General features: G+C 45.5%; 5 protein-coding genes across 6 annotated transcripts; 3 read left to right on the top strand and 2 right to left on the bottom strand.

Moving 5' to 3' along the window:
• Nucleotides 1-3,736: 3,736 nt before the first annotated feature.
• On the bottom strand, nt 3,737-10,551 carry LOC129704681 (monoacylglycerol lipase-like). Its single transcript, XM_055647970.1, has 3 exons — nt 10,320-10,551; nt 8,637-8,852; nt 3,737-5,081 (listed from the first exon to the last, which is right to left on the bottom strand). The coding sequence occupies exons 1-3, from the start codon at nt 10,407-10,409 to the stop codon at nt 4,971-4,973; spliced, it is 417 nt and encodes a 138-aa protein (XP_055503945.1). The 5' UTR covers nt 10,410-10,551; the 3' UTR covers nt 3,737-4,970.
• Nucleotides 10,552-10,709: 158 nt separating this feature from the next.
• Nucleotides 10,710-30,331, top strand: LOC129704679 (monoglyceride lipase-like). Its single transcript, XM_055647967.1, has 6 exons — nt 10,710-11,543; nt 16,692-16,828; nt 21,959-22,069; nt 23,617-23,706; nt 25,686-25,901; nt 30,135-30,331. Exons 1-6 carry the CDS (start codon nt 11,303-11,305, stop codon nt 30,258-30,260), a joined length of 921 nt encoding a protein of 306 aa, XP_055503942.1. The 5' UTR covers nt 10,710-11,302; the 3' UTR covers nt 30,261-30,331.
• A 13,162-nt stretch (nt 30,332-43,493) lies between these two features.
• Nucleotides 43,494-59,799, bottom strand: LOC129704680 (monoglyceride lipase-like). The gene is made up of 7 exons (XM_055647969.1): nt 59,471-59,799; nt 56,049-56,155; nt 53,024-53,160; nt 50,373-50,483; nt 47,743-47,832; nt 44,199-44,414; nt 43,494-43,662 (listed from the first exon to the last, which is right to left on the bottom strand). The coding sequence occupies exons 1-7, from the start codon at nt 59,611-59,613 to the stop codon at nt 43,549-43,551; spliced, it is 918 nt and encodes a 305-aa protein (XP_055503944.1). The 5' UTR covers nt 59,614-59,799; the 3' UTR covers nt 43,494-43,548.
• A 154-nt stretch (nt 59,800-59,953) lies between these two features.
• Nucleotides 59,954-80,560, top strand: kbtbd12 (kelch repeat and BTB (POZ) domain containing 12). 2 transcript variants are annotated; one of them, XM_055647966.1, is made up of 6 exons: nt 59,954-62,041; nt 64,485-65,693; nt 66,693-66,963; nt 67,475-67,625; nt 74,728-74,925; nt 76,244-80,560. In XM_055647966.1, exons 2-6 carry the CDS (start codon nt 64,615-64,617, stop codon nt 76,411-76,413), a joined length of 1,869 nt encoding a protein of 622 aa, XP_055503941.1. In that variant the 5' UTR covers nt 59,954-62,041; nt 64,485-64,614; the 3' UTR covers nt 76,414-80,560. The 2 variants fall into 2 exon arrangements, with proteins under 2 accessions (XP_055503941.1, XP_055503940.1); XM_055647965.1 differs by lacking the exon at nt 59,954-62,041 and having other exon boundaries at nt 63,024-65,693.
• Nucleotides 80,561-84,378: 3,818 nt separating this feature from the next.
• LOC129704676 (protein transport protein Sec61 subunit alpha-like 1) lies at nt 84,379-105,910 on the top strand. The gene is made up of 12 exons (XM_055647964.1): nt 84,379-84,544; nt 88,498-88,565; nt 92,699-92,764; nt 93,401-93,479; nt 94,505-94,636; nt 95,767-95,876; nt 96,983-97,136; nt 97,911-98,071; nt 99,192-99,389; nt 100,175-100,366; nt 100,858-100,934; nt 103,681-105,910. Exons 1-12 carry the CDS (start codon nt 84,538-84,540, stop codon nt 103,865-103,867), a joined length of 1,431 nt encoding a protein of 476 aa, XP_055503939.1. The 5' UTR covers nt 84,379-84,537; the 3' UTR covers nt 103,868-105,910.
• Nucleotides 105,911-106,786: the final 876 nt, after the last annotated feature.

Here is a 106,786-nt window from a genome sequence, read left to right as displayed (position 1 = left end):
TGCACTGCATGAGGACACAGTTTTGAGGAACAGCCATCAATATCCCAATCAATCTTTATCAATCAACCAATACATTTCTCAAAAAGGTTACCTGGTAAGCATGTCAATATATAATGTAGACACAAGGAATTGCAGGTGATGGGATCTGCACAAAGTGCTGGAGGAACTCAGCGGTTCAGGCAGCATGTGGAGGGAAGGGACCGGTGAAGTTTTCAGATTGTGGCGCAGCCTCACAGTGCCAGTGACCAGGGTTCGATCCTGACCTCAGGTGCTGTCTGTGTGTGGAGTTTGCTCATTCTCCCTGTGTGGGTTTCCTCCAGGAGCACCCGTTTCCTCACATCCTGAACACGTGCAGGTTTGTAGGTTAATCGGCCCATCTGTAAATTGCCCCTAGTGTGTAGGGGGTGGATGAGAAAGTGGGATAACATAGAATTAGTTCGAATGGGTGATCGATGGTCTGCATGGACTCGGTGGGCCGAAGGGCCTGCTTCCACGCTTTGTCTCCAAACCAAATGAATGTAAAGGGATGTCATATTTGTACAAAAGCAAAGTTTAAAAAAAAGCTGGGTGTTGGATGAGAGATGTTGGGAGAAGTCAAGTGGGTCATACGTGCTGCAAAGGAGTGGTCGTACTAAATGAAGTGTTTCTGTCGACGATAGACACAAAATGCTGGAGTAACTCAGTGGGTCAGGCGGTATCTCTGGATAAAAGGAATAGGTGACGTTTTGGGTCAGAACCCTTCTTCTGATGAAGAGTTCCAACCCGAAACATCACCTATTCCTTTTCTCCAGAGACGCTGCCTGACCCGCTGAGCTACTCCAGCATTTTGTCTATCATCGGTATAAACGAGCATATACAGTTCCTTACTACACATTTGGACTGTTTCTTTGCTAGGTTTTCTGTAAAATCTATACACGTGTGAATATGTTCAATTACCTGCATTAGGCACTCTGGTATTTTGTACGTTGAACCTCTCATTTCCTGAAGAGCAGCTTCTTCCCCACTGCTATCCAACTTTTGATCCCCTTCCCAGAGGTGTAGCCACGTACTCTTGTATGGGGCTGTCCCACTGTACGAGCTAATTCAAGAGCTCTCCCGAGTTTCCCCTGATTCGAACTCGGAGATTTACGGTAAAGCTGCTCGTAGGTAAGCGGGGCTTTCGTGGAATCTTTCAACGTGTTGAAAAATCGACACGAGTTTTCCCGAGCTTACCGCGTTTCCCGAGTACCTGCTGTTAGCGTTATGAGCCACTAAGAGACGTCCCCGAGCTCCGACGTACCCGCTATGTACATTCTACGTGCTTACCACGAGTTTGATTTTTTTTTAAACTCGGGAGAGCTCTTGAATTACCTCGTACAGTGGGACAGGCCCTTTACTCTTAACTTCGTTTAGTTCAGTCCCGGGGTGGGAGATTGCAACCTTCACGTGGTCCACCCTGTTTCAACTAATGCAAACAGCCCGACGTGCACAAATCAAATCGAACGTCGACCTACAGCTTTAGGCTGTGCACGCCATACGCAAAAAGAAGAAGAGGTTCAGTCCCTTTGGCCCATCAAGTCCACACTGACCATTGATTAACTAGTTCTGTTATCCCACTTTCTCATCCACTCCCTACACCCTAGGGGCAATTTTTTTTTGTTGTTAATTAATCTGCAAACCCAAACCTGCAATTTACCTGCAAATCCTCACGTCTTGGGGATGTGTGAGGAAACCAGAGCACCTGTAGGAAACCCACGCGGTCACAGGGAGAACGTGCAAACTCCGCACACGGACAACACCCGAGGTCGGGATCGAACCGGGGTCTCGAGCTACGAGGCAGCAACTCTACCAGGTCCGCCACTGTGTGCCACCTCATTTGGTCGATCTGTCATTGTACTTCAATGGTTTACTGCTCTGCTCTGGATTGACTTACAATCTTGCACATTCTGCTTTTATGATCGTCGCTCCAGTTATTACTGTATTTATCATTACTGTGTGCACACTGTTTATTCTGTGAACTTCATGGGAACAAGGAATTTCATGGCATAGTCACTTGTTTATCATCAAAAATCTATCTTTACATTTTTCACATTTTCTGCCCCCCTTGAACTTTGTCCCAATGAACTCTTTGTACAGAATAAGCCCCATTTGCTGATGCTCCCAACAGCCAATGTCAGATGTAGTAGAATGAATAATGACTGCCACTGAGCCTGATGAATTCAATTTGCCAGAACCTCTAGATATAATTGGAAAGTGTCAGCAGGTAAAATGAACTGAGACTAAAAGCTCCCATCCCATTCTCCGGTGACATTTCACGCTGTCACAGCAGATACGTTGTGTCTTGGAGGAAATTAGTTCTGCTTTTGTACCAGATTGAAAGTTTACGTTTGCAAATATGTCTAATAATGTGGAAACACAAGGAGCTGCAGATGCTGGTATCTTGCATTGTGTAACTCGCCAGGTCAGGCAGCATCTCTGGAGAAGATGGAGAGAAGACGTTTCAGCTCGGGACCTTTCTTTGTACTGATTGTACTCGGGGAGAGAAAAATGGAAAATAGAGGTGGGGCTGGGATAAAACCTGGCAAGTGATAGGTGGATGCAGGTGATGGGGGATTGATTGACAAATGAGTGGACAAAGGCTGGAGATGAAAAGAAGAAAAGGGGGATCCAGCAGGCCTTGGCGGACGGAGGGAGGGCAAGTGCTTAGCAAAATGGTCCCTGAGTCTACGCTTGGTCTTGGCGATGTAGAGGTCACGTCGGGAACACTGGATGCAGAGGGGGTTCTGTCTTATGAATTCAATGTCCATCCCATTTATTTGTAAGCTACCCAGGTGGAATACAAGGTGCTGTTGCTCTGGGTCTAAACTTCCCTTGCTTCTGTGGCACAGAATAACACTAGAGAGACTCCCGTTGCTCCAGTTTCCTCCCACATCCCAAAGACTTGCTGGCCCTCTGTAAATTACCTTTAGTGGGTTGGGAGTGGATGTGAAAGTGGGATAACATAGAACTAACATAAATGTGTGATCCATGGTCAATTGGAATATTTATAAAACCTTTATAGAAACATAGAAAATAGGTGCACGAGTAGGCCATTCGGTCCGTTGAGCCAGCACAGCCATTCAATATGATCATGGCTGATCATCCAAAATCAGTACCCTTATTTCCTGCTTGATGCTATCCCCAACCTCCCTGCTGCTGTTATGAAATTTCAGGATATACTAATCTACTGGACCCGGTGAGGTGAAGGGCTTGTTTCCATGCCGTATCTCTAAACTAAAGGTGGCAGCAATAGAGTTGCAGACTAACAGCACCAGAGACCTGGATTAGTTCCAGACTGTGGGTGCTGTTTGTCCGGAGTTTGCATGTTCTCCTTGTGACTGTGTGGACTTTCCCCGGGTGCTCCGGTTTCCTCCCACATTCGAAAGGCTTACAGGTTTGTGGGTTAATTGGCTTTTGTAAGTTATCCCTAGTGTAAAATAGAATTATTATATGGGTAGACAAAAGTGCTGGAGAAACTCAGCGAGTGAAGCAGCATCTATGGAGCGAAGGAAATAGGCAACGTTTCGAGCCGAAACGTTGCCTATTTCCTTCGCTCCATAGATGCTGCCTCACCCGCTGAGTTTCTCCAGCACTTTTGTCTACCTTCGATTTTCCAGCATCTGCAGTTCCTTCTTTAAACTATTAAATAGTGATTGTGTGTGGGCTGAAGAGCCTGTTTCCATGCTCTATCTCTAAAACTAAAAACTAAACAAATGTAAATATATTTTGTATGGTTGTTTGTTTGTGTGTTTGAGTCTATGTCCCTGTGATGCAGCTGTAAGCAAGAATTTTTCATTGTACTTGTACCTCACCATACTTGAGCATACGGCAACAAACTTTAATTTGAGTGATGACTTGAGGAAAAAAAGCTGAATTTGACGACGGAGATTATATTCCCAGAATAAATCATTTAATATAGAAACTACCTAGCAATTCCAACGAGCAGAGAATTTTTTTAGGAGGAATCAAAAAGAAAAAATAACGTAACTCTTTTAATATTGAAGCCGGCCATGTGCTTTCACGGCAATGTTCTGCACAATGTGCTGCCATTTTATTCACTTTGCATAAATTGAGTACAGAAGAAGATAAGTAATTTCTTATTCAGTTTGTGATTGAGGGAAGATGCAACTTTTGGCCCGGTCTAAGAAGCATCGACCATCCACTTTCAGTTCATCTCATCTAAAGAACGTATGCTTCGGATTACTCAACGCCAGCTAGAAGTTGTAATCTGTGCATGGCTGAGCCTACAATATTGAAAGGCGCTCCACAAACCAGCGCTAAAGTCTTGGTTCAAAGCATCTCAAATAAATCTGATTATTAATCAGTTGTGTCTTGGTGCCATACAATATGCAAAAGCAATATTTGAAAGATGGATATTTTAAGATGGCAGCTCATCATTCCTTGTCTGTCCTCTTATTTAACGCAGTTGAGTTAGTTCTTTTGTCCTCGGGAACGTTTGGTACTAAGGCAACTTGCTTTGAAAGTCTTAAAAGTATGTGCATGCTATCCAAGTCTCAGACGCGGACATGTTAAGATATTAAACTCAACAGTGTGGCAGGCGTGAGTCTTGGAAGTGATGCTGAATTTGGTCTTGAACCCACTTTGTTGCATTACTAACCCATCCTCTGAAAAGTGTAATATGCCATACAACACTGAGAGTTCCTGTGACAGAGCCTCTTAACCAGGGCATGAGGAAAGGTCCTTGATGAACAACTGATAAGCTGGTTTGGAGAAACTCCGAAGATGATAGGAAGAAGTGGGTAAAACGAGAAGGGAAGCACTCAAAGTCTGTTTCCAAAGCTCCAATGAAAGTAGCTAAACAGTTTTTTTTCTTTAAAAAAAAAAATTATTGTGGGGAAAAAAAACTGAGTTGCTTCTGATTTGTGAAGGTTTGAAGTTAGTTTTTTCTCAACTGATTCTACTCCTCTAAAACTTCCCATGTCGCAATCTGCTCAGGTTGCTGCTGGTAACCGATCCTGGAGCCACGTTCTAATCAGTTTCAGCACCTTGCTACGCACAGGGAGAGGTTCGTAATGAAGTTCGTGAGAGGCGTTCACAAAGGTCTGTCGGAAATTGATAAGAGTGAGAGTCAACAATAACGGAATATCAAAAGATTGATAGATGATCCATCATTATGCCTCAAAACAAAATCACAACAATGCTTCGCAAACACAAATGTACTCAGAACATAGAACAAGTACAGCACAGAAACAGGCCCTTCGGCCCATAATGTCTGGCCAAAGATGATGCCAAGACCAACTGTTATCTGCCTGCACATAATCCATATCCCTCTATTTCTTGCATAACCATGTATCCATGTATAACCATGCGCTTATTCAAAAGTCACAAATGCCTCCAGTGTATCTGCCTTGTTCCAGGCATCCACCATCCTCTGGGTGTTAAACAAAATAGTTCTGCACATGTCCTTTAAACTTTTCCCCTCACACCTTAAAGCTATGCCCCTCTGGTACATGATATTTCCACCCTGGGGGCGGGGAAAGGTTCTTACTCTCTACCCTCTCTATCGGGACCAAAGGAAAATAGCTGGAAGAAAGGGGTACGGGGAAGGCATGGGGCAAGAGCTGGCAAGTGATAGGTGGATCCAGAGTGGAGAGAGCAACTGAGGCTGGAGGTGATCAGTGGAGAAGGCAAAAGGGTGCGGATGGTGGAGTCTGATGAGCAAGATGGGGAGTGAAATGTAGAACCAGAGGGAGGGGTGGTTGGGAGGAATAATGGGGAACCAGGAATAGTAAGGTGTGGAGGGGGGGGGGGGGGGATGATGAGAGGGAGGTTCAACCTTCATACCATTAGGTTATAATCTACCCGAGCGGAATATGAGGTGCTGTTCCTCCAGCAGGCCTTGGCGGACTGAGGGCAAGTGCGTAGCGAAATGGTCCCTGAGTTTACGCTTGGTCTTGCTGATGTAAATGAGATCACATCGGGAACACCAGATGCAGAGGATGAGGTTAGAGAAAGTGCACAAGAGGTTCTGTCTCATGAATTCAATGTTCATCCCATTTAATTGTAAGCTACCCAGGTGGAATACAAGGTGTTGTTACTCACGGTCTAAACTTCCCTTGCTTCTGTGGCACAGAATAACACTAGAGAGACTCCCGGTGCTCCAGTTTCCTCCCACATCCCAAAGACATACAGGTTTGTAGGTTGAAGGTAGACAGTGGGACAGGCAGCATCTCTGGAGAGAAGGAATGGGTGATGTTTCAGGTCGAGACCCTTCTTCAGACTTCCCCTGACATCAGCCTGAAGAAGGGTCTCAACCCAAAATGTCACCCATTCCTTCTCTTCAGAGATGCTGCCTGTCCCGCTGAGTTACTCCAGCATTTTGTGTCCACCTTTGATTTAAACCATCACCTGCAGTTCTTTCTTACACAGGTTTGTAGGTTAGTTGGCCCACTGTAAATTACCTTTAGTGTGTTGGGAGTGGATGTGAAAGTGGGATAACGTAGAACTAGCATGATTGTGTGATCCATGGTCAATTGGAATATTTATAAAAACTTTATGAAATTTCAGAACATGCTAATCTACTGGGCCCGGTGAGGTGAAGGGCTTGTTTCCACGATGTATCTCTAAACTAAAGGTGGCAGTGATAGAGTTGCTGCCTAACAGCACCAGGGACCCGGATTAGATCCAGACTGTGGGTGCTGTTTGTACGGAGTTTGCACGTTCTCGCTGTGACTGTGTGGATTTTCTCCGGGTGCTCTGGTTTCCTCCCACATTCCAAAGACATACAGGTTTGTGGGTTAATTGGCTTCTGTAAATTATCCCTAGTGTAAAATAGAACTATTATACGGGTGATTGATGGTCAGTGTGGATTGGGTGGGCTGAAGAGCCTGTTTCCATGCTGTATCTCTAAAATTAAAAACTAAACAAATTTATATATATTTAACCTGTGGCGGTTACGTCATCGCTCAACGGCATGCCGGGCCGTGACGTCATCGCGCAATGCCACGCGCTAGGCGTACGCCGTCAAGACGGTGTGTACGGCGTAGAGACGCTGTGTACGGCCTCTGCGGCTGCGGGCCGGCAGGCCGTTGCCGCGCGGAATTTTTGGACAGTGTCAGTTTTTCGGAGCCCCACGCGATGTCGGGACCAGCCCCGCACAACTCCATACAGCTCCGGCGATCGAAGTGGGACCGGCCCCACGAGGCCGTATAGCTCAAGCGACTACGTTAGGTCGCGCTAGCCGCATGCAGTCGCATGCTGGTGGGACAGGCCCTTTACCGCGTCAGAGACCTGGGTTCGACACTGACCACGGGTGTTTGTACGGAGTTTGTACGTTCTCCCCATGACCTGTGTGGGTTTCCCCCGGGATCACCCACACTCCAAAGACGTACAGGTTTACAGGCTAATTGGCTTGGCACAATTGCAAATTGTCCCTAGTGCGTGTAGGATAGTGTAAGTGTGTGGGGTGATTACAGATTGGTGCAGACACGGTGGGCCAAAGGGCCTGTTTCCGCGCTGTATCTCTATCCTAAACTAAACAGATGCGGCGGAGATGGAGAAACTGGGAGAAAGGAGTGGCGTTGTTGCAAGAGGCAGGGTGGGAGGAGGTGTAGTCAAGGTCGCTGTGGGAGTCGGGTTTGTAGCTGATGTCTACGGATAGTCTGTCTCCTGAGATTCCAGTGAGTGGTTCATTAGTTCTAAATAGCCACTAATTCGATTTTACCAATATTGATTTAAAAGGGAGCATTGGAATAATCAGATAGGATTCAATTCAATCTAAAGACTGCATGTGTAGGAAGGAACGGCAGATGCTGTTTTACACTGAAGATAGACACAAATTGCTGGAGTAACTCGAGCTGCCTGTCTGGATAAACATTCGTCTGAGTCACCTGCTTTTGATATTTCGGGCTGGGGCTGAATAAAAGGTGCTGGAGGAGCTCAATGGGTCTCTTGAACAAAACCAAAAGGTACGGGATAAAGGGTCCTGACCCAAAACATCACCCATCCATGTTCTCCAGAGATGCTGCCTAACCCGCTGTGTTACTCCAGCACTTTGTGTCCATCTTTGTCACAAACCAGCATCTGCAGTTTGTTTCTAGGGTAAGGGGATACCCTTGACAGATATGCGGTATGGTGGCAGAGACCTGGGTTTCATCCTGACTATGGCTGCTGCCTGCACATACAGAGTTTGTACTTTCTCCCAGTGACCGCGTGGGTTTTCCCCAGGGGCTCTGGTTTCCTTCCACACTCCAAAGATGGACATATCTGTAGGTTAATTGGCATCGGTAAAGATTGTAAATTGACCCTAGTGTGTAGGATAGTGCTAGTGTATGAGGTAATCATTGGTTGACGCAGACTCAGTGGGTCGGAGGTCCTATTTCCGCTCTATATCTCTAAGCCAAACTAAACTAAAGATTGTTAGTGTTGAATATCCAAAATAATTGGGCATGGTAACTTTTAAGAGTAATTACCAATTTCAATTTTGTACTCATGTTTTTTTTGCACCGCATCCGCTATGTTCTTGTTTCCAACTTTGAATGCACTTGTAACTGGTATTAGATAAGTTTGTCGTGGGCACACCACACACTTGATTGTCCAACGGATTTCAGAGTTAAAAGAGCTTGTGTTACACCAGATTTAGTGGGAAAATGTGTCACCTTAAATGTTTTGTCCATGCTGCCCAACTTCCCGTACATAATGTAGGATCCCCTGATGTCTGATAGAGTATCCGCATCGCCGTGCATTATTAGTACCGGTGAGGTGATGGTTGGGAACAATTTCTCGATCGTGTTTAGCGCATTCAACACCTCAAAAGCAAATTTCACAGTCACGGGTCCATGGTAGACGAGAGGATCATTTATATAAGTCGACACCTGCAATGATAAAAAGACTGTTCAGCACACTGGGATCACAGTGCTGATCAACAGCTGAGTCAATTATTTGAAGGCAAAACAAGAAGAGGATTGTTTGCAAGTTTTTTTTTAATTGCAAAGTCCAGCCAAAGACCCAAGAATATAAAAATGCTCTCTGTAAAAACCTCCGACTTGCTTAAAATTTGGACAAGACTAGAAATGTAATTTATCTAGGAGATCGGTTATAGGAGACGGGGTGGGTTTGCTGATGGTGAAAAGGACACAAAGTGGTGGAGTAACTCAGCAGGTCAGGCAGCAACTCTGGAGGACATGGATAGGTGACGTTTTAGGACGAGGCCATTCTTCAGACCCGAAACGTCACCTACCCGTGTTCTCCAGAGATGCTGCCTGACCTGTGTCCTTTTGTCCCAGCATCGACAGTTCTTTGTTTCTCCATTTTGATGAGGGTGAGTTGGCCAAACTTAAGCAAAAACAGGCAAACGTTAAAATATTTGGAGAACAAGGGAATTGCAGGTGCTGGTTTACAAAAATAGACACAGTGCTGGAGTAAGTCAGTGGGTCAAGGCAGCAATACAGAAAATGGATAGGTGACATTTTGTGTTGCGACCTTCATGTGTCACTCCAGCACTTTGTGTCTTTTTTCACTTAAAGTGTTTGTCTACTCTACACCTGTTGTAGGTCAACCAAGCCTTAACCTTGGTCAATGACATTGGAGGGTATTAGCTTTATGGAGAGGTTGGACAAACTTGGGTTGTTTTCTCTGGAGCGTCAGAGGCTGAGGGGAGACCCAATAGAAGTATATTCAATTATGAGATGCACAGATAGGGTAAACAGTCGGAAGCTTTTTTTCCCAGGGTGGAAACGTCAAAGTCAAAACGTCAACTTAGATGAGGCATCTTGAGATATTTTAGGTTTATTATTGTCACGTGTACTGATGTAATGTGAAAAGCTTTGCTTTGCATGCTATCCAAACAGAGCAGATATACTGCACTGTACATAAATACAATTAAGTCAAACTTGAGTACAATAGGTAGAGCAAAAGGGGGAGATACAGAGTGCAGAATATAGTTCTCAGCATTGTAGCGCATCAGTTTCACAGACAAATTTAAAAGATACGTAGACAGGTGCAGGGCTAGGAAAGGTTTAGAGGGATACGGGTCAAAAGCGGTTGGGTGGAACTAGCTCAGATGGGGCATTGCAGTTGGCATGAAGGAGATAGGCTAACTGGTCTGAAGAAGGGTCTCGACCCGAAACCTCACCCATTGTTTCTCTCCACAGATGCTGCCACGCCTACTGAGTTACTCCAGTTTTTTGTGTCTATCAGAATGGGCTGAAGTGCATATTTCCAAATGCTTTCTTTTCCTTATCCTTGCTGATACAACATTCTTAAACTCAATCAATCACATAGAACCTATTAAATTCTTTACTTAAATAGCGCAAGAAGAGAGATAAAAACAATGGACACACCTGACGATTGTCTGATGATATTGCTAGTGGATCGATGTATCCCAGGGGTAGCCGTGGTAACATGTGATACAGCAATTTGGCTAATAGCATCTAGAGTGGATAAATCAAAGCAATTTGAGTCAAATCTTTGTCCGTGATGAGCTGCTGAAGTTTTAGTGATACAGCATGGAAACAGGCCCACCGAGGCCATGTTGACCAGCATTCACCCGTATACTAGTTCTATCCTACACGCTAGGGACAATTTACAGAGGCCAATTAAAGACAGCTGGCGTCATATCAGGGTCGCCCAAAGATTTTGAACATTTCAAAATCCAGCAGCGACAAAACAAATGTTGCGACACTTGAAAAAAACACCCGCGCGGTGGTTTCCTCTGGGTGCTCCAGTTTCCTCCCACATTCCAAAGACATGCGGGTTTGTAGGTTAATTGGCTTCTGTAAATTGCCCCTAGAGTGCAGGATAGAACTAGAGTGCAGGATAGAACTAGAGTGCAGGATAGAACTAGCGTACAGGGTGATTGATGGTCGACACAGACCCGGTGGACCAAAGGCCCTGTTTCGCGCTGTAAATCTAACTCTAAACCGAACTAAACTAAAATAAATGAAACTACATTAGGTAGAGCAAAAGGGAGATAGAGCCTGCAGAATATAGTTCTCAGCGTTGTAGTGCATCAGTTCCAGAGACAAAGTCCAATGTCCACAATGGGCTAGAGGTGAATCAGAAAGTACCCTAGCTTATGGAAGGACCGTTCGGAAGCCAGATAACAGAGGGGAAGGAGCTGTTCCTGTGTCTGGTGTTTCATGTTCGAGCTTCTGTACCTTCTGCCGGACGTGAGAGGGGAGAAGAAGTAATAGTGGGACAAGCCTTTGATTTTGTTGACTGCTTTTCCATGGCAGCATGAAGTATAGATGGAGTCAATGGTGGGGAGCGTGGTCTATGTGATGGACTGGGCTACATCTACAACTTTCTGCAATTTCCAGGAGTCATGGACAGAGCTGTTCCCAAACCAAGCTGTGATGCAACCCAACCATGTGCTTTCCTGGTGCATTTGCTCAAGTTTCGAGTGGGCGGGAGGCGCAGCGGTAGATTTGAGCCTTACGGCACCAGAGACCCCGGTTCGATCCTGACACCAGGCATTGTCCGTACAGAGTTTGTACGTTCTCCCTGTGACCGTGTGGGTTTTCTCAGGGTGCTCCGGTTTCCGCCCTCATTCCAAAGATGTACAGGTTTGTAGGTTAAATGACTTCAGTAAAATTGTAAACTTGTCCCTGTTTCTTCAGGGTAACATTTTGTTGCCTGGACTGATGTGATTGGAGAGTAGGATTGGGGTTTGCATACATTTGTCATTTTGGATTATTTCTATTATTCATATCTTTCAATGATTCGATGATTCAATGATTCAATGATAATTTAACTAAAGCAAAATTAGGAACAAAATGTTCAGTTTAGTTTGGAGATATTGCATGAAAATAGACCCTTTGGGTTTCTGGCGCCGTGAGGCAGCAACTCTACCAGCTGTGCCAACTGAGAAGGGTTGGGCGAACATGTAAGGAGTGTCTGGTTAATAGTTCGTTAAACAAACGTAATTTCTTTCTTTAGCGGTGATAAAAATGGTATGTGCCTCTTTCTGACTTTCAAGATGCCAGAAACAGGAATGGGCTCAATGTTTATTTTTAAGGTGTTGGTTGAGAAAGGAATGTTGGCTGAAGTTCCAGGTGAGTGCATCTGGTCTTTTACGAATGGTGCCCAGAAATGTTAAACATGCTTCGACTAAGACAGTGATTGCAGCCTTCAAATGATAGCGGACTGCACTGGAGGCTTTGGAGAGGGTGCAGAAGAGGTTTAACAGAATGCTGGATTCAGAGTTATTAGATAGAGAGGTTGGGCAAGCTTGGAGTGTTTTCTCCAGAGCTTTGGAGATTGAGGGGAGACCAGGTAGAAGTATATATAATTATGAGAGGCATAGATATAGTGGAAGTCAGAACCTTTTTTCCCCAGTGGAAATGTCAAAGCTTTAAGGTGAGAGGAGCAAAGTTTCAAGGAGATGTGCAGAGCAAGTCTTTTTTAACATAAAGGGTGGAGGGTGCCTGGAACGTGCTGCCAGGGTTGGTGGTGGAGGCAGATACGATAGTGGTTACTCCAGCACATTGTGGCCTTTTGCGGGAGAATGGGACGAGCTCAGCTATAAAACCAGGTTGGTTTGGACGAGTTGGGCCGGACGGCCTGATTCCATGTTGCATGGATCCTGGAGGTGAGAATCGGAATGGGGGATATACTTAGAGGGTTGTAAGGCTGGTGAGAACTTCAGAGCAAGTAGAATGATGGGACTATGTAGCACAGTAGAAGGCCCTTTCAATCCAAAGTATCAAGCGGACTCTTTGATAGAACTGTGCAGTAAGGAACAGCAGATGCTGGTTTATAGCGAAAGATACACATTGTGTGCTGGAGTAACTCATTGGGTCAGGCAGCCTCTCTGGAGAAAAATGATAGGTGACGTTTCGGGTCGGGACTCTTCTTCAGACCCATTCCTGTCTCCACAAAATCCATGAGCATTTTTGGGGGAGAAGGTGGGGCTGGGGAAGGCCGGAAGCTGTGGATGGCAGACGGCCAGAAATGATGATCTGAGAGATGATGCTCATCTGTGGGGTCGTGGTCCAGGGATAAGTAAGAGGTGGTGTCTGAGAGCTGGTGCCTGGCCTCAGTGTGGTAGAGGTCAGCGTGCCAGACTTCCACGGCACCTCGCTTGTTGGCGGGGCTGAGGTTAGAGTAGGTAAATGGGAGTAGAAATGTTAAGACAGTTGATATCCCACCATCGGTTATAGATGGAAATATCTAAAGAGGGCAGGCCATGTGGGGGAGTCCAAGAGGAGGGGATGGTGGAGATGGGGAGAAGAGGTTATCATTGGGCGATGCCAACTCCTTCCTCTAGAAATAGTATAATCCCCAGTCTGAAGAAGGGTCCCGACCCTAAACGTTACCCATCCATTTTCTCCAGAGATACTACCTGACCCGCTGAGTTACTCCAGCACTTTGTGTCTATCTTTGACAAAACTACCCAATTTGTTGCAATCCTTCTTATCTCGTGCCACAACCTTGCGTACGCCCGCCCTTAAAAATACATGTCTAATTCCCTGCTTGAAATCCCCTTCGCTCTTCACTGCCCTCCTTGTATTGTTAAGATGCCAACACCCCCCCCAGCTTGTTCGGATTGGGCAACGGATGATCACGTGGTTTGATGAACTGCTGGTCACATTTCTGGTCAAGGACGGATTCTGTAGGAAGTGAAAGGAATCTGTTTCAGGATTAATCCGTCCTTTGGTGCTGACTTCAGGTTTAACAAAGGGATCTCTGCTCCACTTCTAGAGTTTCTACGTTGTATTTTAATCCTCGCTTTGGCATTTCATTATTTGCCAACTCGCACACAAGTTTTATACAGCCTCGTTTTTGCAGAATTATAATGGATCAGAGCACAGGATCTAAACAAAAATGAATCTTTGAAAGCGGAGACTATTTGAAAGGAACCATGGTGGAGATGTTCTTTAATCCAATTTACTGCAACCCTCCCCAGAGGCTCTTAGTATTATGTAGAACACAGAACATAGAACAATACCGCACAGGAACGGGCCCTTCAGCCCACAACGTCAGTGCCGAACATAATGCCAAGTTAAACTAATCTCCTCTGCCTGATAGCACGCAATCTAAAGTGTCACTGTTTGGTGGTACACTGACTAATAAACCAATGGCGATACCCATGTCCCCTAGTTCTTGATTCCCCAACCCTGGGAAAAAGACCATCACAATTGACCCTATCTAGAGATCTACATCTGCGCCCACACACGCATATTTTTGAAGGGTCCAGCAATGATTGAACACAATTGGGATCCTTGGGTTCATGGTGACATAGATCTCATGAGCAAAGATATGTTGCAGATATTGGTGTGGTGGATGGAAATGGCAAAGACTAGAGGGCGTAACTTTAAGGTGAGAGGGCCAACATTTTCAGGAGATGTTTTTTACATAGAAGGTAATGGGTGCCTGGTACGTGCTGCCAGGGGTGGTTGTGGAGGCAGATATGATGGTGGTTCTCAAGAAGCTTTTAGATAGGATATGGATGTGTAGAGAATGGAGGAACGTGGATCACACGCTGGCAGAGAAGATTAGTTTAACTTGGCATCATCTACAGCACACACATAAAGCAGAATGAGGCCATTCAGCCCATCAAGTGTGCTCCACCATTCAAACATTTCTCTCTCTCAACTCCATTCTACTGTTTTCTCCCTTTAACCTTTGACACATTTATTAATTAAGATCCTATCAATCTCTGCTTTAAAAATACCCAAAGACTTGGCCCCAACAGCTGTCTGTGGTTATGTAGAAACAAAGAACTGCAGATGCAGATCCTTTTTAATACACTAACGGACACAAAGCGCTGGAGTAACTCAGCGGGCCAGGCAGCAGCTCTGGAGAACATGGGTAGGTGACATTTCGGGTTGGGATTACTGTCTGAAGGAGGATCCCGATCCAAAACGTCTCCTATCCATGTTCACCAGAGGTGGTTCCTGACCTTGCTGAGTTACTCCAGCACTTTGTATCCATCGATGGAGACTGGGTAGAAGGGTATGCAGACAAATATGTAAAATATGTTAAGGACTTGGAATAATAACTATAAAAGATTTCAACCACTTCCAAACGGGGTTAAAAGTGGCCCAAACAGAGAGAAACAGTAAGCCGTACTTTTTTCTGCAATGTGTGTAAAATTCCCATCTCACTCAGCATGTAGAACATCCAACCATGCAGAGAGCAGCTGGATCAACAAAGGAGAAAGAAACTAATTGACGATTTAACATCTGAAGATTACAATAACAACGTACAAAGGTTTAAGGTGAAAGTTGGGATGAATTCCACACTGTGCTTCATAAACATTTTCCCATCCAATTGTCTACTCCAGTTTAACCTATACTGGTTCAATGGTTGCTTTACACCTGTACTAAGGTACAATGAATTCTATATTTGTATACGGATGAATAAGAGTATGGGAGGACTGTCTGGAGGAGGCCCACGAGAGGAAGATGGCCAAGTATGAAGAGCTGGTCACAGACTGCCGTAAGCAGGGCTGGAAGGCAAGGTGTATGCCCATCGAGGTTGGCTGCAGAGGTTTTGCAGGGTTGGGCAATCGCTCTACAAAGCCTTGAGTGCACTGGGCATCAACAGAGTGGCGAGGAGAAGGGCCATCAAGAACAGCACAGAGGCAGCGGAGAAGGCCTCGAGATGGCTCTGGATCAGGAGAGGAGGTCCATGGGGAGGAGCGAATGCCATCTGAACACAAGTCGTGGTCTGATCAACCACGGCTGGGTCGCCTGGGTGAGGGTGTCTGATGTTGAAAGACCCGAAACACCCAATGACCCCAGGTTACATCACTGATGATGTGTTCAGGAGCATCTATCGATGTATTTGTATCAAATTGCTGTACTGAAGTCCAATAAGTATATAACACATAGAAATAGCCCACTGAGTCCATATACAAGGGTGGCCATGTTTTGGGGCCACTGCACAGTCCCAGCTGCAGCTGGCCACAGCCGTCACCTCCAATCTGGACGTCCCGCGAGCCATCGTCCTACTCCTCGCCCGGCCACCTTCAGCCTTGGTGCCTCCCGCAGCCGACCTTGAAGACACGGTAGGTAAGGCCCCACAGTTCTTCTTACCGGCCCTTTGTCCAGCGTCCGCCACCGTTGCCGTCTCCCTCCACATCTTGTCTATGGCTCCCGGTCTTCGGGGACGGGCAGGGGCCGGGCTCAGCGGCTTCCCTCTCCCGGCTCCGCAGCGGACGAGCCGGGCCTGCCGTCGGGGTATAGCCAAGGATCGCCGAGACCTTCTGGTCTCGATATTGTTTTATTAATGTCGTGTGTGTTGAGATACAGTGAACAACGTTTGTCAAATCATATTCATACGTACCGCATTATAGTGCAAGAATTAAGAGAAGAAGTCCAAAGTCCACAATGAGGATATTGTCTTTTTTTATTTTTATCATCGGAGATACAATGGTGCGACAGGTAGAGCCGCTACTTCACAGTGCCAGAGACCCCGGTTCAATCCTGATCTCAGGTGCTGTCTGTGTGTGTGGAGTTTATACATTCTCCCCGTGATCGCATGGGTTTGCTCCGGGTGCTCCAGTTTCTCCCAACATCCCAAGAAGATGTGCAGATTTGTAGGTTTGTAATCTAAATTGTCCCCTAGTGTGTAGGGAGTGGATGCCAAAGTGGGATAATATAGAACTAGTGTGAACAGGTGATCGATGGTCACCGTGGGCCTATTGGCCTGTTTCCATGCTGTTTCTTTCAATCAATGAAATCGACCTATTTTGTCTCCTTACGCAGTTGGCCACGGGCAGAGTGAAGGGCACCGTCTGAATGTGTCCCACTTCCAAGTATATGTTCGTGACTGCCTGCAACACATTGACATGATGAAGGTTCGTCACCCAGGCCTGAAGATCTTCCTGTTGGCCCATTCCATGGTAATCAGCTGTGGAGTCAAATGGGACAAATCCACCATCATCTTATTCTATCACATGTACAGTATCTGTCGCTAGAAATTGGGTAACTATTCTGCCTCGTTCATCAGTCAGAATAGGGGCAGCACAGTGGCACAGCGGTAGAGTTGCTGCCTTACAGCACCACCAAAGACCCAGGTTCGATCCTGATTATGGGTGCAGTCTGTATGGAGTTTTTATGTTCTCCCTGTGACCGCTTAGGCTTTCTCTGGGTGCTCCGGTTTCCTCCCACACTCCAAAGACGTACAGGTTTGTAGGTTTATTGGCTTTGGTAAAATTGTAAATTGTACCTAGTCTGTATGCTAGTATTGGTGTGCAGGGATCGCTGTTCGCCTTGATTTGGAGGCCCGAATGGCCTGTTGCTATGCTGTATATCTATATCTCTAAAGTAAACCATTTTCCCCAGAGTGAAAATGTCAAATGCTTGAGGGTATAACTTTAAGATAAGAGGGGGAAAGTTTAAAATAGATGTGTAGGGCAAGTTGTACACAGAGGGTGGTCAGTGCCTGGAACGCGCTGCCTGGGGTGGTGATGGAGGAAGATATGATGCTGGTATATGAGAGACTTTTATAAAAAACATAGGAGAATCAAGAACCAGAGGATATAGGTTTAAGGTGGGAGGGTAAACATTTAATAGGAAACTGGGGGGCAATTTTTTCAACTCAGAATGTGGTCGGTATATCGAACAAGCAGCACGTGGTCGAGGCAGATACTATAAAAGGATTTACAAGACACTTGGACAGGTACATAGATAGGAAAGGTTTCGAAGGATAAGGGCCAAATGTGGGCAAATGGGACTGGCTTAGACTTATTAGGATTCTGGAAGCATGATCCATGTTCCCACCTTTACATCATTTTACATCACCCTGCCTATTGCTGGGACATCAATAAACTCGCCCCACCCATCTAATTTATATTTCGCCCCTCTCACCTTAATCCTACACCTACACGTCATTGATATTTCCACCCTGGGAAAACGACCATCCCTATCTATGTCGCTCGTAATTGTGTGTTCCTAATATTCTGCAAAACATTTCCATCGCCCTTTGAATGATGAGGTGAGGGGGGAAAATTTAATAGGAAGCTGAGGGGTAACTTTTTTACACATAGGGTGGTAGGTGTGTGGAATGAGCTGCGAGAGGAGGTAGTTGAGGCAGGGACTATTACAATGTTTGAGAAACATTTAGACAGGTACATGAATAGGGTAGACACAAAGTGCTGGACTAACTCAGTGGGTCAGGCAGCATCTCTGGGGAAAGAGGATAGTTGATGTTTCGGGTCAGAGACTGGAGAAGAGTCCTGACCCGAAATGCCACCTATTCCTTTTCTCCAGAGATGCTGCCTGACCTGCTCAATTACTCCAGCATTTTTTGTCTAACTTTGGTATAAACCAGCATCTGCAGTTCTTTGTTTCTACATGAATAGGATAGGTTTTGAGGGTGTGCGGGCCAAACACAGGGAGGTGGGATTGGTGTAGAAGGGGTTTGTTGGTCAGGTGGGCAAGTTGGATCTCTGTAAAACCACGAGCTTCCGTTCGAAAACATTAATTGTCGTACATTGCGACTAATTAGATATCTGAAGGCAGTTTGTGGCAGTGGCAGTGAAATTATTTGTTGATCCAAGTTCCTGGATCACATGGGTATCTCGGCCAAATGCTAACGTTTGTTTGCCCGATTGAGGATAACTGTACCAGTTCCCTGTCACGGGTTCTGGTGCATTGCAGTGAGGAAATTAACCATGCACACTCAGTTCACAGCCGGCTCCCCCCTGGGAGATGCTGCCTAATGATTAATTTATCCTCTCATTAACCTTTGGGCCGCTCAGAAGCAGTGAGCATCACTCACAGGCCCGAACATGAGGCACAAAAATGTCACCTGTTCCTTTCCTGTTGCCCCCTTCCTCCCTCGGCTAATCGGCCCACTGAAAATTGCCCCTAGCGTGTAACTAGGAAAGTGGGATATCATAGAACTAGTGTGATCGATTGTCAGTGAGCTGAAGGGTCTGTTTCCATGATGTTCGGTCTGAATTAAAACTAAACTAAACTTAACCTGTGCACTAAAGGCTGGAGGATATGTAGTGTAGGATCATAAGACATAGGAGAAGAATGAGGCCATTCGGCCCATCAAGTGTGCTCTTCCATTTGATCATGGCTGATCTGTCTTACCCTCTCAACCCCATTCTCCTGCCTTCTTCACCTTTCAGGCCCTTACTAATCAAGAACCTATCAATCTCCGCTTTAAAAATACATATAAAGAAAGCGGGATAACACAGAACACGTGTGGACGGGGAATCACTGGCCAGCGCAGACTCGGTGGGCCAAAAGGCCTGTTTCCGCCCGCGCAACATCTCTAAACTAAACTAAACCCAATGTCTTGGCCTCCACTGCTGTCTGTGGCAATGATTTCCACAGATTCACTACCCTCTGATGTAGGAAATTCCTCCTCATCTTCACTCTAAAGGTACATCCTTTTATTCTGAGTCTGTGCCCTCTGGTGCTAGGCTCTCCCTTTAGTGGAAGCATCTAGTCTGGTTTGTTTACGTTGAATAGCAGCATTTAGTTGCCAGGGTGGTTAGTGTGCATGATGCTGTTCAGAGACGGGAATTGAAAATCAAGATGAAACTCCACAAAGCAATCGCAACAGGGCTCCTAATTACCAAAGGATGAAGTTGGGTAGACACGCGGGGAGAGAACAAGATCTTTTCGAAGGACTGTTTTTATTCCTAGTTACATCGGTTCATGCTGCTTTTAATTCACACTCAAGTCTGAGTGTTTATTATCTCTTTTTATTTCCCAGCTAATGGTGACTTTACCTTTCAAATCAGTTTTCTGTTGGTCGAGAGGGGAGCTGTTGATTCTGTAAAGTGAAGCAGTTTTCACTTTGAACAGACGCTGGTGGCAATTATTCTCAAGGCAGAGATAGCGGAGGTTAAACACAGTGAAGGTCCCTCTGCGCAATCCAATTAACTGCTCCCAGGTCAGGGACAACACGGGTTACATCCATGAAGTCTCCCTCTGCACCATCCAATTAGATACTCCCAGCGAGGGAACATGGGTTAGATATAGAGAAAACGGTTCCTCTACACCGGCTCATTAAACACTTGGAGGTAAGGGATAATCAGCGTAAGGCTCCCTCTATGCCATCTAATTAAACCCTCCAGGGCCTCTGAGGGGCAATCTTTCTACACATGTAGGTATATGGAACAGGCTGCCAGAGGAGGTAGTTAAATGTTTCGTAAACAACGTTTAAGAAACATTTTGACAGGTACATAGATAAGAAAGGTTAGGAGGGATATGGGCCAAATGCAGGCAGGTGTGACTAGTGAGATGGGGCAAGTTGTTTGGCAAGGGACAAGTTGAGTCAAAGGGCCTATTTCCAGGCTGTATCTCTAAATTTCTAAAGTACTGGCCCCGCCTGAGTTGTGTCGACATGCGGGATCCTGCTGGGAAAAACATGGCTGCCTTGTCCGCCTTTATGCCAACATTGGATTGGATTATATGCACATCTTTCTTTAAATTTGTCCCAAATTCTTCGCTGCACCCCTTCACCCGAGCCACCTTTTCCCTCACGGCATTTACTGCACCGGCCTCCCCATCCCAGTCTAGCGACACGGCACGCAGAAATACTGCATCAATTCCTGGGGGATTAACAGAGTCAGAACATGATTCTATTTTTGGAGCTGAATTGAGAAGCCTGAGGGGCAGTACTAGGCTGTCACATGCTGCTAAATCATTCACTGACATCTCCTGAAATTCTCTCGCAGCAATTTACAATTTAATGATCTGTTCTTTGCCTTAACTGCGATTCCTGTGGAGAATTGTGAGGGGAAGCTGTTCGTTTTGTGTGCGGGGCACAAAGGTTCTTCTGATAAGGCAAATTGCAAGGGATTACTTCCCCTAATGCAGCTTTATTGGATGTGCAGGAAGGAACTGCAGTTGCTGGCTTACACCGGAGATCGACACAAATAGCTGGAGCAACTCAGCGAGTCAGGCAGCTTTTCTGGAGGAAAGCAATAGGAGACGTTTCGAGTCTGAAGAAGGGTCACAAACCGAAATGTTGCCTTTTCCTTTTCTCCAGAGATGTTACCTGACCTGCTGAGTTACTCCAACACTTTGTGTCTATCTTCGGCAGCATTGTTGGACGTTGGTTAGGCCACATTTGGAGAATCGCATGCAATGCTGATCAGGAAAGGTGTGGAGGCTTCGGAGATGGTGCAGAGGAGGTTTACCAGAATGCTGCCTGGATTAGACGGCATTAGCTACAGGGAGAGATGGGGCGAACTTGGATTGTTTTTTCTGTAGTGTTGGAGGCTGAGGGGAGTGCTGATAGATGTTTATAAAATGATGTCACATTCGAGTAGACCGTCGGGACCCATTTCCCAGAGTGGAAGTGTCAAAGGCAAGGAGAGGGCAGAGTTTTAAGGTGAGGGGCAAAGTTTCAAGAAGATATGTGGGGCATATCCTTCTAAATCTTTCCTATCCATGTACCTGTCCAAGTGCCTTTGTTGTTATAGTACCTGCCTCGACTACCTCCTCTGTCAGTCATACCATAGACCGACCACTCTCTGTGTGAAAAAAGTTGTTGCTCAGATTCCTATTAAATCTTTCCCCCCTCACCTTAAACCTCTGCCCTCTGGTTCTTGATTCCTTTACTGTGGGTAATAGACTCTGGATTCCCCTCATAATTTGTACACCTCTATAAGAACAACCCTCATCCTCCTGCTCTCCAAAGAATAAAGTCCTAGCCTGCTCAACCGCTCCCCATAACACAGGCCCTTGGGTCCTGGCAACATCCTGGTAAATCTTCTCCGCACTGTTTCCAGCTTAACAACATCCTTTCTATAAATGGGTGACCAAAACTGAAAACAATACTGTAGCCGTGAACTCCCTCATGTCTTGTACAACTCTGACGTGACCTCCCAACTTCTATACTCGATACTCTGACCGATGAAGGCCAATGTGCCGAAAGCTTTCTTGAACACCCTATCTACCTGTGACGGAACTTTCAAGGAACTGTGTACCCGTGCTCCTAGATCTGTCTGTTCTACAGCACTCTCCAGAGCCCTGCCATTCACAGTGTAGGTCTTGTGTTGCAGGGAGGACTGATTGCAATCTACCTCATGCTCGACAGACCGCAGGATATTGCCGGAACGATTCATATTGCGCCGTTGGTGACGTTGAATCCCGACTCAGCAAAGCCGTGGAAGGTAAACGTTTAACGGACTTGGCCAATCATTCCGAACTCTCGTCGAAATAGTTTAGTTTAGTTTATTATTGTCACTTGTACCGAGGTACAGTGAAAAGCTTTTTGTTGCCTGGTATCAAGTCAGTGAAAAGACTATACGTGATTACAAAGTGGAAAGAGCTTATCTCGTCTCCATTTCACATCCATTCCCACTCCCTCCTCCCTATTGTATCCAAAGTAACATGTATCAGTTTTAGTGTAGTTTAGAGGCACGGTGGTGCAGCTGTAGAGTTGCTGCTTTACAGCGCCGGAGAGCCGGGTTCGATCCTTACTATGGGTGCTGCCTGTACAGAGTTTGTACATTCTCCCCTGGACCGCGTGGGTTTTCCTTGTGCGCTCCTATTTCCTCCCACACTCCAAAGACGTACATGTTTGCAGGGTAATTGGCTTCGGGTAAAAAAAATGTCCCTTGTGTGTAGGATAGTCCTTAAGTAAGGGGATCGCTGGTTGGTGCGGACTCGGTGGGCCGAAGGGCCTGTTTCCACGCTGTATCTCTAAACGTAATAAAACTGGAGACATATCATGGTAACAAACCCTTCCGACCACCGAGTCTTTAGACTTTAGACTTTAGTGATACAGTACGGAAACGTGTTCTTCAGCCCATCGAGTCAGCGTTGGCCAGCAATCCCGCCGTACACTAGCACTACCTTACACACACTAAGGACAAGTTACAATTTTACAGAAGCCTATTAACCTATAAATATGTAAGTATTTGGAGTGTGAGAGGAAACCAGAGCACTAGGAGAAAACCCACGCGGTCCCAGGGAGAACATGCAAACTCCGTACAGACAGCACCCGTAGTCAGGATTGAAACTGGGTCTCTGATGCAGTGAGGCTGCGACTACCATTGCGCCACCTCTGTGCTGAGTCTATGCCAACCAAGTTGGCATTCTGGGCTGGTCCCATTTGCCTGCATTTGGCCCCAATCCCTCCAAACCCTTCCGATCCATATATTTGTCCAAATGTCTTATGAAAGTTGTGATTGTATCCACTTCTATAGCTGCCAAATTCCAGATACCGACTACCTTCAGATTTTCCAACAAAATGGATGGTGCACATGGAGTATTATCCAACTTCAAGTCCCAGTTCTTGATGCCTGGCTTGAACCAGAGATGCCACATTTGTGTGTGCATGACTTAAGTCCCATCTTTGTAGTTGATTGACAAGCCTTGGAACAATGGGCGTACGGTATAACTCACCCAAGATGGCACCCAATCCTGGCGACTCTGTGCGTGCTGGTCCCACGCACGACAATCGCTCCACTCTTTGAAACCTCTACTTCAACGGTAGCATTTGTGACTTTAACGATGTTATCCTTTATTTTTACACTGTGGACGACTTGATTGTGATCACGTAATGTCTTTCCTCTGACTGGATAGCACACAACAGAAAAGCCTTTGACTGTACCTCGGTACACGTGACTATAAACTCAACCCTACTCAACTCAAGTCAACAAAACATACAAGGTCACACACTTTACCTGTACTCCCCATGTTTCCATCTCTGCAGGTATTCTGTACCAAATTATTGTGTCACCTTGCACCAAACATGCCGGTGGGCACCATGGATCCACAATGGATGTCCAGAGATGAAAATGTGGTGAGTTTACAGAAACATCTTTCCCACCCTCCCTATTGAACAGCGGGTTTAACGGGTTCTCTGGTTGGGAGTGAGTGCCAAGCAAACTCATGCTGCAAGAAGCATACCATATATTTAGGGGTTCAAGATGGTGGGTCAACAAGGGGACGGCACGGTGGCACAGCGGTCAAGTTGCTTCTTCAATGCGGCAGAGATACGGGTTCGATCCTGACTACGGGCGCTGTGTGTACGGAGTTTGCATGGTCTCCCTGTGACCGCGAGGGTTTTCTCCGGGTGCTCCGGTTTCCTCCCACACTCCAAAGACATACGGGTTTGTAAGTTTTTAAGGAGGAACTGCAGATGCTGGAAAATCGTAGCTACACAAAAATGCTGGAGAAACTCAGCAGGTGCAGCAGCATCTATGAAGCGAAGGAAATAGGCAACGTTTCGGGCCGAAACCCAAGGGGTTTCGGCCCGAAACATTGCCTATTTCCTTCACTCCATAGATGCTGCTGCACCCGCTGAGTTTCTCCAGCATTTTTGTGTACCTTCGGGTTTGTAAGTTAATTGGTTTCTCTAAAAATTGCAAATTGTCCCTAGTGTGTAGGATAAACTTGTGTACGGGGCGATCACTGGTTGGTGCGGACTTGGTGGGCCGAAGGGCGTGTTTCCGCGCTGTATCTCTAACGTCTAAAGTTTAAACTGACCAAGTCAATACGATATCTTGACTCATGTGCCCAAGGTGTGGAAATTAGGTTTATGAAGGAGTCTCGGGTAGGAATACTTCCAGAAAAAGGAAGATCTGAGAGGCAAGGTGTAGATCTGGAATGAGCTGCCAGTGGAGGTGGAGGAGGTAGATACAATTGCAAGCTTTAAAAGGGGTTTGGACAGGTACTTGGATAGGAAAGGCATAGAGGACTATGGGCTTAATGTGGGCAAATAGGACAATCAGCCACTTGGTCCTTCAAGCTTGCCGCCAGAAATGCTTGCCTTTTCAGGTAGGCAGCACCATCAAGGACCGTGGCCACGCTCTCATTTCACTCCTACCATCGGGAAGAAGGTACAGGGGTCTGAAAACCGTGACCTCCAGGTTTAAGAACAGCTTCTTCTCAGCAACCATCAGGCTCTTGAGCAGTGTGTGCGACACTAACCTCAACTATGAACTTTTATGGTTGACCTGGATTGGTGACATTACAATCAGTCTGAAGAACTGATTTTGATCTTGACACAAAACATCAGCTGCCTGACCCGCACTTGAAAAGCACTTGGTGTGTTTTTATTTTGGACCATTGGGATCACGTCTGGGGCAGGAGTGACCTGAATTGGAGGAGGACCAATATCCTAGCGGGGAGGTTTGGTATTGTTACCTGGGAGGGTTTAAACTAGACGCAGGGGATGGCAACCAGGAGAGAACATAGTTTCTTCCCGGCCATTATCCGGCAACTGAGCCACCCTATCACCAACTAGAGAGCGGTGCTGACCTCCCATCTACCTCATTGGAGACCCTTGGACTGTCTTTAATCGGACTTTATTGATCTTTAATTTACAATAAATGTTATAACCTTTACCCTGTTTCTGTACACTGCGGAGGAAGGAACTGCAGATGTTATTTTACACTGAAGATAGGCACAAAATGCCTGAGTAACTCAGCGGGTCAGGCAGCATCTCTGGAAGAAAGGAATATGTGACGTTTCGGGTCTTACACTGTAGATGGCTAGATTATAATCATGTATGCCTCAGAGGGCGGTGGAGGCAGATTCTCTGGATGCTTTCAAGAGAGAGCTAGAAATAGGGCTCTTATAAAATAGCGGAGTCACGGGATATGGGGAGAAGGCAGGAACGGGGTACTGATTGGGGATGATCAGCCACGATCACATTGAATGGCGGTACTGGCTCGAAGGGCCTACACCTGCACCTATTGTCTACTGTCTATTATCTATAATAATAAACTAATCTGAACTAACTAGACAAACGATGTGATCCACTTTGGACTGTTACAGATTACGAGCTTTAAAGCAGATGCTCTCTCCTACCACGGAGCCATGAAGGTGGGATTCGCTGCTGTGCTGTTAAATGCAATGACGGGCCTGGAGAACCGCCTGCCGACCATCACCACCCCAATGCTGATAATGCACGGAGATGCAGACAAACTGTGCAATGTCAAGGGCTCACAACTCATGTACGAGCTGGCAGCTAGCACAGACAAGACGCTGAAGGTGATTGCCTTTGTACAAGATGCCTCACTAACGTTTGGAGACACAAGAGAGACTGCAGATGCTGGAAACTTGAGCGGAACCCCCCCCCCCCCCCCCCCCCCCCCCCCCACAAAGTGCTGGAGGTTTGGGGCGGCACAGTGGTGCAGTGGTAGAGTTGCTGCCTTACCGAACCAGAGACCCGTGTTCAATCCTGCCTCAACTACCCCTTCTGGCAGCCCATTCCATATACCCGCCACCCTCTGTATGTAAAAGCTGTCCCTAGTGTTTCTATTCAATCTATTTGGGGCGGCACAGTGGCGCAGCACGAGAGTTGCTGCCTAAAGGGCCTGCCCCACGAGCATGCGACTCCATGCGGCAAGCACGACCTAACGTGGTCGCTTGAGCCGTACGGCCTCGCGGAGCCGGTCCCACTTCAATCGCCGGAGCCGTATGGAGTTGTGCGGAGTTGGTCCCAACATCGCGCGGGGCTCCAAAAAATTGACCGTGCTCAAAAATTCTGCGCGGCAACGGCCTGCCGGCCCGCAGCCGCCTCAACGCGGTACGCTCCGCCTCGATGGGCATACGCAGCATCTCAACGCCGTACGCAATGTCTTAACGCAGCGCACGCCCGTCGGACTTTCCTCGATCTTCACCTCACTCACTCGACCTCCGCGTGGCCCCCGCTTCCGGTTTGGTCGCGCTTGCCGCATGCAGGTCACGTGCTCGTGGGACAGGCCCTTTGCAGTTTCTAAGTTAACTGGCTTTGGTAAAAATGGTATATTTTCCCTAGTGTGCAGGATAGTGCTCGTGATTGCTGGTCGGCGCGGACTCAATGGGCGCACTGTATCTCTAAACTAACTAAAGGAGCTCAACGGGTCAGGCAGCATCTGCAAAGCGATATGGACAGATGATGTTTCAAGTCGGAGTTCTTCTTCTGACAGAGTCTAATTTAGTTTAGATTAGTTTCATTTAGTTCAGTTTACTTTAGTTTAATTTATTGTGACATGTACCAAGGTCACCAAGTTAGTAGCGTGCTATCCAGCCAGCGGAGTCTCCTGCGCTGTAAGGCAGCAACTCTACCGCTGCGCTGCTATGCCGCCTCTCAATTATCCATTGTATATCTCACTCTTTCTGAGCTAGTGCGCTCTCTCAGCGCCAGAATTTCTATGTGACTATAAAATGTAGAACAGTTCAGCACAGGAACAGGCCCTTCAGCCCACAATGTCCGTGCTGAACATGATGCCAAGTTAAACTAATCTCCTCTGTTTGAACGTGGATCATAAGACATAGGAGCAGAATTAGGTTATTTGGCCCATCAAGGGGAGCACAGTGGCGGAGTGGTCGAGCTGCTACCTCACAGGGCCAGAGTCTGACCTTGAGTGATGTCTGTGTGCGGTTTCCACGTTTTCCCTGTGACAGCGTGGGTTTCCTTTGGGTGCTCCGGTTTCCTCCCACATCCCAAAGACGTGAGGGTTTGTAGGTTAATTGGCCCTCTGTAAATCCCCCCCAGTGTGTAAGGAGTGGATGTGAAAGTGACATAACATAGAACTAGTGTGAACAGGTGATTGGTAGTTGGCATGGACTTGGCGGGCTTCCTTTCCCAATGCTATTGCACAGTATCCCCCCCCCCCCTCCCCCTCCCCCACATGCCCCATATCTCTCCATTCCTTGCTTATCCTTTTAATATGAAGGGAAATGAGGGATATGGTTCACACAGAGGTCTTGAACACTACAAACATTACTAAAGCTTAGCTGCACTGAGGACTGGGCTTTTTGCAATAATATTGGGGGTTTTAATGTATTGATTAAAAAAAAAATGTTATCTGTGAGAACAGAAAAACTCTTGCAACAACAGGCCATGGGAAGAGAGAGGGGGGGGGGGGGAATGGTGTCCATTATTACAGATTTCCACTATAACCGCCACAGTGGCACAGCGGTCGAGTTGTTGCCTGCCAGTAACCCAGGTTCGATCCTGACTATGGGTGCTGTCTGTACGGAGTTTGTACGTCCTCCTTGTGGCCGTGTGGGCTTCCTCCGGATGCTCCGATTTCTTCCCACAGTCTAAAGAGGTACAGGTTTGTAAGTTAATTGGCTTTGGTAAAGGCTGTGACTAGGAGCCTCGTTATAGAGATCTATAATCTGCAATACAGAGGTCTGTTATTGTGAGGGTTTACTGCACTGTGACACAAAATGCTCGCGTAACTCAACATTTTGGGTCGAGACCCTTCTTCAAACACTTCAAACGCAGGATAATTTCATTCCAAAAAGGAAGAAAGATTCTAAGGGGAGTAGGAGGCAACCGTGGCTGACAAGAGAACTTAGGGATAGAATAAAACTAAAAGAAAAGATGTATAACACAGCAAAGAGTAGCCGGAAGCCAGAGCCGGAAGCCAGAGGATTGGGAAACTTTCATAGGACAACAGAAGGAAACAAAACGGGCAATAGGGCTGAAAAGATGAAGTATGAGGGGAAGCTGGCCAGGAATGTAAAGAAGGACAGTAAAAGCTTCTTTAGATATGTTAAGGGAAAAAGAGTAGCAAAGTCAAATGTGGGTCCCTTGAAGGCAGACACAGGTGAAATTATTATGGGGAACAAGGAAATGGCAGAAGAGTTAAATAGGTAGTTCAGATCTGTCATCACTAAGGAAGACACAAACAATCTCCCAGATGTACGGGAGGACAGAGGATCTAAGGGGGTACAGGAACGGAAATAAATTTTCATTAGGTGAAAAATAGTATTGAGTAGGCTAATGGGACTGAAGGATGATAAATCCCCTGGGCCTGATGGTTTGCATCCCAGGGTCCTCAGGGAGGTGGCTCTAGAAATAGTGGATGCATTGGTGATCATTTTCCAATGTTCAATAGATTCAGGATCAGTTCCTGTGGATTGGAGGATAGCTAATGTTGTCCCACTGTTCAAGAAAGGAGCGAGAGAGAAAACCGGGAATTACAGACCAGTTAGCCTGACTTCGGTGGTGGGAAAGATGCTGGAGTCAATTATTAAAGAGGTAATAATGGGGCATCAGGGTAGCAGTAAAAGGATTAGTCCAAGTCAACATAGATTTATGAAAGGGAAATCATGCTTGACCAATCTTCTGGAATGTTTTGAGGATGTGACAAGTAAAATGGATGAAGGGGTGCCAGTGGATGTAGTGTATCTAGACTTTCAGAAAGCTTTTGATAAGGTCCCGCACGGGAGACTGGTGACTAAAATTAGAGCACATGGTATTGGGGGTAGGGTGTTGACATGGATAAAAAATTGGTTGGCAGACAGGAAGCAAAGAGTAGGAGTGAACGGGTCTTTTTCAGAATGGCAGGCAGTGGCGAGTGGAGTGCCGCAAGGCTCGGTGTTGGGGCCCCAACTACTTATCATATATATTAATGATTTGGAAGAGGGAAATAGGAGCAACACTAGCAAGTTTGTGGATGACACAAAGCTGGGTGGCAGTGTGAACTGTGAAGAGGTTGCAGGGTGACCTGGACAGGTTGAGTGAGTGGGCAGATGCGTGGCAGATGCAGTATACGATAGATAAATGTGAGGTTATCCACTTTGGCGGCAAAAACAAGGGGGCAGATTATTATCTTAATGGGGTTAGGTTAGGTAAGGGGGAGGTGCATTCGAGACCTGGGTGTCCTTGTAGTTCTTATAGACACATATAACATTATAAAAGGACTGGACAAGCTAGATGCAGGAAAATGTTCCCAATGTTGGGCGAGTCCAGAACCGGGGCCACCGTCTTGAAATAAAGGGGAGGCCTTTTAAGACTGAAGTGAGAAAAAACTTTTTCACCCAGAGATTTGTGAATTTGTGGAATCCGCTGCCACAGAGAGCAGTGGAGGTCAAATCACTGGATGGATTTAAGAGAGAGTTAGATAGAGCTCTAGGGGCTAATGGAATCGAGGGATATGGGGAGAAGGCAGGCACAGGTTATTGATTGGGGACGATCAGCCATGATCACAATTTAATTGTTCTGTTTTTGCTACATCTGACAATGAAATACTCTTAGCTCCCTTGTTTTTTGATATCCATGTGCCTATCTAGGAGTCTTTTAATACGGCACTATCGTATCTGCCTACACCACCACCCCCTACAGCGCGTACAAGGCACCCAACTCTGTGTAAAAAATTATGTCCCATACAACGTCTTTACATTTTACCCTTTCACCTTAAAGTTCTTTTCATCCTGGGGGAAAAAAGGTTCTGACTGTCTACCCTATCTATGCCTCTCATAATTTCACTTTTGGTCTCTTCGCAGATCTTCGAGGAATGTTTTCACCAGCTTCATTTGGAGTTACCAGAAGTTGTAAAGGAAGTGTATGAATTAATTCAAAGCTGGCTGAATGAGCGGTTGCCTTCCACTAATGAAACGAGTCAAGATTGAAAATGAGAATATATATGAAGAAATTATTTTAATTTATATTAGGGTTCGATGTTTCTCGAGGGTGGGGGGGGAGGAGGGTGGGGGGGGGGGAGGAGGGGGGGGGGTGGGGGGGGAAAGAAAGGAAAGGAGCAAAACAAATTTCATGTTGCTTCATTAACAAAATAAAAATACTTTTTAAAAGTTGGAGCAATTGTGTCCCTTCTTTGTTCATCAATTTTTTCCTTTTTTCTCTTTTGTTTTGAATTTATTTTATTAGCAATTGTACAAGAATAAAACAATCGACATGACAGTTATACCATGTGTGTACAGCTTCATTTTTAACATTAATACATGAATCAAGAAATAAGAGAAAAAAGGAAAGAATGAAGAAAAATGGAAAAAAAAGAAAAGAAAAGACCCCTAGACTACCAAAGAGGTGCGAGAGGAAAGAAGAGAAATAAGAAAAAAGAAGATGGAAATATGCTCCACTATCTCACCCATCCCTAGCATCGGTTTGAAATTTGTGTTCAACCATTCTGTTGTTGCAGAAATTCAGTGAAAGGAGACCATGTTTTGAAAAATTGATCTGCTTTTTCAGCCAAAACAATGTTTTCTGAATGTAGTGTCTCGGACATGTCAGTAATCCACATAGTGGTAGTGGAATTGCCCCTTGGTTTGGGGGGGGGGGGGGGGGGGAGTGAGGGGGGAGGCAAGAATACATGACCTTATGGGGAAAAAAATGATTTGACAAGAGAGAAAGATCAATGGAGATAGGAAAAAAGTACACCTCCATTCACTGGATCAATGGGTGGGCAAGGAAAGGAATATATTGGTTCAAATGTGCAGAGTTTAATTTGAGTTAGGTGCATGTTCTGATAATGGTAGTCAGTAGTATAAGTATTGAAATGTAGTTTTCTCAATAATAGTTAGTTGATTCTATTTTATCCATCCACACCCCCCAATAAATATATTCAACTCTGTTATGTTTGACTGTTTCCATCAGAATTGGTTTGGTTTTAGGCTTGTGTTTGGGCTTGGCTCATGGTTTGGGCTTGTGCTTGAGTTTGGATTTGGCTTGAGTTTGGGTTCGAGGTTGGGTTTGGGTTTGGCTTTCGGCTTGGATTCGGCTTTGATTTGGGTTTGGGGATCAACAAGCTACGTCCAGCAACAACAGTTGGTATCTCGCTGTTGAGATGATGGAAGGCGTATGGAAAGATCTGGAAGAAAATCAGAAGGTAACTGGGCAGATGAGGAATGCAGCTAACCTAATCAGGGACTAGTCCCACACCAGGTCATTTCCTCGTCCCCTTCTGTCCAGAAGGCATAGAGCATCAGATTCAGGAACAGTTTGTTTAATTTAGTTTTAATATATGGATACGACGCTGAAACAGGCCCTTTGGCCCACCGAGTCCACGCTGACCGGCAACCACCCCGTACACTAGCAGTATCCTGCACAATAGGGACAATGTACAACTTTACCAAGGGCGATTACCCTACAAACGAACGTCTTTAGAGTGTGGGATGAAACCAGAGCACCCGGAGGAAACCCACGCGTTTTTCATTGGATCTCAGTTTTCGTGACAATATTACCTCAATGTTTAGTTTTTCTAATATTTTACATTCTTCATCCTTGTTAAGATGGATGAGAGGGAGACCTCATTCAAACGTATCGAAAAGTGAAAGAGTGGATGGAGTGAATGTGGAGAGGATGTTTACACTAATGGAAGAGTCTAGGACCATAGTCCGCAGCCTTAGAATAAAAGGACGAACCTTAAGGAGGGAGATGAGGAGGGATTTCTTTATGGTGAATCTGTGGAATTCATTGTTACAGAAAGCTGTGGTGGCCGTCAATGGGTATTTCTAAGGCGGAGATTGATAGATTCTTGATTAGTAAGGGTGTCAGGGTTATAGGGAGAAGGCAGCAGAATGGAGTAGAGAGGGAAAGATAGATCAGCCATAATTGAATGGTGGAGTAGACTTGATGGGTAGAATGACCTAATTCTGCTCCGAGATATTATGAACGTGAATCAGTCTAATTTCCTTCCGCCTCGAGGACAGTTCATTTGCAACCCCAGATGTGTTTTCATTCTCTTAACAGGCAGCCAAGTGGTTCTGACAAAGCAACCACCCTTCCCCTTCTCATAACCCCTGCCCTTTGTATAGTTATAAAACATCTTTTTGATGTTTCCTTCCAACATTTCCTCCTGTATTTTGTTCATCAGTACATCCCAACCAAAGTTTTAGATTCTGATGTTATTTTGCTCAGCTTTGGTCACCCTGTGACAGGAAAGATACCATTAAGCTTGAAAGAGTGCAGAGATTTACCAGGATGCTGCCATGATTCGAGGGCCTGAGCTATGAGGAGAGGTTGGGTAGACTAGGACTTTATTCCTTGGAGTGCAGGAAGATGAGGGGTGATATTATAGCGGTTTATAAAACCATGAGGGGAATAGATAGGCTGAATGCACAGTTCTTTTTTCCCCAGGGTAGGGTAATCAAGAACTGGAGGTCGCAGGTTTAAGGTGAGAAGGTAAAGATTTAATAGGAACCTGAGGGGCAACGTTTTCTATATGGTGGCTATATGGAACCTGAAACGTCACCCATTCCTTCTCTCCTGAGATACTGCCTGTCCCGCTGAGTTACTCCAGCTTTTTGTGTCTCTCAAGTTGTAAGTAAGTTCCTTTCTTAACCAGCAACAATAGAAGATGGAGGAAATGGTTCATGCACTAGGAATGCTGTGGTAAATGTTTATATATTAATAGAACTTTAGCCTCTCATACAAACAGAAAAAGACTGTGGTTTTGTACGTGTTTACGTTCTGTGTGGGAGCTTGGAGGGTTCCAAATCCCTGAGTATTTCTTGTATGAGAACAATAACTACACTTGAAACAATGCTACCTTGGCAGTAAAACAACGTTAGGATATCCTGAGTTGGTGAAAGACACCATATGGTTTTATTCTTGTTTAACTTAATGGGACCTGAAATGTCGATCAGACTGAAGTCAGTCTGAAGAAGGGTCCCATCCCAAAACATCATCTGTCCATCATCATCCATCATTCACAAGAAATTTGCAGAGAATTATGGACACAGCCCAGACCATCACACAAACTAACCTCCCTTCCATTGACTCCATTTACACTTCACGTTGCCTCGGCAAGGCCACCAGCATAATCAAGGATGAATTGCACCCTGGCCACTCCCTCTTCGCCCCTCTCCCATCGAGCAAAAGGTACAGAAGTGTGAAAACACACACCTCCAGATTTAGGGACAGTTTCTCCCCAGTTGTTATCAGGCAACTGAACCATCCTACCACAACTAGAGAGCTGTCCTGAACTACTGACAACCAGACCCTCTAACTATCTTTGACTGGACTTTACTGGCTTTATCTTGAACTAAATGTTATTCACGTTATTCTGATCTGATCTGTATTTATGCCTAAAATATTCTGTCGTGCTGCAGCAAGCAAGAATTTCATTGTCCTATCTGGGACACATGACTCTCTTGACTTGACTTTATCATCAGATTAAAAGTGTGCACCACCAGACCCAGGAACAGCTTCTTCCCCTCTGTTATCGGGCTTCTGAACGGTCCCTCCATAAGCCAGGGTACTGTCCGATTCACCTCTACCCCATTGTGCACATTGGACTTTATCTATCGAACTGACACACTACAATGCAGTGAAGTATATTCTGCAATCTTCCCCTTTGCTCTACCTATTGTACTTGAGTTTGACTTGATTGTATTGACATACAGTATTATTTGATCTGATTGGATAGAATACAAAACAAAGCTTTTCACTGTACATCGGTACACGTGACAATAATAAACCTAAATTAAAGGACACAAAGTGCTGGTGTAACTGTAACGTCCAGGTTCAGGAACAGCATCTTCCCTACAGCCATCAGGCTATTAAACACTACAACCTCAAATAAGCTCTGAACTACTATAGACTATTATTATTATTATTATTATTATTATTACACTACTATTGTTTGCTTTTTAAGTATGTGTGTATGTATATGTGTGTGTACTTGTGAATGTGTGTACGGTATATATACACATATATACACTGAACTTTTTTTCTCTCGTTTATCATATTATTTACAGTGTACTATGTTTACATATTCAGTTGTGCTGCAGCAAGTAAGGATTTCATTGCTCCATCTGGGACACATGACAATAAAACACTCTTGACTCTTGACTTTTGACTTAGCAGGTCAGGCAGCATCTCTGGAGAACAAGAATAGATGACATGTTTTTAAGAAGGAACTGCAGATGCTGGAAAATCGAAGGTAGACAAAAATGCTGGTGAAACTCAGCGGGTGCAGCAGCATCTATGGAGCGAAGGAAATAGGCAACTTTTCGGGCCGAAACCCTTCTTCAGACTGATGGAGGGTGGGGTGGGGAGAAGAAAGGAAAAAGGAAGAGGAGGAGCCCAAGGGCTGAGGGAAAGCTGAGAGGGGAGGATTTTGCAGATTTTGTGAACAATTTTATTCAAAATCTGGGGAAATAATTGACCAAATCTAGACAGGAATGGATTTCCGAAATCATAAGTTAAATCCCTACTGAAATCCCTAACAAATCTCCGCGTTTTTGCGTCTGGTTTTTGAGGAAATACGTTTCAAAGGCAAAATCACACACACACACACACACACACACACACACACACACACACACACACACACACGCACGCGCGCACACGCACACGCACGCGCACACACAAAGTTTTAAAAGTATATAGATAACACAGATATATTGTGGAGACACGCCCTTCGGCCCCCCCATGTTTTCACGAACCAGCGTTGACCCCATACACATTCCAAAGACATGCACATTTGTGGGTTAATTGGCTTCTGTAAATTGTCTCTGGTGTGTGGGATAGAACTAGTGTACGGGTGATTGCTGGTCAGCGTGGACTTGGTGGGCTGAAAGTCTAGTCAAGCCTTTTCCTATTAGGGATTGGACCATTTTGTTTCAATGTACTTTCTGTTTGATTAGATTGGAGATATATTCAGCTCCTTTGATGAAAGCATTATACATTACTGATCATCTGTTGATACAGATGGATCACTTGGTTGTTCGGCTGCATGGCGAGGAACGTCTTTCCTGTCCGTAACCTGATAGTGTGTGAATGAATACACAAGCCAGCTGTGAACCATACTCTCCTTGTGCCTGCAGTGAGGAGCCAGGCATGCTTTCTCTACTTTAGTTTAGAGATACAGTTTGGAAGCAGGTCCTTCAGCCCACTGAATCAATGTGAACCAGCGATCACCCCATTCACTAGTTCTGTCCTACACACTAGGACAATTTTACGGAAGCCACCAATTTACCTACAAACCTGCACGTCATTGAAATGTGGAAATAACTGGAGCACCTGTAGAAAACCCACACGGTCACAGGGAGAACGGACAAACTCCACACAAACAGCACCCGCAGTGAGGATCGAACCCGGGTCTCTGGCACTGTAGGGCAGCAACTCTACCACTGCCCCACTGTGCTGCCCTCTAAAAGACACAAAGTGCTGTAGTAACTCAGCAGGTCAGGCAGCATCTCTGGAGAACATGGATAGATGACAAAGCCATCTTCTTCAGACTGATTGTAGATAATATGAATCTTCTCTTCTTATCTCACACTTTTGATATTTTCATTTCTAGCCCTTGTCTAACAATCTGCCCTATCAAAAACCCCACCTCACCTGTATCCACCTATCACTTGCCAGACTTTGCCCACTCCGCCTCTCTTTCAGCTTCCTTCTTCACACCACATCCATCTGAAGAAGGGTCACGACCTGAAACGTCACCTATACCCTATGTTCCCCAGAGATACCGCCTGGCCCGATGAGTTACCCCAGCAATTTGTATCTTTTTTCTGTAAATCAACATCTGTAGTTCCTTGTGTTAACGTTAGTTGATATCAGTGGTGGGTGCCTGGAACATGCTGCCAGGGCTGGTGGTGGAAGCAGATAGAATAGCAATGTTTCAGATGCATTTAGACAGCCATTTACACGAAGAGAAGAAGGGATATGGATAATGTGCAGGTAGATGAGATTGATTTAACTTGGCACCAGGGTCAGCACACACATTGCGAGCCAAAGGGCCTGTTCCTGTGCTGTACAGTTCTCTATTGATCACATCTCATGGCGGAGAAGACAATGTGTGCAAAATTAATTGAGGCGTTGACGTGGGTAGGTAAATATTTGAGATGCGAGTGGGGTGGAGGCACTTGATGTGGTCAGTTACCATGGATACCACTACGCTTGGAGCAGGTTCGATTTGACCCTATGTCACACTGAGTCATGTCTCTTGTTAAAGATGGAGTGTCGTTAATAATCCACTCAACGTTTTGTGAAGGATTTACATGTAATTGGTGTCATGAGAAGAGGCTCTCTGGTCTGTCAGATCTGTGCAAAAAATGCGTCGGTGATCCATCTAATATTTTATGATGATTCAGTTTGGGCAAAAATTAGTTTAGATATGGTGATGGTGAAATGGACTTTAAGGAATACATATGTAAGTGAATGAGGTTAGGCTTTAGAGATACAGCGTGGAAACAGGCTCTTCGGTCCAGCAAGTCCATGCCGACCATCAATCAATCTTTAGACTTTAGATTTTTAGACTTTAGAGAAACAACGCTGAAATATTTCCCTTCAGCCCATCGAGTCTGCGCCAACCAGCGACCTCCCTGTGCACTGGCACTACCCTACACACTAGGGACAATTTATAATTTTTTTACAGGCCATTTAACCTACAAACCTTCACGTCTTTGGGATGTGGGAGAAAACCGGAGCATGCAGAGAAAATCCCGAGGTCAGGATCGAACCCAGGTCTCTGGCGCCTGTAAGGCAGCAACTCTATCGCTGTGCCACCGTGCCATCCTAACGCCATCTGCGGTGGTGTTCCAATATAAACCCTTCCACGACGGTCGGTTGTGTCAGAGGTAAAAGCTGGTACTCACCTGGATCATGAGCAAATACAAAATAGGATTCATTCATAAGCATCGTGGCAAGATTGTCGTAAACGTCACTGTGTTCTCCTGCACCGTGTATGATCATCACCAAAGCCCTGAAATACGAGGCGAGAGAGGAATTGGCCAGTGGAACAACAAGCATCACCTTCACTACAAACCAAAGGGCAGCAAAACGCTTCCATTCCTGAGTCAAGAGTGTTTTATTGTCATGTGAAACCGAAACGAAACAATTAAATTCTTACTTGCTACAGTAGCACAACAGGTTTGGGAACATGGCACACAATGGGTATAATCTATATATTAGATAGATAGTATAGATTAAATGCTATATATGTATGTGTGTGTGTGTGTGTGTGTGTGTGTGTGTGTGTGTGTGTGTGTGTGTGTGTGTGTGTGTGTGTGTGTGTGTGTGTGTGTGTGTGTGTGTGTGTGTGTGTGTGTGTGTGTGTGTGTGTGTGTGCTGTATATATGTCAACATAATTAAGGACCACTCACACCCCAGTCATTCCTTCTTCTCCCCTCACCAAGGAAGGGTTTTATTAATTGAACCAAATAGTTCAATTAATAAAACCCCCCAATATAATACAAAAAAACTAAATAAATCCCGATGTGCATGGTGCAACCCAGGGATAGAGTCAGGCCAGCCCAATTTGCCCACACGACCAACATGCCACATCTACACTAGTCCTACCTGCCGTGCTTGGCTCATAACCCTCTAAACCTATCCCATCCATGTACCTGTCCAAATGTCTTTAGACTTCAGACTGGAGAGATACAGCACGGAAACAGGCCCTTCGGCCCACTGAGTCCATGCTGATAAGCAATCACCCCGTACATCTCTTAAATGTTATGATAGTACCTGCCTCAACCATCTCCTCCGGCAGCTCATTCCACATACCTGCCACTCTTTGAGTAAAAACGTTACCCTTCAGGTTCCTATTAAATCATTCCCCTCTCACCTTAAACCTATGTCCTCTGGTTTTCGATTCCCCACTCTGGGCAAAAGACTGTGCATTTACCCGATCTATTCCCCTCATGGTTTTATACATCTATATACGATCATCCCTCGTCCTCCTGCACTCCAAGGAATCAGGTCCTTGATTATGCTGGTAACCTTGCCGAGTCGGAGTCAATGGAAGGGAGGTTGAGTTGCCTGATGCCCACACATGACAGATGAGGTTAAAACCACTGTGTGTCTCACTCCTGCTTCTTATACGAAGCCCATTTGTGTACTGAGTGCTTTAATGCCCATGATCATTTAATGCACAAGTGAGACGTGAGTCACATAGACTTCACAATGCAGATCCAGCTGCGTATTGCTCGAGATGCGTGCTTGTTTGATTCCAGTCAGATAAACAGGATTTCTCTGTCGTGGATTATTTGTACAAGTGATTAAGAGGATAGATAAACCTTCCACATCCGTGTAAATACTGCACATAAACAAAGTGTTAGTCCAGGAATTTCCTGAATAAATAATAGTCCAGCTCTTCTTTGTCAGTTCTTTGTCATGTGCATTGAGGTACAGTGAAAAGCTTTTTGTTTTGCCCTATCCAGTTAGCAAAAAGAATATACATGATTAAAATCAAGCTGTTCACAGTGCACAGATACAGGATAAAAGGAATAGCATTGTGCAAGACTAGACTAGACTAAGTGGGACCCATTGGGGGAGGGTTGGTCCCCCAAAGCAATATTCCACTTCCACCAATATTCCAATATTCCACCTTCTGGAGCACTAGTATGGATGTTGTGGACTAAAGGGACTGGTTTCCAGAGGGCTGGTGTGGACATTGTGGGCTGAATGGATTCTTGGGCTGGCAGCTCAGTCACTCAAGCCTGTTGTGCTGGCAGCTCACTCACTCACAGCTGGTGGGCTGGCAGTTGACGCAGTTATTCCTTGAAATTCCATTGTGCAAGGCCACCAAATTCAAGTGTAGTTTCTTACCGCATCAAGCAGGGTGCAAGGCTACCAAATTCAAGTGTAGTTTCATACCATTTCAAGCAGCGTGCAAGGCCACTAAAGTCAGCGCCCACACTTCTGGGTTTTATAGTCCCTCCCCTCTCCCACCAGAAGGGGCATGGCCTTCATGGTGTGATTGACAGGAGAGAGAAAATCTCAACATTTTTTAAACATTAATAACTCTTTTATTTTTCATCAACAAGAAAATCCTCGGCACCTGATGAATGGAGGGGGAATCTGAGTAAGATGGCCAAAAGTCACAGCCGTACATGGTAGTGATTTTTCGAAAATCAATATAAAGCGCAAACAGGAAATGGTCAAGATTAGACTTTTAATTATATAGAAGGCAAGGCAACTTTAATTAGGCAAGGCAACTTTAATTAGGCAAGGCAACTTTAATTAGGCACGGCAACTTTAATTAGGCAACAGAGCTTTAGCATTTCCAAACCAAGGGCAACACAGCTTTAGCATTTCCAAACCAAAGGCAACACAGCTTTAGCATTTCCAAACTATATTTTCAAACCACATTAAGGGCACTGACAGGTCAGTAAAACCACGCACAGTTTAGTAGACATGTGTTCAGTGTTATTCACAGCTCAGACTGAGAGACATGACCCTCTCACTCCCCCATCTTGCAGAGACTGACTGAGGCACTCAACACTTCCTAGTTTTATAGTCCCTCCGGAAGGGGCGTGGTCTTCAGAAGAGAGAATCTCAACATTTTTTAAACACTAATAACTATTTTATTTTTCATCGATGGGAAAAATCCTCTTGCCTGCACAGCGGAGGGGGACTCTGAGTAAGATGGCCAAAAATCACAGCCGTAAGTGGCAGCGTTTTTCTAAAATCAATATATAGAACAACAGGAAGTGGTCAAGATCAGACTTTTAATATAGATAAAGTCCAGTAAAGTCCAATTAAAGCTAATTTGAAGTACTCCAATGTGATAGACGGGAGGTCAGGGCCACTCTCTAGTTGGTGAGAGATGGGATGCAAGATGTGCAAATCGTGAAGCCAGAGGAAGGAATATGGGTGGGTGGGGGCGAAGAGGAGGGAAGAGAGGGGAGAAACTGGCAAGTTTTAAACCAGGTGGGGCACAGGGAAAAAAGGGTTTAAAATAAGGGGGACGTCTGTAGGTTAACCTAAAATTGGATAATTCAATGTTCATACTGTTGGGTTGTAAGATACACAAGTGGAATATAAGGCGTGTGTGGCTTCACCCTGACAATGGAGGAGGACCAGGATAGAAAGGTTAGTGTGGGAATGGGAAAGGGAATTAAAATGGTTAGCAACTGGGAGATCCAGCAGACATCATGTGAATCCAGCTATCACTCTCCAGGCGTTGTCCTACCCTTCTTCTCGTCCAGCTTCCACCCTCCACCACCCCAACCCAATCAGTCTGAAGAAAGGTCCCGACCCAAAACGTCACCCATCCACATACTCCAGAGTTGCTGCTTGACCCGCTGAGTTACTCCAGCACTCTGTGTGTTTTTATTTTGGACCATTGGGATCTCTTCTGGGGCAGGAGTGACCTGTGCAAGAGGGACGGGTTGCATCTGAATTGGAGGGGGACCAATATCCTAGCGGGGAGGTTTGCTATTGTTACCTGGGAGGATTTAAATTAGAGGGAGGGGGTGGCAAACAAGAGAGAACATAGTTTCTTCCCAGCTGTTATCAGGCAACTGAACCACCCTATCACCAACCTAAGCTACCATCTACCTCATTAGAGACCCTCAGACTATCTTTATTTTGACTTTACTGGACTTTATCTTGCACTAAGCGTTATTCTCTTTACCTTGTATCTGTATGCCTTGGTCGGCTCCATTGTAATCAGTCAAGTCTTTCCGCACAACAAACAAGCACTGTATCTCGGTACGTGACAATAAACTAAACTAAAGAACAGTACAGCACAGGGATAAGCTCTTTGTTCTCATGCGATGCTGCCTGGCCAACTTTTGTGTCTTCTTTTGTTTCTTGTCTGGTCCAAAAATCTGAATCCTGAAATTTTAATAATGCAACACCTCCACCTCATTTCCCCCCCTCAACTAAACATTGTCCACTCAGCTCTCAGGCAAGACTCACCTGGGGGTATGGCAAGTTCCCAGTACCTGCAGAATATATTCTGGCCATCCAGTTGGATAAAGTGTGGGATGTCATCTTACATCAAGCTGTGGGGACTCACATGGTTTCCCACAGGATGTTCCGCACAACAACAGCAAGAACACCCGTACACACAGCATTAACATCCAGGGAGTTGGATCAGGGGAGGGCAGAGATGGGGAGAGGAGTGGGGGGGGGGGGGGGGGGGGGGGGGACAGAGGGCAGGATAGAGGAGGGCAGGAGAGGGGAGGGAGGTGAGGGGGGGGTGGTTGTTATTGCCCCGGTGGAAAGGACTGAAATCTGCAGCTTTCATTCTGTGTGGTTGTACTCACTGTTGTATCCACACATCCTCAATGCATCCATCCCACACAGGGATGCCATTGACTGGCAGCGGACGCAGCCAATCAGTGCAGCAATGGTGCAGGAAAGGGCGTCGCCGGCCCGACGGTGACTGACAGGAGAGGTGACCAATGCACGGTTTCTAAGAATTTTAAACCATAATACCTTTTAAAATATACCATCGATTGGAACAATACTTGTTGCACTTGCAGCACAGGAGAATGGCGAGTAAGGTGGCGAAAAATCATAGTGCTATTGTGTACCATTTGTGTGCAAATGTGTAGAAAAAAAGCAAACTAGAAGATAACAAAATTAGGTTTAGTTATGTACTAGAGCAGTGGTTCCCAACGTGGGGCGTACGCCCCACAGGGGGGCAATTTGATTTTTAAGGGGGGCAATTGAGCGCGACTGAGGAGGTCTGGGTCCAAATTTTCGATTTTTATTATTTTGGATTTTCCATCAGGTAAACATATGTAGTTTATGTTTCAGATGTTAATTTGAGTAAATAATTTTTTTTGGGTAAAAAAGGTCTTTATTGTGTAGTTATTACATAATCACCGCGCCATCGCTCTTCATGCACGTCGCACGAAGCGCGCGAGGTCATGGGAGAACCTTATTTATTGAATTGGATTTAGAAATGTGATTCAAAGAGCTTTTGCTAAGTTACCCTTATAATATCTATTTCCTCCGTTTTCTCTCAAGGGAAAGCAAGGGGGTTGGGGGGGGCATCAGGATTTTAGAGGTGATTAGGTGGGGCATGGCCAAAAAAAGGTTGGGAACCACTGTACTAGACAATGTGCAGACCCCCCCAACTGCGCAGGCACAGCTCATTTCCCCTCATCTCCCAGCACTCTCTCCCCCTCCTCTTCACCCTCCCTCCTTTCCCATAACTTCAGTCACTCTCTCCCTCCCTCCCTCCTTTACTCTTCTCCCTTTCCTAACCCTCTCCTATCCCTCTATCCCCACCTCCCTCACTCCTCACCTCCCCCACTGCCTTCCTCTCCCTCTATTCTCCACTCCCTACCTCCACCACTCCCCCCTCATCTCCCTCTATTCTCCCCCTTCCCCCACCCTCCCTCCTCACCTCCCCCACTTTCCCCCCTCTCCCTCCCTACCCCTTCCTCCTCCTCCTCAATCCCCCCACACTCCCTCCTCACCTCCCCAGGATCTTTCCCCTCTCCTCCTCCCCTTCCCCCTCCCTCACTACTCCATCCCTCTCCTTTCCCCTACCCTTCCTCCCCCCCTCCATCGCTCCTCTCCCCTCCCTCCCCCCCTCCTATCCCTCTATTCCCCACTGCTCACCTCCCCCTATCCACCCCCACTATCTCTCCTCGCCTCCCCCACTGCCCTCCTCTCCCTCTATTCCCCACTCCCTACCTCCCCCACTCCTCTCCCTCTATTCCCCCTCCTTCCCCACCAGACAGGAAAACAATTTAAAAAAGAGGAAGAGATAGATTTCTCCATGGATTTTGGATTGTGAGGGAATTCCACATTTTAGATGGTGCACGTTGCCATTCGTCATGGGATACACTCTGAACCTGAACCACCTCTTGGCACAAAGTTCATCCATCGAGGTTGTGTCCAGATACTTTCTGGGTCAGCAGGGTCACCTCCTGGACCAAGGACGAGAAGGGTCAACTTTAGACACAAGGTAAGGCACTTGCAGTGAGAAAAGTCAATGCTAAGTATTTCTTCCATCCTGCCAATAGCAGAAAGGTGATGATACGCTCTGTGCCACAAGTTTGAGTTATTTATTTATTTATTTATGCAGATAGTACAGATGAAAACGTTGACATCGTTTTTACTCAGTAAAGTTTCTTCAGCACGTAGAAATTGGTCTTGGTCCCATCCCACCCCACCCCTATCTCCCACCCAAACCCCCTCCCAACAAGATATTTGACGTCAAGACAAATTGGAAGGATGGCTTGAAACGAGTTTCATATTGACTCATTCTAACATCGGTGGCAGTCTTTCTACGAGCCACTTTCTGATCAGCACCTGCAGTTCTCTGGTGATGCTTGGTGCCTCGTTGTGCAGCTGGGCAAAAGCATCCTTGAAGATCTAGCAAAAGAAAGGGCAGTAAATCAACGGTGGCACAGCGGGGATGTGCACTAATCAACCACATCACCTCTCCTCAGACACAATCCCACGTGGTATGAAAGGCAGAGGAAGGCAAACGAGACACAAGAGACTGCAGATGGTGGAACATTGGGCAAAACACCAACTGCTGGAGGAACTGGTTTGAGGGGCACAGTGGTGCACGGGAGAGTTACAGTGCCAGAGACCCAAGTTCAATCCTGACTACAGGTGCTGCCTGTACAGAGTTAGCACATTCCCCCTGTGACCTCTGGGTGTTCCGACTTTCCTCCCACACTCCCAGGTTTGTAGGTTATTGGCTTTGGTAAAATTGTAAATTGTCCGTAGTGTGTAGGATAGTGTGAGTGTGCGGGGGGGGGGGGGGGGGGATAGCTGGCCAGCACCGACTCAGTGGGTTGAAGGGCCTATTTCTGCGCAATATCTCTGAAGACTAAAAGGCCAACCCAACGAATCAGGGTGGTCCCACTTTAAGCTGGAAGCCACGGGAATGAAGCAATTACCTTCATAGTCTTGTCCTTGCTTGACACGGACGTATACAAGAGGATGGAGCCGTTAATGTCGCAGAGTTTGTCAAACTCGCCGTGAGCGATCAGCAAGGGTATTTCGATTAATGGCAGAAACGCTTTAACCTTGGCCACGGCTTCTAACACCTGGACGGTAAACCGCATCCTGTAAGGCCCAAGGCTGTGGAGAGGATCATCCACCATCTTCTGCACCTGAAGAAGCATAACCGTGTCATGTGAGGGACATGGAGAGAGGCGGGGCCGACAGGCCGTTCCTGTAAATCACTAAAACACAATTCATTTTGTCTTATAGTCTTACAGCAAAGAGCATTGTCCATTGTGTCTATCCCAAATCGCACATATACTGTACTTGCAAACTCCGTGCAGACAGCAAGTGTAATCAGGATCAAATGTGGGTCTCTGGTGCTGTAAGGCAGCAACTCTACCGCTGCTCCACCATGCTGAAGTGGCGGGTTACGGTGCATTTAGTCCTAACTGATCACCTCAGGTTTACATAGAACATAGAACAGTACAGTGTAAGAACAGGACCCTCGTTCCACAATGTACAGAACATAATCCCAAATTAAACTGCTTATCTGACTGTACATGATCCATATCCCTCCATTCTTGGCATATCTATGTGCCCAGATAGCAGGATGGAACCTGGGTCTCTGGCGCTGTGAGGTAGCAACCAACGCTACCGCTGCGCCACTGTTCTGCGCTCATTTGGTGAATGCTTCTCTCGTTCACAGATAAATTGCAGATAATTTTGCTGATTGGAACGAGCAGCTGTAATCTGCAGATTCGGTCATGACCTTTCACCCAATGGCCTTTGAACCAGTGCCACCGTGATGGACATCTGTCAGGGACCGAGTCTGTCATGTACTGCGGCCTTTAATCTCTTCTTCCTGTTGTCTCCGTCTCAACATCTGTCCACAGTCCTGATACACAGCCCCACAGGGAAATAGACACATCACTAAAGGGTGTGTGAGAGTCCTGGCACGGCATTGATGAATATTCTTAATCCACAGCGTGCTTGGAAGTTTTGCAATGCGCAAAAATACCTGGAAAGCATATGTTCTCTCAGCTGTTTATAGCTCCACCCAAGCCGCAAGATATTGTAAAGGGCAGCATAGTGGAGCAACGGTACACAGCGGGTCGGGTAGAACTAGTGTACGGGAATTACTGGTTGGAGCGGACCCAGTGTGCCGAAGGGCCTGCTGCCACACTGTATCTCTAAACTAAAATAAATTAAGATGTGGACGTTGCCCAGACCATAAGTCAAACCACTCTCCCTTTCATTTTGCTTTGCCATCGAGAAGAAGGTACTACAGGTCTACAGAGGACGCCATATCGACGGCCCTACACTCTGCCCTGACCCACCTGGACAGCAATAACACCTACATCAGGTTGCTGTTCATTGATTTCAGCTCCGCCTTTAACACCGTCATCCCCGCCAGCTTGATCACCAAACTCAGCGGACTTGGCATCTCCACCTCCCTCTGCAATTGGACACTGGATTTCCTCACCAACAGACCGCAGTCTGTTAGGGTCAACAACCTCACCTCCTCCACTATAACACAGAACACCGGCGTGCCTCAGGGCTGTGTGCTCAGCCCTCTCCTCTACTCCCTCTTCACCCATGACTGCATCCCTAAGAATGGCTCCAACGCCATCATTAAGTTTGCCGACGACACCACGGTGGTAGGACTGATCAGCGACAACAACAAATCAGCCTACAGGGATGATGTCCAGCACCTGACAACCTGGTGTGCCAACAATAACCTCGTCCTCAACTCCAAGAAAACGAAGGAAATTATTGTTGACTTCAGGAAGATCAGAGGGGGCAAACATATCCCCATCCATATCAACGGGACTGAGGTGGAGCGCGTCTCCAACTACAAATTCCTCGGGGTACACATCTCGAAGGATCTGTCCTGGTCCCTCAACACCTCTAAGCTGATCAAAAAGGGGCAGCAGCGCCTTTACTTCCTGAGGAGGCTCAAGAAAGCTCACCTGTCCCCCCAGATCCTGACCAACTTTTACCGCTGTACCATCGAAAGCATCCTGACCACCTGCTTCATGGTATGGTACAGCAGTTGCACCGTAGTGGACAGGAAGGCACTACAACGGGTGGTGAAATCCGCGCAGTACATCATCGGTGCCCCGCTCCCTGCCATGGATGCCCTCCACCGAAAACGGTGTCTGAGACGGGCCGGGAAGATCATTAAAGACCCCTCCCACCCCAACCATGGACTGTTTGCCCGCCTCCCATCAGGGAGGCGGTACAGGAGCCTCAGGTCTCGTACCAGTAGGATGAGGAACAGCTTCTACAATAATACAATCACACTGCTGAACTCTGAGTCCCGCCGATAGACTTCTCCAGTCTCTCCGTCCACATTGTTTGATTATTCTGTATTTTTAATTCTATATTGCACTATACTACGGACTGACGCTAAACTGCATTTCGTTGTACCCATACTTGTATTTGTGCAATGACATTAAAGTTGAATTGAAAAAATAGGTGCCTGAAAACTGTAACATCCAGGTTCATGAGCAGCTTCTTCCCAATAACCATCAAGCTATTAAACACTATAACCTACAACTAAGCTCCAAACTATAGACTTATTTTAGTTTAGTTTAGAGATAGAACATGGGAACAGGACCCTCGGCCCACTGAGTCCGTGTCGACCAGCGATCACCCATTCACCAGTTTTACCCTACACACTAGGGACAATTTCCAAAGCCAATTAACCTACAAACCCCCCACGTCCTTAGAATATGGGAGGAAACCAGAGCACCCGGAGAAAACCCATGCGGACACAGGGACAATGAACAAACTCCATACAGACAGCACCCGTGGTCAGGATCGAACCCAGGAATCAGGCGCTGTGAGCAGCAACACCACTGTGCCATCCCCACTTTGGACCATTGTTTATACCTTTGCACTATTATTATTTGCTTTTTTATACTGAACTTTTTTAATTGATTATAATGATGTCTGCAGAGTACTTTATTCACATATCTGTTGTGTTGCTGCAAGTAAGAATGTCATTGTCCCACTTTCAGACATATGACAATAAAACACACTTGACCCTAGCCATGGTCTGTGTGGTCTCTGGCCATCCGTGTGGGATCAAGATGCAAAGTTAAGGGCCTGTCCCATTTACGCAACTTTTTCGGCACCCGTCATAGGTCATTACAGGTCGCAGAAATTTTTCAACATGTTGAAAATCCAGCGGCGACCAAAACAAGGTGCGACTCTTTGGGCGACTACTCACGACCATACAGGCTTCACCCCGTGACATGTCGCCAGGGTGTTGCCTGTATGGTCGTGAGTAGTCTCCTAGTCACCCAAAGAGTCGTTGCGCCTTTCTGGTCGCTGCTGAATTTTCAACATGTTGAAAATTTTCGGCGACCTATGACGGGTGACGGCAGTCGCCAAAAAAGTCACGTAAGTGGGACAGACCCTTTAGACAGTGCCCAGCTCATACATGCCTTCACTGAATACCCACTTCATACAAGTGAATAGAAAACTTACCTCCTCTGGTGAACTTGACAACCATTGGGGATCCAAATGTCCTAAGACAAAGTTCGGCATCAGGTGATACATCACTTTGGCACAAAACATCTGGAGCAAAGAAAGCAAGGACATCTGGGTAAGTTTATGATTCTAAAGAAGGCTCCTGAACCGAGTGTGGACTGTGCGTTTCTCTCCACAGATGCTGCCTGACCTGTTGAGTTCCTCCAACACTTTTGGCTCAGGATTTCAGCATCTGCAGTCTCTTGTATAACACACCCGGTGGGCCGCTGCCTGCAGAGGGAAGTTCGGAAGCCCGGAAGACCGGAGGGTCGAGGAGCCTTTGGTGGCGACGGATACGAGGAGTGGACTGTTAGGAGAGGGTCCAGGGTATTGCCTCCACCGCCTTCAAGGTCGGCTTCAGGAGACGCCCCCTGGGGCACAGAGGCAGTCGCCAGAGGAAAGGGACGTCGGTTTGCGAGCCTGCAGCAGCCTGGGGCTTACCTTGGCCTACCTGGATCAGGGGTGCTCCAGTACTTCCAAAAAGTGGACCGGACTTTGGACTGTTATTTTTCTTTGTAAACGGTGCCAAAATATGGCGACTGTGCATTTATGGTTGTGCAAAAGAATTTCACTCTGCTGTGCATACAAGACAATAAAGAACTGAGTATAATAGTTGGGAAATCATGTTGCAATTATGTAAGACATTGGTGAGGCCGCATATAGAGTTCTGGGCACCATGTTATAGAAAGATGCTGTCAAGTTGGAAAAGGAATGGAGAAGATTTACGAGGATGTTGGCAGGACTCAAAGGACTGAGCTATAGGGAGAGGTTGAGCAAGCTAGGATTCCTTGTAGCGCAGGAGGATGAGGGGTGATCTTTATGAGGTGTATAAAATCATGAGAGGCATGTGAGGGGTAAGTTTTTCCCACAAAGGGTGGTGGATGGATGGAATGATCTGCCAGATGAGGTAGTTGCAGCGGGGACTATTGCAATGTTTAAGAAACAATTAGACAGGTACATGGATAGGATAGGTTTAGAGCGATATGGCCAAACGCAGGCAGGTAGGACTAGTGTAGAAGGGACATGGTGGTCGGTGTGGGCAAATTGACTGAATGACTCTATGACATTGAACCATTGAAGTTGTTGGCATTCATGTTTCAAGATTGTAACAATGACCCAATTTAACTATTTTTCACACTGTTGAAAAAACGTCACGAGTTTCCGCGTTTCCCGAGTACCTGCCGTTAGCATTACGAGCCACTACGAGACATCCACGAGCTCCGATGTACCTGCTACGTACATTCTGCGTACTTACCACGAGTTTGATTATTTTTTTAAACTCGGGAGAGCTCTTGGGTGAACTCGTATCGTGGGACAGGCCCTTAAGACATAGGAGCAGAATTAGGCCATTGAATCTGCTCCACTATTCAACCATAGCTGATCTATTTTTTCCCTCTCAACCTAATTCTTCAGCCTTCTTCCCATAATTTTCTACGTCCTTACTAATCAAGAACCTGTCTATCTCCACTATAAAAATACCCATGGAACTGGCCTCCACAACCGTCTGTGGCAATGAATCCCATAGATTCACCACCCTATGGCGAAAGAAATTCCTCCTCACCTTCATTCTAAAGGTTTGTTCTTTTATTCCGAGGCTTTGCCATCTGGTCCTAGACTGTCCCACTAGTGGAAACATCCTCTCCATAGCCATACTATCCAGGCCTTTCACTATTTGGTAAGTTTCAATGAGACCCCCCCCCCCCCATCCTTCTACACTCCAGCGAGTAACGGGCCCAGAGCCGTCAAACGCTCCTCATACGTTAACCCAATCATCCCTGGGATCATTCTCATAAAACCCCTCTGGACCCTCTCCAGCACCAAGACATCCTTCCTCAGATATGGGGCCCAAAACTGCTCACAATATTCTAAATATTTGAAACTCCTCCACACGCAGCAATCCTGCAAGACAAATCTTCGTTTTAATTTTAAGGCTGTTTGATTTTTGTTTGCTAAGGGAATTTGGAAGAAGGGAGTTAGACAGTCACAGAGCTGTATGGTATGGAAACAGGCCCTTCAGCCCTCTTGTCAATACTGAATTGACTTATTTTGATGGAATTAGGTAACAGCCCAGTTGTACAGGGTTAGAGTGCTGAAGAGCTTCATTCTCTCCACACCTTTAATTTAGAGATACAGATACAGTCCAGAAACAAGTCCTTTGGCCCACAGTGTCTGTGTCACCCAGCAATACACACTGCATAATTTACAATTTTTACCGAAGCCAATTAACTTACAAACCCACACATGTTTGGAGTGTGGGAGGAAACCAGAGCACCTGGGGAAAAACCATGCGGTCACGGGGAGAACTTACAAACTCCTTACAGACAGCATCCGTAGTCAGGATCGAACCTGGGTCTCTGGTGATGCAAGACAACAACTCTACCGTTGCACCACTGTGCTGCCCAATATTGGTGCCCACTGTCAAGATAGAGCTGCAACACGAACAAGGGTCGGAAGTGGTCTTTAATCAAGTGTCGACAGTGTAGTTGGTGACATTTGGAGTATTGCGCTCTATAAAGGAAACCTTTAGATGGGAAGGAATTATTTTAGCAAACTCTTCAAGGAGATTGAAACATCCGTGGCATACTAACCTTAAATGGCGTAGCTGATTCGGGATTCATTTGCACTAGAGGTGCAATAAAAATCATCCCAGCAATGTTTTCAGGTTTCTGGATCAACACATTAATTGCAATCAGTGCTCCCTGAAATGCAACAAAAGATAGAGTGACAACAGCATCCAGAGATGAACGCAGCCTTTAATCTAGTGTCGACTTAGTACTGTGTTGGTGAGAAGACACTTGGAGTATTGTGTTCAGTTTTGGTCAACCTGCTGTAGGAAAGAGTGTAGAGAAGATTTACAAGGATGTTGCCAGGACACAAGAGCCTAAGTTATAGGAAGAGGTTGGGTAGGTTGGAACTTTATTCCTCGGAGTGCAGGAAGCTGAGAGGTAATATTATTTAGTGCAGTGTACAGATACAACATGGAAACAAGCCCTTCGGCCCACCGAGTCCACACTGACCATCACAGGTTCACACGAGTTCTATGTTATCCCGCTTTCTCATTGCACACTAGTTCTATGTTATCCAAGTTTCTTATTGAGATGTCCATTAGTTGTTTAAAGTCTTTACTAAGTATTTTTCCCATGGTAGGGGAATCAAGAACTAAAGGGTATACCTTTAAGGTGAGAGAGCAAATCTTAATAAGAACCTGAGGGGCAACTTTTTCATTTAGAGGGTGGTGGAATTATGGAACAAGTTGAGGCAGGTACTATAACAACATTTAAAAGACATTTGAACAGATACATGGGTAGGAGGCAGAAAAGATTGTGGTATTTAATGAGCTTTTGGATGAGCATATGGAGGTTTAGGTCCGTAAATCCCTATATCCTTAGCCAGCAATTGGCCTATCAGGGAATAGAAACATAGAAACATAGAAATTAGGTGCAGGAGTAGGCCATTCGGCCCTTCGAGCCTGCACCGCCATTTAATATGATCATGGCTGATCATCCAACTCAGTATCCCGTACCTGCCTTTTCTCCATACCCTCTGATCCCCTTGGCCACAAGGGCCACATCTAACTCCCTCTTAAATATAGCCAATGAACTGGCCTCAACTACCCTCTGTGGCAGAGAGTTCCAGAGATTCACCACTCTCTGTGTGAAAAAAGTTCTCCTCATCTCGGTTTTAAAGGATTTCCCCCTTATCCTTAAGCTGTGACCCCTTGTCCTGGACTTCCCCAACATCGGAAACAATCTTCCTGCATCTAGCCTGTCCAACCCCTTAAGAATTTTGTAAGTTTCTATAAGATCCCCTCTCAATCTCCTAAACTCTAGAGAGTATAAACCAAGTCTATCCAGTCTTTCTTCATAAGACAGTCCTGACATCCCAGGAATCAGTCTGGTGAACCTTCTCTGCACTCCCTCTATGGCAATAATGTCCTTCCTCAGATTTGGAGACCAAAACTGCACGCAATACTCCAGGTGTGGTCTCACCAAGACCCTATACAACTGCAGTAGAACCTCCCTGCTCCTATACTCAAATCCTCTTGCTATGAAAGCCAACATGCCATTCGCTTTCTTTACTGCCTGCTGCACCTGCATGCCTACCTTCAATGACTGGTGTACCATGACACCCAGGTCTCGCTGCATCTCCCCCTTTCCCAATCGGCCACCGTTTAGATAATAATCTGCTTTCCCGTTTTTGCCACCAAAATGGATAACCTCACATTTATCCACATTAAACTGCATCTGCCAAACATTTGCCCACTCACCCAGCCTATCCAAGTCACTTTGCAGTCTCCTAGCATCCTCCTCACACCTAACACTGCCCCCCAGCTTAGTGTCATCCGCAAACTTGGAGATATTGCCTTCAATTCCCTCATCCAGATCATTAATATATATTGTAAATAGCTGGGGTCCCAGCACCGAGCCTTGCGGTACCCCACTAGTCACTGCCTGCCATTGTGAAAAGGACCCGTTTACTCCTACTCTTTGCTCATCCTGCCTGAGGTCATCTGTTGCCAGCTCTGATTTGTCCTGGTATTTTATTGCATCCAGTTCCCCCTCCCTACAATCAGTCTGAAGAAGGGTCCCAACCTGAAACATCACCCATCCATGTTCTCCAGAGATGCTGCCTGACCCACAGAGCAACTCCAGCACTTTACGTCTATCTTTGATACAAACCAGCATCTGCAGTTCCTTTTTATTACATTGGCATCTGAGTTTAGTCTATTGTACATGCACTGAGGTGCAGTGAAAAGCTTTTTCCCCCCATACAAACCAATCCGTGGAAGGCAATACATGATTACAACAAGCCATCCACAGTGTACAGTTACAAGATAAAGGGAATAACATGAATAACGTTTAGTGCAAGACAAAATCCAGTAAAATCTGATCAAAGATAGTCTGAGAGTCTCCAATGAGGTCGATGGGAGGTCAGGACTGCTCCCTAATTGGTGATAGGATAGTTCAGTTGCCTGATAACAGCTGGGAAGAAACTGTCCCTGAATCTGGAGCTGTGCGTTTTCACACTTCTGTACCTCTTGCTTGATGGGAGAGGGGAGAAGAGGGAGTGAGTGGGGTGAAACTGGTCCTTGATTATGCTGGTGGCCTTGCCAAGGCAGCGTGAAGTGTAAACGGAGTCAATGGAAGGGAGGTTAGTTTGTGTGATGGTCTGGGCTGCGTCCACAATTCTCTGGTCTGACCCCCAGGTCCTAATGTATCCACCACCAGTGTCTGCTTACCATGGAGTTGCTCAAGATATAAAGAGGCAGCGTAGGGTAACGTTCTCTCATCAATTCGATGTGCCGTATGCTGTCTCGGATGTAATTACTGAAATCAGGCACGCTTAGACGAGCCCCCTCACTGTGCCCGTGGCCAACTGTAAGAGGGAGAAACAAAGTCTGAGAGATAGAAGGAGATTTACTTCTAAACTTGGTGAGCGCCCTCTTCTTCACCGGCCTGTTGTGTGATCCCTGCACAAAGGAGCCGTGATAAAAACGGAATAAAACAGGCAATAGGGAGGAGAAAGGTAGAGGGAGAGAGGGAGGGGTGGGGGGGGGGGGGGGGGGGGGAGAGGGGGGTAAAAGAGGGGGAGGGGGAGAGGGAGAGAGAGCAAGAAAGAGAGAAGACACAAGAGTTTACAATCTAGAGCAAAACACAAAGAGCTGGAGGAAGGGAGCCTTGTGGTGGTACAGATGGCAGAGTCACTGCCTCACAGCACCAGAGACCCGGGTTCAATCCTGACCTCCGGTACTGTGTGTGTGGAGTTTGCACATTCTCCCTGTGACCGTGTGGGTTTCCTCCAGGTGCTCCGGTACAATAGATACCAAACATTGCTCTGGATGCTAAAAAGTTAACACCATATACCAATATGTTTCTATGTATATTGGATATGAATGATTGAACAGATTTTAGGATCATGGTTCTGAACAAATATCACATTTCCAAATCCAGAGCTAACAAACAGCTCAGACCTCTCTACAGATTGTGATTGTTTATCAGCTGTTTCTTAGATCTCTGTTGTTAGCAGACTCAGTCAAAGTCTGCTGGCTACATATACATTCTGATCGGGGCTGGTGGAATCAAGGGATATGGGGAGAAGGCAGGCACGGGTTATTGATTGGGGACGATCGGCCATGATCACAATGAATGGCGGTGCTGGCTCGAAGGGCCGAATGGCCTCCTCCAGCACCTATTTTCTATGTTTCTATGTTTCTAATATGGAGGGTGAATTCCAACTCTGAAGAGGCTCTAAAAGCCTTTGAGAATTTGAAAATGGCTCTACTGCAGGCAGCAGCCTTGGGAAGGCCACTTTACGACTGACCGTTCCAGTTGTATTGTATCATCCTCTCCGGATGCTCCATTGCAGTTCTTACCCAGAAACATGGAGACAAACATCGACATGCAGCCTACTACTCCTCAAAACCTGTCCCTGTAGCACAGGGGCATCCCATTTGCACACAGATCCTGACTGCAATCTACAACAGTTTACAATCAACTGCTAATCTGACCTTTCAACAAGAGATTACAGTGTATAGTTCTCACTCAGTTGCTGCCTGACTAGGACAACTGCAGACCCAACACCTGGCCATGGTTCGACAAAACAAGTACAAAATATACCTGTTAAATAATCCTAAACTACAGTTTAAATATTGCACCACTATTAATCCGGCCTCATTCCTGAGGACCATGGGAGTGCATCAACCGGGCCCCTAGGAGAAAGGCTTTCTGGATATGTCGTTGTAGATCAGACTGGAAATAGCGTGGAGGCAGCTGCTGCCTTCGAAACACCATTCTCTGCCCAGCAAGCGGAACTGTTTGCCCTGATAAGAGCTTGTATAAAAGGGAAGGATTTGAAAGTAAATATATATATACCGACTCAAGGTATGCATTTGGAGTAGTTCATGACTTTGGCCAATTATGGAAGCACAGAGGATTCTTAACTTCAACAGGAACACCAATATCCCACTAAAAATTAGTGTCAGATCTACTACAAGCTAAGATGTTGACGAAGCAAGTTTCAGTGATAAAGTACAGTGCCCACACCAAGGGCCAAACCCCGGTAGACATAGGGAATCGTTGTGCTGACTAGAGATGTCCCGGGAGCGCAGGGTGGTTGTGCCTACAATGATGTGGCAGATTAAAAGTAAATGTGATGACAGGTCTCCCTCGCAAAAGCCAATGCCAACCATCCAGGAAAGTATTTGGTACAGGAGGAGGCTCCTGATAAAGATATAAGATTGTGGAAGCAGCTTTAGGTTGCACAATTGGTTGTATGTCAGGATTGTGGGTTACTCCAGCAGGACAGACATGTATGTCGGACAAACTTGCAGTATGGGTTACAGAATGCATGCAACTCACTGTGGTGCTAGAGCAATTGGCAATGCTCTTTTGGCTACTTGGTGGCATCCAAAATTACAGACTTTGGCTCAGAAAGTTAGTAGCTGTTGTCTTATTTGCCAACAAGATAATCCTGGGAAAGGAGTAAGTTGCGAGAATGGGAAAACACCTTTACCCATGGGTCCCTTTGAGACCCTCCAGATGGACCACATTGAGTCGGAAAGGTGCTAAGGATATAGGTATGTACATGTGATTGTCGACATATTCAGTAAATGGATTGAGGCCTACCCAACACTTGACAACAAAGTGTCTACTGTTGTCAAGGTGCTTATGCGAGAAATCATCCCCAGCTTCGGCATTCCAATTCGGCTAAATTCTGATAAGGGGGCAGAGGTAGCTGAATAAGTGGATGCAACATGATTTTCAATAGACATTTGGACAGACATGTGGATAGGAAGCGTTTAGAGGGCTAGGGGCCAAATGCAGGTAATTGGGACTAGCCGATAATGTTAACTTGGTCGGCATGGACAAGGTGGGCCGAAGGGCTTGAAACTGTGCTGTATAGTTCTATGATGCTGCTGCTTTTAAACACCTTACTAGTGGAATGGGGTGGAAGATTGCAACCTTCACGTGGTCCACCCTGTTTCGACGAATGCAATCAACCCGGCGTGCACATTCAAATAAGATCAAATAGAACAAGTTGTCCTACAACTTTAGGCTGTGCACGCCATACGTAAGAAGAAGAAGAAGACTAGTGGAGTTACATGCTGGATTTAACTAGGGAAAAACCCATCAGTCTGAAGAAGGGTTCCAACCTGAAACGTGTCTTATCCACAGATGTTACCGGACCCGCTGAGTTACTCTATCATTTTGTGACATTTTGTGTAAACCAGCATCTGACTTTGTTTCTACGGAGACGGTACTTACTGTAATCATGTGAAAATACAAACATGGACAGATTCGTGAAGATTGGAGTGATGTTCTTGAAGCACCCACTGTGTTCCCCTCCACCATGTAATATCATCATCATCGCTCTGGGAGGGATAGATGAGAGAGGAATTGACAAGCAGGAAACCGGTTATCAACCCCAATTCAATCTCATTCAATCACACTGATCAGACTCCCATCAGTGACTCATGGAGCGACACGGTGGCATAGCGGTAGATCTGCTGCCTCACAGCGCCAGACACTCGAGTTTGATCCTGACTACAGGTACTGTCTGTACAAAGTTTGTACGTTCTCCCTGTGACAACGTGGGTTTTCTCCAGATCCTCCGGTCGTTCCTCCCACACTCCAAAGATGTGAATGTTTGGAGTGTTAATTGGCTTCTATAAAATTAAAGTGAATTGGCTCTAGTGTGTAGGATAGTGTTATAGTATGGTGGGCATCAACTCGGTGGGCCGAATGGCCCGTTTCCTCATTGTACCTCTATAGTCTAAATACTCCATCTACACCACGCTGCCTCGGGAAAGCAGACAACATAATCAATGGAAGGATGTCATAAGCTAGAAAGAATGCAGAGCAGATTTACGAGGATGTTGCCAGAACTCAAGGGCCTTGAGCTACAGGGATTGGGCAGGTTGGGCAGGCTAGGACTTTATTCCTTGAAAGGCCAGAGGCTGAGGGTTGATCTTATAGAGGTGTATAAAATCATGAGGGAAATACATAGGGTGAATGCACAGTCTTTTATCCAGAGTGGGGGAATAAAGAACCAAAGGACATAGATTTAAGGTGAAGGGAAAGATTTAAGAGGAACCCGAGGGGCAACTTTTTTCACTCAGAGGGTGGTGAGTATATGGAACGAGCTGCTTGAGGAGATAGTTGAAGCATGTACTATAACAGCATTTAAAAGACACCGACAGGTAAATGGATGGGAAAGGGTTAGAGAGATATGGACCAAACATGCACAGATAGAACTAGCTTGGATGGGGCATCTTGGTCGGCATGGGCAAGTTGGGCTGAAGGGCCAGTATCCATGCTGTATGACTATGACGTTCCACCCCAGTCATTCCTTCTTCTCCCTGCTCCTTTCGGGCAGAAGGTACAGAGGCTTGAAAGCGCGCATCACCAGACTCAGAACAGCTTCTTCCCCTCTATTATCAAGCTTCTGAACGGTCCTTACAAGATACAAGATATATTTAATTGTCATTTGGACCCCTTGAGGTCCAAACGAAATGCCGTTTCTGCAGCCATACATTACAAACAAATAGACCCAAGACACAACATAATTAACATAAACATCCATCACATTGCTGTGATGGAAGGCCAAATAAACTTATCTCTCCACTGCACTCTCCCCCCCCCCCGATGTCAGAGTCAAAGTCAAAGCCCCCGGCTGGCGATGGCGATTGTCCCGCGGCCATTAAAGCCACGCCGGGTGGTGCGAGGTCGCACACCGGGTCTTGCTGTTAGAGCCCCCGGCGTGCGCTCGCAGAGTCCCGCGGCCATTCCAAGCCGCGCGGGGCAGTGATGTAGGCCCCGCTCCAGGAGCTCTTCAACCCCGCAACTCGGGCAGGGGAAGTCGCCGTTGCGAGAGCCCTGTAAAGCGGTCTCCCTCCAGGGACCCGCGGGCTCCCGGTGCCGCCGTCCACAGACCTGCCGTTGAAGCCTCCGACTCTCCGGTCGGGCCGCAGCAGCAGCAGCAGCAGCGCTCCTCCACCGCTCCACCCGCTCCGGACTCGGCCAGCCCCGCGGCGGCGAGCCCCCCGTGAGTCGTCGGCACCAGAGTCCCCGGTCTCTTCCTGTTGGAGGCCGCTCCTCGTTGCAGCCCCAACGATAACAGAAACCCGACGAGAAAAGGTCGGGTCTCCCGTGCAGGGAGAGATTTGAAAGTTACCCGCTCCCTTCCACCCCACCCCCCCCCCCCCCCCCCCACACCCCCCAACAAAAAATAACAAAAACTACATAAAAAAACATAGACAAAAAATAATAAAACGCGGACAGACTGCAGAGGCCGCTGCTGACGAGAGTCGCGCCGCCCACCGGACCTTCTATGCTAGGGTACAGTTTCACCTCTCCTCTGTAGCCACTTGAACCTCTCACCATCTGCTGTTGTTCATGTGACCTATCTAAACTCAACCAATCCAAATCCACAAGAGGGTGGCACAGTTGCGCAGCTGGTAGAGTTGATGCCTCACAGCCTGTTACGGGCGCTGAGTTACTCCAGCACTTTGTTTCTTTTTGCTCCAGATACCAGCATTTGCAGTTTCATTTGTGTTCCTGTTATAAATATCACCTGATACCTAAGGAAACTGCTCTCTCCTCAAACCAATGTTAGTCGTATAACGTATATCATCAATTCCTTCCAAATGTGGTTGAAATTGAAGATGCAAGGATGTGCAGGTGCTCGGTTACTAAAAAAAAGACACAAAGTGCGAGAGTAATTCAGTGGGTCAGGCAACATCTCTGGAGAACATGGATAGTTGATAAGGTGCACTGACGAATGATGGTCTTGGCATTTCGTCCGGCAGACTTTGTGGTCTGAAGGGCCTGTTTTTGTGCTATACTGGTCTATGTTCCATGTGATGTTTCAGATCAGGTCTTAAGAGAGGTCTCACCTGAAATGACACCTATCCATGTTCTCCAGTGATGCTGCCTGACCTGCTGAGTTACTCCAGCACTTTGTGTCTTTCTTTGGTTGAAACTGACGTTGATCACATCTGCACAAAACTCCACACAGGATCACAGACTCCGTGGGCCAGGCAGCATCTCTGAAAAACATTGATAGGTGTGGTTTCAGGTCAAGACCTTTCTTCAGACTCAAAACATCACCTATCCATGTTCTCCAGAGATGGAGCCTGACCTGCTGAGTTACTCCAGCACTTTGTGGGGTTTTTTATAAACCAGCATCTGCTGTTCCTTGTATTTCCAATGGTCCAAAATATTGAATCTATGGTGGCGAATCTGTGGAATTCATTGCCACAGACAGCTGTGGAGGCCAAGTGGTTGGGTGCTTTTAAAACAGAGATTGACAGGTTCTTGAATAGTAAGGATGTCAAAAGTTACAGGGAGAAGGCAGGAGAATTGGGTTGAGAAGAAAAGGTAGATCAGCCAAGATTGAATGGTGGAGTAGACTCGATGGGGCCAAATAGCCTCATTCTGCTTCTAAGTTCATACGTTATAGGAGCAGAATTAGGCTTTTAGCGATCAGTCTACTCCGCCCTTCAATCATGGCTGATCTATCTTACCCTCTCAACCCCATTCTCCTGCCTTCTCCCCATAACTCCTAACACCCTTACTAACCAACTATGACATAAACTTATGAAGCCTAAATCTTAATAATTCAACATCTCCACCTTGATTTCCCCTCAACTGAACATTGTTCAATTTAACTCCACAGCAAAACTCACCTGGGAGTGGTGATGGGTTCCCAGTATCTACAGAATAGATACGTCCCATCCTGGTTGACAAAGTGCGGGAAATTCTTGTAAATTAAACCATGGGGGCTCACACGGTTTACATTGGAACTCTTACAACACCAGCTGCTGCCCATATCATTAAAGGCCAGGGAGAGGGATCAAGGCAGGGGCTGGGATGGGGGGAGTAGGGGGGGGGAGGGTAACTATTGAGTTGGAGAGCTTTTTATTGCCCTGAGTTAGAAAGGACAAAGAACTCTCCTGCCATCTCCGTCCATGGAGTTCTACCCACCGTTGTAGGCACACATCGTCGGTGCATGTGCCCTACCCACACCCCACAAGGGGATTGGAGTTAGAATCAAAAGCTTTCTGCCACATAACCGTAACTCAGCGTGAAACAATCACAGAACATCCGGGGACTCTTAATTCTACATTAGAACACTTTTGCACCAAAGTTCTTTCATTGATTGAATTGTAAGATTAGTATGAGTGTCAGGGGTTATGGGGAGAAGGCAGGAGAATGGGGTTGAGAGGGAAAGATAGATCAGCCATGATTGAATGGCGAAGAGAAACTTAATGGGCCAAATGGTCTAATTCTGCTCTTATGAGTTCATAAGATAGACCCTGGAGATAGGTCCTTCGGCCCGCCGAGTCCGCACGGACCAGTGATCACCCCATACACTAGCACTATCCTACACACTAGGGACAATTTACACTTTTACCAAAACCAATTGATCTACACGACCAGCGATCACCCCATACACTAACCGACACACACCAGGGATAATTTTACAACTTAGCAAAACCTAATTAACCTACAAACCTCTACGTCTTTCGAGTGTGGGAGAAACCCATGCGGTCGCAGGGAGAACGTACAAACTCCATACAGACACCACCTGTAGTCAGGATCAAACCCGGGTCTCCTCTGACGCTGTAAGGCAGCAACTCTACCGCTGCACCACTGTGCCACACCACCCATTCATGTTCGTTTTCCCACTTTCTCATCAACTCCTTACACACTAGCAGCAACTTACAGAGATCAATTAAACTACAAGCCCACATGACTACACGCGGTCACAGGGAGAATGTGTAAACTCCACACACATACACAGACAGCCCCCGAGGTCTGGATCGAACCTGGATCTCTGATGCTGCGAGGCAGCAGCTCTAACAGCTGCACCACTGTACTGCCCTCTAATTTTTTATCTTTCAGTTTCAGCAATGAATGCCCTATCTGAACTTCCCCTTGAAAGAGTCTAAGGATCTGAAGAAGGATCTGACCTAAAAGGCTGTCTGTTCATTTCCCTCCACAGATGCCGCCTTACGTGCTGTGTTCCCGTTTTGCCTTAAAGTGATGGGAAAGTAATTTCAAAGGGAATTGCTGGGACATTTATGTTAATCACATGATACTTGGTGAGAGTGAGGAGTGATCTTATGGAGGTGTACAAGAGCACGAGTGGAATAGAGAGGGTAATTGCACAGAGTTTTTTACCCATTGAGGGGGAATCGAGAACCAGAGTAAGGAGGTTTAACCTGAGAGGGGAAACATTTAACAGGAACCTGAGGGGGTAATGTTTTTACACATATGTGAGTACATAGAACAAGCTGCCAGAAGAGGTAAGTGAGGCAGCTACGATAACATCATTTAACAGACATTTGGACGCAAAGTGCTGGAGTAACTCGGCAGGTCAGGCACCATCTCTGGAGAGCATGGATAGGAGATGTTTTGGCTTGAGACCCTTCCTCAGACTGTACCAGTTGCGCTAAAGACATTCAGACAGGTACATAGTAGGAAATATTTAGAGGAATGTGGGCCAAATACGGGCAAGTGGGACGACTAGAGGAGAAGGGGCATCTTGGTTGACATGGGAAAATTGGGTCAAATGGCCTGTTTCCGTGCTGTAAGACTCTATCAAAACTTAAGAGAGACACAAAATGCTGGAGTAACTCGGTGGGACAGGCAGCATCTCTGGAGAGAAGGAATGGGGTGACGTTTCAAGTTGAGACTAACGAAGGGTCTCGACTCGAAACGTCACCCATTCCTTCTCTCCAGAGGTGCTGCCTGTTCTTATGAGTTGCTCCAGCATTTTGTGTCTATCTTCGGTTTAAACCAGAATCTGCAGTTCCTTCCTACACATCCAATCAAAACTTCATGGCAGCTGGTAAAACTACATCCCCCACAATGCCCCAGATTGGTCAGCGTGATTGACACCAGTATAAGGCAATAGCAAGATTGTTCCTGGGAGAGGGGAGGAAGTTGTGACGTAGATATGGACCAATCCGTCAATGCTACACAGGCAGGACATGAAATAGCCTGATCTTGTAACTTCAAGGAAAGATAAATCAGGATTTTAATGTATTTTCTATTACCTATGGGACTATGTAAAATGTTGCAGTGATAAAGCAAAAGTATTGATGAGTTCTGAACAAGTTCTCTCTCTCTCTCTCTCTCTCTCTCTCTCTTCCTTCAGCCACTCCTGACTGCCCTTGCCATTGAAAGTTGTCAATTGGATTGGGCAAAGTTCCTGATATCCTCAGCAGGATTTTAACGAAATTGCTTTGTAGGTAAGCAAAGAATAATTTCTTAAAAAGGCAGTGTTTTTGCTCTCTACAGTCATTTGAAATTTGTCTCTGTCAATAAACTCTGATTTTCCGTCCAGTGGATGTTGTCAGCAGTGGTGTCGATGTCCACAGTCTATTTTTAATCCTCGGTCATTAAGGCATGTGGATCGTGTAGATGTCTAAATGCGTTTACAGTTTGTTCTCTTGTAAAATCTGCTTTTATGACCCAAAACAAAAATGAAGGCACTTCATATTGGAATCAGCACAGGGTTAAAAATAAATGGAACATAGAACTGTGCAGCACAGGAACTGGTGCTTTGGCCCACAATGTCCATGCCGAACATGATGCCAAGTTAAACTAATCCCTCCTGCCTGCACATGATCCACATCCCCCAATTCCCTGCATATCCATTGCCTGTCTAAAAGTCTCCTAAATGCCACTATCGTATCTGCCTCCATCATCACCCCCGGCAGTATGTTCCAGGCCCTCACCACTCTGTGTTAAAAAAAACCCGCCCCGCACATCTCTATTAAACTTTCCGATAGAGCTGCACTATGACTTCCTGATTTTTAATTTCAATGCCCCTAACAATGAAGGTAAGCATACAACATTCCCTCTTTACTACCTTATCTATGTGCTGCCACCTTCAATGAACTATGAACTTGGACTCCAAGGTCCCACTGCACATCAATGATGTTAAGGGGCTTGCCATTAATTGGATACTCTTTCCTTACATTCAAGCTCCCAAAGTGCAACACCTCACAATTGCTCCAGTCAAACTCCATCTGCCTTTTCTCCGCAAATTTATGCAGCTGATCAAGCTTCTGCTGTATCTTCTGACGGCCTCTGTCACTGTCTGCAACTCCTCCAATTCTGGTGTCATCAGCAAACTTACTCACCAACCCATCTACATTGATATCTAGGTCATTTATATATATATATATTACATACAGGAGAGGTTCCAGCACAGATCCATGAGAACTCCACTAGTTAGAGACCTCCATCCAGAATATTTACCTTCCACCACAATACTGTCTTCTATGAATAAGCCAGTTTTGAATCCAGATGACCAAGTCATCGTGAATCCTGTACATCTTAACTTCTGAATCAGCCTACCACGAGGGACCTTATCAAAATCCTTACTAAAATCCATGTATACAACATCCACCACCATATCTTAATTGATTTCCTTCGTCACCTCCTCATAATGAGACGTGATCTGCCATGCACAAAGCCGTGCTGACTCTCCATAATTAACCATTCCCTTCCCGATGGCAGTAAATCCTATCTCCAAGAATCGTCTCCGATACGTTCCCTACAACTGACTTGAGGCTCACCGGCTTATAGTCTCCCTGGATTCTCTCTTAAACAAAGGAACATTGGCCACTCTGCAGTCATCTGGCACCTCGCTAGTGGCTACAGATGAAACAAAGATCCTCATCAAGGGCCCCACATTCTCCTCTCGTTGTCTCATAGAAATATAGAAACATAGAAAATAGGTGCAGGAGGAGGCCATTCAGCCCTTCGAGCCAGCACCGCCATTCATTGTGATCATGTCTTTCTCAATAACCTGGGATAGATCCAATCAGGCCTTAGGGATTTATTCGCCTTAATGTTCTCCAAGGGCCTCAGCACCACCTCCTTCTCGATCTCAAACTGCCCGAGCAGATTTGTATTCTCCACACTGTTCACTCTGTCGTCCTCCAAGTCCTTCTTCTCAGTGATATCTAATATATTAGAACATATTCTTTCACTTCCCGACCACATTCAAAACTTCCTTGATCATCCACGGTTCCTTTCTCCTGCCGAACTAATCCCTCCTCCTTACTGGAACATGCTGATCCTGTACTTTGAGCAGCTGGCCTTTTAAATGCCTCCTACATGTTAGCTGTGGATTTACACAATAACAACTGATCCCAATCTCCCCTCCTTAACTCCTGCCTAATGACATTGTAATCGACCTTGCCCCAATTAAGTACCTTCACCCAACAACCAGACGTGTCCATATTCAAAACAATTGAGCTATTGCGATAGATTGGTCCAACCCGTCATTTCTTCTCTCCCCCACCAGGCAGAGGGTACAGACGCTTGAAAGCGTGCACCCCCAGACTAAGGAAATGCTTCTTCTCCTCCATTATCAGGGTTCTGAACGGTCCATCCATAGACTAGGATACTGTCTGATTCACCTCTACCCAAATGTGGATGTTGGACTTTGGAACTGATGTGCTACAATGCTGAGAACTATATTCTTTATCTTCTCCGTGGCTCTACCTATTGTACTTGAGCTTGACTTGCTTGTATTTATGTTAGCTTTTCACTATGCCTTGGTACACGTGACAATAATAAACCTAAGCATCTATAGTCGGACAGCGGACTATCTGAGTATTCTTGGATGTGGGTAACAGGAAGTTCTGAATAACACATCTTTTATCTGTCTATTTACAGGCAATGAAGGTTTGCGTTACAACCTTCGCTGGTGTTAGAAATTGAGTTGTCTTCAATATAACCCCGTCCCATGCAGTAACAGTGAATGTCCATATCACCAAGCCTTATGAAAGCCTAATTAAAACTGAGAATGGCATCCGCTGTGGAGATGGTGAGCAACGTCAAAGTCAAACACAGCTTGGACTTGCTCCAACGCATCATTAACATGAGAGAGTCCGATGAGTTGACCGATGTGGTGCTAGTGACCCAGGGGTCCAGATTCCCCTGCCACCGGGTTCTTCTGGCTGCGTTCAGCCCTTATTTCAAAGCCATGTTCACCTGCGGCCTGGCAGAATGTAGTCAGAGGGAGGTGGCTCTCCATGATGTGCAGCCGGAGAGCGTGGTCACCATCCTTGACTACATGTACAGTTCGGAACTGCACCTCACCAACGCCAACGTCCAAGGAGTGGCCACCATGGCCTATTTCCTCCAGATGGAAGGTATTTTCACTGCCTGCCAGAAGTATATGTTGGATCACATGGATGCCTCCAATTGCCTCGGGGTTTACTACTTTGCAAAGCAACTCGGGGCTGAAGAGCTGTCCGAGCAAGCGAGCCGGTATCTCCACCGGCACTTTGCCGAAGTCTGCTTGCAGGAGGAAGTTCTGGAGGTGGAGGAACACCAGTTGCTGCCCTTGATCTGCTCCGACGATCTGAACATTTCCCGTGAGGAGACCATCCTGGATTTGGTCCTCCGCTGGGTCAACCACGACCGCAGACCGCGGGCGGCACACCTGGTGCAACTCTTGAACCAGGTCCGCTTGGTGCTCATCAGTCCCACCTTCCTGAGGGAGACCCTGAAAAGGAATACTGTCCTGTTGAGCAACGTGGAATGCTATAACATGATTCAGGTCACTCTGGAGACCATCCACAAGGCAGAGCAGCAACCCTCCCTCAGTCTACGTTACGGGATGGAAAGCACTGATCTCCTCCTTTGCATTGGCGTCAACGGCCAAGGCATAAAATCAAGGCACCGCAGTTACACTGAAACCAACTACTGCTATGCGCCCAAGACAAAGAAGTCCTGCTACATTGTGTCACCAAGTTATGGTGAAACTTTGAGCTACGTTTGCACAGGAGTTGTGACAGAGAATAATGACATTATTTTAACTGGGGAGGCCGGAGTGTCAAAGCTATCCAGGCAAAAGACGAAGGACGTCGAAATAGTGAGGTGCGTACCGTGGGTGAATTTCTTCACCTCAAGGAAGAAGTTGGGTGATAGGCTTCCAAGTAGCCATTTCCCGCGTATCCATGTGTGTAACCAAAAGCATCTTAAACGCCACTATTGTATCTGCCTCCACCACACAGCCTGTAAACAAAAACTTGTCCTGTGCGTCTCGTTTATTAGTTTAGTTTATTATTATCACTTGTACAGGGAAAAACTGTTTGTGTTGCGTGCTATCCAGTCAACAGAAAGACTATATATGATTACAATCAACCGTCCACAGTGTACAGATACAGGATAAAAGGAATAACGTTTAGTGCAAGATAAAATCCAGTAAAGTCCTAGTAAAGATGTCCTGAGGGTCTTCAATGAGGTAGATGGTAGCTCAGGACCACTTTCTAGTTGGTGAAAGGATGGTTCGGTTGCCTGATAACAGCTGGGAAGAATGTCCCTGAGGTATGCATTTTCATAAGTTCATAAGTTAAAGGGGCAGAATTAGGCCTTTTGGCCCATCGAACCTGCTCCACCATTCAATTATGGCTGATCATTTTTTCTCTGTAAACCCCATTCTCCTGCCTTCTCCCTGTAACCATTGGCATCCTTACTAATCAAGAATCTGTCAATCTCTGCTTTAAAAATACTCAATGACTTGGCCTCTACATCCGTCTGTAGCAATTAATTCCACAGATTCACCACCCTCAGGCACACAGGGGCAAAGCGGTAGAGTTGTTGCCTTGCAGCCAGAAACCCAGGTTCGATCCTGACTACGAGTGCTATCAGTACGGAGTTTGCATGTTCTCCCTGTGGCTGCATGGGTTTTCTCTGGGTGCTCCGGTTTCCTCCCACACTCCAAAGACATACAGGTTTGTAGGTTAATTGGCTTTGGTAAAATTGTAAATTGTCCCCGGTGTGTTGGATAGTGCAAGTGTATGGGGTAATTGGTGGTCAGTGCAGACTCAACGGGCGCTGTATCTCTAAAGTCTAAAAGTCTCCCCCTGACCTCAGGTACCACGTTCGAGGGAGTCAGCAGTGGGAGAGAGTGTACTCTGCTCCATTCCGAGAGCTCTATAGCTTGGGGACAGCCCAAGGCTGCCTATACCTGATCGGAGGGCAGATGAAGCTCAAGAATCGGTATGCCATCACAAACTGCGTGGACAAGTTGGTCCTGGAGACGGGCCAGTGGAGGAGCACCGCACCCCTGCCTTTGCCACTGGCGTGTCACGGTACGGTCGCCGTGGGCAACCAGATCTACGTGATGGGAGGATGGACGCCACAGGTTAAGTTGCACGTCGAGTTACGCCGGCTGCTTTAGCACGTGATGCTCCCGAGAGTCATGTCAAGAGCGTTTAATTGGCATATGTACCAGCAACAGAACAATGATATCGGGCGGCACAGTGGTAGAGCCCCTGCATCACAATGCCAGAAACCTGGGTTTGATCCTGACTGTGGGTGCTGACTGTACGGAGAAAACCCACGCGGTGACAAGGAGCACGTACAAACTCCGTACAGACAGCACCCTTAGTCTGGATCTAACCCGGATCTCTGGTGCTGTAAGGCAGCAACTCTACCACTGTGCCACCCCGCTGTAAAACATGCACCTCCGACAAACACCCCACCCCCATACATGGGTCTTCTTCAACCAACCCCCGTGTCAGCTAAACAGATGTCCTGTTACCTTTTGACCTAATTTTATTCTTTGACACTTGTCCATGTGGGAATGTTCTCCATGCTGCTCTGCCTCTCTGGTTGCCATCTTGGCGTTACCTGCCGTTCTCCCTAACCCACAGATGGACCTTCCCGATGATGAACCCGAGTGGCTCAGCAACAGAATGTTTCGCTACGACCCCAGGAGGGACAGGTGGACCGAGTGTGGGCGCATGGAATTCTCCAAGTATCGTTTCAGCACAGCTGTCCTCAACGGAGAGATCTACGTCATGGGTAAGGAACCATAGTAGGTTTATTATCGTCACGTTTACCGAGGTACAGTGAAAGCTTTGTTCTGCAGGTTATCCAGACAGACCAGATAATACCAGGGATCAGTAGGAAGGAACTGCAGATGTTGGTTTGAACCAAAGATAGATACAAAAAACCAGAGTAACTCAGCAGGTCAGAGAGCATCTCTGGAGAAAGGGAATAGGTGACGTTTCAGGTCGAGACCCTTCTCCCGGTTGTCAACCATTTCAACTCCCCTTCCCATTTCCATACTAACCTTTCTGTCCTGGGCCTCCTCCATTGTCAGAGTGAGGTCACACACAAAATGGGAGACCACCCCTAGCAACCTGTTCCAGGCACCCACCTTCTTCTGTTAAACTTGCCCTGCACATCTCTTTTATACTTTCCCCATTTCACCTGAAAGCTATACCCTCTTGTCTGATATTTCCAAGCTGGGAAAAGACACGGAAATATACCCTATCTATATCTTTCATAATTTTATATACTTTTATCAGGTCTCCTCTCAAACCGGCATGCAGGTGACAACAATACAGGATTGTCCAAACTCTTCCTTCTAGCTAATACTTTCTAATCCAAGTTCAAGTTCAAGTGAGTTTATTGTCATGTGTCCCTGTATAGGACAATGAAAGTCTTGCTTTGCTTAAGCACACAGAAAATAATAGGCATTTACTACAAAACAGATAAATGTGTCCATATACCATGATATAAATATATACACACATGAATAAATAAACTGGTAAAGTGCAAATAACAGAAAGTGGTTATTAATAATCAGAGTTTTGTCCGAGCCAGGTTTAATAGTCTGATGGCTGTGGGGAAGTAGCTATTCCTGAACCTGGTTGTTGCAGCCTTCAGGCTCCTGTACCTTCTACCTGAAGGTAGCAGGGAGATGAGTGTGTGGCCAGGATGGTGTGGGTCTTTGATGATACTGCCAGCCTTTTTGAGGCAGCGACTGCGATAGATCCCCTCGATGGAAGGAAGGTCAGAGCCGATGATGGACTGGGCAGTGTTTACTACTTTTTGTAGCCTTTTCCTCTCCAGGGCGCTCAAATTGCCGAACCAAGCCACGATGCAACGGTCAGTATGCTCTTGACTGTGCACCTGTAGAAGTTAGAGAGAGTCTTCCTTGACAAACCGACTCTCCGTAATCTTCTCAGGAAGTAGAGGCGGTGATGAGCTTTTTTGATAATTGCGTTAGTGTTCTCGGACCAGGAAAGATCTTCAGAGATGTGCACGCCCAGGAATTTGAAGTTCTTGACCCTTTCAACCATCGATCCGTTGATATAAATGGGGCTGTGGGTCCCCCTCCTACTCCTTCCAAAGTCCACAATCAGTTCCTTGGTTTTGCTGGTGTTGAGGGCCAGGTTATTGCGCTGGCACCATATGGACAGTTGCTCGATCTCCCTTCTATATTCTGACTCATCCCCATCAGTGATACGCCCCACAATAGTGGTGTCGTCAGCGAACTTGATGATGGAGTTCGCACTGTGGTTTGCTTGTGGTTTGCAGTCATGGGTATAGAGTGAGTACAGCAGGGGGCTGAGCACGCAGTCTTGAGGTGCTCCCGTGCTGATTGTTATCGAGGTTGATACATTTCCACCAATACGAACAGACTGTGGTCTGTGGATGAGGAAGTCGAGGATCCAGTTGCAGAGGGATGCGCAGAGACCCAGTTCTGCGAGTTTGGTAACCAGTTTGGAGGGGATGATTGTGTTAAATGCCGAGCTGTAATCAATGAATAACAGCCTGACATATGAGTTTTTGTTGTCCAAGTGGTCCAGTGCGGAGTGGAGGGCCAGCGAGATCGCATCCACCGTTGATCTGTTGTGGCGGTACGCGAACTGCAGTGGGTCCAGGTTTTTGTCGAGGTAGGAGTTGATTTGCTCCATGATCAACCTCTCAAAGCACTTCATCACCACCGGCGTTAGTGCCACTGGTCGATAGTCATTGAGGCACGTCACCTTACTCTTCTTGGGCACCGGTATAATTGATGCCCTTTTAAAGCAGGTGGGGACCTCAGACCTCAGAAGTGAGAGGTTGAAAATGTCCGTAAAAACTCCCGCCAGTTGGTCCGCACAGGTTTTTAGAACACGACCGGGTATACCATCAGGTCCAGGTGCTTTTCGGGGGTTCACCCCTCTGAAGGATTTCCTGACATCGGCCTCTGTGACTGAGACTGAAATGCCATCACAGCAAATGGGGGATCGGGAAGGCACATCAGTATTCTCCCTGTCAAAGCGTGCGTAAAACGCATTGAGCTCGTCAGGGAGTGATGTTACACCGACATTCGAGCTGCCTCCTGGTTTCGCCTTGTAGGAGGTGATTGCATTCAGGCCCTGCCACAGCTGCCGAACATCTGTCTCGTCCTCCAGTTTGGAGCAGAAGTCCCTTTTGGCCTTTTTGATGGCCTTACCAAGGTCGTATCTGGTCTTCATGTAGGCCACTGTATCATTCGAGGTGAATGCCCTGTGTCTGGACTTCAGGAGAATGCGGATCTCAAAATTCGTCCAAGGTTTCTGATTGGGAAACACTCGGAAGGTTTTTGTAGGGATGCATTCCTCCACACATTTCTTTATGAAGTCTGTAACGACTGTGGCATATTCGTTCTAGTCTGTTGCCGAGTCCTTGAACATTGCCAAGTCTACAGACTACAAACAGTCCTGGAGTTGTTCTTCTTCTAGTAGGGAGAGGGGGCCGAAGTCCCCTGCGCTTCATTCTGACCTGAAGTCCTGCCCGACGGCCACGTTTCCGGACACAATGGAGGCTTCCCCTTTGTTTCCAGGTACTGTACTTGCTGTACCTGCTGTTTCTGCGGACCTGCTCTGGAACGGGGATTCCCTCACAGACAGCAGCTCCAGCTCCTTAACGAACAGGGGTTCCCTCAAAGTCGACAGCTCCAGCTCCGTTGTTCCTGGAAGATCCAGCCCGTCGGGTCTGGGGGTCACCCCGGGGTTTCAAGATACAGTACCTGTGACCCACAGTCGGGTCGGGAGTTCCACAGCCAGCGTGGGAATGTTTAAAGTCCGGGGTTCCCGCAGCTGCCAGAATCCAGACACATTCTGCTCAAGGTTATAGAGGGACCTGAGACACAGTTGAAATAGTGTTATACAGCAAGAAAACAGGCCTTTCAGCCCAACACGTCCAGTTTTTTAGATTAGATTAAATTAGAGATATATCATAAAAACAGACCCTTTGGCCGACGGTCTAACAGACCCTTCGGCCCTCTGACCATCCGTTCCCACCAGTTCTATGTTATCCCACTTTTGCACCCACTTCCTACACACTAGGGCCAATTAACAGAGGCCAATTAACCTACAAACCTGCACGTCTTTGGGACGTGAGAAGAAACCTGAGCTCCCGGAGAACCCACTTGGTCACAGGGAGAACATGCAAGTTCCACACAGACAGACAGCACCCGAGGTCAGGATCGAACCTGGGTACCTGGCACTGTGAGACAGCAGATCTACCAGCAACGTCACCGTGCTGCCCTGCCCTTCGTCCGCATTAGATTTCATCTGCCACATGCCTGCCCATCCCACCTGTACACCCATGCCCTCTTGCTAGCCTCTCACTGTGTCAACATCTCCTGCATCCAACTAATGCAGTGTCACAATGCAAAATTTCAGACAGCTTTTCGGAAGTAGACAGTTCTCGAAATGACAGGAATGTGGGAAGAACGTACATCTGGAAGAGATGAAGAGCCAGACCTGAAACAGGAAGGGAAAGCAAAGATCGCGCGTGCAGATCTGTTGGAAGTTGCTCATGAAGGAAAGATTGCCCCTTAAACAATTAAGCCTTTATCATGAAGTGAAAGCATTCTAACGTGGGTGGGACGTGCTTTAATGAGCACTCAATGAGAAGCTTTCTCTGTCTCTGTAAAGTTCAGCAACAATGTTAATCTGCGGCCCTTAATGTGTGTGTGGCTGTTCCCACCAGATTAAAGCACGTCGGCATGTCACAGGGACCTCTTGCTTGGAACCAATCCAAACGTATCTCAATTGCAGCAGCATTTAGTGAACAATCAAAGCTTTTTTCCCTTTTGATTTATTTTACAAATATGGTTATGTCCTGGAGTTAACTTACAGTTGAGTTGTGTGCGATAGAACAGAACAGGAAAGTGACTGTAGGAATTATAGAGCAATGGAGGTTCATTACTTGGGGTCACATAATGAAATCTGGCTATGATAGTCAGAGACCAGATGAAAAAAATGATTTACCATCTGTATCTTTAGAGTTTAGTTTAGGGTTTAGAGATACAGCATGGAAGCAGACCCTTTGGCCCACTGAGATCATTCCATACACTAGTTCTATCCTACATACTAGGGACAATGTACAGAAGACAATTAATCTACAAACCTGTACATCTTTGGAGTGTGGGAGGAAACCGGAGCACTCGAAGAAAACCCACACGGTCACAGGGACAAAGTACTAACTCTGAACAGATAGCACCCGAGGTCTGGATTGAACTGGGTCTATAGCCCTCCAGGGCAGCAGCTCTACTGCAGTGCCACAGTAGTGGCCCTGTACAGTTCCCTCGCATATCCCAAAGATGAACTGGATTGTTGGCTAATCAGCCTCAGTAAAATTGCCCAAAGTGTGTCGGGAGTGGATGTGAAAGTGGGATAATGAAGAACTAGTGTGAATGGGTGATCGATGGTTGGCACGGACTCGGTGGGCCGAAGGGCCTGGCTCCATGAGGTATGTCTAATTTACGGCAGGATGGTGGTGCAGCGGTAGATTGGATTGGATTGGATTGGATTCAATTTATTGTCATTGCACTTTTCAGTGCAACAAAATGGTTTAGCCTGCAGTCATAACATAGAATAAATAACAAACACTCAACACAGTTTAAAGTCCCAAAGTCATTGTCTCTTCCCTCCTTGCTCGCCCTCTGCGCTGAGGCAATCCAAGCCTCCGATGTTGTGGCCCCGCCGGATGATGGTAAGTAAGTCCCGCGGCTGAATCCGTGCTCCGCAAACGGGCCGGTTCAAGCTCCGCGGCCCGGGGCGGTCGAAGCTGCCGACCTCCAGTCCAGCGGACGCAGCTGTAGTTGCGGGAGCTCCGGAAAAAACAGGTCACCACCTGTGACCTGCGAGCTCCCGATGATGTCGTCCACTGGCCGGCGGCCGAGCCTCCGAGGCTCCAAAGTCGGGTCGGAAGTTGGGTCGCACCGCAACCACAGCCCCGAAGTCGGCCAGCCTCGCGTTGGTAAGTCCTGGCTCTGCCTCCACAGCCTCGAGGTCGGTCGCAGTTGGAGGCTGCCAGCTCCGCGATAGGCCTCAGCGCAGACGGACACGGAGACGGGGGATATGGCAAGAAAGGTCGCATCTCCCCCCCCCCCGAAAGAAGTCAAAAAACATGTTACACCCACCCCCCACACATACACAACGAAATAAACTGAAATAAACTGCAACAACGGGACAAAAGCCACTTCCGCAGAGTTGCTGCCTACAGCGCCAGAGACCTGGGTACGACCCTGACCATAGGTGCTCCCTGTATGGAGTTTGTACATTTTCCCTGTGACCGCGTGGGTTTTCTCCGGGTGCTCCGGTTTCCACCCATACTCCAAATATGTACAGGTTTGAAGGTAATGTGGCTTCTGGAAAGACCGTGAATTGTCCTTCGTGGGCAGGATAGCGTTAGTGTATGGGGTGATCACTGGTCAGCGCGGACTCGGTGGACAGAGGGGCCTGTTTCCACGCCATATCGCTAAAGTCTAAAGTCTAATCTCCGACTAATGAAGGCAAGCATACTATGTGGTTTCTTTACCAGTCCAGTTCTGTGAGTTAATAAATGCCATTGAAATGAAACTAATTGAGTTGTTCTTAGTAGAGTTTCAACAAATTGAAGGCAGGGAGGAAGAATGTGGCAATTTCATGAGCCAGGACACAAACTGAGAGCTGGATCTTCACGCTGCTGGTTCACCACAGGGGTGACCTGTGTTAGTTAATGTGTCTGAATATCCCATAGTCTAGCCTGCCAAACTGGCTGAGTTCATACAACTTGTGGTTGATGTGATAAGACAGTGTCATAACACTGACGGTACACAAAATTGCTGGAGAAACTCAGCGGGTGCAGCAGCATCTATGGAGCGAAGGAAACAGGCGACGTTTCGGGCCGAAACCCTTCTTCTTGAACACGTCATAACACTGACATCAGCTACAGAATACAAATATTATTATAATTGTCTCAATCAGCTATGTACCAGACTGATTTGTGTTTACTTTGTACTTTAGAGATGCAGTGCGGGAAGAGGCCCTTCTGACCACTGAGTCTATGCAGACCAGCGATCACCCCATACACTAACCTATACACACTGGTGGACAACTTTACAACTCACCAAAGCTAATTAACCTACAAACCTGTATGTCTTTGGAGTGAGGGAGGAAACTGGAGCACCCGGAGAAAATCCATGCAGTCACAGAGAGAACGTACAAACTCCGTACAGACAGCACCCGTAGTCAGGATTGCACAGTACTGTTGAGTCACTGCGCCACCTTACTGTGTTTAAATGTGACAGGAATTACTCTTTGTCACTTACTCCAACCATCTACTAATCAAACACTCTCTCGCCTGCATGCAGCCTCTCCTGTGCCCAACCTGGACTTGCATCTCCCTTCTTTCTATCCTCCCCTCCCCTCCCCTACTTTCCTTCCTCTGGCCTCACAATTTGCAACTCTTCAATCAGTCTGTCTCACACCTTCTGAATTAAAGCTGGCCTTTGTTCCAACCATCTGCCTATCAAGCCTCCCCATCTCCTGTGTCCACCTAATGCCTGACATGCTTTGTCCTGCCTCTCCCCTCTCTTAGCTTTCTTTCACCTCATTCTTACAATACGTCTGAAGAAGGGTTTTGACCCAAAACGTCATGTTCTTCAGAGATGCTGCCTGACCCGCTGGGTTACTTCAGCACTTTGTGTCCTTTTGTGTATTAATGAGCATCTGCAGTTCTTTGTTTAAACTGCATACAATGATAATACCTTATTCGATTATAGCGGACAATCAGCAATAACGGACACCACCCCCCCCCCCCCCCCCCTCCTTATGGTCTGTTATAACGAGGGTTTACTGTAATTATTTTACTTCAGGTGGGATAGGCTGCCAGGGAGTGGACCGTGGGCAGGCCAGGAGGTGTTTGGATGCAGTGGAGATATACAACCCGGATGGAGATTTCTGGAGGAAGGGACCTCCGCTACCAACACCCATTCTGTCGCTCAGAACCAACTCTACAAACGCCGGGGTGGTGGACGAGAAGCTGTACGTCTGTGGGGCCTTCCGCGGCGCAGGTAAAACAACCGCCCGTAATTTGAGCAAACCCGACAAACAAATGTAGTGAGGAGAAAACAAACTCAATGCATTTGGAATATCGTGATAAATTTTGGGCACCAAATCTGAGGAAGGATGTGCTGACTCTGGAGGGGGTCCAGAGTAGGTTTACAAGAATGATCCCAGGAATGAGTGGGTTAGCCTGTTAGATGGCACTGGGCCTATACTTGCTGGAGTTTAGAAGAACGAGGGGGGACCTCATTGAAACATACAGAATAGTGAAAGGCTTGGATAGAGTAGATGTGGCGAGGATGTTTCCACTCGTGGGAGAGTCTAGGATTAGAGGTCATAGCCTCAGAATTAAAGGACATTCTTTTAGGAAAGATGAGGAGAAATCTCTTTAGTCAGAGGTTGGTGTATCTGTGGAATTCTTTGTCACTGAAGGCTCGGGAGGCCATTAGTGGATAATATTAAGGCAGAGATATAGATTCTTGATTAGTACAGGTGTCAGAGGTGATAGGGAGAAGGCAGGAGAATTGGGTTGGGAGGGAGAGATAAATCAGCCATGATTGAATGGCGGAGTAGACTTGATGGGCTGAATGGCCTAATTCTATTCCTATCACATGATCTTATGAAGAGATAAGAAGCCTGGATAGAGTGGATGTGGAGAAGACGTTTCCAGAATAAAAGGGCGCACCTTTAGAATGTAGATGAGGAGGAATTTCTTTAGCCAGTGGGTAGTGAATCCGTGGAATTCATTGCCGCAGACGGCTGCGGAGGCCAAGTCATTGGGTAGTTTTCAAGTGGAGATTGACAGATTCTTGATTAGTAAGGGTGGCAAAGGTTATGGGGAGAAGGCAGGAGAATGGGGTTGCGAGGGAAAGATAGATCAGCCATGATTGAATGTTGGAGTAGACTCAATGGCTAATGGCCTAATTCTGCTCCTATGACCAGAATTTCTAAAGACAATGGGGAATTAGCTGCTGGAGGAGGTAGTTCAGTTGAAAGGCCTGTTTCCACGCTGTATGACAAGACTCAAAACCTATTTACAGATTATTTGCGTTGTATGACTCTCCCACCCTGGTCCTCTTGCTAATTTCACCATTTGCATTCCTTCGTTATCACCTTGTCCCCAGCCAACAAGGACCATTGTGGGCTCCACCTTTACTGAGTCACTGATGGAGGCTCAGCTTTGTTCTGTACCTCCACATACCTTTAGTTTCTCCCTCACTGATGTCTCGACTCGAAACGTCACCTATTCTTTTTCTCCAGAGATGCTGCCTGACCCACTGAGTTACTCCAAAATTTTGTGACCTCTCTTCATTGCTCTTTCCTTAGATCGACATGAAGTCATCGTCAAAGAGATATTGGAATTGAATCCTTGGGAGAATCAGTGGAACGTGGTGGCCCATAATGTCCTCATGCACGACAGCTACGATGTCTGCCTTGTCGCCAGACTCAACCCCAGGGACCTCATTCCACCACCTTCTGACGTGGTCGACCAGTGAAAGACGGGCAGAGACTCCATTTGACCTTTATCTAGGGTGGCGTAGCGAGTAGAGCCACTGCCTCACAGCGTCAGATACCCGGGTTCTATCCTCACCTCAGATGTTGTTTGCTGCAGAGTTTGCATGTTCTCCCTGAGAACCATGTGGGTTTCCTCCTGGTGCTTTGGTTTGCTCCCACATCCCAAAGACGTGCGGGTTTAGAGATTAATTGTCTCTTTGTAAGTTGCCCCTAGAGTGTAGGGAGTGAATGAGAAAGTGGTATAATATGGATCTAGTGTGAATGGATGAGCGATGGACAGTTGGACTCAGTGAGCTGAAGGGCTTGTTTCCATGCTGTATCTCTAATTGTTTGAATTTCCTTTTGATAACTGCGCTATAAGTACTAATTTCCGTTTACAATTTACAGAACTGTTATTCTTTTGCAAGTAGGAATTTCTGCAAGTAAGAATGTAGAGATAGCACCCGTGTCAGGATCAAACGCGGGTCTCTTTCGCAGTGAGGCAGCGAGTCTAACTCCACGCCACTGTGCTGCCTCTTGTGATTATCAGATTCCAGAGGTTTGGTGTTGGGCAAGAAAAAAATATTGTCTGTTTGAGCAGTGTGGTTGTAATTAGGGTTTCTATGATGGGAATTATGGTTTATAAATTAGACACAGGGTCTTGGAAGCCAGAAGACATTGTATGAATTATGGAGCGGATCTGCCCTCTTCTGATCGTAGCTTGCACCTGCAACATTGTGGAATTTGTTGCAACTGATCATAACGCTTGGAGAAACAAGGAACTGCAGAAAGAAAAGATTGATAATGGCTGTTCTGCATATTTGATTGATTTAAAGATCAGCAGGGAAACAGGCAGTTCGGTCCATCGAGTCCAAACCGAAGATCGATGGTCTATGTTATCCCTTTTTTCCCATCCACTCCTTATACACTGGGGACAATTTACATAGCCCATTTAACCTACAAACCCACACTTTTTTGCAATGTGGAAGGAAACTGGAGCAATCGGAGGAAACCAATGCGGTTGCAGGATGAACGTGCAAACTCCACACAGACAGCACCAAGATCGAACCGGAGTCTCTGGCCTGTGAGGCTGCAGCTCTACCAGTTGCGCTACTGTGCTGCCCTTGCTGCTGCCAGCCTGATTTCCATTGTACCTGCACCGTGCCGTACTTATGCATATGACAATAAACTTGACTTGAAATTCCCCTTGTTCTATGTATCCCTCTACAAATGAAAACTAACTTGTTACCTCACTTTCACAGTTCTGATTTTAAAAAAATGACCTGAAACATTAACTTTCGTTTTACTTTTAGAAATACAGCATGATAAATAGGCCCTTCGTCCCACCGAGTCCATGGCGACCATCAATCACCCGTTCACACTAGTTCCATGTTATCCCACTTTCTCATCCACTCCCTGCACCCTTCCAATTTACAGAGGTTAATTAACCTGCAAACTTGCACATAGGAGAGAATCCAAAGAAACTTTGTTCCTCTTTCCACAGATTCTGCCCGACGATGAATATTTATTCTGTTCTTATTTCGGATTTTCAGCATACAGTATTTTTTAGAATTTATAAAACATGGATTTATAAATCTATTTTTCTAGTTATATTTTCTTTTTATCTTTGACTTCTTTTTTCAATTGTTAAGGTAAGGAAGGATTGAAATATCAGAGGACTTAATTATGTTTAATTTGTGTTTATTGTATGTTTTGTTTTTATTGGTTCTGTGTATGACTGCAGGCAACATAATTTCGTTCAGACTGAAAGGTCTGAATGACAATAAAGGAATCTAATTCTACAATCTTCCAGATCACAGTAGTGCAGTTGGCAGAGCTGCTGCCTCACAGTGCCAGAGACCGGGGTTCAATCTGAACATCGGGTGCTGTCTGTATGGAGTTTGCACGTTTTCCCTGGGACTGAATGTGTTTTCTCCACGTGCTCCAGTTTCATCCCTCAACCCAAAGACGTGCAGGTGTGTAGGTTAATTGGCCTCTAAAAATTGGCCCTAGTGTGTAAGGATTAGATGAGAATGTGGGAAAACACAGAACTAGTGTGACTGGGTAGTCGATGGGCTCGGTAGACCTATTTCCATGTTATATCCTTCAATCTGTAAAACATTACTGATAAGTGGCAAGAATGCTTTTTATCTAAATCAAATAGCAAAAACGAGAAACAAAAGCAACTGAAACACATAACCTTCAGAAAGTAAATCAAAGCAGACCATTTCTTAAACAATATAGCTCTTAGCAAAGAGTGAACCAGCCATTAGAAGTGTCCTGAAGGAAATCTTTAAACTTTGGGTTTAAAGTTAATCATTAGGTTTATTATTGTTACGTGTATTGAGGTAGAATGAAAAGCTTTGTGCTGTATGCTATCCAAACAGATCAAACAATACTGTGCATAGATATAATCAATTCAGTCAAGTACAAAAGGCAGAATGAAGATACAGAGTGCTGAATATAGTTCCCAGCGTTGTAGCGCACCAATTTCAGAGATAAAGTCCAATGTCCGCAAAGTAGAGACAAAGCTGTATCCTAGCTTATGGAAGGACTGTTGAAATTCCCGATAACAGAGGGGAAGAAACTGTCCCTGAGTCTGGTTTTGCACGCTTTCAAGATTCTGTACCTCTGACGGACAGGAGTAGGAGAAGGAATGACTGGGGTGGAATGGGTTTTGATTAGACTGGGTTTTTTCACGATTTTGAGGGGCATAGATAGGGTAGACGGTCAGAGCTTTTTGAAAATTTAAATACTGGAGGGCATAACAGTAGATGAGAGGGCAATGTTTAAAGGAGACTAGACTAAGTGGGACTGGTTAGGTCCCATGTTCACACGGGAGGGCTGGTCCCCCAACGCAATATTCCACCTCTCCACCAATACCAATATTGGGGGGATTTCTGGAGTGTTGTGTTGTGGGCCGAAGGGACTGGTTTCCAGAGGGATAGTATGGGCATTCTGGGCCGAATGGATTCGTGGGCTGGCAGCTCAGTCACTCAGGCCTGGTGGGCTGGCAGCTCAGTCACTCAGGCCTGGTGGGCTGCCAGCTCAGTCACTCAGGCCTGGTGGGCTGGCAGCTCCGTCACTCAGGCCTGGTGGGCTGGCAGCTCAGAAACTGCCAGAAATTCTGCCCAAAACAGGTAAGAGAGAAGGTGGAGAGGGTGGAGAATCAATTTTAGACCTTTTTCATCTTTTTCTGCAGATCACAGCAATGAAGGAGGAAAGTCTATCCTGGCCTGGAACTCACAGGGAGCCAATGAAGGGAATGAAGCCAATGAAGAGCCACATACTGAGCTGAGGTTTAATATTTGCAGGGGGAATACTTACTTATGGACCGAAAGGATGCCTCCTGGGCTAGTACAAGCTTGATAGGCCAAAGGGACTCTTTAAAAAAAAAATCTCAGTGAAAGACACTTTTTCTGGACTTTTCCTGGCCTGGCACGGGCCTTTTGGGCCAAAATGCTCCTCCTGGCTAATACGGGCATTTTGGGCAAAAGGGACTGGTTTCTCGGCTAATAGAGGCCTTGTGGGCCGATATTAGTGGTTTCAGGCAGGCAAAATACCTCATTTCATTTCCATTTCAATTTCAAGCACAGGGCAGGCCTAACAGCTCATTGCATTTTCATTTCCATTTCCATTTCCATTTCAATTTCAATTTCAAGCACAGGGCAGGCTATATAGCTAATTGCATTTTCATTTCATTTCCATTTCCATTGCAGTTTTAAGCTGAGGGCAGGCCAAACAGCTCATTGCATTTTCATTTCATTTCCATTGCCATTGCAGTTTCAAGCCCAGGGCAGGCAAACAGCTCATTGCATTTTCATTTCATTTCCATTGCCATTGCAGTTTACAACACAGGGCAGACCAAACAGTTCATTGTGTTTTCATTTCATCGGTCGGGACATCTATATCTATATATATTACTAAACTCTCATCTTGTTTGCTTGTTTGTATGCGTGTGAGTGATTTCCCGAAACACAGCCAAAACGGTACAAGACAGCGCTACAATTTTTGGCCCACCTTACCATTGTTCTGCGGTGTGCATTAGCCAAGTTTCATTCAGATTGATGGTATATTTTACAAGCTATTGACATTTTAAACTTTATAAAAAACACTTTACAAAACCACTTTTCCACTAATCCTGCCCATCAGCCATGTTCGACATTACAATGGGATCCCGAATCTCATTTATATAAAAAAATCACGATTAAAAAGAAAACTGTTTTAATCAAATTCTTCTGTTTTCATTAACAACTAACATTGTGTTTAGGTTATTTTAAAGAAAAAACGTGATTTTCATTGAGAATTTTTTTTTTTTTAAGCTCGCAATTTTCATTGTGGGGGGTGGGATGGGGGAGGCGAGGAGTGGGGGAGCAGGGGGATAGAGGGGGAGGAGGAAGGGGGTGTGGAGGGGAAAGTGGGGGAGGTGAGGGATTGGGGGAAGGAGGGAGTGGGGGATAGAGGGAGAGGAGGGCAGTTGGGGAGGTGGGGAGAGTGGGATGGGGAGGTGAGGAGTGGGGGGAGCAAGGAAATAGAGGGAGAGGAGGGTGTAGGGAGGGGAGTGGGATTATTGAGGGAGGGAGTGACTGACAGTAGAGGAAAGACGAGGGAGAGGTGAGGGAGGGGAGAAGGAGAGTGAGGGTGAAGAGGAGAGGTGGGAGTGCTGGGGAATGAGGGGAAATGGAGGAGGATAGTGGTAGGAAGAGGGATGGCGAGGCGCAGTAGGGGGAGGGTTGCCATGATGCATCACAATGGGGATCTCGGGCATCACCACGGGAACCCATCAGCCGCGCCTGCGCAGTTGGGGGCGATGGGTCAGTGGTGGAATATTGCCTTGGGGACGAGCCCAACGGGTGCGCCTGGTCTATTGAGTATAAAAGTCAGGAAGACCTTTTAGGCTGCCATTGGAATATTGCCTGTAGTTTTGGTCGGCCCAATACAGGAAGGATGTGAAGGCTTTGGAGTAGAAGAGGTTTACCTGAAAAAGGGTTTACCTGAAGAAATGTCAGAGGAAATGTCCCGACCCACAACATCACCTATCCACGTTCTCCAGAGATGTTGTTTGACTCACTGAGTTACTCCAGCATTTTGCATTCTTTTGTGTAAACCAACATCTGCAGTTCTTTGTTTCTATATTTTACCTGGATTAGAAACATAGAGAATAGGCCATTCGGCCCTTCGAGCCATTCGATATGATAATGTCTCCAAAATCAGTACCCCGTTCCTGCCTTTTCCACTTATCCCTTGATTAATTGAGCCCTAAGGTAGGTATGTTACAATACTTACCTTCAGCGACACAGCAATTCTGAAACTGGCTGTGTGCACGATTTTGGCGCCTTTGGGGGGGGGGGGGGGGGGGGGGGGGTTAACACACGTTTTCTTTCTTACCTTGTCCTGGATTATATTTGGTTGGAGTGCAAGCTTTTGTTGAAGAATCGTTCCGACGGGCGTTCTGTGTATTTTTTTTTTAATCGCCCGACTCGTTCAGCGCTGGAGTCATTTTAAAATCAGCTTCTAAAGCCGTCAAAGCCGACAATGGGAACAAAAGAAAGCTGTTTATTTTTATGTATAAAAGTGGGCCTTAAGATGCCTTTAGTTCACATTTTAAGTTGCGAAACGGTGATTTAGTCCCCATACCAACCTGCAGTGTTTTTCATGCCAATATGGGGGTCTAAAACACTGCAAACCGCAACATTCCAAATGGTCACGTTCCAGAAAAACCCACTCGCAAGTTGATTTAAATGGCCATTAATTTACAGGTATTAAACATTAAATTCCTTCCATTTGGCATATAAATCCATGACAATGAGATTTAAAAATTAATTCTATTGTGAATTCTTGTGTAAATGTTATTTGGACACTTAGGCTATTTAAAAATGTTAATCTATTCTTAAGAAATTGATAGATGTTTATAATTGAATATTGTAATTAGCTACAATTATATTTCAGGTAAACCTCTTCTACAACCAACTAATTATATGCTTTAATTTAATCTAAGTAAGATTGTTTCATATTTGTTTCAGAATGCTTTAATCTATAACTGAAAATTTATTTCAGCTCTCTTAATTTTTAAGAAAGTGATGGCCATTTGACTGTCCTCGATCACAGCTTTTGTGTTAAGTCAATGGAAAAGCAATAGGGAACAAGTATGAAAATGGCCATAACCATTTTAATACTGAAGATATGAAAGTGAATTAGGTGACAAATTAAACTTCTTTTTATGCTTTATCTGATGGGATAAATTACAGACTTGATTTTTTTAATCTCAAAATTTTGGAACATTGCTAGTAAGAGTAGGTATGTTACAAAACCTACCTGAATCGTCATTAGGAATCTGCCCTCAGCCATGTCGGCGATTTTGGCGCTGTTTGGAGGGGGCGGGTTTTAAACGCGATTTTTACTAGGCTGTACTAATCGCACATGTTCAGCCTAGTAAATCATTAACGAAAAATCGCTGCAAGACCCGGTCGCAAAAGGTATTATTAGTTTTATAGGCCTCGATAATATAGTTCTAATAGTTTTAAAATTACTCTCTGATTCCGCAACTTCTCGCAGCCCCAGGGTTTTATAAAGCAAACAATTAAAGGTATGTACCTTATTTTTACATTAAATGGGGCATATATATAACCCTATATATCAAGTTATCTATAGCGAGTGGTTCATTTTGGGCTTTTTATATCCCGCAGTATTTTTCTCGGCATTTGAGGGCACTAATCCAGCGCTATGTCAACATTCTAAACCAGCGCGTTCCACATGAACCCACTAGAAAGCCGATTTAAATGGGCATTTATTTACAGCAATTGAACACTAAATTCCTTCCATTTGGCCTATAAATTAATGTAAATTAGATATAAAAATCATGTTATATTGTGAATTATTTGTGAATAATCTTTGGACACTTAGGCTATTTAAAAATGTTAATCTTTCCTTAAGAAATGGGCGTTTGACTATCCAAGATCACAGCTTTTTTGTAATGTCCATTGAAAATCAATAGGGAACAAGATGCTAATTTCCGAGTATGAAAATGGTCATAACTTTTTTAATACTTGAGATATGAAAGTGAATTTGGTGTCAAATTAAACTTATTGTTATGCTTTATCTGATGGGGTAAATTGCAGACTTGATTTTTTAAATCTCAAAATTTTGTAACATTGCTAGTAAGAGCTAAATTTCTCTCTTGAAATTTACAGGGTATTAATTTAACCAGGGTATTTAATTTTAAGGAGAGGTTAGACAAACTTGGATTATTTTGTGGGATTATTCCTTTTTCCCAGAAATGACAATGTGAAATACTAGAGGGCATAGCTTTAAGGCGAATGTTCAGGATAACAGTATCAGCAGTTCTTTATGTGTCTATTACTATTGAGTTGACCTTTGTCAACACTCGGCCATCAGACGCGTCATCGGTTGTTTCCGTCAATGGTCGGGCCACCCGGGACGTCGTGTGTTTCCCTCAATGGGATCGTCTGGTCCCCGGGGGCGTCGGGGTTTCTGCACGGCTGTGATTGGCTGGCGACCCTCGGGTCTTGCAGTCAATCGGATTACGTGGCCTCCACCGGACTCGGGTTTTTCCGCGCCGTGTGCTCAGGTGGTGGGAGCGCAGGTGGTGGTTGGCTGGTGACCTGCGTGACCCTCGAGTCTCTCCGGCAATAGGATCACGTGTCCATACTAGACTCGGGTTTTTCCGCTGCAGCGGTTCAAATGGGTGACGACCGTTGCGACGCTCGTGTGCTTCCGTCTATCGGAACACGTGATCTCCCGCGGATTCGGGTATTTCCGCGGCAGGTGTGTCAGGTGGCAGGAAACGCAGGCTCTGATTGGTCGGCAGCCGGCGCGACGCTCGGGCATTTCCGTTGATCCAATCACGTGATCCATGGCAGCCTCGGGCTTTTCCGCGGCAGGGGTCAGATGGTGTGGAGCGCGGGCGGTGATTGGCTGCCGGCCGACGCCCCGCGCCCGCCCCCGCCGTTGCCTGGCGCTGACGTGTCTTTCGGACCCTGACGCGGCGGCGAGGCGACATCTTCCTGACTCCAGAGGCCGGCAGACAAGCCCAGCGCCCCGAGGCCGTGTCCCACTTTCTTCCCCACTTCGCACGAACTCCGGTTCGCCACCACAAACCGACCACCATGGGCAGTAAGTAGCCTGGAACCAGAGGCCTAGCAGGCCCCGGCCAAGCCTGGGACTCGCGTGAATAGTGACCCGAGCCTCCGGGCCCTGACTGAAGGGAACGTCCGCAGGCTGGGTTTGATAGGCTCTCCGTTTGCCTTCACGGGGGGTTAGATGGCGCGGACGTGGTTCAACTAGGAGCGTAATGGGACTGAGGTGGTGGCGGAAATAGTAAACAATTCCGATAAAACTAATTCAAAGCCTGGAGCCGCGCCTTTGAGGTTGGGAAATGTCGCCCGCCCTCAGCTTGTCCTGGACTTTCAGGTTCCCGGTGCCACAGATGCAGAGAGGAGGGGTTGGTAGTGATAGGGGGGAGAGAGGTATAGGAGTTAGGCGCCACGTAGCTCCTTTGGTGATGACGGATCCTTAAAAAGCAGTAACAAGGTCTACTTGGACCCCTCCCCTAAATTCCCACATCCTCTGGTTGACATTCAGATCGTAGAACATTCCAGCTCGGGAACAGATTATTTGGCCCACAGTGTATGTGCCAAACTTAATGGCAAGCCAAAGTAATATCTGCCTGCACTTGATCCATACCCTTCCATTCCCTATACCTATCCATGTGCCTATCTAAAAACCTGTTAAGTGCCACTGTTCTATCTGCTTCCACCACCAGTGTGTTCCAGGCTTGCCCTGCTCATCTCCTTAAACTTTGCTGCTGTTCTTGCCTTAAAGTTATGTCCTCCAGTCTTTGACATTTTCACCCTGGGGAGAAAGGTTCTGACTGCCTACTGTATCTGTGCTTCTTATATTTATATACTTCTATCAGGTCTTCCCATGCTGTCTAGTGAAAATAATCAAAATCTGTCCAACCTGTCTAATCCAGGTGGCATTCTGGTAAACCTCTTCTGCATCCTTCTCACATCCCTGACTCCTTTGATGTCTCACTACAAGATATTAGTCCCATTTCAAAAGTCTGCACTAATGAGAATGCAGCATTGATTTTTTTAATTTAGAGGTTGTGTATGATTTTGAGTTCTCAACCTAATAAATGAGTATTGCCACTATTGATTATTTGCGGAGGCATGAGCTGTCACGCGGGAAAGTAGTATTAAAGGCTTTGATTTTCATGATGGGAGATCAAATGGATATTAAAAATAAAATGCGCACCAGTCAGTGCCTGAAGATAAAGCTGATGGTGAACCTGAAGCAATGTGGCATTTTCATTTTTCCAATGTTGTTTGCAATCGAGTGCCAGTCTGCGACTCCTTGCAGACAAAAATACCAGGGGGGAATTGTTTTTTTTAATAAGATCAATTTTCTTTTAAATCCAGAAAAGTTTAAAAATATGTTGTTAAAAGTCTGCACCTACATATATTTTCAGGGAATTTAACAGGATAATTTAATTGTCTATTAATTCAATTAATTTCCTTGTTTATAGTTTTCAGAAACCTTTCTCCCGAGAGGAGTGTTAAAATGCTGACAGTAGCTGAGATTTTTGTGAAAATTCTGAAGTAGTTTCATTTTCTATGTGATGATAAATACCGACAGTTTAACTGTCATTACAGCTGCAAAATCTGTTTGTTTTTTTAAACACTTTCATCTCTGTATTTTGAATTACACAATTAGTTTTGATGCATGGTGATATTTACTGGTCAAGTTTAAACAATTGGTTTGTATTTTAATAAAATAGTGAACATGTGTGCAAGTTTGTCCACTGTAAAATAATATGATGCAGCACTAATCCTATGCTTCATGACACAGTTGAAGTCTAGATACATACTGCACTGGTAATCAGTTATTGTTTGCACTATATATGTACATACGTGGTTTGTGCAGTTGTGGCCTTTTGTGAATGTCAGCTTCTGACAGACATTGACGTTGAGTGTAAAATTGTGAAATATTACCTCTCCAGTTTTGGAATGTAGTATGACATCCCCAACACTCCTTGAATGTAACCTGTGACGTAAAGCCCTGAGGCAGACAGAGCTGAATGCTATAAAGATTCTAAGGACCATACGTAATACGTTTCTCTGGCTGTCTCAGGGCTCATGTGTAATAATCCAAATGCTTTTTGTGGCATACGATCAATTTTGGTCAGGTTTGTCATTGGGCACCCTCATATTTCATGTAAATGCCTTAATCAAGACTTTAGTGGAAGCTTTGTCTCATCTTGAAGATAATTTTTATTTCTCGTGCTTGTTATCTTGGTTCATATGAACATGCTATTGGGACAACTTGAATGTTAATGACCCGATTTTGTGGGGGATATTGTGGATGTTAAAATATCAAATATTTCATGCCACTTGTGCGGATTTGCAAACTACCCAGTCTCTTTTCTGTCTATTTATTTCTGGCCTTTGTCCAACTTTCTGCCTATCAAACAGCCCTTCTCGCCTGTATCAGCCTATAATCTACCAGGCTTTGTCCTGGCCCTCGTCACTTCCTGCTTTCTTCTGCCCCCTTACATCAGTCTGAAGAAGGGTTTCAGCCCAAAATGTCACATTCATATTCACCAGAGATGCTACCTGTCCCGCCAAGTTACTACTTCTCTGTATTTTGTACTTCAGCATCTGCAGTTCCTTGTTTTTATAAACTATGCTTGGAGAGTTATCACCGGAAGTATTGAAAACCTTTTGCATTAACATAATGCACCAGAGGTAAATTAAGATGGTGCTGCGTCCTGACATTTATCATTGGAATTTTATAACAGTGCTAACTATGACAATAAGCTATTGGTTATGAAGCCACTTGTACAGTTAAATTAGTACATGAACCAGTGATGACAAGAAGGTAACATCCTGGTACATCCAGCTTAGTTGTGTCTTTATAAAAAAAAAATTGTGTACCTTCGATTTTCCAGCATCTGCAGTTCCTTCTTAAACTCTTTATAAAACCATATGCTTCACTGTTTGCATGTGCTACAAAAATCTTTCTCCCACATCCTTGGGTCATTAGAGTCTGGAAAATCACTGACATTAATGTTGGCTCATTATTAATATGCATAGCAATTTGTGTTTTTTTTAAATTGCTATGCAATCCAATCTATGTTTAGATCATCTTTAGGAGTGGCTTCATGTAATCTTTAAGCCATTTATTGAATTAATTTGTCATGAGTAAATACAAATTAATCCTAAAATAAATATAAACCCGTATCAAATTCTACCCGATTCTCTGCTTTTCTAAAGTGTATATACTTTATTCAGCGGTTCTTGGGTAACCAATCCTTTTTTGGACACGAGGTAATTGGCTGTTTGCTGTGCTTTAAATACTTTATAGTCTTAAGGCCTCCAAGATGTTTGTTTCTCACATTTAAGTATTCATCAACACATGGGAGATATAAAAAATAATACAGTATACAATCTGAGCCTTTGTCCCGATTCATTGATAAAACAAGTTTTATATGTGGAGAAAATAGATGGTGACAGTTATGGTTTTATGTGGTTAAAAGCAGAAAAGGCTGGATGGATTCAGTTATGTACAGTGTAATGGTTAACATTTGATGGGATGGAGCATTTTCTGTTCTGATTTTGGATTTCCAGCTGTGTAGTTTTTGCACTATGTTGTCCCGGGACTACAGTAGTCCCGGGGCAAGGAACACCCCCAAGGCTTGATTTATTAACACGGGTGCGCTGGAAGACCAATACAAAATAGGCATAGTTCCATTTGGCAAGAAGTTCAAGTACGAATTTCATTGTTCTATCTGGGACATATGAGAATCTTGACTCTCTATTGTTGCAAATTCAACACTCCAAGGATAATTTTGGAAGCATCATTCTTTTCATGAGGCAGTGGACTGAAACCATTAGTGGGACGGGAAGGGCAATTTTTTGAAGCATGGGTTTTGCAAGTTAAAAGTGAGTTATCTGTAATTTGGTGGTCTGCTTCTCAATGATCAGTAGGGCCACATCCTGGGGGTTGTTGCCAACTGTTTTTGTTTTCCACACTTGACAAACTAATGTCATTGATTTCTTTTCCAGTAAAATTCCTTGAAGTGATCAAACCGTTCTGTGCTGTATTACCAGAAATCCAGAAACCAGAAAGAAAGGTAAATTCATCAACTGTTTCCTCAGTCTGTTCACTTACTCAGAAAAGCTGCATAGCAGAAATGTAATTTGTATTTATATATTACCTAATGGGATCCCTGGGTCTTTATGTCCTATCAAGTGCTGGCTATAAATCTAGAACTAATTAATGAACTAAAAAGAAAAGTGGACCAGCCAGTTTGATTTAGTTGAGAAAAATGGCAAGAGCTTCTGTTATATATAAAAGTGGGCTTGGTTTAACCCTTCAGCCAAGGCTACTATACCACTAAGACAGCACAGCTTTCTCAAAGCCATTTTATTAGGCTTGCTAAATTAAACATCAATCAGAGCTGTGTTACGTTCTTAGAATGTTTTTTTCAAAGTTAGCATGCAGTCTCATTCTTAAAACATTCCTTCCTTAAAAGTTTGAGTGATGGTTCGTGTAAGTAGTAGTAATACACGATTGGAAAATCTGTTAATTCGGTTCTTTGATACCTTTGCCTAGCTTTTGCTTGCAATAATTGCCTCTGAGGATGATGCAGGAAAATCTATTTGGTGTTTTGATTTTGCAGAGAAAAAATACTTAGCAAATTAAAAGTCTCCTAAAAAGAGTCTGAAGAAGTTTCCCGAACCAAAACGTCACCTATCCATGTTCTCTGGTCTAACTGATCTGAGTTACCCAGCATTTTGTCTTTTTGTGAAAATAGTTGTATGACTTGTATAATGGTTACTTCAGCAGGTTTCCATCGACACGTGCTCAAAACGACCATTTTAAAGCAGCAAATGATTTTTGTAAATCCCCATATTCCTATAAATCTTTCCTATCCATGTACCTAGCAAGGTGTCTTTTAATATTGTATCCATTTGACTAGCTCACCCTCACCCCCATATGATCCCATTTTTTTGGACTAATCTTCCATGCAGAACTTGTCAGAATCTTTGCTAAAATTTATGTTGACAATATCCCTGCCCTCGTCAATCATCTTGTTCACCAACTTTAAAATAACTCAATTAACTTTGGGAGCCCTGATTCAAAATCCCCACCAGTAACTTTCCCATTTGTGTTGGGCTGATTGATCTATAGATCCCTGGCAAGACTTGCAGCCACTTGTCAATAATGGCACAACATTAGCCATTCTCTCGTCGTTTAGTACCATATCTGTGGCCGAGGAAGGTGGAAAAGTATCTGCCAGGCCCCCATTCATTTCCTCTATTGCTTCCTGATACGTAATCAGGCCCAAGGGATTTAGTTACCTTTGTATTTCAAGACTGCTGGCACCTCTTTTGTAAAATCAAACCAAGACTTAGGCTAGGGACAATGCAAGCCTTGCTTCAAGCCTTGTTCCATTAGGGGTGATCACAATGTATCTCATGCTGCACTGAAACTGGCCCTTCGGCCCAACTTGCCCATGCCAGCGTTTGGCTCATAAACAACCCTCGTTAGTGTAAAGATCAGCCTAGATTTTATTGCTGAATATACGTTCTTTTCTTTCTGGAACAAGAAATTTGGAACGTGGATGTCTGCTTCTATAGAAACATAGAAACATAGAAATTAGGTGCAGGAGTAGGCCATTCGGCCCTTCGAGCCTGCACCGCCATTTAATATGATCATGGCTGATCATCCAACTCAGTATCCCGTACCTGCCTTTTCTCCATACCCTCTGATCCCCTTGGCCACAAGGGCCACATCTAACTCCCTCTTAAATATAGCCAATGAACTGGCCTCAACTACCCTCTGTGGCAGAGAGTTCCAGAGATTCACCACTCTCTGTGTGAAAAAAGTTCTCCTCATCTCGGTTTTAAAGGATTTCCCCCTTATCCTTAAGCTGTGACCCCTTGTCCTGGACTTCCCCAACATCGGGAACAATCTTCCTGCATCTAGCCTGTCCAACCCCTTAAGAATTTTGTAAGTTTCTATAAGATCCCCTCTCAATCTCCTAAACTCTAGAGAGTATAAACCAAGTCTATCCAGTCTTTCTTCATAAGACAGTCCTGACATCCCAGGAATCAGTCTGGTGAACCTTCTCTGCACTCCCTCTATGGCAATAATGTCCTTCCTCAGATTTGGAGACCAAAACTGCACGCAATACTCCAGGTGTGGTCTCACCAAGACCCTATACAACTGCAGTAGAACCTCCCTGCTCCTATACTCAAATCCTCTTGCTATGAAAGCCAACATGCCATTCGCTTTCTTTACTGCCTGCTGCACCTGCATGCCTACCTTCAATGACTGGTGTACCATGACACCCAGGTCTCGCTGCATCTCCCCCTTTCCCAATCGGCCACCGTTTAGATAATAATCTGCTTTCCCGTTTTTGCCACCAAAATGGATAACCTCACATTTATCCACATTAAACTGCATCTGCCAAACATTTGCCCACTCACCCAGCCTATCCAAGTCACCTTGCAGTCTCCTAGCATCCTCCTCACACCTAACACTGCCCCCCAGCTTAGTGTCATCCGCAAACTTGGAGATATTGCCTTCAATTCCCTCATCCAGATCATTAATATATATTGTAAATAGCTGGGGTCCCAGTACTGAGCCTTGCGGTACCCCACTAGTCACTGCCTGCCATTGTGAAAAGGACCCGTTTACTCCTACTCTTTGCTTCCTGTTTGCCAGCCAGTTCTCTATCCACATCAATACTGAACCCCCAATGCCATGTGCTTTAAGTTTGTATACTAATCTCTTATGTGGGACCTTGTCGAAAGCCTTCTGGAAGTCCAGATACACCACATCCACTGGTTCTCCCCTATCCACGCTACTAGTTACAGTAGGCTACTATAGGCCTCCTGTGTCCTATTTTTAAATATCTTGTTTCATGTATACTTTGGGATATGTATAATTGGTAAATCATAACACTTGGAGATTGCAATTTTATGTCGCAGGTGAAGTAATATTATACAGTTTGTTTTTACACAAGGTGGTGCATACTTTGAATGAGCTGCCAAGGATGGTGGTGGAGGCAGATATGAGAGTGGTGTTTAAGATGGATAGGCACATGGATATAGAGGGGTATGGATAGTGTGCAAGCAGAGGGGAATAGTCTATCTTGGCATCATGTTCAGCACAGGCGTTGTGGGTCAATGTGTCTGTTCCTGTGCTGTACCCTCTGCATAGTTTGAACAAATGGAAATAATATTTATATAGTCAAGGCAAGCCAGCCTAAAAGAAAAGTGTGCCAAGCTTGCTCTGCTATTCTAAGGTGGAAATAAATTGTTTCCAGCTGGATACCATGGCGCCTTGCATATGCTTGCTTTCATGTCGGAATAGTTACAGCATGCTTGGAGCAAAACCGGGGTATTATGATTTGGAGCTACCAGCATCCTGAGCAGCACTCCTGACAACAATCCAGATGGATGTTGCTCATATTTTTAACCAAATATACCGTCGGCCTCCGTTTGGCCCCCGGGTTTGATTTGTCAAGAAGTATAATCTCATTGTTGCAACCTATTTTAAGTGGATGCTGGTTTATCACAATGTGAAGTTGTCAACAAAAATATGTTCGGTTGTATGTTTCTCACTTTAAGAAAGGAAGTTAGTTTTGGTGTGATGGGGTTGGAAGCAGAGAGTCATGGTACTTAAGTAATAATAATAATAAGGTACTTAAGTCATGGTACTTAAGTAATAGTGTGATGATGGTTCTTTTAATATAACTAACCATTGCCTTTCTCTAATAACGGTAGATTATCCAATGCTTATTGGCATCGTAAATAGTTTCCCTTCTCTGATTCTGCCAGCAAATGTAGGTCACAATTGCCATGAAATGGATTCCTGATTTGTCCTGCCAATAGCAATCAATGTTTTATCTGTCATGTAACTATGGATTAATGATTGAGGCTTCCTTGTGTATGAGATATTTAAGTGCGAGTTAACAGAAATCTGGGAGCATTATTGATGGTTAATGATGAGATGGGCGGAGAGGAGTCTTTTGTGGGGAGCAGATTCTAAGGCTAGGGTATCAGAACCTGGCGATTTGAGAGGGAAGAAAAGCAGGAAACTTCGAATGAAGAGTGTTAATATTGAAAATTGTCCATGAACTGGTTGGATGTGGCGTAGGCCCAGGGATTTGAGTGAGCTCTTGATGTTCTGATAAATAGCATGCTGTCATCAGACTTGTGTTGATGTTTCAATTTTCTAATTATTTTTTTACAGATTCAGTTCAGAGAAAAAGTATTATGGACAGCCATCACGCTTTTCATCTTCTTGGTCTGTTGCCAGGTCAGTGCCTTAACAACTATATTGCACTTAATCCTTCATGCAGCCAAACATCTGGCTTGCAAAAAATAAAATGTTGTAACGCTACAGAGTTGCTGGCTTAATGTACAAATCTGGGGAGAGGATGTGATTGAAATCCTGGAGTAATAACCTCGGATCTTGGATTCACCATCCAAAGATATATTCAAATTATTGCCAAGTATCTGTGAGATTTAACTTCAGTGCCTGTGGAATTTGGAAAAAGAAATGTGTCTTAATAAAGATGACCAGAACACAGTACTGGATTTGTGTGAAGATGTGAGGGTGGGTGTGTGTGTGGGGGGAGGGGGGACAAAATGGACAAAATGGAGATGGGGGTTGTTGGGTGGAAAATTAGTTTAGCAAGGAGGAGAATGAAGCAGGGTGACAGTAGAGGAGCATTGGAGGCTCACCAGGATTTGGGTGGGGGGCACAGGAATGAGTGGGGAGTGGGGGGGGGGGGGTGATAGTTGTGAAGAGAATGTTGATGGACTCACTGAAGCAGACTGGCCTTGTCAGTGAGCTGCCACGTTATTTTGTTTCAAACTCGCCTGTTTTTGTTTTGATTTGAGTATTTTCGATGCAACAATTACAAGAATTTTGTTTTTAAACCTTTTGTAGATTCCTTTATTTGGCATCATGTCATCAGACTCTGCAGATCCTTTCTACTGGATGAGAGTCATCCTAGCTTCCAACAGAGGTAAGGAGGTATTTTAGATCAGGTTCTATATCACCAGTTAGGATTAGCACTTGGCAAAGTTTCTCAAGTGGCCCATGCTCCCCATCTTCCCTTCACATTGCGTGTTAGACCTGCTGTAGCATGTGAACCTTTGACTGAGGCCAAACTTTAGAAGAGAACTATTATCATTCTGCCTCTTCTGCCAGTAGGTCTGAACTTGAGAGTTCTCCGCTAAGTTCATAACGAACTTGAGTGAAGCCAACCAGTTGCTGGAGATAGACAAAAAGGCTGGAGTAACTCAGCGGGTCAGGCCGCACCTCTAGAGGAAAAGGGTAGGTGACGGTTTGGGTCAGGAGCCTTCTTCAGACTGGTCACTTATCCATGTTCTTCAGAGATGCTGCCTGTTCCACTGAGTTACTCCAGCATTATCTATCTTTTGTAGAAACTAGCATCTGTAGTTCTTTGTCTCTACTATTATGGTTGGACTCAAGTCCAGTTTTTGATTAGCAAGCTGCTGATCCTCTGATTCCTGTGGTCTCTATAAGAGCCTTTTTTTGTTAATTATATCATGTACTTGGAATTTGTTTTAAGTTCCAATTATTTGAATTTTTCAGGTGCATGCATTTTTAATGCTGTAGTACCATCTTGCTTTTCCTTATGACCATGACAGGAGCAGAATCAGGCCATTTAGACCATTGCATCTGTTCTGCCATTTGATCATGGCTGATCTATTTTCCCCTTTCAACCCCATTACCCTGCATTCTGTCCATAACCTTTGAAGCCCTTGCTACTCGTGCCTATCAATCTCCACTTTAAGAATACTAATCTAATGTTTTCTGCAGCCTATGTTACTTCAGCATGTCGTGAATTTTGTGTGCTCTTTCTGTGAAGTGAGGCTCAGGCCCCACGGCTTTGTGGCTCAGAGAATAAAATCGTTAATAAAATAAAGCTGACGCAGGCTGTGTGAAGTGGCAAGTTCCTTGCCTGTTATAATAAAGAAGGCAGGAAGATTAGTGATACTAAAGACGTGTCTCTCTTGAATCCAGGTACATTGATGGAGTTGGGTATCTCGCCGATTGTCACCTCTGGTCTCATCATGCAGCTTCTGGCAGGTGCCAAGATCATCGAAGTTGGTGACACCCCCAAAGATCGCGCGCTCTTTAATGGAGCACAAAAACGTACGTCTCGGGTTGCAATTTGACCATGAATTTATAGTCGAAACAGGCCTTTTGGCCCAACTTGCCCCCATCGACCAATATGTCCCGTCTACACTCTTCCCACCTGCCTGTGTTATGATACTACCTGCCTCAACTACCTCCTCAGGCAGCTCATTCTGTAAACCCATCATCCTCTGTGTGGAAAAAGTTACCCCTCAGGTTGCTATTAAATCTTTTCCCCCTCACCATAAGCCTACGCCAATAAACCTCTGGTTGAATTTCTCATTCTGAGCATGAATTTCCATTTTGATATCTTGATATACTTAAACTGCGCATTTATCACAAAGTACAAACCAGTTTGGTGTCCTTTTTGGAGAATCCTTTCAGAATCTATCACTTCACATTTTGACCTATTTACCTAGTTGCGTTGGTTTTGTCGTTTGGGTTAACTTAGCTGGTACAGTCTATTTCTGTCTTACCATTGCTGTGGGTGGGGGGGGGGTAGGGAGGAAAGTGTTGTCCCCAGAAAACCTTCCATGACACAAGCCACATTGTGAATGTTTAGTTTAGAGATACAGGGTGGAAACGGGCCCATCGGCACACTGAATACATACCGACCATTGATCACCCGTTCACACTAGTCCTAGGTTATCCCACTTTCTCATCAACTCCCGACACACTAGGGGCAATTTGCAAAGGGCCAATTAACCCACAAACCCGCACAACTTTGCGATGTGGAGGGAACCCACACGGTCACAGGGAGAATGCAAACTCCGCACACAGGCAGCTTCTATGTTGGGATCAAATTGGGGTTCTGACACCTGTGACGCAGCAGCTCGTAGCCTGTTCTGTTAATTTTAAAGATTGCTGCAATATTTGTGAATTAATGATAATTGTTACTAGTGTATTAAAGAAAATAGCTTGAACAAGCCAACAAATTACTTGCCTCAGGTTAGAGTCATTGTATGTAAATATCTGGAGGTTAGTGCAAACTTCGATTAATCCAGAGTAATTTTGAAGCCTGTTTATTTGCTGTTTTTTTTTATGGGTTGAGACCCATAAAAGGTATAATACAGGTTTGTTAAAAGGTGTATACACATGTTGTTAAGGCCTTCGCTCAAGATCTGCTTTGTTTCTCTTTTGCTCTGCAGTTTTTGGTATGATCATTACCATCGGACAAGCCATTGTATACGTCATGACTGGGATGTACGGAGATCCATCAGAAATGGGCGCAGGCATCTGCCTCCTGATCATTATTCAAGTAAAGACACTAGGTGTTGTGATGAGGTGGAAGTGGGTGTTTAAATATTTGGACCATACCTGAATCATCAAGGCATAAAGACTGGCGAGCTGGTGCTGGGATTAGTAAAAGGCCTCGATAAAGTGGAGGTGGCGAGGATGTTTCCACTAGTGGGAGAGTATAGGAGCAGAGGGCACAGCCTCAGCATAAAAAGATGTACCTTTAGCAAAGAAATTAGGTCGAATTTCTTTAGTCAAAGGATGATGAATTTGTGGAATTCATTGCCACAGACGGCTGAAGCGGCCAAGTCATTGGGTTATTTTTAAAGTGGAGATTAACAGGCTCTTGGGGGGGGGGGATAGATCAGCCATGATTGAGTGGACTTAATGGGATGAATGGCCTAATTCTGCTCGTATGACTGTTGAACCTTATTAGTATAAGTGGGTGCTTGGTGGTGGACATGGACATATGTGCCTCTGTGATTTTATTGTTGGTCTTTAAGATTGTTATTGTTGATAAAGTCTGGACAACTTCTAAATTTGGCATGTACAAGCGTGGTTCCAACCTTGTTTTTGCAATTTGCTTTGTATTTTGAATTTGTGCATGGGATATTAACCTAGTTAGTTAACTGGTGCAATTCATCATTTTTCCATTGTGCCACCAATTAGTTACCCCAAGGAGCCTTTGGCAGAACATTAATATACTGCAAAGATTTGTTTAGTGAATACTTAAACATATGGTAACAGAGTTCTACAGAGCGGTAACAGGCTGCTCGGCCCAACTCTTCCATGCTTCCACATGCATCTGTCAAGCAGCTCCCACCTGCCTGCCTCTGGCCCATATCTCTCCAAACTTTTCATAGGTTCATTCCATGTGCTTACCACCATCTCTGTGAAAAAAATCCTCTTTGAATAGTGCTTTAAGTTTGGGTTAAGCTACCCTCATGTTAGGTAGAAGATCCATAATACTACATTTTTCATGCATGTCGTTTTTTTTGGGGGGTGGTGGGGATTTGCTTTATGCTGGAAATTGGAACCATCTTGGAGTTTGAGGTGTTCCTGACAAGCTGCACTCCTTCCGTGTAGAGTTTTACTAAACTGACGGAGTTTTCAAATTTTTTTAAACAGCTATTTGTTGCTGGTCTGATTGTCCTGCTCTTGGATGAACTGCTCCAGAAGGGGTATGGCCTTGGATCTGGTATTTCTCTCTTCATCGCCACAAACATTTGCGAGACCATTGTATGGAAGGCTTTCAGTCCTACTACAGTGAACACTGGTAGAGGTAGGTCACAAGTGATCCTTTATAAGACAACACAACAAATCTCAGCTGAGTGAAGGGTCATTACTCACAACTAATAGTGCCGTGCTCAAGGTCACGTGTTTAATTGTCAGAGCTGCTGACAACGAAACAATTAGATTCTTGCAGCAGCATTATGGTTGTAAACACAGTACTCGTAGATAATATGCAATATACAAAAATTCAATAAAGTAATAACCCGAATATTATCAGATTACTGAGCGTCTTTCCATAAGCTAGGGTATTGTGCGATTTGCTTCTACGCCATTGTGGACATTGGACTCTGTCTATGGAAATGATACGTTACAATGCTGAGAACTATACCTTGCACTCTACGTTATCTCCTTAATCCTGTGTCTATACACTGGACGGCTCGATTGTAATCTTGTATAGTTTCTTTGACTGGATAGCAGGCAACAAACTGTACCCTGGTACACATGACTCTATCTCCCCCTTTCCTCTAATGCACGAGTTTTGAAAATTGGTCTGATGAAGGCTCCCGACCCAAAATGTCGCCTATCAATGTTCTCCAGTGATGTTGCTAATCCGCTGAGTTACTCCCAGCACTCGTGTTCTATCACTTGCCCCAGTCATTTTCCAGCTTCCCCCCCACTCTTATCAGTCTGAAGAAGGGCCTCAATCTGAATTGTCATCTTGTTATCTCTTCAAGCGATGCTGGCCTGACTTGCTGAGTTCCTCCAGCACTGTGTTTTGCCCCCCTTTTTCAGTCTGTTCTTAACTGTTTTCTGTTTCCAACAGGGACTGAGTTTGAGGGATCAATCATTGCCCTCTTCCATCTCCTGGCCACGCGACAGGACAAAGTCCGTGCTCTTCGTGAAGCCTTTTACCGTCAGAACCTGCCAAACCTCATGAACCTCATAGCTACCATCTTCGTCTTTGCTGTGGTGATATACTTTCAGGTATGTAAACCAGTGCTGTCAAGATTGACTGTTAATCGTTGCCCACAAGAGTTGAGACTAAAACAAATTGAGGTTCAGTCATTTCATTTGGTGACGTATCTCTGACTTCATACACTTTCACAACTTACACTGTGAGGAAAATGGATTCTTTGTTCCTGCTGTTAATTTTTCCTGGAGATGGACTTTATTTGTAGGACAGCAACAAGTCAGTACACAGCTGTTCCGAATTAAGTACAAGTCTTAGAGATGCAAGGAATTACAGATGCTGGAATCTTGAGCAAAACACAGTGCTGGAGGAATTTAGCGGGTCGGTCTGAAGGGTTCCTGTCCATTCTCTCCACAGATGCTGCCTGACCCGCTGAGTGCCTCCAGCACCTTGTGTTTTGCTGAAGTACGGGCCTCGTCAGGTTATGGCAAGGTTCTGTTTCTGAGAACTATTCGTAACCCGAACAGATCGCCTTGGAACTGTGTTCACTAATCGAGGTCCAACATAGCAAAACGCAGAACATTGAAAAGCACAGGAACAGGCCATTCGGCCCACAATGTCTGGGCCGAATATGATGCCAAGACCAACTCGTCTACCGGCACATAACCCATGCCGCTCCATTGCCTGTATATCCATAGTGCTTATCTAAAAGCTATTTAAACGTTGCTATCGCACCTGTCTCCACACCAGCCCCAGCAGCACATTCCAGGCACTGGGGGGGGGGGGGGGGACGGTTCTGACTGTCTACCATTTCTATGCCACATAATTTTATACTTCTAGTGGGTCTCTCCTAAACCGCTAGGGTTCCAGAGAAAACAATCCAAGTGTCCAACCTCTCCTTGTAGTTAGACCTCCTAAAGCAGGAAGAAATTTGGTAACCCTCCTTTGCACCCTTTCCAAAGTCTTCACATCTTTCCTGTAATTGGGCTACCAGAAGGTGCCTGCGGTCTCAGAGTAGCTGAGAAATCCATCCGGCCAGAATCCAATGCTCACCGGTATGAACGGGCTGTACATCAATTCATGCCGAGGATGATCTGTATCTCGTCTGTGACTGGGCATAGATTTTATCATTAATAGTCTCAACATCAAATGAAACTGAATTTGAGTGAATGATCTCTACATTAACATTTGCAGGGCTTCAGAGTGGATTTGCCAATCAAGTCTGCCCGCTACCGTGGACAGTACAATACCTACCCCATCAAGCTTTTCTACACATCAAATATTCCGATCATCCTCCAGTCTGCTCTGGTCTCCAATCTCTACGTCATCTCCCAGATGTTATCTACAAGATTCAGTGGCAATTTCTTAGTCAATCTACTGGGCACCTGGTCTGTAAGTACAAGGTCTTCAGTATGGTGGGTGGAGGGTGGTCATTGTTATAAATAAAGGCATCGGGTAACGGAGAAAGTAAGTCACAGGTTGGTGTGAATGGGCTTGTACTTATGTTGCCTTGGTAAAACATTTCAAAGTACCTTGGATAGGGTGGGGGGGGGGGGGGGGTGGTTATGGTTTGATTTAATAACAAGGAGAACTGGATAAATAGTGTAGATAGTTGCCGTCTTTCAAACAAGGTTAGGGGAATCTACAACTAGAGTGCATGGATCATTAGTTTATAGTAATAGGGGAAAGATGGGTGGCTCAGTAGTGGAGCTGCTGCCTCACAGTGCTACAGACCCGGGTTCGATCTTATCTATGGGTGCTGTCTGTATGGAGTATATAAGTATTCCCTGTGATCCCGTAGGTTTTCGCCAGCTGCTCCAGTTTTCCTGCAACATTCCAAAGGCGTGCAGGTTTGTCGGATAATTGGTTTCTGTAAATTATCCCTAGTGTGTAGGATGTGAAACTGGGATAGCATAGAAGTAGTGTAACCTACAAACCCGCACGTCTTAAGATGTGTGCGGAAACTGGAGCACCCGGAGGAAACCCACGCAGTTACAGGGAGAACTTGCCAACTCCATATGGGAACTTGCCAACTCCATACGATCGATCTTGGATCTTTGGCGCTGTGAGGCAGTGGCTATACCAGCTACGCCACTGTGCCGCCTATTGTGATGTGAAGTGTCTCTCATCCCCTCGTTCTTTGCTCTTACGGATATTCTTCCTTCTTCACATTGAAGGACAACACAGGAGGAGGTCCAGCCCGTGCATACCCGGTCGGCGGTCTATGCTACTTCCTGTCCCCGCCGGAGTCGTTCGGCTCTGTGTTAGACGATCCCGTGCATGCAGTCATTTATATCGTCTTCATGTTGGGCTCCTGTGCTTTCTTCTCCAAGACCTGGATCGAAGTGTCAGGTTCTTCTGCTAAGGATGTGAGTATCAGAACAACTGAAACATGCATTAATCGAGTGAATCATAACCTTGTTACCTGGTGTCACTACTTTTAATCGAGTGATTTTAAATTATCTGGAATCTGTGTTGCTTTGTGTAAAAAAAAAAAAGGAAAATAAAAAATTAGCCTTGGGTTTATAATTGTCAAATGCACTGAGGTGCAGTGAAGAGCTTTTTTGCATTCTGACAAATCAGATAATATATTTAAATGCAATCAAACTAAACTAAAATAATAGGTAGTCAATAAAAGGTTGGGGTGATTTTACTGGGTAGAAGTCTGTCTGCCAGTGTCTGCTAGCATGTGTGCACGTGTGCGTGCACGTGTGCGTGCACGTGTGTGTGTGATCGATCCTCTGGGAACAACGTGAAAAGATTTGCCTTTATAGTAAGTCGTTACAGCCTTGCATGGGTGGCAGGTTTGAAGCCTTCTTTCCACACTACCATCTGAAGGAGAGTATTTCTTCATTTGCAGGTTGCTAAACAGCTGAAAGAACAGCAGATGGTGATGAGGGGACACCGTGAGACCTCAATGGTTCATGAGCTTAACAGGTAAATTGTCAATTTTCTTTTAGTTTGTACCAGGCTTTTTTTTAAGTATAATCTCTGACGGTTCCTATAAATTCCGAGTGCGGAGCAAAAACACGCTGCCTTCCCGTCTCCAACACTCCTGCTTCCCGCACCAGCTCCTCAGCCACATATTCAGATCCCTTAACTCCCTGTTCCTGCCCTCATCAGCATGGGGAACTGGAAGCAAACCGGAGATATCTCTGGTTTGATAAAGTCCAGTAAAATCCGATTAAAGATAGTTTAAGGGTCTCCAATGAGGTAGATGGTAGCTCAGGACTGTTCTCTAGTTGGTAATAGGATGGTTCAGTTGCCTGATAACAGCAGGAAATAAACTGTCCCTGAATCTGTCTATATGTGTTTTTGCACCTGTGCCTCTTGCATGATGGGAGAGGGGAGAAGAGGGAGTGAGTGGGTGAAACTGGTCCTTGATTATGCTGGTGGCCTTGTCAAGGCAGCTTGAAGCGTAGATGGAGTTCATGGAAGGGAGGTTGGTTTGCGTGATTGTCTGGGTTGTGTCTACAATTTTCTGCAATTTCTTGCGGTCTTTGATTTAGCTGGTCAGTGAAGGCGCTTTAAATTCAATTACCTGAGGCTTGTGCTTGAAGTTGAACCTTTCAGTCGGGAAATATTTTGTTGCGATGGGCAGAGTGTAGGTGCAATACAAAAACTGTCTCTTCGAGAGGTCATAGAATCGGAGTTGTACAGAACAGGGCCTTCAGCTCACCGCTTCCATGCCGATCTTTATCCCCATCTGCACTTATCACATATGCCTGCATGAGAGTACGATCCATACCTTCTATGTAAGAAAGAACTGCAGATGCTGGTTTAAACCAAAGATAGACACAGAAAGCTGGAGTCTCAGCAGGACCGGCATCATCTTTGGAGAGAATGAATGGGTGATGTTTCGGGTCGAGACCCTTCATACCTTCTGCCTGAAGAAGGATTCTGAGCCAAAACATCACCTATTCCTTTTCTCCAGGAATGCTGCCTGACCCGCTAAGTTACCATATAACAATTACAGCACGGAAACAGGCCATCTCGACCCTTCTAGTCCGTGCCGAACACGTATTCTCCCCTAGTCTCATACACCTGCGTTTAGACCATAACCCTCCATACCTTTCCCGTCCATATAACTATCCAATTTATTTTTAAATGATAAAAACAAACCTGCCTCCACCACCTTCACTGGAAGCTCATTCCACACAGCCACCACTCTCTGAGTAAAGAAGTTCCCCCTCATGTTACCCCTAAACTTCTGTCCCTTAATTCTCATGTCATGTCCCCTTGTTTGAATCTTCCCTACTCTCAGTGGGAAAAGCTTATCCACGTCAACTCTGTCTATCCCTCTCATCATTTTAAAAACCTCTATCAAGTCCCCCCTTAACCTTCTGCGCTCCAAAGAATAAAGCCTTAACTTGTTCGACCTTTCTCTGTAACTTAGTTGCTGAAACCCAGGCAACATTCTAATAAATCTCCTCTGTACTCTCTACTTCTACTGCTGCAACATCGAGAGCATCCTTACCAACTGTATCACAGTATGGTATGGCAACGTTACTCCAGCATTCTGTGTCTATCTTCGGTATAAATCAGCAACTGTAGTTCCTCCTTCTCCCTCCATACCGTGCCTATTTAAGTGTCTGTCTCACACCTCTAAACATAGTATTTGCATCTGATTCCATCATCTGCTCTGGCAACTTGTTCCAGATATCAACTACTGTGTGTGAGAGAAATTAAACCCTCAGATACCCTTTAAAATGTCTTCATCTTAAATCGATGCCCTCTGCTTATTGATGCCCCTACTGTGGCAGACTGTTGCTGGAAGAAACACACACCTGTTTTAGACGTAAAAAACATTGCGTTTCATTTAATTTAGACCTAATGACTCTCAGACTCCACCTAGGGGGCATTTTATCCAGTGCACTCATTTCAGTGTAGTTGGGTTCCATTTGTTTACAAGGCTACAAGTGGTTGCTTTAAAGGGTTTTGTCTGTATTGTGAAAACTAGCACGCTTTCAGAAGTGTTAGAGGCAGGTTCTGAAATCTTGAGCAAAAATAACTAACTGCTGGAGGAACTCAGCCGGTCAGGTAGCATCTGTGGAGTGAAATGGACAGGCAATATTTTGGATGGGAGCACTTCTTCTGTCTTGAGTCTAGTGTTAGGTCTCTGGATCAGGTACAGCAAGGGGTGTCTACAGACTAACCATCCCAGTTAGAGGAATTCCTGGGGCAGAAGGTAATGATCAAGATGTGTAAACAGGAATTGCAGATTCTGTTTAACACTGAAGATAGACACAAAATACTGGAGTAACTCAGTGCGTTGGGCAGCATCTCTAGCGAAAAGGAATAGGTGAGGATTTGGGTCGAGCAGAAACGTCACTTATTCCTTTTCTCAAGAGTTGCTGCTTGACCTGCTGAGTTACTCCTGTATTTTGTGTCTACGGTAGTGGTCAAGGGCTATTTGGGTGGTTGAAAGTCTGTGACCAGTGATGTTGTTTTTTGTTAATTTTAGAGATACAGCATGGAAACAGGTGCTTTGGCCTATCCATGATGACCATTGATCACCCAATCACGCTGATATACCACGTTCACATCCATTCGGAGCAATTTTAGAGACAATTTAACCTAAACACACACGTTACTCCAGTACTTTATTTTATTTTGTAAGCCAGCAGCTGCTGTTCCTTGTTCCTACATTTGAAACTCTGATATGTGTTTGATTTGTACACAGGTATATTCCCACTGCTGCTGCCTTTGGCGGTCTGTGCATCGGCGCGCTCTCCGTTCTTGCTGACTTCCTGGGTGCCATCGGTTCTGGGACTGGTATATTGCTGGCGGTCACCATCATTTACCAGTACTTTGAGATCTTCGTGAAGGAACAGAGTGAAGTCGGAAGCATGGGAGCCTTGCTGTTCTAAGGGCATGGAGTATCTCCACTTCCCCCAAGGCATTTGTCATCCAAGCCAGAGAAATTTCAGAATTATCACAGCAGAGATCGTCTTAAACCTTTCTCACCCGTTATTACTTTTTATTTTTGTTTTCATCTCAAATTTCAAGGCCGTTGGGTGGCAAAGGGTTAAGAGGTTTTCATCATTTTTGGCACCGTGTGCTGAAAATCAAATTATGGAATGTGTTTAATTACAGTTAAAAGCACATGCGCCCACCATATGATGAGTGGTCTTTGTGTTAGTACTGCTTTGTTGTGTGGCTTATGTTAATTTCCACCTTTAATTGAAAGGGGCAACAAAAGATGTCTGGGATGATTTCCTCCCCCCCCCCCCCTCCCCCTTCTTATATATATATATATATACACCTCTCCTGATAGTTATTGAATAAGACGTCCCAGGATTGATAGACACAAAGTGTTGGAGTAACTCAGCGGGTCAGGCAGCATCTCTGGAGAGCATGGATAGGTGATGTCCTGGGTTTGGGCTGTTCTTCATGGTCCTGACCTGACCTGACCTGCTGGGCTCCTCTGACACTTTGTGTCTATCTTTGCAGTTCTTTACTTCAACAACCCTGGAGTGATCTTTGGTTTACTCTTGGTTCTGGCTCTGGATGTATTAGCCTCAGGAGCTGAACTACTAATTGACCTGGGTGGGAGCAGAGAATGTAGTGATGAACTTTGTGTTGAGCATAGATCTAGTTATGTGCTGCTGTGCTGTGACCAAATAATCTACTGACCATGTCTTAGTGTGGTGCGCAAAGTGCTGGAGTAACTCAGTGGGCCAGGCAGCATCTCTGGAGAACATGGACACGTGACGTTTATGATCTGGGCACTTATTTGTGGTTCCAAACTGAAACATCACCTATCCATATCCCCCAGAGATGCTGCCTGACCTACTGAGTTACTCCAGCACTTTATGTCATAGAGTCGTGCAGCACAGTAACAGGCTCTTTGTCCATGCCGACCAAGATGCCCAATCTACCTTGCGTGTTGTACGCAAGATTCCAGCATCTGCACTTCCTTGGGTCTTCATGCCTTGGTGTGTGAGAATAGTGGGTTATGGGCAGACGTGGTGTTGTGTTTCTACGGAGTGTAGTCTTTTCCTAGAGAAAGTACTGGATTGAACATGCAGCAGGTGTTCTCTGAGTGTGGAACAGCTTTGTGCTGGAGACCTGGGTAATGGTGTGACAAATATGTATTGGGTGCAATGTTGGAAGACTGCTCTCCTTGGTTGAACATTCCACTCTTACCTTGCAATGAGCTATGACAAATTGGATACACCTGTGTACTCTGGAGCCTTTAAAGGCTGATTTCCAGCAGATTTATTGAAAGTATAGATGTACATTTGCCCCAAGCATCTCCTCATGGACAGTTGCACCTACATTTTAAAGTTAAACCCTTATAGATCTGAATTATTGCAATATTTACTGCGTTGTTGGGAAAATCTTGGGCTCCCTCCCCTCCTGCAGTGTTGTGATGAGGGTTACAGCTGCTGCATTTCCTCCGGGTGTCCATTGAGTTTGGCTGGCACCAGTGCGTGGAAGCAGGTGGCATAAGAATAAGCTGGGTATCCCATTCACTATCTCCGGTTGGATTATGTGGTAGTGTCTCGTGTGGATGGGCTGCTCACCTCCTCTGTCAGCTGACCCGGAGCGGGCACTGGAGTGCAGGATGCTGACAGAACAAATTCAGTATTGAGTAAGCCCTCCAGGTTTGGCCTTCGGATATAAATTTGCTGCCTGTCCCTGTACCAATCCATTGGTTCTGTACACAATGCCCATGTCCAGATGAAACTGATGTTCCTCCGCTGTGTTGATATTTCAAAGCATTTTCTCGCTGCGTGTAAAATGTTTCAGGAGTTCTTTCTTTCTCTCAGTTCTCTGTTCCAGTTTGGAACAAATGGAATTTCTATGCATTCCCACGTGTTCACCATGACTAAACCACAAAGCAGTGTTTGTTCCCTCCCGGACCTGTTCACTTCAAACTTTATAAATAAAAGCGTTTTGAGAACGTCTTCTTGATTAATTTTGTACCCAGGTGAATCGGTGTAGATACCTGCTCCATTGTTCCACTCAGCAGCTTATCTTTCTACCATCCTGCAGTGCTTTCACAAGCTAGACACAAAATGCTGGAGTAACTCAGTGGATCACGCAGCATCTCTGGTTTTGGGTCAGAACCCCAACAGATTACCTCAGGAAAGGTGTATCCCATAATGGCCCATTGTTGGCTGGGGAAGGTGTGATAACAAGAGGTATACAAGTATGCGAATAGTGGAACTGGTGGGATGGGGAGAGGGGAGGGAATGAAATACAGGAGTTACTTGAAATTAGAGATACAACATTCCTACTGCTGAGTTGTAAACTGCCCAAGTGAAATAAGAGGCATGGTTCCATTACAACTCTCAGTCCAATGAAGGCCAGAAGCCCAGCTTAGTTGTCTCATCATTTTGATCATAGTCACATAGCACAGACTTGGGCCCTTCCACCCAACCTGGGAACATAGAGATAGTTGAGGCAGGTACTATTGCAATATTTAAGAACCATTGGACAGGTACATGTATAGGACATATTTAGAGGGGTATGGGCCAAATACAGGCAGGTGTGACGGGTGTATGGCTGGTGTGGGCCGATGGGCCTGTTTCCATGATGTATGACTGACTTCCAGCATATAAGTGCCAGGACAGAGATGTGAGCTGATTCTGAGTTATTTAAAACAATCAAACTTTTCAACACAGCCATCAGGTTCATCTGAGTCTGGGACTGGAAACAATGGTCAAACATCCGAACCAGGTTTTGAAATTGCGCTTGAGTCTCCCCACACCACAGCTTCCATCTGGATCCCCAAGAGGCAGCACCTCAAATCACAACCGGTGCTGGAGTAACAGAATGCT

This window comes from Leucoraja erinacea, chromosome 16 (assembly GCF_028641065.1).
Source record: "Leucoraja erinacea ecotype New England chromosome 16, Leri_hhj_1, whole genome shotgun sequence".
Classification (NCBI taxonomy): domain Eukaryota; kingdom Metazoa; phylum Chordata; class Chondrichthyes; order Rajiformes; family Rajidae; genus Leucoraja; species Leucoraja erinaceus.
The sequence above is the reverse complement of the archived record's forward strand: the minus strand, read 5'-3'. Positions and strand labels throughout refer to the sequence as shown.

Bases quoted from the DNA above. Each gene is read 5' to 3' on its own strand.
- kbtbd12 (XM_055647966.1), top strand. From the start codon at position 64,615: ATGGCATCCGCTGTGGAGATGGTGAGCAACGTCAAAGTCAAACACAGC. The intron at 65,694-66,692 runs GTGCGTACCGTG...CCCTGACCTCAG, and splicing joins AAGGACGTCGAAATAGTGAG to GTACCACGTTCGAGGGAGTC. The intron at 66,964-67,474 runs GTTAAGTTGCAC...CCTAACCCACAG, and splicing joins TGGGAGGATGGACGCCACAG to ATGGACCTTCCCGATGATGA.
- LOC129704679 (XM_055647967.1), top strand. From the start codon at position 11,303: ATGGACAGAGCTGTTCCCAAACCAAGCTGTGATGCAACCCAACCATGT. The intron at 11,544-16,691 runs GTTTGTAGGTTA...CTCCTTACGCAG, and splicing joins CTCATTCCAAAGATGTACAG to TTGGCCACGGGCAGAGTGAA. The intron at 23,707-25,685 runs GTGAGTTTACAG...GGACTGTTACAG, and splicing joins TGTCCAGAGATGAAAATGTG to ATTACGAGCTTTAAAGCAGA.
- LOC129704681 (XM_055647970.1), bottom strand. From the start codon at position 10,409: ATGCTATTAGCCAAATTGCTGTATCACATGTTACCACGGCTACCCCTG. The intron at 8,853-10,319 runs GTGTGTCCATTG...TTATCATTGCAG, and splicing joins TATCATCAGACAATCGTCAG to GTGTCGACTTATATAAATGA. The intron at 5,082-8,636 runs GTGACACATTTT...AATTTCCGACAG, and splicing joins GCATGGACAAAACATTTAAG to ACCTTTGTGAACGCCTCTCA.
- LOC129704676 (XM_055647964.1), top strand. The intron at 92,765-93,400 runs GTCAGTGCCTTA...AACCTTTTGTAG, and splicing joins TCTTCTTGGTCTGTTGCCAG to ATTCCTTTATTTGGCATCAT. The intron at 93,480-94,504 runs GTAAGGAGGTAT...TCTTGAATCCAG, and splicing joins CATCCTAGCTTCCAACAGAG to GTACATTGATGGAGTTGGGT.
- LOC129704680 (XM_055647969.1), bottom strand. From the start codon at position 59,613: ATGGGCAGCAGCTGGTGTTGTAAGAGTTCCAATGTAAACCGTGTGAGC. The intron at 56,156-59,470 runs GTGAGTTTTGCT...TATCCCTCCCAG, and splicing joins GAACCCATCACCACTCCCAG to AGCGATGATGATGATATTAC. The intron at 50,484-53,023 runs GTAAGCAGACAC...GTTGCATTTCAG, and splicing joins ATATCTTGAGCAACTCCATG to GGAGCACTGATTGCAATTAA.